The 144,179-nt window shown below is 42.0% G+C and overlaps 1 protein-coding gene and 1 long non-coding RNA gene across 2 annotated transcripts; one reads left to right on the top strand and one right to left on the bottom strand.

Annotated features, from left to right (window-relative positions):
- Positions 1-31,438: 31,438 nt before the first annotated feature.
- vps9d1 (VPS9 domain containing 1) lies at positions 31,439-107,012 on the top strand. The gene is made up of 15 exons (XM_055648955.1): positions 31,439-31,585; positions 35,343-35,415; positions 38,351-38,443; positions 41,398-41,557; positions 42,426-42,537; positions 49,544-49,606; positions 50,402-50,454; positions 53,545-53,632; positions 54,777-54,862; positions 58,701-59,290; positions 66,742-66,871; positions 71,757-71,962; positions 74,775-74,859; positions 93,840-93,944; positions 101,945-107,012. Exons 1-15 carry the CDS (start codon positions 31,493-31,495, stop codon positions 102,024-102,026), a joined length of 2,019 nt encoding a protein of 672 aa, XP_055504930.1. The 5' UTR covers positions 31,439-31,492; the 3' UTR covers positions 102,027-107,012.
- On the bottom strand, positions 41,382-44,661 carry LOC129705400 (uncharacterized). Its single transcript, XR_008724902.1, has 3 exons — positions 44,607-44,661; positions 44,324-44,391; positions 41,382-41,515 (listed from the first exon to the last, which is right to left on the bottom strand). It is a non-coding gene; the product is annotated as an uncharacterized LOC129705400 (long non-coding RNA).
- Positions 107,013-144,179: the final 37,167 nt, after the last annotated feature.

Below are 144,179 nucleotides of genomic sequence, written 5' to 3'. Positions count from 1 at the left end.
GAAACAAAGATTGTGAAAAAAGTCTGAGAGAATGTCGAGCTTCTGCTGTTGGAATAACTCAGGTCACACACAGCGATTAAGATCCACAGACTTTATTAGCGTTACAGCATAGGTAACGTTATCTTAATATGTAACACAAGACTGAGAGAGATAGGGCTAAGAAGCTTTCTGTTAAACTAGTGGCCATAGCTACAAAGTATGACTCGCAACATGAGCGACACTCATCTACAGAGAATAACTTCAAATTTTAAAAAGGGTTGTATCTCACCCAATGGATAATTGTATTTCAACTTTGATGCAGCCAAAACCAGAGCAATCCCAGGACTTTTGTTATGCAGGAATTCTGCAGGTTTGGTTTTTTTCTGACGTGTTTGAAAAATCTCATGGACATCTGAAACACCAGTCCACTGTTATTCCATTTTAAGTGGCGTACAATTTGCAAAGACCATGCAGAGAGCTGTCTAAAACTGCAGTCCAGAAATGTATTTCAGAATTTGAAAGGATTACCATGATGCCTCAAAGAAAAATAAATCTTAAATTCAGGCTGCAGAACTACATGAATTCATGTCTCTTGTGTTCAGAAATTGTCGGCTTGCCTAGGCGTATAATTTTACCTTTAGCCCTTCTGTGTGTGATGAAGATCCATACAAATTAACACTGCGGGGCTTATGTCAATTTAAGTAAATCAAGTAAAGAAATAGGATTAAAACTGCATTACCTCTTTTGGGTTGGCCGCATGGGATGAATTTTAAATTAAGATATAGAAGATTTATACATCTGCTTCACATATTTTAGCCCTCATGCATTGAGGTTGTAAGGGATTTATTTTTTAATACCACCTTTCACATTCCCCAGGCTTAAAAAAAAAAATCAATTTCTAATATTGTTGTAGCAGGTCACCAAGGTATAGTTAGTTCAAAGTGCTTTCAATGGCATGGCAAGTAGCCTATGTAGAATAGCCAAAAAGAATACGAGATTTCAAGATGAAAACATTGGTCATTCTCATTTTGTGTATCACATCACACAAAAAGAAAGTCAAAGGAGGTAAAATATGCAATTATTTTCCACTGTGGCGGAATGCCCTCTAACCATATTAATAAAAAGCGAAACCTGCATTTATTTTACTGTGCATAGCTTGAGAGCTTCTAAAGTGAAAGCAGCAATATAAGTGACAAATGATTCAAAATTTAAACAAATACCCACAGTGAAAATTGGTTTATTTCCAACATGAAACTTAAACTGTTCTAAACTAAATAAACACTGTGAAAATCCCTTGTTGATGCACTGATTTCTTCATCCTCTCATTTATGATTAGCCTCTTAACGTATCTTCATCTTATAATTGTCTTACTAAGTCAATTTGGCACTTTTATATCCACTCTGCTCCCATCCGTTGTCTTCTCAAGTATTTTAATGCTTTTTTTCTTATCTGTTAATCACCAACTTTAGGGTTACCTATAAAATGTTCTCCACCAAATCCATGAGTACATATACTCTCACTGTACAAGAGGCCAACAGTAGATCCAAGATACATGTAACACCCGCCCCTGCCCCCAACAAAATCCATATGTCCCATGGGTTAAAATACTTTCTATTCTTTCAGGTATATTTCTTTTGATACCACAGCGGAGATAATGGATGGCAACGTGCAGACTTTTAGGCAGGCCTCTCATAAAGAAACACCAAATAACTGGGCTACATAGGTCAAAGATTCACATTTATTTGTCACATGCACCATAAGGTGCAGTGAAATGAATTTACCATGCAAGGGGTCGCCCTGCTCCGCGATGTTAAAGTCTCCGCTGTGCCGCCGCTGAGGCTCTGGGCCCGACTCCAGGAAAGGCCGCACAAAACCAGCTGTAAGGCCGCGAGGAGGGGGGCGAAGGAGCGACAAGGAACAAAGTTGCATCTCTGTCGAGGTAGCTGCCTTAAACACGGGTTTCCCCCTATCCCCCCCCCCCCCCCCCCCCCCACCAACCCCCACACAAGACATACAGAGAAACACTAAAACATACTTTCAGACATACTAAAAAAAAAACAGTTCAAACAACGAACCCGCTGCAGGTGAGGCAGCTGACTCGCAGCTCCACCGGAACTGGAACTCATCAGCTCATCTCAGAGTTGTGTGTCTGCAAATTCAAACATTCCACTACGCTACTGGACTCACCCCTAATGCCCATTAAAAAATACAAATGGCCTGAGCCAAGGAACAAGATGCACACTTCCTCTGGGACCGAAGGAGCTGGCTACACTTTGCCTCTTACCTCTGAAATTTACATCTAGGCCAACTATAAGAAATTAATTTCACATGGTGGCACAGCTGTAGCGTTGCTGTCTGACGGCGCCAGAGACCCGGGTTCCATCCTGACTACAGGTGCAGTGTGTACGGAGTTTGTACGTTCTCCCTGTGACTGCGTGGATTGTCCCGGGTGCTCCGGTTTCCTCCCACATTCCTAAGACGTGCAGGTTTATAGGTTAATTGGATTCTGTAAATTGTTTCTAATGTGTAGGATAGAACTAGTGTACAGATGATCATTGGTCAGCGTGGACTCGGTGGGCTGAAGGGCCTATTTTCACGCCATATCTCTAAACTAGAGGTAGTTGAGGCCAGTTCATTGGCTATATTTAAGAGGGAGTTCGCTGTGGCCCTTGTGGCTAAAGGGATCAGGGGGTATGGAGAGAAGGCAGGTACAGGATACTGAGTTGGATGATCAGCCATGACCATATTGAATGGCGGTGCAGGCTCGAAGTGCCAAATTGCCTACTCCTGCACCTATTTTCGATGTTTCTAAGTTTCTATGTAACTAAGCACCAAAGAGGCTTGTAATTTACTTTCTAATATTTGTTTCTTATTAATTTCTAGTAGTTTATGGTATTTGTGCCTTTTTTTAAAACTTTGAAACATATTAATAACCTTTTTTGTATTATCAACATACATTTGAGTTGTTTTAAATTATCAGAGATATTTATAAACTAGGAAAAAGGCTTTTGCCAAGCTGTCAGAAGGTGTGCCCTGGAGCTCATTTGTCACTGCTTGTGCCCAACTCCACTTCTTGGGACAGTTGTAGAATCACGATTTCAGAGACAATCTTTGCCATAGAGTTGTGAAAGGTTAGTGCAGCTGCAGTTAAAGAACGGGTGAGTTGAGGATAGTTGTTGGCAGTGAGTGGCTTTTTTCAGCATGACTTGGCCAACCAGATTTCCTTTTGTTGAAATAAAAACAGAAAATGGCGGAATTTTCCAAGAATGTAAATATCAAATACTAGAGGGCACAGCTTGAAGGTGAGAGGAGAAAAGTTAGAGGAGAACTGTGCGGGGCAAGTTTTTTTCATACAGGGTTGTGAGTGGTTAGAATGCACTGCCAGAGGTGATGGTTGAGGTAGATATGATGGTGGTATTTAAGACATTTTGGATATGCAGGGACTGGAGGGATATAGATTATTTGCGGGCTGAAAAAGATTGGTCTTGGTATCCTTTTTGGCACAGACATTGTGGGCCAAAGGGCCTGTTCCTGTGCTGGACTGTTCTATGTTCTAACGATCAGACATATGTACGATCAGGCAGCATCTTCAGAAAGAGAAACCGTACTCTGCTGTGTTTCTACCTCTTTGTGTTTTTATTTCAGGCAGGTAGCATCTGCAGGTTTTATACCTATCAAGGTTGAGATCGCTGCTAATTCTACATGCCAAGAACTTTCACTCTACATTAAAATCAACAGAGAGAAAATCAGACAAGCTGCAATTCCTGTGTCCTTCCTGTCACCAGTGTGGATTAGATCGATGCTGATGGGGTTGGTACCAGATCATTGTGGCACTGCACCTCGTGAGATCTGCAGTGACAGGAAAGCAATTTGATCAATATGAACCGAGAGCTCCAAGCTCACAACCCACAATGATCTCAACTGAAATCAAGTCTCTGTAGGTCGCACTCCACCATTAACCAATCCCATTACAATCACGATATGCAATCAAAGGAAAATGGAGACAATAATAATGTCTTTAAGAAGATTGCCACAAGGCCCAGACCACGATTTAGAATCTGGCAGCCAGATCAATGCCAGAGCACCCATGGGAGTGTTAATTATCTCTTCCAACAAGGAGCATGAAAGTTTGCATGAAGGTGCAAACACAAAAAGCAAACAGTCCTGGCCTCAGACTAAAGATTTGCTTGAAAGCTGTGAATCTAATCACCAGCCAAAAGAGACTGGACAAGGAAGTGGGCTGCTATTCTCATCATTGCAAATGCTTTGATGAACTCACCGCATCATCAACTGACAGCAGCAAACGTGTTTCACAAACTTCATGGGCGTTGACGTGCAAAGGGCTAAAATCCAACATGTGGCTCACCGCGCAAAACAATGATCCAGCAAATATTGTACTGCCATTGGCTCACTTTGCTTTGTCTAAGAACCCATCTGCATCCAGGTATCATGGCCAAGGAATTACAGAATATTGTCTCAAAAACAATACAGAGATATTAACTTGCACAAATGCTCACAGTATAAATTCTATTAAATATACAATATTTTTAAATGTTCCTTTTTTTGGAAACCCCATCAGGAGACCAATAATTTCCTTGGTCTTTCTGTCACTGAGAAAAGTTATAAATGCATCTATAAACTCTCATCTACAAACTTCCTAATGTCATTTCAATAAATGCAATTCAGATAATTCTGTTAATTATTAGCAAATACAATTATTAGCACATCCTCTCATGGCAAAATATATCTGATGCTACCAGGATGAGAGAGGGGACAAAGTGGACATTTCTTGTCCCGTAAATATCAAACTAAACATTGAACATCAAATGAAGGATTTTCTATGGCTCTCCGAAAAATGATATATGAAAGCAAGTTTTCATGCAAGCTGTTTTGTTTGATTTCTCATTTATCTTCTTTACTATCAGTGCAGAATCTGGTAATTTAAACCTTCTTAACAAGAGATATGGATATAATGGGATCCATAAGATTTGTTTATCCGAACATCGTCTTCAATTAAGGTAACTTTCTATGCAAACTGGGTGTGAGGAGTAAACAGAGTTTTAAATCAAATCAGGTAACAGTAGACAATAGACAATAGGTGCAGGAGGAGGCCATTCGGTCCTTCGAGCCAACACCGCCATTCATTTTGATCATGGCTGATCATCCCCAATCAGCCATTCCTACCTTCTCCCCATTTCCCCTGGCTCCGCCATCTTTAAGAGCCCTATCTAGCTCTCTCTTGAAAGTATCCAGAGAACTGGCCTCCACCACCCTCTGTTTGGTAGCACTAAAATAGTAATTATTTTCTGTTTGGTAGCACTAAAATAGTAATTATTTTCTGTTTGGTAGCAAGCAGTCTTCAAAACTGAATAGTGACTGAAAATCAGCGTAGGAAAAATAATAATACTTTAAATTGTATACCCCCAACAAATTTTGATTGAGATAGTAACTGTGGATACTGTTACATTCCCATTTGTACCAACCATACAATTAAAGGAGCAATAAAAGGAGGAATACTGTTTCTCCACATTTGTGTAATTCTGCATCTACTAAATGCTCATGAGCAGGTAGAGTTGTGGCTTCCAGACTGCAGGTCCAAATGCATTGAAATGTGATTTCTGCAACAAGAGCTATTCTCATCTACGCAAGAGTTGAAGCACCACATAATGTTATGTGATGGCACGACAGTAATGCCACACAGTAATGATTGCCCAGAGGCAGTGAAAACTATCCCTGCCCGACCTCAAAAATGTGAAATAAATCTGACAGCATGCATTCCCCCGGTCTTTGCTGGAACTGTTGTACACTTTAATTTACATAAAGGATTTAAACACTCAGAAACATGAAGTAGCATTTAAAAGCTTTCAAAACTCAAAAAACTGAAACATTTGGTAATACAAATGTCCAGAATTAAGATACAAATATTAGATTTGAAAAAAAAGTGAAAATTTTTATAATGAGCAGAGGGGAAGTCTCCTTCCTTTAACAAAATATCACCATGTTCCCTAACAGGCATTTCTTCCTTATGTCTCATCAGACAAAGAATACGGTGTTTGAGTGAATTCTTTGTGTAAACAATAGCATTTAGCTGAGGATCTCACTCCTTTGTTGAACTCCATGTTCAGCCCATCTTCAGGCAAACATTAGATAGATACAAAAAGCTGGAGTAACTCAGCGGGTCAGACAGCATCTCTGGAGAAAAGGAATAGGTGACGTTTCGAGTCAAGGCCCTTCTTCAGAAATGTGACCTTTTCCTTTTCTCCAGAGATGCTGTCTCACCCGCTGAGTAATTCCAGCTTGTTGTGTCTATCTTCGGGTTAAACCAGCATCTGCAGTTCCTTCCTACACATGAAAGTAAACATTGGTCACTTTTCTGGCCATGATATCCAGGTCATATGAGCGAATGTAATTTCTGGTCTTTAACAGCCTCACACAAAAACATCCCGCATGGTTTGTAGGTTCTACATTGTTATCTGCATTAAGATAGTAGGTCCAAATTTAAAGTTGATACAAATATAATTAAATTAATAAATGTGTTCAATATGGGTTGTAAGATAAGTCAAAAGCATGTTTACAGCATTGAAAGAGGTGATCATATCCGTGTCTGCTCTTCGATGGAGCAAATCAAAACTAATCTCTCTACTGCCCTGTTTCTTCAGCCATTTCAAGATTTTTCCTGACAGAACATTCTTTCTTCTGCTCAATCGGGCTCTCTGGCAAAATATCCCAAAGCTCCAATAACTCCATGCAGAGAAATGTCTCCTAATCACTCTCCTTGTTGCTGGTGTGCAACTTAAACTGATAACTCTTCATAAATGGTCTCCCTAGCCAGAGAAAATAGACAGTCCTAGATTTCATCTTCTAACTCTGCTTGCAACTGAGGGATTTGTTGATGAATGCACTCTCAATTCATTGGCAACTATGAAGAAGACATCGGCTCTGAAAGCAGATTTCTGCTTTCAGAGCCGATGTCTTTTTCACAGTTGCAACGATAACACCTCCTCTCAAACAATTTTAGCCCAGAAATTATTTCACACAGCTCCCAAACAAATTCCAGTGCCATGTACTTGAAAATTGGCTCAGCCCAGCCAGAAACAATGGTGTGCACATTTCTGAGTGCCTTATTATTTGTCAGGAAATTCAACACCTTCCGTTTTACTGCAGCTGTTTCTGTTTGGCCTTGCCATTTTTTTCTGGTGTAAATCTTCCTTGAATTGCACCAACAATCGTGCAACATGCACATTGCCAACAGTAGGATTTTCAACCTCACTGCTAGGAAAAAGTCCATCTCTTAATTACTCGCATAATAAACAGGTTTTCCTCACTACATTTTCCCTTAAAAATGTACAACAAAAATTGAATCAGCCGTTAAAAATAAACGACGACTTGAAGCGAGAAGCTATGGAGTAGAAGGTTTTACTCTCGGAGAAAGAGTAGGAAATAAAATAACTCAAAGCAAAATTTTAAGACCCAACAGGATTATGGCACGGTAGCACACCAGTAGAGTTGCTGCCTTTCAGCAACAGCGACCCGGGTTTGATCCCGACTACTGGTGCTGTATGTGCAGAGTTTGCACGTTCTTCCCGTGGTTTTTCAGGTGCTCCAGTTTCCTCTCACATTCCAAAGACAAGCAGGTTTGTAGGTTAATTGGCTTCTGTAAAATTTTCCCTTGTGTGTAGGATAGAACTGGTGTATGGGTGATCGCTGATCAGTATGGACGCAGGGCGGGCGAAGGACCAGTTTCCACACTGTATCTCTAAACTAAACATTCAAACTACATTCATTGGCTTCACTGAGATCTCTTTCCTCTCAATTTCAATATACGTGCTCCCTCAATTTGGGATGTAAGGCCATGGTGATTCTAAGATTCCTAACCACAGGGCCATTCCAGACTGCTGCTGCTGATCTATGCTACTTAGAACATACAACATGGCACAGGAACAGGCCCTTCGACCCACAATGCCTGTAAGGAATATGATGCCAAGATCATCCCCAATTTTTGTGCACATAATCAATATCCCTCCAAAGATAGACACAAAATGCTGGAGTGGGGCAGACAGCATCTATGGAGAGAAGGAATGTGTGACGTTTTGGGTCAAGACTCTTTTTCAGACTTGGTTTCGACCCGAAACGTCACTCATTCCTTCTCGTCTGGGACTGAGAGTCATAGAGAGTGGAAACAGGTCCTTCAGCCCAACTTGCCCACATGGACCAACATGTCCCAGCAACACTAGACCCACCTGTATTCCTCCATTCTCTGCATATCCATGTGCCTATTCAAATGTCTCTTAAATGCCACTATCGTATCTGCTTCCAGCATCACCCTGACAGCACGTTCCAGACACTCACCACACTCTGCATAATACCTTGCCCTGCACATCTCCTTTAAGCTTTGCCCCTCTCACCTTAAAGCTATGCTTTCTTGTATTTGATATTCCCATCCTGGGGGAAAGGTGATGCCTGTCTACCCTATCTATGCTTCTCATATTTTATATATGTCTATCAAGTCTCCTGTCAACTCCAGCATTCCAGAATTACATCTCGTACTTTGCTTCTCACTTTTACATTAGGGAGGTCACTGAACTCCATACTCAAGGATAGAAGACGTTGTATACTTTCCATCACCTCATGGGAGCAGACAGAATGGGACTGAGAGTCATAGAGAGTGGAAACAGGTCCTTCAGCCCAACTTGCCCACATGGACCAACATGTCCCAGCAACACTAGACCCACCTGTGTTTAGCTCATATCCCTCCAAACCTGTCCTATCCATGTACCTGTCTAACTGCTTCTTAAAGGTTGCGATAGTCTCAGCCTCAACTACCTCCTCTGGCAGCTTGCTCCATGCACCCACCACCCTTTGTGTAAAAACGTTACCCCTCAGATTCCTATTAAATCTTTTCTCCTTCAACATACTTATGTCCTCAGGTCCCCGATTCCCCTACTGTGGGAAAGAGACTCTGTGCATCTACCTGATCTATTCCTCTCATGATTTTATACATCTCAGTAAGATCACCCCTCATCCTCCTGTGCTCCAAGGAATAGAGTCCCAGACTATTTGCTGGTGGAAAATTCCTTAAAGATCCAGCTTCCATAGATGGCGCTCATAAGTGCTCAAAGACATCCCTGATAACCCTGTGCGAGGAACCTGACTATGGTCCTGGAGGATGGGCATAGACCCTTTGTACAAATGTCACACCATATTATCCAAGATAATCTGAAAACACTCTTCATTCACCCCAATTCCAATCACTGTAGCAATGATTTACCCAGTAGCAACAGTTTCTTGTTGCTGGAAGAGTGTTGCGTCTATTGTTGGATTTCATTTCAAGGGCTTGCTATAGAGTTCACCCCTGCAAGGTTAAATCCTGACAGCAGAAATAGCTCACTATATATCAATAGAAAGCACCATGACATCAAATCTGAAATTTCACAGTTGAAATTCTGGTGTTTCACCACAAGGTCACAATTCAACAATACTGAGATACTCGTGCAAATAAATAACAATACTCATCAATCCAACAACACTCATTCCCCCTGAGAGGAACAGATCGGGTAGACGCACAAAGTCTCTTGCCCAGAGTAGGGGAATCAAGGATCTGAGAACATAGGTTTAAGGTGAAGGATAAAAGATTTAATAGGAATCTGAGGGGTAACATTTCCACACAAAGGGTGGTGGGTGTGTGGAGCAAGCTGCCAGAGGAGGTAGTTGAGGCAGGGACAATCGCAACGTTGAAGAAACAATTAGACAAGTATATGGATAGGCCTGGAGAGATATGAGCCAAATGCAGGCAGGTGGGACTAGTGTAGCTGGGACAGGTTGGCCGGTGTGGACTAGTTGGGCCAAAGGGCCTGTAAGACTCCACTGTTTCTGGAACCTTGTAATCTTTATGCTACCTTCACAAACAGTTGTCAGTAGTTTTAGTGACTGTAATCAGGAAATTACCGTATTGTTATAAAAACATCTCCGGTTCACTGATGTCCTTCTGGAAAGGAAAACTGTCATCCTGAATGGTATTGACTTGATACAAGGTCCACCAATGTCATTGACTCATTGACACTTAACAGCTCCCTGACTTCAATTAGAAATGTATAATAAACCTGTGAATAAATACATAAAAAACTTTCCTGACCAGCAATTGTCATTAACCATATGAATTCTATACTAGTGTTGCAATGAAAGGATATCAAATGATAGACTTGCAGTAAACACCTAAATTACTAAAGGATTTTTGGTAAAGTACCACACAAGAAGCTTCTTTGCAAAATCAATGCATCCTAGATTTGTAACAATCAACTGGCTGAAAGCTATTATGAAGAAAGTAGTTGTAAATGAATTTGTATTGGCATGGAGATTAATTGCTGGTGACATCCTGTTGACGTTGACATTGCTACCATTGCTGTTTATTGGTTTTATTAATGGCAATGATGTAAGTGTTAGGGAAATGATCTACAAGTTCAGACATGACGTGAAGGTGTGTGACAAAGGGCTGTTCAAGTACCTGAGAACAGCAGGCAAGTGCTTGGAAATTCAGTTAATTATTGGGAAATAAGGCTTCATTTAGAAAACGGTGGATGCAGATGGAAATTGAATATTCAGGAAAGTACATTAGGTTTACAACACTGAAAGAAGGCATAGCTTTCTGATAGAGAATACCTAAGATTTCATTGCCCACGCATCAAGTTTGATTGGAACACGTTTTTCTGTTCTGTTTTGCTCGTGTGCATCTGATCAATAAAAAAACATACAAGAATGGAGAAAAGATTAAATAAACAAGCTTCAACACATGCAGAACAATCTTTAACCCTCAAGTCTAGAACAACGTTCATGCCACCAATATGGAAAACCATTAGGAACCTGAACCTTCGTTGTGCTTTTCAAGCTTCATCAACACTTCATGACAACCCTGCTCGACTAACCTTGAGAAGTTAGAAAAAATATTTATGTTCCCATTGGATCATGAAAATCAGGTTTAAAATAATGATGAACTGCTGAGAGTTAAAAATATTAATTTATTCTTGTTGTGTGGGTAAAACAGACAAGCCTTCAATTATTGACATTATCCTATGCCCAAATTGAGTTATCTTAGGACTCCTTGCACCACACTGCACAAAGAATTGTAGACTATTAACACAACAGTGATGAAGGATCAGCAATTTATATTCAAGCCAAAAATGGTGGGAAATGTGTTCTCATGGCTCATTGCTCTGTCATGGAGTTTGAGACAGAAAGCTTTGTTTCTGTGCTAAGCCATGGACGGTTGCAGTTAAGCATCCTCCTGTTCATATAAACCGTTGATCATTCAACTGCAGGACTGTTCAGATATCAATATAACGTACATGGAAGATAAAATGGACAAACTAAATAGTGACTTGAGATGCAAGTCTTGCATCTCAAACATCCCTGGAGTAGTGGCATAGAAAGACAATTACCATAGAGACACAATAAGCTGCAGATGTTGGAAACTTGAACAAAACACAAAGTGCTGGAAGAACTCTGCAGGCTATGCACTATCCTGACTGGGAATGGACAAGTGGCAGGTTCCTCATGGTCTTCCATATTGTGCTGGCATGAGAGTTTACAAACCTGTTCCAGATTTGAAGGCTAAAGATCATTCCGTATTTTTTTAAGCTTGTTCATTTAATCTTTTCTCCATTCTTACATGATTGTTTTGGATCCTTCATCAGGCTAATGAAGGGTCGTAACTTAAAATGTTGTCCACCTGACCCACTGAGTGTGTGAAGGATAGTGTTAATGTGGGGGAATAGCTGGTCGGCGCTGACTCCGTGAAACGCAGGGTCTGTTTCCACGCTGTATCTCTAAACTTTAAACTAAACACTTTGTGCTTTGCTTAAGCTCTTTATCATGATGCCTTTGCCACTGGATGGCACTGCAAATTATTTTGTCCCTGGGTAGCTACAACACCTGCCATGTCTTTGTTCAAAACAACAACCTTCACCCAACACATCATCAGTGATTTCCCTTGGCTGTTATTGTCCAAGGGTTGAAGGAGAAAGTAAGATGGGAAACAAAAACGTTTACTTCCATTTAAATCAATGACAACTGCAGTGGAACAGACAGAAAATGTAAGTGGAGTTCATCCAGGCACAAAGCTAGCTGTTCTTTTTCTGTGATTTAATCTTGCCATTAAAACTGTTCACATCAGGGCAAGTCCTTCCATAATCAAATATTCCCTGCAAACGGCTGAGAATCCAGTTACAGAAAGGCACAATTGTTGTTTGGACAGCAGCTATGAATAATGAGCAGTTCTAAACCTAGCCCATCATAGTTATGAAAGGAGATATTCCCTTTGAGCTTTTCACAAATTGTTGTGTTCCTGGAATTCTTCCCTCTGCACACTCCCTTCCTGAAGTAATAATAAATGAAAGTGGAACGCAAGGGGAACGTTCTGCTCCAGTGCACTAATCATTACTGAGGTTGCAACTTGGATATCATTAAGTGTTTCAGGGGATTCCAGGACCAGGGCAAGGAACTTGTTATTCCTTTTTGTGTCATGTTTATACTTGAGTCCATTTTAGTGGGATGCCTAAGCAAATCCATATATTCAACTAATCTTTCACATTTAACCTAATAGAAACCAGTTGACTGACTTTGACTGACCAAATGAATAACAAGTTGTTAGTCCAAGCAAACCTTCCCCTCTAGAAATGCTTTGGGTAGCTGTTAAGTTCACATACACTCCTATCAAATGCAAAACATTTGTTTTTAATTTGCAAGACAATCATGAGACAAACCGTAATGCCAGATAGCATGTTGGCTCTGTGGCAGCACAACATTTCAGTCATGCTGACCAAATTTAGGTCTTTATGGAAAGTGCCCAGATTGAGAACACTCTGACTCACCATTCTCATAGATAAGATTAGCATTTTTGTTGAAACCACTGAAATAGAGTGCAGAAGCGTGGGAATGTGGTCAACAATAGAACATAACTCAAGCAGCAAACGGCAAAACATCATGGCCGCATATATTCCTTGAAGGAAGTTTTGTTTGGGGTTTATCATTGAACAATAATGGCAGATACTGCTTACCGGGAAATAAATTGAGCTTAGTCCAATGTTTCCACAGCATTGACCAATCTGAGACCCCTCTGATTCTTCCTTCAAACGAGGCCTAACCAATCCATCTCTACACCCCCTTCTCCCTCATTCACGTCATAAATTGTTCTCACAATAAACCAGTTCTGCTCTCACTCCATGCACTTCCCCTGAATCATATGCGACCCCAGTGTTTGTTTCTGTAGGATGTCTGCACACTGTTTTTGAGTCCCGTGCAGGCCTTCTCCATCACCAGTTTTCCTGGTTCCTGGTGTTGCTTCATGCTCTCCTACAGAATATCAAACCTCCATCAGCTTGGCTACTAATCTCCACCCAGTTCTCATTTACTCACGGGTCCATCTTTGACTTTTCCCTTCCATCTCCATTTTAAAAGATATCCAAAACAGATCCAAGGACTCCCACAGCTGTCTTGACCACATCTTCTCCTACCCACTTCCCATCAGAACAGCACAGTGGTGTAGCGGTAGAGTTGCTGCCTTACAGCCAGAGACCCAGGTACGATCCTGACTACGGGTACTGTCTGTACGGAGTTTTTACGTTCTCCCTGTTACGTTTTCCTCCAGGAGCTCCAGTTTCCCCCCACCATACAAAGACGTGTAGATTTATAAGTTAATTGGCTTCTGTAAAATCGTCCCTGGTGTGTAGGATAAAACTAGTGTATGGGTGATTGCTGGTTGACAAGGACTCTGTGGGCCAAAGGCCAGTTTCCACATTGTGTCTAAAACTAAAAACTAAAACTCTATTTCATTCAGCCAGTTTAGTTTAAAGATGTAACATGGACATAGACCCTTCAGCCCATCAAGGCAGTCAGTGTGGACAATCAATCACCCATTCACACTAGTTCTCTGTTATCCCACTTTCCATTCCACTCCCGACACATTATGGGCAATTAACCGACAGATCCGAACATCTTTAAGATATGGAAGCAAAAGGGAGTACCCAGAGGAAGCCCAACCAGTCACAGGAGAATGTGCTATTATACACAGACAGCATCTTAAGCCAGGGTCGAACACCAGTCTCTGGTGCTGTGGGGCAGCAGTTCTACCAGCTGCGCCACTGTGCCGCCCTTATCCAGCTTCATCATGTGAGTTTTGATAACAATACTTCCAACACCAGTGCTCCTAAAATGTATACCTTTCTCTTCAATCTTGCTTTTCTTCCACCACAGACACTACCACAACTTTCCCCAGTAAACACAGGTGATATTTACAGGAACAACCTGATAGTGGAGAAACATTAAAAACAAACTTAGTCATTTAGTGTGGAGAAGTCACCAAGTTTGATTTGCAAAGAATTCTCCAATCACATCAATTCCAGGGTGGCACAGTGGCACAGCAGTAGAGTTGCTGCCTTTCAGCGCCAGAAACCCAGGTTCAATCCTGACTGCGGGTGCTGTCTGTACGGAGTTTGTACGTTCTCCCCGTGATCCACGTGGGTTTTCTCCGGGATCTCCGGTTTCCTCCTGCACTCCAAAGACATATAGGTTTGTAGGCTAATCGGTTTGATATAATTGTAAATTGTCCCTAGTGTATGTGCGGGGGTTGCTGGTCGGCGCAGACTCGGTGGGCAGAAGGGCCTGCTTCCGCGCTGTATCTCGAAACTAAAAAAAATCTAAATCTACTTTTCCTATAAGGACACTATCAATATAAATTTAAAATTGAGATGCTCACTCACAAATAATGAGCACAGCTGAGAAATAAATAACAATCTCCAACTATTTATCTCTGCGTTTATTGATTGCCGGAGCATGTATTAAGTCAAGACCAAGCCTAAACAGTAATGAATAGCATTGTAGTTCTCATATCGTACAACTTGATGGAGCTATTATAACCATTTTTCTAACAGAACCTCAGGTGACGTAAACAAACCCAGTAGTTACTTCCTCAGTTCATAATTTAGGTTCATTTTAGGGATGGTTTTATCATTTTATTATCATCAACATAATCATCCATTTGTGGTTCTTAAAGAAGTTTGGTAAAAAGATGCAACAACATTCAGTCTCCAACAAGAAGATACCTTGATTGTAGAACTTTATTTTGAAGGAGATTGAAAAGGCTTCATTTTCTCTGCAGCATTGAGACTGAGGCTATATATAGAGATGTATTGTATCGACACTTCTTGTGGGAAGTGTAGATAAAGTAGATTTTGTTTCCCCCATGGTGGGAGTGTCAAAAACAAGAGAGCAATAGGTTTAAGGTGAGAGGCAGAAGATTAAAAGGGGATCTGTGGGGATAGATTTTCACACAGAAAGTGGTTGATGTCTGAAAGTTGCTGTTAGAGGATGGTACAATCACAATATTTAAAAAAAGTCTTGCAAGGTATGGAGGGATATGGACCTCCTGGGAATGGATGGGATTAGTAAAGATGGGCACAATGGTTCGTAAGTATGTGGTGCCCGAAGGGCCCATTCTTATGCTGTATAACTCTCTGACTTTATGGCATTGCTGAATTTAACAATGTTTAGTTTAGAGATACAGCATTGAAACAGGCCCTACGGCTCACCGTACCCATACTGACCTTGGATCACACTAGTTCTATGTTATCCCACTTTCTCATCCACTCCCTATATATCAGTGGCAATCTTACAGAGGCCAATTAATCTACAAACCTGCACGTCTGTGGGATGTGAGAGGAAGCGAGAGCACCCGGATAAAATCCCAGGAAGTCACAGGGAGAATGTGCAAACTACACACAGACAACACCAGAGGTCAGGATCAAACCCGGTCTCTGGCACCATGAGGCTGCACCTCTACTAGCTGTGCCACTGCCCCCCACTCGGAACAAGGGCAGAGTCCTCCTAGTCCTCACCTTCCAACCCACTAGCCGTCACATACAACATATAATCCTCCATCATTTCCGCCACCTCCAACGTGACCCCACCACTCGTCTGCTTTCCGGAAAGACCGCTCCCTCTGTCACTCCTTGGTCAATCCTTCCCTTCCTACCTGCACCACCCCCTCCCCAGGGACTTTCCCTTGCAACCGCAGGAGATGATCCACGTGTCGCTTCACCTCTCCCCTCGACTCCATTCTAGGACCCAAGCAGTCGTTCCAGGTGCGGCAGAGGTTCACCTGTAACTCCTCCAACCTCATCTATTGCATCCGCTGCTCTAGATGTCAGCTAATCTACATCGGTGAGACCAAGCACAGGCTTGGTGATCGTTTCGCTGAACACCTCCGCTCGGTCCGCATCAACTGATGTGATCTCCCTGTGGCTCAGCACTTCAACTCCCCCTCCCATTCCGAATCCGACCTTTCTGTCCTGGGCGTCCTCCATGGCCAGAGTGAGGACCACCGGAAATTGGAGGAGCAGCACCTCATATTCCGCTTGGGCAGTCTGCACCCCAGCGGTTTGAACATTGACTTCTTCAATTTTCGGTAGCCCTTGCTGTCTCCTCCCCTTCTCAGCTCTCCCTCAGCCCTCGGGCTCCTCTTCCTTTCTCCTTCCCGCACCCCGCACCCTGCATCAGTCTGAAGAAGGGTTTCCTATTGTTGCCTATTTCCTTCGCTCCATAGATGCTGCCGCACCCGCTAATTATCTCCAGCATTTTTGTCTACCTCCCATCTAAAAATATGGGTATGAACATATAGTGTGTTTTCATAAAGATTTACCCATTTCTAGCAAACAATCAGATTGATCCAGAGTCCATGAGAGCATTTGAAAGCCATGCGTGCCATTCCCAAATCAAGATTAATGAAAATGAAAATTCTGTGCGGATGACAGTAATTGCCAGCATGGAATTTTATTGGGGAAAAAAAATTCTAAAACAGTTTTTTCCAACTATGCCTTTGAGGGTGTTAATTCAGTTATTATCAGTTTAACTGAGACATTCGGGGTCTCAATAACCACATTATTTGATGTAAATCTTCAACCACCTGTCAAGTGAATGAAATTTTAAATTACAATACAGTATTTGAAACAATGGCTCACAAATTGCTTCAAATAAATAGTAAAGTGCATTTCTGATGTAGTGTCACTTTCAAGTTCATAATTTGAACCGAAAATCGAAAAATAGCCTCCCAATTCACATTTTGTTGTATAATTCTTTATACCTTTGACTTAAACCATCCATATTTGTTTTGCTTATAATACATCATATGATCAATATTTATGAAAATGCTTGGTTTATATACTGCAAACCACGATTTAATCTTCTTGGGCAGTCCCTCCGGTTCAGGCATAACTTCCTTTGCCTCATTCTGGGGTTTCTCAGGAGCTGAGGGATCAAGTCAATTCTGCCTCATGTGATTGTAGGAATGAGTGGGTTAACATATGATGAGCATTTGGCAGCACTGGGCCTCCACTCACGAGAGTTTATAAGGTTGAGGGGGGACCTCATTGAAACTCACCGAATACTGAGACATAGAGTGGATGTGGAAACGATGTTTCCACTAGTGGGAGAGTCTAGGACCAGAGGTCATAGCCTCAGAATTAAAGGGCGCTCTTTTAGAAAGGAGGTGAGGAGGAACTTCTTTAATCCGAGGGTAGTTAATCTGTGGAACTCATTGCCACAGAGGGCCGTGGAGGCCAAGTCAGTAGGTATTTTTATGGCAGTGATAGACAAATTCTTGATTAGAACGGGTGCCAAGGGTTTTGAGGGGAAGGCAGGAAATGGGATTAGGAGGGAGAGATCAGCCATGATTGAATGGCGGAGTAGACACAATGGGCCAAATGGCCTAATTATAACATGAACTTGTGAGGCAGGTGGAGTGTGATAGGATGGGTGGATAAGGGTATTGATTGCTTCATTTATTGTGTTGCACATTGCCCGGATGTGCTCCCATTGTAGAGACTCGAGGAACTCTATGGCTTCCTGGATGCTCTTTCCTCATTTTGAACTGCCAATGGTCAGTGATTCTCATAAGGCACTGAGGGTAATTTTTTTTTTAATTCAGGAGACTTTGAGAACGTTGTTTTGGAAATTACTTCCCATAATGGAGTTCTGTGTTGGTTAAATACTTCAGTTATAGAGTAGTCATCGGGTAGTCATGGAAACAGGTCCTTGGCCCAACTTATCCATGCCAAGGAAGTTGGTATTCCAGGCTAGTCCTATTTGTCTGCATTTGGCCCATATCCCTCTTAACCCTTCCTATTCATGTATCTGTCCAGTCTCAAAGTAGCGTCAAATATATATGGGAGAATCTATTGATTTCAAACCACTACAAAATTAGTAAATTCCTGTTGGCACTGCAGAAATGCAATGAGAGGTGACTATTCTCCTCATCATCACTGACTGGAACTATCTGCTTTAACAAGATTTGAGCCACCTCACTTACTTTCTTACCAGAATGAAGTCTAGGGGAGTCTAGGATCAGAGGTCATTGCCTCAGAATTAAAGGTTGTTCCTTGAGGAAAGAGATGAGGAGGAATTTATTTTGTCAGAGGGTGGTAAATCTGTGGAATTCATTGCCACAGAAGGCTCAGGAGGCCATCAATGGATATTTTTATGGCCAAGATAGATTCTTGATTAGAACGGGTGTCGGGGATTGTGGAGAGAAGGCAGGATAATGGGGTTAGAAAGGAGAGACAGATCAGCCACGATTGAATGGCAGAGTAGACTTGATGGGCCGAATGACCTAATTCTGCTCCTATCACTTATGAACATGAAATGTTTTTTTGTTTCATACATACCATTCTGTGGATTGTAGAAATAAAAATGACATTTCTCCTTTATGATAAGAGCTTCGTACATTTTTTAAAAAGCAACGTTACAGAGAAAGTTAAGGTTAATGATTATCTTTAAGGTTAGTGTTTATCTCATTTACTCTCATTTCAAGTCAAGACGAGTTTATTGTCATATAAGCAGCACATCATCGGTGCCCCGCTCCCTGCCATGGATGCCCTCCACCGAAAACGGTGTCTGAGACGGGCCGGGAAGATCATCAAAGACCCCACACACCCCAACCATGGACTGTTTGCCCTCCTCCCATCAGGGAGGCGGTACAGGAGCCTCAGGTCACGTACTAGTAGGATGAGGAACAGCTTCTACAACAACACAATCACATTGCTGAACTCGGAGTCCCGCCGATAGATTTCTCTGGTCCCTCCATCCCCATTGTTTAATTATTCTATATTTCTTGATTATTCTGTATCTTCTCTCTTTCTATTTTTTTTAATTTCTTTATGTACAACTACTACGGACTGACGCAAAACTGCATTTCGTTGTACTCATACTTGTATTTGTGCGATGACATTAAAGTTGAATTGAATTGAATTGAATTGAATTGAATATGCACATGTACAATGAGCTATAGGTACAATGAAAACCTTGCTTCTAGCAGCATCACAGGTACGTACTCAGATAACACACACGGAGGAGGCGCTGTCCTGAACGGCTGCCTGTCCTGCAGCTGTCCGTTTTTTTTCCCTTCTTTTTTATTATTTTTAGTACGTTGAGTGTGCAGTCAGGGGGCCGAACCTTTTTATGTGTGGGGGTGGTGGGGGGGAAGGGGGAAACTGTTTTTCAAGTCCCTACCTGGTCGGAGGGGTTGCCTTCCTCTGAGCAGCGTCTTCGACCTGTCCTTGCGACCTACCAGCGGGTCCTGGAGCGACGTTTCCCAGAGGGGACCTGGCCAGAACATCGGCTTTGGCGGCGGCGCAGCGCTGGAGCGCTGTCGTGGAGCGGGCGATGCCTTTCCTGGGTCGCCGCGCTGGAACTCCAGTATGCTGGGACCGCCGATAATAACATCGTGGAGCCGCGGTTCTGTGGAGCGGCCAGCTGCGACGTTGAACTTTACATCCCGGAGCCTGGGATCTCTCGCCGAGATCGCCAGTGTGTGGAGCTCCGTCACGGTCTGTTGGCTTGGAAGCCGCGGTCTCCGGTGGGAAGGCGGCCGTTCCTGGCACCCCAAGCCGCTGGAGCACCATCACCCGGCGAGAACATCGGGCGCCGTGGCGGCGACTGTGGAGGCCTCGATAGGCCCGACTCTGGGTGGACAAGAGGATGGGGACTGGACTTTGTGCCTTCCCCCACAGTGGTTTCCACTGTGGGGGGATGTTTTGGTGTTGAATTTCTTCTTGAATGCTATGTTGTATTTTTATTAGTGTGCTGCAAGGACATCTGAATTTCCCCAGAATAAGGGGATTAATAAAGTCTAATCTAATCTAATCTAATCTGATCTAATAAAATGTACATGAATTACGCATACAATTTCTAAGTCAGTAAAAAGGAAAAAAGATGTAGCAAAAGTGCATTAGCACAAAACACAATTTAAAAAAAAACAAGTCTATCCTAGTGCAAGTAAGTGGTGGTCCATAGTGTTCCATTGCTGAGATTACGTAGGTTGCGTAGGTCGGTTCAATAGCCTAATGGTTGCAGGAAAGTAACTGTTCCTGAACTTGGTATCTGTACCTCCTGCCCAATGGTAGCAATGAGAACAGGGCATAACGGTAGCAGCGAGATGGTGGGGATTGTTAAAATTTATGCTATCTTCTTGAGGCAACACCTTATGAAGATGCATTCGATAGATGGAACATGTTGTCTTCACTAATCTTGGTAGCCTCTTGTGTTGCTATGTATTGGAATTGCTATACAAAGCTATAATGCAAACAGTCAGAATACATTCTCCAGTGCATCTGTGGAAGTTTGAGAGATTATCCAGTGACATGCCAAATCCTTTTAAATTCCTGCAAAAGCTGAGGAGCTGGTGCACCTTCTTCATGATCACATCCAGGTGCTGGGCCCAGGAGAGGTCATCTGAGACGTTAATGTCCAGAAATTTGAGGCTGCCAACCCTCTCCACCGCCGACCTACCAATGAAAACTGGTGACATAGACACAAAAGGCTGGAGTAACTCAGTGGGACTGGCAGCATCTCTGGAGAGAAGGAATGGGTGATGTTTCGGGTCAAGACCCTTCTTCAGACTGGTTAGGCATAAGAGAAACAAGAGATATAGACAGTGAGGTGGAGAGATAAAGAATAATGAATTATATGCAAAAAAGTAACGATGATAAAGGAAACAAGTCATTGTTAGCTGTTTGTAGGGTGAAAATGAGATGCTTGTGTGACATGGGTGGGGGAGGGAGAGAGAGAGGGAATGCCGGGGCTACCTGAAGTGAGAGAAATCAATATTCATACCACTAGGCTGTAAGCTGCCCAAGCGAAATATAGATGCTGTTCCTCCAATTTGCGTTTAACCTCACTTTGACAATGGAGGAGACCTAGGACCGAAAGGTCTGTGGAGGAATGGGAAGGAGAGTAGGGAGGGGATCGCGTCTTTGCAGGAAGCAGGGTGGGAAGAAGTGTAGTTGAGGTAGTTGTGGGAGTCACTCGGTTTGTAATAGACATCAGTCAATAGTTGTCAATCTTCTGCAGTTGGAATAACTCAGGTCACACACAGTGATTAAGATCCAAAGACTTTATTAGCGTTACGGCATAGGTAACTTCATCTTAATACGTAACTCAAGACTGAGGGAGAAAGGGCTGAGAAGCTTTCTGGTAAACTAGTGGGCAGGGCTACAAAGTATGACTCATAACATGAGTGACACTGATCTACATCCTCCCTCTTAAAGAATTAAATGTCAGTACAAAACCATTGACTAAATAAGGCATGCATCACAATTGATAATAAGCTGGAGGAAAGTCAACCATAGCCCGGGTACTTCACGGTGGGCTTGCAAACATGGCCAGCACGTGTGCGATAAAAGCCATCTCCGGTGGCTTCATGGGTGACGGAGATTGAACCAGGATTCCCGGTGTTGAAACAGGGGACTGCAGCGCAGGTGGAGGGGGCGTCGCCACTGGCAAAACAGCTGCTCCTGAAGTGGGTTGTTGTGCTGATGTAGGCGGGTCAATGCCGCTGGGCACGGACGGCAGTATACTTGTACGGTCTGGATAATACGGAGGTGGAACTGGCTCGTTCACAGGAAGGATATGTTGTCTGTTACACCTGTAGGTGCCGCCATCGACACTGACCAGATATGAGCGTGGCTCAGTAGCAGTTCCAGAAATTACACCGATACAGTCATGGCCTTTGTCAGTTTGCAAACGAGCCACCTGCCCCTTGGTTAATGGTGGCAGCGGCCTACTTGTCTTGTCATACCACTGTTCTTGAATGTCACGCTTTTGTTGTAACCGGGACTGGACTTCCGATGGTGGAACCAACTGTGGCATCAATGCCTGATCCGCCACAGGCACGATGGCCTTTGATAATTGTTCATTTCTAAGCTTCCCCCCATCTAGTTTCAGGAAAAAACACTGAATCAAGCACTCGAAACAAGTAAATGTTATTTTACAAAAGCGCGTCACAGATCACACACTGTACCTATCCCACCGCGGGTTCGATCCTCGCGTCTGCCTGTTCAAGCCCTCTAGACCTCGCTCACACAGAGCGCCTCCAGATGTATACGCTGTCCCGAGCGCTCTTCCAAAAGATCGACGCTGAGCCTCGTGGTCGCAGACCATTATATGTCCCGGGACCTCGAGGGGCCGAACCACATGGGGGCGGTCTCTCAATAACCCATTACAGATATCGATTAACCCCATACATAACAGGCATTTCTCAGTTCAATACATTGTATAAGAAAGAAAGCTCTCGAAGGAAGCTAACAAGAACAAACATTGAAACATGTGCCCTGGAAATCAAACAAATTTCTCTAAGGCTCAACAGTTCGATGGATCATCAATTAACAGGATGACCATCTAGCAACATTATGTATACTGTTTCACAATGCTTTTGCAGCGGCCCAATAGAAATGATGCAAAGGTCAGTTTGCAAAACCACTATATATGTTATCAATTTAAGAGAAACATGGAGAACACCTGGACCCCTCACCATCCTGCATATCAGTCTGAGCCTAGACTGGCTAGTGCCAATCAAACCCTGTAAGGTTCAGCTGACTTCAGTTGAGCAATTCTGACAAGTGCAGGGATCCTCCATGTTATGGTGTCTTTAATTTAGCCAATATTAACACCTTGACAATAAAAGTAGATGGGGTTGCGGGAGATGTTGCGTAAGTTGAGCAGATCCAGGTACACGTCGGAATTAGCTCTGTACGATCGTTCCATGAGCTGTTTGGCACTCTTGACAGCCCGCTCAGCTAGTACATTCGACTGTGGATATTCAGGGCTGTTGGTGATGTGGCGAAAACCCCAGCGTGCAGCAAACCTCTTGAAGTGTTGGCTGGTAAATTGACTGTCGTTATCAGATAACAGTGTGCACGGAGCTCCATGGTCTGCAAAATGGCGAGCAAGCTTTGAAACTACCCCGCGAGAAGTGGGGCTGCTAAGAAAATCAATGTCAAACAATCCAGAATACGAATCGACAAGTACCAGGTACTGCTTGCCATGCCATTAATTTATGTCAGTTGCTACTGTAGACCATTGGAGGGCAGGAGCCGGATGTGAAAGAAGTGGTTGCTTTTGTTGACGAGGTGCCAAGCTGTTACACACTGCACAGGACGCCACATTCTCGGTGGTGTATTCGGCCATGCCAGGCCAGTAAAACATTTTGCTTGCCTGTGGGCTGGTGGCTTCAGCGCCTGGGTGCCCATGGACAGCGTCAAAATACTTGTTGCGCAGTGAAGCAGGGACCACAGCTTTGTGTCCTTTTACAATAATGCCATCCTGCAGCACTAGCTCATCGCGGACGGCAAAGAAAGGCCGAAACTGGCAGCGGAACGTTGTAGTGTTTGACTGGCCAGCCGCACTTAATGACGGAGGCAAGCGACCGTTGAGTACTGTCAGCAGCAGTATGGACAACCTAATCCTCCACACAGGACGAGGGAATAAAAGACATAGTCATTACGATAAAGTCATCATCCGGCGAGGACGGACCCTCACAGGTCTTCCGGAGTACACACGAGAGAGTGTCAGCCAGGTGCATATCCTTACCATGTTTGTAGGTCAGAACAATGTCATATTTTTGAAGTTGCAGCAGCATCTGCTGTAGGCGCCCTGAAGAGGCATGAATCGGTTTGTTAAAGATGCTGATCAGATGCTGGTGGGCGGTTTCAATCGTGACCGTACGTGCAAAGTTAAAGTCGTCAAATTTCTTGCAGGCAAAAACAACAGGCAGTAGCTCTTTCTCAATTTGGGCATAGCTTTGTTCTGTATCAGTCATAATGCGCGAGGCATAGGCAACAGGCTTATTGCCGCTACCGTCATTTTGAAGACCTGCTGCGCAAAGTCCGTGTTGTGAAGTGTCACAAGTCAGTGCGACCGGTCGTTTGGGATCAAAATAAGTGAGAATAGGAGCACAAGACATCTGCTGATGATGAGTGTCGAACGCCCTCAGCTGTTGCTCATGCCAGGTCCAAGCAGTGTCTTTGCGTCTAAGCTGGCGCAACGGGGCTGATATTTCCGAAATAACTTTGCTCATGTAGTTCACCATGCCAAGGAATCTTTGTAGACCAAGCACGTCTGTGGGTGCTGGGAGCTTGTTGATGGCACTGGTTTTCGCCATATCAGTTTTTAGGCCGTCCTTAGTGAACACATGGCCTATGTATTTCACCTCACTTACCCTGAATTTGCATTTTTGAGGGTTTCGCTTGAGGTTAATGGCCTTGGTGCGATCCAGGACCTTTGTCAGATTAGCATCGTGTTCTTCGACAGTTCGTCCAGCAATGAGGATGTCATCCACTACAATGGAGCATGGGTAACCTGCAAACAACTGCGCCATAGCTTGTTGAAATACTTCACTGGCAGAGCTTATGCCAAAAGGCATACGAAGAAATCTGTATCGCCCGAACGGTGTGCTGAAGTGGGTTAATATGGTGGAGTTGAGTTCCAGTGAAATCTGCCAGAATGAACTCTTGGCATCTAGTACAGTGAATACAGTTGCCTCAGTCATCTGCGCTGCAATCTCATCCACAGTGTGCATGGGATAGTGAGGTTGTTTAATGACTGGGTTTGTCCTTAGGGTTGATACAAATCCATATTTCATCTTTATTCTTCTTCGTTGTCACAACCATGGTGGAGACCCAATCCAAGGGGTCAGCAACGGGAGCAATCACACCTAGAGACACCATTCTGTTGAGTTCACTTTGAACATGGTCCCCCAGAGCATGGGGAATCTTGTGTGCTGGACGGCCAACTAGGATTATCTCAGGGTTAATGGTAATTGTGTACTTATCAGGCAGCCTGCCCAGCTTGTCGTCAAACAAAGTTTTGTATTGTGTCAGGATTTGTTGGCTAAAGTCACAGGTTGTAGTCAGATGACAAACATAAGGGCTGAAAGAGACAAGTCCCAGGTCGTGACAAGCGTTGGCACCCAGCAGAGTTGGCACATCCTCACGAACAACATAGAAACTCAGGTTGTGGACACGTGAGTTAAGACAGCAACATAACTCGACTTGACCGATAGGGTACACTGGACCTCCTGCAAATGGGAGAAGGATGGCAGCCGTAGGAGTGACAGTCTCTGGTTTTCGTAACTTTTTCAACACAGCTAGACAGATCACATTACATCTGGCCCCTGTGTCAACTTTCAGATAAACGTTCTTGCCATTAAAGCGACCTTGGGGTCTAGTTGTTTGTGTATTGAGTCAGACAGGGAATGCACATCCAAGTCAAAACCTTTGCTAGCAGCCTGCAAATCCGTGGGAGCTGGTTGGGAGCATTCCGAGAGCCAGTTCTCATGGCCAAGTGAATTAACAGATTGCCTTGTTTGAAGTCTGTTGCTACGCGAGCGGCAGCATTTTAAGAAAAGATTCCTTTTGTTACAAAATCGACATAATTTTCCATACGCAGGGCAACAGTCATGAGCAGCAGTATACGAACTCCCACAGTTAAAAACAATTGTCTATTAGTCTCACGATAGAGTTGTCGGGCACTTGAGGAGAACGGCGAGAGATTTGATAAGCCATGCCGGCAGCATTACTTTCACGACCAGCAGAGTGCCCTAAAACCTTTGTATGAGCGTCAGCCATTTCAGCAATGTGTCAGCGGGTTTTCATAAGTCTCTAGAGTAATCTCAGCAGTCTCTAGAGTAATCCCGCAGTAACTCACCGTGTAATTTATCATTGCGGACACCATAGACCAAACGTTCACGGACTAGGCTATCATATATATCCCTGAAATCGCATCGACTGGCAATGTGCTTCAAGGCACTGACATACATCTCCACAGGTTCACCCTGTCTCTGGCTTCGGGAAAAGAACAAATGCCTCTCCATGACCAAGTTATTGCGTAACTCACATAACTGTCGGAATTTGTGTAGTAGGCAGTCAGGGTCTCGGATAGAGTCAGCGGGGGCGATCTGGACACCAGCCGGGTCAAATCTAGCCAGTTCACAATGAAATCTTCTGGCACGTCAGGCAGCTTCTGTGCCTGCTAGATTAAGAAGCATTGACGCTCGAGCACCGGGAGCAGCAGTAGGGTGAGCTGCTTCAATGTAAATTGAGAAATCTTCTTCAAATATGCGCCGCCATTCTGCGAGGTCTTCGTCAAGCACCAGAATCTCCACCCTGTATGGAGACTGTGAGATCAAGAAAGGGGAGGGAGGTGTCGGAGATGGTCAAAGTAAGTTTGAGTGCAGGATGAAAATTGGTGGTGAAGTTGATGAAGTCAATGAGTTCTGGATGGGTGCTGGAGGTAGCACTGATGCAGTCATCAATGTAACTGAGATAGAGTTCGGGGCTAGGGCCAGTGTACGCCTGGAACAGGGATTGTTCAACGTATCCTACAGAGGCAGGCATAGCTGGGGCCCATGCGGGTGCCCATAGCTACGCCTTGAACTTGGAGGAAGTGGGAGGAGTCAAAGGAGAAGTTGTTGAGGGTGAGGACCAGCTCCGCTAGGTGGAGTTGAGTGTTAGTTGAGGAAAATTGGATGGTTCTGCGGCCGAGGAAGAAATGGAGGGCTTTAAGGCCTTCCTGGTGGGGGATGGAGATGCAGCGACTGAATCTCCATAGTAAAGATGAGAGAGTGGTGGCTCGGAAAGTGTTAGTTGTTAAAGAAGTGAAGGGTATGTGAGGTATCATGGACATAGGTCGGGAGAGATTGGACCGGGGGATAGGATGGAGTCGAGGTACGTGGAAATCATTTCAGTGGGACTGGAGCAGGCAGAAACAATGGGTCTGCCAGGGCAGTTGTGTTTGTTGATTTTGGGGAGAAGGTAAAGCCGGGCTGTACAGGGCTGAGAAATGATAAGGTTGGAGGCTGTGGAAGGCAGACAGCCAGAAGTGATGAAATCAATAATGGTGTGTGATATAAGGCCTGGTGCTTGTCTGTGGGTTCATAGTCCAAGGATAAGTAGGAGGAGGTATCTGAGAGTTGTCGCCTGGCCTCAGCCCGGTAGAAGTCAGCTGAAAAAACTGGTCTCTTGTGAATACTCATGAATCTCACAAGTCCTTAACAGTATATGTTGCAGGAAGACACGATTGACATAGGTGAAGACCGATGCACCATATCTTTTTCATTGCCATAGCATTACAGGGCAAGAGACCTGGGCCATCATCGTGATATGCAGCAGATTCCGATTCCACCATGCCAAATCATGCAGTGGACCCTTGAAATGTGTAACCATTTGCTACTGTAGAAAAACATTTGATTATAATAACAACACAGCCACTATGATTGTAATTATAATCCAAGAGTCCGTTGCCATGGGCAAGCTAGAGTATACTTACCAAGGACATTCGCAATTACAAAATTGTTATCATACCTGCCTCAACCAAGTGGAGGCAAATACAGTAACAACATTGACAGGTCCATGTATAGGAATGATTTAGAGGGATATGGGCCAAACACAGGCAAATGGGTCTAGCTTAGGTGGGGTATCTTGGTCGATATCGACGAGGTGAGCTGAAGGTCCTGTTTCCGTGCTGTATGACCCTGGTAAAATAGCAAAAGATTGCAGGCTACGTGAGTAGGTATTTCACTTCATGCAGCGGTAACACCATTTTCTGCAGAAGGAGGTGAAATTCCCGCAACTCTTGGCCTTAGATGGTTTGACCCGTAATGATGGGCTGCAGGAAACGTGCGGTTAAGTTGCAAGAGGTTCCTATTCAACAAATCCTGAGGGTAGACCAAAACAAAGCACGCATCTGGTGTGTTTAACCAACTGAGCATGGGATTTATGATCGGGGGCATCACATTAAAAATGCCAGCATCCCACAGTTTAATACTTGTACAATACTTGTACAATTCACCCTTTACAGGAAAGATATGATTGAACTGGAGAACGTGGGCACATGATCACACATGGCCAGCACCTTTGTCTGAGTTACTCCTGCTTTTGTGTCTAATTTCCGTTTAAACCAGTATCTGCAGTTCCTTCCCATCTACCAGCACCTTTATGGTCTCCACCATCCTGCTACATATAAAATATATCCCAGTTCTCACCTCAACACTGAGTGATAATCCTGCAACCTCATCCAAGTGGCTTCTCCACAATTACAGAAATGAGGCTGGAGGCCTGTGCTCGGATATTGAGGGATAATGAACAATGAACGGCTGAGACACCCAGATATTGTGAGTGAATTAAAATAAAAAAGCTCCCAATAAGCACCAGAGTTTCAGCTAAGTTTACAGGCACAACCTGAAACTACAGCTTGTCTATTCTGCAACCCATTCTTACAACTGATTAAAGGGATGCGACAGGTTCACCAGACAGGTTGCGGGACCTTTGTATGAGGAGAGGTTGGATCAACTCAACCTGTATCCATGACAGCACAGAAGTGTGAGGAGAGATCTGGTTGAAATGTAGAAGATTTGGGCAATAATAACTAACAACTAAACCCCATTCAAAGTTTTTTGTCCCACCCAAAAGTATCTACAAAACAAGCTCATCCTAGTGGGCCCTGTGGTCATGTTTTGTTTACTTTGGTTTAGAGCTACAGCATGGAACCAGGCCCTTTAGCCCACCGAGTCCACACCGACCATTGATCAACCATTTCAACTAGTTCTATGTTATCGCATTTTCTCACTCACTTGCTGCACACACTGGGGACAATTTATAGAGGCCATTTAAACGGCAAACCCGCACTTCTTTGGGATGTGGGAAGAAACCAGAGCACCCAGAGAAAACCCACGCGAGTCACAGAGAACGTGCAAACTCCACACTGAAGTCAGGATTGAAATCAGGACTCTGGTGCCGCGGGGCGTCTGCTCTACCAACTGTGCTACTGTGCTTGGTGTTTGAACTCCATATGTGGGGCAGATATTCCCCAAAGCTGAGCCGGGTCAAGAACTCACAGAATAATGGAAAACTGTTTTTTGGAAACAATTAAAGATGCACCTGAGGGCCAAACCATTCGAAGATAACAACAGGTCATAGGTTTGTTTGGTTTTCATCTCAAGACTAATCATCTGTTTTTTAACAGCTGCAGTAACACTGGTGGAATGTTTGTATAGCTGGATTTTACATTTTCGTTGACAACAGAATTTTCTATCCATTTTGCTGTCATTTGAGATAATGGCAGGCAATGAACTGAAATCTGATCCCAACAGCCTTGGAAGATTTAATTGCCCTCTTTATAACAATTTTCTGGCACATTTATTTTCTCTCTTTATTTTAGTGCATTCAACCTGTGGTTGTTTTTACTGTTCATAAGCCAAGCTGATTAGTTGGTTTCATTACATTCACATCGAAATATACTCCGAACTACTTAAAGAGGAAGTCTTACACATCATCTTTCATTGACGCATGGTGCTACGATGACAGAGCTTTGTTTTTTGAAGCATAAAAGTGTGGTCATGTGACTGTGCTGCTGAAAGATTATCAACTCTTTGCTCAGCCCAAAACTTGTTGGCCTCCCAGTACAGTGAGATGTCTGTCAGGGAATATTGCTGACTGGCTATTTCGAGACTGCAATAGTACGTGGTTAGGGACGCGTTGAAGCTTGGTGCAGCCAACGTCAAGGCTCTGAGGGGGAGGACCACAGTCTAGGGTTTGACGGTACTGGGCCTGTACTCGCTGGAGTTTAGAAGAATGACGGGAGACCTCAATAAAACATATAGAATAGTGAAAGACTTGGATAGAATGTATGTGGAGAGGATATTTCCACTAGTGGGAGAGTCTAGGACCAGAGGTAATAGCCTCAAAATTAAAGGACATTCTTTTAGGAAGGAGATGAGGAGGAATTTCTTTAGTCAGAAGGTGGTGAATCTGTGGAATTCATTGCCACATAAGGCTGTGGAGGTTGTCAGTTAAGGCAGAGATAGATAGATTCTTGATTAGTACAGGTGTCAGAGGTTATGGGGAGAAGACGGGAGAATGGGGTTAGGAGGGAGAGGTAGATCAGCCATTGTTCAATGGCAAAGTAGACTTGATGGGCCAAATGGCCTACTTTTGCTCCTATCACATGATCTAATGATCTACTGTTGGATATTGAGGGGCAGAGTCTGGTGGGGCCCACCCTTAAACGAGAAAGGGATATTACCCCAGGGGCCACATGTGCTGCAATAAGTAAGAATGTCATTGTTCTACCTGGGACACATGACAATAAAACACTCTTGACATGAGTGGCCAGAGTATTTTGTTTAAAGACAGGTGCAAAAACTACTGAGTATGATACTATTGAACATATAAACAATATATGAAGAGTTTGTGGAGATTCTGTTCTATATATATTTTTTATTCTGAACAGTTAAAAAAAAATATGGGAAATAAGTTATTTCTGTGAAGAATTTTTCTTCCTATAATCATTTTATCACTTTCTGAAAAGTTCTCTAATTTTCCACAGTTGGCATTTCTTTAGATCAGAACCATTGCACTTCAATTGTTTTAGAAAATGTAAACATTTCCTCTGCATCATTTCCTTTAGCATTGTATAACTCAAGTTTTGAACTGCAGTCAAAAACCACAAGATTAGGAGGAAATGGACTACATCACATTATCTTGGTTCATTAACAGCCTCAGAATGTTCTTTGAAATCAACTGCAGGGGGTTGGCATAAAAGTGGATTTTGAAGAATAATACGACTAAATGTAAAGTTTGATTAGAAAAGTCCTGCATCAGCTTCACTATATACAGTTAGATACAATAACATTCTCCTCTCAATTCAGTTTAAGTTTTGAATGCAGCAAAATAACACGTCTTTAACAGTTGGGACTGTAAAACGAGTTAAATGACACATGGGTTAGATGTAAAGGTGCAAAGTGGTGAGAACTGCTTATGGGGAACAAGGGGCTGTTAGTGATTTGGTTCCATCACACACCTCAAGCTCTCCAAAATTGGTGGAGGAATTTTTTAAAAAGATCTACGAAGTGTTTCCAGCATTTTCTAAATGCATTCCATATTTCCAGCTTTTTCAGGTTTTATTTTACTCGCTTTTCGTTGCAAAATCATGAGCAAATGTACATGTTGATTGAATGCAGAACTGGGACTTGGTTCTCCCACCTGCCTGCAGGTTGGGGCCCGCTCCACCAGGTGGCGCGCCGGGTGCAGCCGCAGCGGGGTGTCCGCGGGTTAAAGTGTCCGGCGGTCCCTGGTCCCCGCGCGTCAGGTCGTCCGGGTGACGCCCAGGTCCCGGATCTAACGTTCCGCGAGGCGGCGCCATGGCGTTACCGGAGCCGGCGGGGACTGCGCTGCAGAACGCCATGAAGATGGCGAGGGTGGCGATCCAGCTGGACACCGACTGCCGGCTGAAGGTACAACTTGGCCCGAGGCGTCTGTGGGGGCACCGGCGGGTGGCAGCGAGTGCAGGACCGGCCGGGAGCTGCAATGGAACCGGGATCCCAGTTAGGGGAGGGAGGGGGAGGGGGAGAGGAGGAGGGAGAGAGGGGGAGGGAGAGAGGGAGAGAGAGGAGGAGGGAGAGAGGGAAGGAGAAGGAGGAGAGAAGGGAGATGGAGAGAGGGAATGAGGGGGGGGAGAGAAGGAGAGGAGAAGGGGGGGGAGAGAAGGGGGGGGAGAGGGAGAGAGAGAGGAAGAGCTGGGAGGGAATGGAGAGGGAGAGGGATGAGGGGAGAGAGAGGGGATGGGTGGAATGAGGGGTGAGGGGGGAGATAGAGGGGTAAGTCAGGGAGGATGGGGTGGAATAGCAAGGAAGAGGAGAGAGACGGGATGGACGGTGAAAGGGGGAGAGGAGATGGAGGGAATTGAGGTTGGGGACAAGAGAGGGAGGGTGAGGATGGTGAGGGTTGAGGGAGAGGATGATGTGGGGAGGGTGAAACGAGAGAGAAGGGAGAAAATAGGGGGAGAGGAGGACAATGGTGGGGAAAGGGAGGGAGAAAGGGATGGAAATCTGAATCTGAATCTGAGAAGGGGGTGGGGGAGAGGGATGGAAAGAGACGGAAGGAATGAGGATAGTGGGAAAGAGTCGGGGGAGGGCATGTTGGGGAAACGTAGGAGGGACAGTGGAGGTGGAGGGAGGGAGTGGGAGTAAGAGGGAGAGAGCGGGATAGGGGATAGTATGGGTTTGCGAGTAGGGGAAGGGGAAGAGGAGGAAGGGGCAAGGATGGAGAAGGAAGGGATCAGAGGGAGGAGGTGAGAGAGGAGGGGGAAGGGTGGAAGTGGCAAGAGAGGGAGGGGAAGAAGGAGAGAGGTGGAATATAGGGATGAGGCGATGGACAGTGATAGTGTGAGAGGGAGAGATACAAGGGGTCCAGGGGATGAGATGAAATAGAGAGCGGAGATTGAAGGAGACAGTGGGGAGGGTGTGAAGATGCTGGTCTGAAGTAACAAAGTATTCTACTTGAATGTTCATGAACACCTGGAACAATAAGAACCAGGAAAAGTTCCCTAGTGTTTGCAAAGACGGCAAGGAGACTACACTTGAACCGGTTCCGCGTGTGTCCGATATTTAAAATTGTGACATATTGCAGTGCAGAATGAGGCTATCGGCAACAGAGAAGGGAATAGGCTTTACTAAACACTGAGTGTGTCTCATCTGAAATTCGTCACCTTTGTCCTCCGGAGTATGGGCAGACAAGTTGTTACAGTCTCTCCTGCAGGATGTGGGAAGTCAGGGTCACTGCTGGTGCTTCTGACAAGTACACCTGTGGAAATTGTGTCCAGGTGCAGCTCCTGAATGAAGGTGTATGGGAACTGGAGCAGCATCTGGATGGCCTCAGGGCCATCTGGGATAACGTGAGTTTCCTGGACTGGACCCACAGTGAGGTTGTCACACTGAGGATACCGGAAGAGCGAAGGTGGTTGACAACAAGGAGGAGAAGTAAACATGGAGTGCAGGAGCCCCCGGTGGCTGTATCTATGAAACCAGGTACACTCCCTTGGGAGCTGTCGGAGCGGATGACACGACAAGATTGAGTGGTAGCCAGGTCTGTGATCCCAACCCTGGTGCCGAGGCTCAACGGGCAAGAGTGACGTCAGGCAGAGCCGTAGTGGGGGGAGACTCCATCGTTAGACGTGCAGACAGGAGATTCTGCGGCAGCAGGCGAGACTCCAGGATGGTGTGTTGCCTCCCTGGTGCCTGGGTCCAGGACGTCTTGGAGCGGCTGCACGGCATCCTCAAGAGTGAGGGGGAGCAGCCGGGGGTTGTTGTGCATGTTGGCACAAATGATATAGGTCAGAAGAGGGAGGAGGTTCTGCAACAAGAATTTACGGAATTGGGCAGTAGACTGAAAAGCAGGACCTGCAGGGTGGTGATCTCAGGATTGCTTCCAGTACCTTGTGCTGGTGATCGTAAGAATAGGAAGACAGGGGAAATGAATGTGGCTGAGGAGTTGGTGCAGGGAGCAGGGATTCAGATTTCTAGATCATTGGGATCTCTTCCGGGGCAGGGGTGACCTGTATAAAAGGGACGGGTTGCACCTAAACTGGAGGGTGCTAATGCTACATGGCAGGGTTTAAACTAGATTGGCAGGGGGGTGGGATCTCGTGCAGGACAGAGGCACGTGAGAGGCTAGAAGTTGGTATGGAGGGTGGTATGGGAAAGGTTAGTGGACAGAATAGGCAGGTGAAAGGTGGAGAGCGAGGAAGGAGGGTTGTTTAAACTGCATGTATTTTAATGCAGAGGGCCTGACGGGTAGGGCAGATGAGCTTAGGGCATGGATAGGTACGAGCGACTGGGATGTTGTAGTCATGACTGAAGCCTGGTTAAAGGAGGGGCAGAACTGGCAGCTCAATGTTTCGGGGTACAGGAGCTTCAGAAGAGACAGGGGTGAGGGAAAAAGTGGAAGGGGGGGTTGCATTGTTGGTGAAGGAGGATGTCACAGCTGTGTTCAGAGGTGACATTATGGACGATTTGTCTGGTGAGGCTATATGGGTGGAGTTGAAGAACAAGTAAGGGATGATCACCTTGTTGGGGGTGTACTACAGACCCCCAAATAGTCAACGGGAATTAGAAGGTCGAACCTTCTGCGGCGTTGAAGCCCCCGACTAGCCTCTCCCGAGACTGCGAGATGGTAAGTCCGCAGGCCACGGTGGGAGCGATCCCAGGCAAGGAATCCGCTCCGTTGGTCATTCCGCGCTCCGGGGTGGGGCTCACGACAGTCCGTGGAGGCCTCCAGCTCCAGCGATGGTAGGCCGCAGAGCCTGGAGAATGTTATCCGAAAATTAATCACATCTCCGGGAAGGCAAGTACCTGAAAAAAAAGTTTCCCCCGATTCCCCCCACATAAAACAAACCAAAGTACATTAAATCAAACTTTTAACAAATGCTAAAAATAACAAAAGGATGAAAAAAACAAACAGACTGCCGGCAGGGCTGCCATCCCCCCTGGCGCCCCTGGTGGCTAGTCATGGGGTACCAATGCATCTACACTGTGGTCAACTGCTCTTGCGCTCTGCTACTCTGCTGCAGAGGATGCTTGTCTTGTTTGGGAGAGATCATCTCATGCGAAGAAAGTTGATGCCGCCCTTAATGACAGCTGCAGATGCATCACTGGCTGCATAAAACCAACGGATGTGGATAGCTTGCATGTCTTGGCCGGTATTGCTCCACCAGGAATCCGCAGATCAGTTGCTGATAGAACTAAATGTAGTAGGCAAGTTGGGGACACTCGCCATTCGCCATGTTCACTCCCATCACCCAGCCCCAAAATGGCTGAAGTCGAGGAAGAGCTTCCTTCACACAGTCCAGCCACTGTCACAGTCTCCTCAAGCAAGAAATGCAGTGAAAACCACCACCACGTAAAGATGCCATTCCCAACCAAGGAACAGCTACCACCTGGTCACAGAAACAGACATACTAGCCTGGTAGACACGAGCTTGAACAGCACCTTGCGAACAATCACTGGGTGCCTTCAACCTACTCCAGTCGAACAGCTCCCTATCCTTGCAGGCCCTCCGTCTGCAGGGATCCAAAGGCGAGCAGCAACTCTGGCACTTTATCGTCCTGCTTGTATCTCCATTCTAACATGGAAATTGTTACCTTTATCTATTCTGGCTGCATTCAACACCCGTAACAGCGTGGATTATTGATCCATTCTCTTTTCTTATTGACAGGAAGCTTATTGCGAATACCTTAAGAGTATACACTTTATCTCCCAAGCTTTGATAGAAGATGCCCAAATAAAAGGTAAAATTGTCTTATTTGTTCTCATTTTCTATGTATAGTATCTTTCATGGACATTTTTGGGTCTCGACCCGGAACGTCGCCCATTCCTTCTCTCCAGAGATGCTGTCTGTCATGCTGAGTTACTCCAGCTTTAAGTGTCTATCTTTGGTTTAAACCAGCATCTGTAATTCCTTCCTACAAACTCATGGGCATTTAAAAAAATGTAAAGCTTTGCCTCACAGTTAAGTTCAGTGCCACATTCCTGTGCTGTATAAGAGTAAAGACCAAGATTGACAAGGATTTTCAAGTGAATTTTGTGAAAATCACATCACGTTCACTTCCCCCAATCTAGTGAATTTGGTGTTTGCATTATGGTCTCCACTTGTTGGAGAATCCAAACACAGATTGCATGGCCACTTTGTTGAGCACATGCATTCAGTCCTTGGGGGCAATCCTGAGGTGTCACATTAATTGTCCCATAGTTCGCACTTTGACCTATCAACCTGTGGCCTGCTGTACTATCACAGTGAGGCCTAACACAAGCTAGAAGAGCAGCACTTCATTTTCTCTCTGTGGCCTCTGGATCTAATACTGAATTCTACAATTTAAAACGTCTCTACTATTTATTTCATTCCGCTTACATGTTTTTCCTCTACTTGCTAAATTTTTGCAAGGTGTCCTTGAGACTCTTGAAAGGCGCCCATAAATAAAATTTATTATCATTATTACAAGTGCAGGTAACTTGCTTTCTGCCTACATCAATAGTCTATCTGTGATATTAGCTTGTTTACTAGTAGAAATTATTGCCTTTGGTCCCAAAAAAACAAGGCTAGAGGTGAGTGCTCAACTCGACTCAATTGCACTGAAAACCACAGACAAAGCCAGAAACCTTGGTGTAGTTATGGACTCGGATTTGAATTTTAACAGCCATATAAAGACCATTACCAGATCTGCCTATTACCATCTAAAAAATATTGCAAGGATCAAGGGATTTCTGTCCAAAGAAGACACTGAAAAACTTGTTCATGCATATATTTTTAGTAGGTTAGATTATTGTAATGGCATCTTTACAGGTCTCAATAAAAAATCAATTAAACAACTGCAGCTTATCCAAAATGCCGCTGCCAGAGTCTTGACCAACACCAAGAAAATGGACCACATTACACATGTCCTTAAATCTTTGCACTGGCTCCCTGTGTGTAAGAGGATAGATTTAAAAATTCTGTTACTGACCTACAAGGCACTGAATGGTCTAGGTCCAAAATACATCTCTGACCTACTTGTTGTATATGAGGCGCCTAGACTCCTCAGGTTTTCAGGGACAGGTTTACTCTGTTCCCAGGATCAGAACTAAGAAGGCTGAAGCAGCATTCAGTTTTTATGCTCCACACCTGTGGAACAAGCTCCCTGAACGCCTGAGGTGTGCACAGACTGTAAGCGCATTTAAATCAGGCCTAAAAACACTGTTGTTTACTATAGCTTGTCTATAACCCGACATGCAGGTAATCTTAACCGTCTATGTGCTTTTTAAAATCGTTTTATTGTTTCATTGACGTTGTTTTATTATTCATACATTTGTCGTATTGCTTATTTTGCAATTATTAATTATTGACTAATTTTATTTTTTTCTTTCCTGTAAAGCACCTTGAATTGCTGTTTGCACGAATGGTGCTATACAAATAAACTTTCCTTGCCTTGCCTTGCCTAGTTATCTCCCATTTTGTTTCCTTCTGGGAGTGGAGAAGAGCCCAGACTGACCTTCCAGGCATGTCATTCTGTTCTGCATTTTGCAACTCCTGCATTCTTTTACTATGTCCATCCTCTCTAACTGCTTCCCTTCTCTCATTGACCAAGTTTATAGCTCATCGCCACGTCACCCCGTTTTACCCTACCTGAGACATCCCCATCCCTGCAGCTCAACAATCTTCTTTTGACTCCTTCCCAGGTCTGTCAAGGGGTCTTTGACCTGACTGTTTCTTTTCCCATGGATGCCGCCTGACCTGCTGAATGTTTCCAGTGTTTTAAGACTTTAGGATAGGGGTCGGCAACCTTGTTCTGCATAGGAGCTGGGACGCATGTCTGTGATCTATCACGTGTACACATGGGTCCCGCCCCGGATGGCAGGCATCAAATCATGAGTTCACAGACAAAAATGCTGAGGAAACTCAGCGGATGAGGCAGCCTCATGCAATTCTTACATGTCTCACCCACTGAGTTTCTCCAGCATTTTTGTCTACCTTCGATTTTTCCAGTATCTGCAGTTCTTTCTTAAACGTGTCCACAGAAGGTGCGTGGCCGTGCCGGCAGGATGCGGTACAGCCAGACCTCGGCCGCGTTTGGGGCGGGCTCAAGGCGGGCCGGATGATTACGGGGGAAAGAATCCGCCTGCGGGACGGATTATTTTGGTTTACGGGCCGCATTCGGCCCGGGGGCCGTAGGTTGCCGATCCCTGCTTTAGGACATAGAGGCAGAAGGTGGTCAATCACCCCATCAAGACTGCTCCACCTTTCAATCATGGCTGATCCAATTTTCCATCTCAACCCCATTCCCCCGCCTTCTCCCCTTAACCTTTGACGCCCTTTCTAATCAAGAGCCTATCAATCTGCACTTTAAAAATATCCAATAACTTGACCTTCATTGTGTCTGTGGCAATGAATTCCACAGAATCACCACCCTTTGAGTAGGAAATTGCTCTGGATTTGCTTTCTAAAGGTACACATTTTTATTCTGAGGCAATGTCCTCTAGTTCTAGACTCTCCCATTACTGAAAACATCCTCTATACATCCACTCTATCTAGTCCTTTCATTATTCGGTAGATTTCAATGAGATTTTTCCCTCACCTTTCTAAATCCCAGTGAGTACAGGCCCAGAGTGATCAAACGTTTCTTGCACGTTAACCCAATCATCCCCATGATCGTTCTGTTTTCATTTGTGTACATTTTGTGTTGACTGCAGATGAGAGAGAGCTGGTAACACCTGAAGTGCAGAAAATGCTAAAATTGGCAGACCAGTGCTTAGAGAGGATTAAAACCACAGCTGCAAAACTTGGTGAGTAATGGAATACTTTGTAGTGGAACAATTATCTTTTTCAGAACATCACAGTTTTACATGGAGTTATGCACATGATCTGGAAAAGTAAAATGATTAATGAAGCGGATTTTATTAGCAGTTTTTGATAAAAAGGTACTAATCTTACAATGACCGTCAGTGACTGAATTTAAATGCTCTTTTTGAGGAATTGCAAGCTGGATTTGGAGGCCAATGATATTTGCATTTTGCAAAGCTATGTTGGAAGGGCAGGCTGGTATTGGTTATTATTGTCACATATACTGAGGTACATTGAAAAAAACTCTGTTTTGCATGCCAATCATACCACACATCAGGTTATGCACAAGAGAAAATAACCAGAGGGCAGAATACAGTGTTACAGCTAAAGAGAAATGCAGACAAAAACAAGTGTAAGAGCCAATGAAGGTATAAGAAGAAACTAAATGCTGGTTTACAATGAAGATAGACTGGAGTAACTCAGCGGATCAGGCAGCACCTCTGGACAGGAGGAATCGGTAGTGTTTTAGGTCAAGATGTAGGGGGAGTCCAGGACCAGGGGCACAGTTTAAGAATAAGGGGTAAGCCATTTAGAACAGAGACGAGGAAACACTTTTTCTCACAGAGAGCTGTGAGTCTGGAATTCTCTGCCTCAGGTGGAGGCCGGTTCTCTGGATACTTTCAAGAGAGAGCTAGATAGGGCTCTTAAATGTGGCCCTTGTGGCTAAAGGGATCAGGGGGTATGGTGAAAGAAGGCAGGAACAGGATACTGAGTTGGATGCTCAGCCATGATCATATTGAATGGCGGTGCAGGCTCGAAGGGCCGAATGGCCTACTCCTGCACCTATTTTCTATGTTTCTATGTTAAAGATAGTAGAGTCAGGGGATATGAGGAGAAGGCAGGAACGGGGTACTGATTGGCAATGATCAGCCATGATCACATTGAATGGTGGTGCTGGCCCAACGGGGCGAATGGACTACTCATGCACCTATTGTCTATTGTCTATTGTCTAAGACCCTTCTTCAGACTAAGAGTCGGGAGAGGGAAACTAGAGATGTGGGCACGGTGTGAAAACGACAGATCAAAGCAGACGATAATCAAAGAAATGTAGAATGGTTCATTGATGGCTCATGGGAAGATGATATTGAGGCATACAAACAGGAAAATTAATCAGGACAGTGAAATTAGTCAGAGAACTAGGATGGGGGAGGGATAGAGAGAGAGGGAAAGCAAGGGTTACTTGAAGTTAGAGAAATCAATTTTCATATAGCTGGGCTGTAACCTGCCCAAGCGAAATATCAGGTGCTGTTCCTCCAATTGAGGATACAATACAATATACAATACAATTTTTATTACATGTCATTTGAACCTCAGTGAGGCTCAAACGAAACTCAGTTTCCACAGCCATACAAACAAAGACAATTCCTACAAGACATACAAAACAATTCAATTTACAGAAACATCCATCACAGTGAATCTCCTCCTCACTCTGATGGAAGGCAAAGTCTTTTCTCTCCCCTGCACCATTTCTCTCCCGATGTCGAAGCCCCAGGCGGGCGATGGTAAGTCCCACGACCATTTTAGGCCGCGCCGGGCGATGTACGGCCCCGCTCCAGGTCTAAATGTCACGCAGTTGGAGCCCCCGGCGGGCGCTGGAATGTCCCGTGGCCATTAAAGCCGCGCCGGGCGATGTACTGCCCCGCTCCAGGTCGTTCCAACCCCGCGACATGGGCTGGAGAAGTTGCGTTGCGGGAGCTCCGGAAAGCGGTCTCTCACCCGGACCCGCGAGCTCCTGATATCACAGTCCACCGGACCTGCGGCTGCAGCTGGAGCCTCCGAGCTCCGGAGTCGGGCCGCAGCAGCGATCCACCACAGCTCCCCACGCTCCGAGGGCGGCCTGCCCCATGATGGTAAGTCCGCAGGCTCCATGACTGGAGCCCCCAGGTTGTTCCGGCTGGAGGCCGCTCCACGGTGCTAGGCCCCAACAACAACGGAGACCCGACAGGGAAAAGGTCGGGTCTCCCGTGCAGGGAAGAGATTTTTTTAAGTTTCCCCCTCCCCCCACATATACACAGTTAAAAACAGTATTAAAAAAACATGAACAACTACATTTAACTAGACAAAAAAAAATTTTTAAAAGACAGACAGGCTGCAGGGGCCGCTGCGACAGGTGAGTCGCGCCGCCATCTTACAAATATATTACAAATGCAGTGCCGCCATAATTCAAAGACCAACGTCTGCTCAGCCTGCGCGCTCAGAGTACTAGAGCAGTTCCAACCTGCTGAGTGATTGCAGCGTTTTCTATTCATGTTATGGTTAACTAATTCTTTATTATACACAGGGGGAAATAAATCCTGCAGGGAACTGCAGACATGTTTCATTGCTGTTGAGTTTCTTACCGAATACTCTAACCAACCTTTGCAGATGCACTGTAGAGAGTATATCCTAACTGATTACATCATGGCCTGGTCTGGCAATTCACAGCAACGCTACACAAGCGGTTTCAAATGTGGTTGTCTCAGCCTGGTTGATCCACACCACCTGCCTCAAGAAGGCGACATATCATCAATGATCCCCCTATCATTCAGTCCATGCCTTTTTGCCACAACCATTGGGCAGGAGGCAGAGAAGCCTGGACCCACACCACCAGGTTCAGGAACAGCTACTTTCATGCAACCATCTGGATCTTGGAACAAACCTGCACAACCCTAATCCTACTTCCACAGTGGAACACTATGGTCCACTTCCTACACTACCATCAACTCGTTTTCTAATTGTGTTTTTTCACTAATGTCATGTTTTTGCTCTGATTTTTTCTTTCTATTATCATGTACAGTATATTCTATGTGCCTGTGATGCTGCTGCAAACAAGATAATTTTATGGTACCTGCACTTTACAGTACTTGTGCATATGACAATAAAGTAGACTTGACTTGACCTGGTGTGTGTCTCACAGGTGCAGTGGAAAGGCAGCCTGCAGCAAGCCAAGTCACCAAGCCCTCATATACTCCAAGTCATCGTAGAGTCGTCTCGGATGGGGGTGGCACCACTACATCACTTTTGCCTCCTGAAGTCTTTGAAAAAAAGCAAATTCCAGAAACATTCATTACAAAAAGGTTAGAATCAAGAACGCCTGGAATAATTCCACCCTCTTATCATTGTTGTCATCCAAATGATGGAAGTAGACCAGGGAGGGGGATGGTGTTTGCTTTGTGCCACTGACTAAGCTCCGGTGATGCAGTGCTCCATTTGGCAACAAAGGAGAATTCCACCCGTGCACTAGCAGCATTTTACAGAGGACTTGCAACCGATAAATTCGCACGTCTTCGGGATGTGGGAGGGAAGCAGTCCCCGAGCAGCCGGAGGAAACTCACGTGCTCAGAGGGAGAACGTGCAAACTCCACACAGACAGCACCCGAGAGCCGGATCAAACCTGGGTCACCGGCGCTGTGAGACAGCAGCTCTACCTGCTGCGGCACTCCACCACCCAACAGTTATATGTTATTGATGTTTTCATGTTATTTTAGAAGTCTGGATTTAACTCAATCCACACAATGCTAATACACAATATTTAAAAGAATACATTTCTTAATGAACACATTAAGCACCTTGTATATTGTACTAAATTCACCACTTCAAATTTACTGGAAAGAATATCAGAATTGGATTTGAAGGCAGCTTTTCTGTTAACGATTTAAAGGCTGTTAAGTTCCTGAGTATTTAAATCATTCATGACAAATAAAACAGCTTTAATAACTAGCAGGAAACAGAAAGCTAGAGTAACTGAGTGGGTCAGGCAGCATCTGGAGGGAATGGATAGATGACGTTTTGTGTCAGGGGAAGGGTCCCAACCTGAAACGTCAGTTGTCCCTTCCCTCCACAGATGGTGTTTGACCAGCTGAGTTCCACCAGCCTTTTGTTTTTTGCTCGAGATTCAAGCATCTGCAGTTTCTTATGTCACCATTTATAACTACATCCATTTAGAGAACTTACGCCATTGGAAGAAGCTTCAAGACAGAACCAGAAGTTAAAAGCTGCTTATGAGGCACGGATGGCACGGTTAAACCCTAATCAGGGTATACAGAAAACATCACTGGTGAGTCGCACTCTATATGCTCTTCCAACAGTGTAGCAGAAATATGGAAGCAATGAATCAACATAAAAATAGGATGCATTTCATCATTGATGTGTATGCAATGAAATGTTAGTGTACAAGGCTGATTTGATCAGGGCATAACCAGTAAATTGTGGTTTGCATAAAAGGTTCAGTTAGAACAGAAGCAAAGGTTCTTTGGCTTGTATGGAGTGAGATTACCTGTTCCACTGCTGAACGTGCCAAAAATGATTCGCGTTCAAGCTCAGCTTAAAAAAGGTAAAGATTTTTCTAAAGTCGGTGGTATCGTAGATGGTGAAAATGGTTAATAAAAATTGCTGCAGGCTGTTCATCGGCTGGGCAAGTGGGCTGAGGAATGACTAATGCCGTTTAATCCAGATAAGTGTGAGATTTTGCATTTTTGGAAGTCAAACCAGGGCAGGACCTTCACAGTGAATGGTAGGTCCCTGGGGAGTGTGGTAGAGCTTTGGGATCTAGGTGTAAACGTACATAGTTCCCTGAACTGGTGTCATAGCTCAAGAAGGGCATTTACTTCATCAGACGGGGTATTAAGTATAGAAGTTGGGACATTATGTTACAGTTGTACAAGATGCAGCTCCGGCCATGCTTGGAGTACTTTGTTCAGTTTTGGCCACCCTGCTATGGGAACAATGTAATTAAGCTGGAAAGAACGTAGAAAAGGTTTACAAATATGTTGCCAGGGCTTGAGAGGCTGAGCTCCAGGGAGAGGTTGGGCAGGCTTTCTTCCTTGGAATGCAGGAGGCTGAGGGGTGATCTTATAGAGATAAATTAAAATCATTAGTGTGAATGCACAGTCTTTTGCCCAGTTTAGGGGAATCAAAAACAAGAGGATATATGTTTAATGTAAGAGGGGTAAGATTTAATATGAATATGAGGGGCAATTGTATTAGCAAGAGGGTGGTGGGAGCATGGAGCAGGTTGTTGAGGAATATATTATTCTAAAATGTAAATACACTTGCACAGGTACATAGATAGTAACGGTTCAGAGCAGGGTTGGGGAACCTGCAGTCTTAAGGCCGCATGTGGCCTTGTAGGCCATTAAGTGCGGCCTTTTGTATGAATCCAAATTTTGTAGAACAAATCCTTTTATTTTTATTTAAGAAGGAACTGCAGATGCTGGACCATCGAAGGTAGACATAAATGTTGGGGAAACTCAGCGGGTGAGACAGCATCTATGGAGCGAAGGAAATAGATGCTGCCTCACTCGCTGAGTTTCTCCAGCATTTCTGTCTACATTTTATTTTTATTAATATGTTTTTGTTCATCTTTTATTATTTTAATTTTAATCTTAAAAAGAACATAGTTAAAATACCAAAGAGTTAAAGAAGATTCAACAAAATAATACTCCCCGACTGACAGCCACAATTAAAACATCAGTAAGTCATGAGGGCTATTTTAACAAAATAATGTACATTTTGAAGTATATCTAATTGAAGTTTCTTGGATACGGCCTTATTAGATTACAGCTAACTTAATGCGACATTCCAACACGGAAAGGTTCCCCACCCCTGGTTTAGAGGGATATGGGCCAAATGTGGGTAAATGGGACTAGCTTAGATTGTGGACCTTTGTTGCCATGAACGAGTTGAGCTGATGAGTCAGTCTCCATCCATTGTATGACTACGACTTTACCTTTCTTGTTTGGTTCATGCACAACTTTGTTTTATTCAACTCTCGGTTTGACAGAGCAACAATACAAGTTGTGTCCATGCAACATTTTGTAAACAAATGCACTTCACTAGTGTACCTGAATCATTGCATTTTCTCTTTGGCATGAATGTTGAAGTTAGCGCCAGTCTCTTGTAAAGCAGTCGTCTGCAAAACATTTGCAAAACATTCTTGGCACATTTATACAGATGTTATCAATTCTTGTTGTGCAAGACAGAAGGCTGGAAATGGCATTTCTCAACCAAGTTGAGATTGATATAGAAGGAAGGGGGAGGGTTGAAATAGGTGGGAGTTCAGGGGACCCAGGGAAGAAAGACAGAGGAAAGGAGGGGAGGGGAGATGAGGTTTATAGGTTTAGTTACCTATAATTGGAGAATTCAATGGAAACTGGAGGAACAGTATTTCATGTTCCACTTGGATAGCTGACAGCCTAACAGTGTGAACATGGAATTCTCCAATTCTAGGTAACTAACTACATTCCCCCCTCCCCTTTTCCCCCTCTTTCCACACTCCCTCGCTAGCCTGTACCCCACCTGAACTCCTACCCATTTCTCACCTCCCCTTCCACCTATACTCCTTCCTCTGGCTTCACAATTTGTACCTCTTCCATCCTTATCGCTCACCTTTTGACTTTGCATCTCGAACCATCTGCCTATCAAAAACCTCCCTCACCTGTATCCACCTATCACTTGTCATTTGTCCTGCTCCTCCTCTCCTCCAGCTTTCTTCCCCACCCCCATCACAGTCTCAGGAAGGGTCTTGACACGAAACGTCACCCGTCTCCAGAGATGCTGCCTGTCCTGCTGAGTTACTCCAGCACTTTGTGTCTGGTTTATAAACCAGCACCTGCAGTTTTTTGTTTCTCCAAGTACGCCATGTTCATTAATTTATCTTATTTAATCTGCCAGTTACAACTATAGATACATCCAACCGATTTGATCAACAGGATATCTCTTTCTCTCTATAATAAATCTTCATTGACTCTCTTTAAATTTGTGGCATATAAAATTGGTCAAAATACATTTCTGAATATTTTACTTCACAGAATTATTAAATTTGCCGACTTTCATCTACTATTCGCTATCTCTACTCAAACACAGTGTAGATTTTGTAAAGCTTAACTTAATGATTTTAGATGGATCCTACAATTTGCAAATTTGACAGTTAGATTTAAATATATTGGTTTGAGTCATAGTGGTACAGAAAGAGAATATTTAGTCCAGAGAAGGTAGACAAAGTGGTGGAGAAACTCAGCAGGTGAGGCAGCATCTATGGAGCAAAGGAAATAGGCGACGTTCCGGGTCTGTCTGAAGAAGGGTCCGTCTGAAGAAGTATTTCCTTCACTCCATAGATGCTGCCTCACCCGCTGAGTTTCTCCAGCATTTTTGTCTACCTTCGATTTTCCAGCATCTGCAGTTCCTTCTTAAACGTTTAGCCCTTTGTAGAACAATTCAGTCAGTCCCAATTCCACTGCTCTACATCCATAGCCCTGCAAGTTCATTTCCAACAACTGCTTATCCCACTTCATTTGGACATTGGTGATCAGGTCTACTTCCACCCATTATTGTTGACAGCAACTTCCAGTCAATAACATTTGCTGCATAAAATCACACATTTTTCCTCACATCACCTTAGGATTCTCTTATCCAAAACTTTACATATGTCATACCGTGTCCTTATAGTTCACTAATGGGAACTTGTCTGAATCTGTTGTGACCTTGTATAACTTTGTTATTTGCCATTTTTCCCACCAGTAGATTGCTGTCAATATCTTAAGTAAAAGGCAAGTCCTGACAAGATGGTTTGTAATTTGCCTATGGTCAGCTGTTGTCATGCTGTGCTTGCTTTATAAAAGCTTATCTGATGAAAATCAAAACAATGCTTAAATATGAGCTTCTCATCTCGTGTTGAGGCATGCAGTTTGTTTACCATTTCAATTTGCCAGCATTCCAGATCGGTAAATAAAATGCAGTTGGAGCATTTACAAGTCGCCATTTTATATCTGGGATATTTATATTCCACAGAATTCAGTACATTTGTAAGATTAAATTGATTGACTAACTGTTGCAGCATACCATTTACAGTATATTGCCAAAGGCAATGTTTGGCTACTATATGGATGGATGCTGTATATAGCCTGTGTCGACTGTAACATTCAACCACTTTACTAGACAGAAGAGGGCCAAGCTCGAGTGAGTTTATGAACTCTGTATTGTAATTATCTGTCATTAGCATTCAATTGTGGCTTTTGAAATGTTTCCTTTCAATTAAAGAAACAATTATCATTAATATTTATCCATCCATTTGATATTTATGCAGTCATTCAATATTCTATCGCCTTTTTAATTTGTGGGATGTTTATAACATCTGATCTATTATGAAGATACCAACATTTAAAATTACACCATTATTTTACAATGTTAAGGGCCTGTCCCACTAAGGCACCCGGAAAGTAGGCTGTCGCCACATGGTCGCAGGGTGACGCCTGTATTGTCATGAGTTGTCTCCTCAAGTGTCGTAACCTTTTTCTTGTCGCCGCTAGATTTTGAAATGTTCAAAACCTTTTGGTGACAGTGGGCTTGATGTTGCCTGTCTTCTCCTGTCGTAGGTGCTATTGTAGGTTGTCGCCAGGATGACGCCTGGCGACGTTGGTTGTTGCCGGGTGATGACCTCGGTGAAGTCCACTGGCGACAACCTACGTCATCCTACGTCAACCGGCGACAATACCGGTGACTGAATTGTCTTCAGTTGTCGCCAACAAGGTCGTTGCTTGTCGTAGCTTGTCGCGGGTGGACGTAGGTTGACTTCGGTTGTCGTAGTTTGTCACCTGTATGGTCGTAGGTTGTTGTAGGTGTGGTCATAGGTGGATGTCCTAAGTCGCAACGATTGGGTTGCCGGTTGTCGGTAGTTTGCCGTAGCTTGACGTTGACTAGGCAAGGCAAGGCAAGGCAAGGCAAGGCAAGGCAAGTTTATTTGTATAGCACCATTCGTGCAAACAGCAATTCAAGGTGCTTTACTAGGTGGTAGGTTCTGGTAGACATTGTCGTAGGGGCTTTTTCGGCGACATGCTACGACTGTGACAGTCGCCATAACAGCTTCTCAATTAGCATTTGGTCTCACTCTGTCATTGCTGTTCCCTTTAATCCATATCCCAGTTCTGATGAGGAGACCCAAATGTGAAATGTTAATTGATTCTCTTTCCACTGATGCTGACTGACCTGCTGAGTGCTTCCTGTATTTTCCAATCAGGCTTTGAACGCTACGAACACCAACTAAACTATGAACTACATACTGTCCTGTTTGCACTAGAGATTTTGTTTTGTTTTCCACTACATTCGAGATTTTTATTTATTGCATTTTTTTGGTTAATTTCCACCTAGAGCAGTGTTTACAAAACGGTTATGATGCAGCAAGTTAGAAAATAATTATTCCTTTTCAGTACATATGACAATTAAACCATTTGGACTTTTGATTAAGAATCTTTAACATAAATATTAGCAACAAATTTAAGAGACCCCCCTAAAGATATTATTCACTCTTAATGCATTCATAAAAAGGATTTGCAAAACCACATTGTTGACTGAGTGGATCTCATTACAGTGCAGCAGCTTCCATTTGGTGCATTTGTCATGAATCTTAGTTTGACCTGACTAAGAAGAGTATTTGGTTCACTGAACAAATGCTATAGAAATAGAATGTCTCCTTCTCTGCTCCATCTTTATGTTTTTTTCTGATCTTTGAGAGCAGTTGAAAATGTTCTTTCAGGTACAGTAACATTGGTGATAATGTGGTTATTTGCTAATCTGTCCTTTTTGGTAATTGTCTATAATTAGAACTGTTTGCTTTTTTCAGATTGCATTAAATGAATCTTAACATTTTGATATTTTCTAAAATTTGAACATGATATGTGGATCGTTGGATGTCTGGTATTAAAACAACATTTAAACTAGTAAAATATGAACTAATCAGGCAAAGCATTTTAGACTGGTTACTGCAAGATGTCAATACTGATTAATTTTGTTGTAATTAGGTTATAAATGGTCTGGATGCTTTTTATGAAATAATTTTATGAATGGAAAATTTTAAATTGACTCAATGGTTCTTGAGAGCTTTCTTGTTTTTAACTGAAGGATGTGGATGAATTTTAGTTGTCTTCTGAGGATAAAGCAAAAGCAAAAGACTATAGAAAAAAGTTGAGACTATGAAGAAGATTCAAATATTGCACTGAGCTACGGATCTCTTAAAGCATGCGTTAGCAATTTATTATAAAAATAATGATCTATTAGAAGATGGCCACCTTGATTCCCAAAACACCTGTAAGACCCAGCATTTTAATCTTCGCTAATCTGTGCCATCTTTTTTTACTTTGAGCAAGACCAGACCCTAGTTTCTGTTGAGCATAAATTCTGTCCGACGGCTATTGATTGTTCATTCAATTAACATAGACAGATGCTCGCCCTTAGTTGAAGTCTTTGATGGTGAACCATCTTTTTAATCGCCAATGATGCTTGGTTAGATCGCTGTACTAAAATGCTGTCATTTACCGAGTTACATTAGTTAATAGATTTCATCACTTTACTGTATCTTGCTATTGCCTCTGTAATTGCAATTCCTTTCTTTGTTTCTGCAATTTCATTCGACTTTGTTGATTCAACTTAAAGCATCATATCTCATTTGCTGTAAGATTACAAAAGGTCGCATACTCGATAGAAATATATTCAATACATTTTTGCTCAACCTCAGTCCACTCAATGCACGGTTTTGAATTGGCAGCAATATTCTTCCTCACTAAATATTAAAATAATTGTAATAGGCATTCTGAATTTGGGTCAATCTTTTGGACTGTAACTTCACAAGGTTTTTATGCAAGATTTCAAAATAATGAATGATCAAGGCAATGTCCAATGAAAAGTATATTGGGATAATTTTGTATCTTTCTGTCATGCTATTTTTAAAAGTGGATTTTAATCTTTTGGAACTCCAAGGCAAAAAGACAAAATAATGGAAAAAAAATGTAATTGTTGTGTTTATGAATTTGGGCAGGGCAGTGGATCTAAGGTTGCACGACCTTTGAGAAAAACTTTTACTTCAAATCAGAATATGAAATAGAAGTGTAAAGAATCTGGAACTTAAAACAAGGTAGAAGTGTAACTGAAACCTGCAAACATAGTGAGATAGAAAGCTGATACCTCCTGACACCCTCACAGATACAATTACAGTTTGCTTTAAACTTTGTATAACCAACAAAGCAGAGATGTTTTTTAAGAGTTTTCTTGCCAAAACTTGTTCTTGTTTACAGACCTTATCTCTCCAGCGGCAGATGATGGAAAACCTGATCATTGGACAGGCAAGGCAGGCAGCGGTATCCTTTCATTGCAGAGACTCTCTTCAGAACAGACAATTACCAGAGATATTTTGGATAGGTCTGTTTCGTTTGTATCATCGTGCACTTTTTGATGTTATCACTGACAAATCTGCATGGAGAAATACCCTCTGAACATTGGTGCCCAAAACATGCTGCAAGGGGTTTAAGAGGCTTTTGGAGAGGCACATGGATATGCAGCGAATGGAAGGATTTAGATTGTCTACAGTCAAAGGATATTAGTTTCATTTGGCATTATGTTTGGCACAGACATTGTAGGCCATAGTGCCTGTTCCTGTTGCTGTACCGTTCTGTGTTCTACGTAGAACTATATTTGAATCATCTCCAATATTAAAATACACATTCTCCTGCTCAAATCAATTCATGGTCTTACCCCTTCCTTTATCTGTACTTTACAGCCCCGAAGGAAAGAGGGAAAGATTCCTTAATGTAGAAATCCCTCTGAAGTGTAATTGAAAAGTCAGCATTGTATAAGAATCTATTTTTAATTTAGCATGTCAAATGTGCAAACATAGAGTTTTACTTTGGATCTGCCTTTGGAAGGGCAAAATCATTGAAGAAAACAAACTTTATCAGATATGAAAATGTTCCGTTAATTTCTCAACTACTTTTAAAATTATTTTCCAGACTGAGTGATAGTGCTGTGATGTTTTGGGTTGTTTATTAAAGAATAGAAGGTGTTTTTCATTATTATGTTCTGCATTTAAAAGTTCTGGAAATGCAGTTGTAAAATCAAGGAAAGGAAGCAAATATCCATAACAAAACCATATACAGCTGCAAAGAAAGATGGAAGAACGACGGCTGAGACTTCAAGAAGAAGCCAACAGGTGACAAACAAAACAGATTGCTTATCTCATCTTCTCCACCTCCACGTGTGCTTGCTCAACTAAGTCTGTGTCCCTTCATTTTAGTCTGAAAAATCAGTTAACATATCCTCTGAAATCCACAAATGCAGTTAAATCCTCGGCTCCAACACTAGGGAGGGAACAAACCCTCCATGAACCATGTCTGTGTCCACGTTCCCTAGGGGAACCCAAGCCAGGACAGTGGTAATAATCTTCTCTTCATCAATTCATGTCATAGGAGCCAAAGTAGGCCATTCAGCCCGTCGAGTCTACTCCGCCATTCAATCATGGCGGATCTATCTTTCCCCCTCTCGACCCCAATCTTCTGCCTTCTCCCCATACGCTTGACACGCATACTGATTAAGAATCTGCCACTCTCTGCCTTGAAAATGCCCAATCACTTGGCCTCCACTGACGACCATGGCAATGAATTCCACAGATTCACAAACGCACCAGAAAACCTTTGAGGCGAGTCCATTCCATCAAAATGAAACTTTTAACAGCAGACTTAATTATGTAGCACTGAATATACATTGGCTAGATTGCATAAGCTGATTTTACCCTTACACTATTTTCAAAGTCACACTAATCTTTTCCAGCCCTGTGACTCAAATCAAGCTCCAAATCTCACTGTTGGAGGTTTCAAATCAGACCAGTTCTCTTTTGGTATCTACTGCTGTATCAGTGGATCTGAGGCCCTTCAATGAGAAACATAATAATATTTGAATTTGATTTGAATTTTTTTTTTAATTACTTTAAATAGTGAAAGTAGCATTTTAAAATAAATATATTTACTTCAAGAGTGCTTAATCGTCATACGGATTGAAACACAACAGTGCAATTCTTACTTGCTGCAGCACAGCAGGTTTGTAAACACAGTAAACACATAGATGACATCATAAACAAACAAAAAAGAATCTCAATAAATAATAAAAACCCAAGATAGTACGGAACAAAATAAAGCTTAAAGTCCCCGGTGTAGCCAAGACAACTCATAGCTCGGAGTTCAGTTGGACTTTGTAGTGTTCAATATCCTGGTGGTTGTTGGGAAGAAGCAGTTCCTGATTCCTGACGTCACATTATTCAGACTCTGATACTTTCTTCCCGATGGTAGGAGTGAAATGAGAGTGTGGCCAGCGTGGTGTTGGTCTTTAATGCTGGCTGCCATTTTGACTAGTAGCAGTGTTCACCACTCTTTGTAATCTCCTGCGATACTGGGCATTCAATTTGCCGAACCAGGCAGTGATGCAACCAGCCTCTCTCCTGTACCGTATTTGGAAACTGGCTTGTTAAAGAAATTAAGGTTGATTAAAACAAAACAAAAACTAGCTTCAGAGACAAAATGACTTTAGTCCTGTCGCTTAAACCTGTATAAATGCTGAGAACAGTGACAGTGCAGGAGGTCAGATGCGTTTGCATGTGATATTCCTGTTTGCTGTGTTGCAATGTACAGGCATGGAAACAGAAAAAAATGCTGACGTTGCTCTACATTTGGTTGGCAGTTCTCCATAAAAATGTCGGCTTACTTTTAGCACAACCCAGCCCAACTTTGCAAGGGCCGACTCTCTCCTTCACATTTTCAGCTTGGTGAATTTACATGTTTATACTCTCTGAACACTCTGGCTGACATCTGGGATGCCCTCTTTCCTTAGTCTTTCCATTCTAGGTCCTCCGAGATATCCCCTTTTCATATGTCACGTACACTGCCTCGAACCTTATCTACTGCATCCAGTGTACCAGATGTGGCCTCCTGTACATCAGCAAGACCAAGCGTAGATTAGGCGATCGTTTCGCTGAACATTTGCGTTTGGTTTGACAAGGCCGACTGAATCTCCCAGATGCTAACCACTTTAACTGCCATTTCCCATTCCCACACTGACTTTTTTTATCCTGGGCCTCTTCCTTTGCCTTTTTGTGGCCACATGCAAGCTGGAGGAACAGCACCTCATATGCTGTTTGGGGAGCTTACAACCCAACAGTATGGACAATGAACACTCCAATTTTGGGTAACTCCTCCCCCACCTTTTGCTGCAACAACCCCCCCTTCTTTCCCCGACCTCTGTGTCCCCCTCCTGGACTCCTGCCAATTTCTCGCCTGCAACCCAACACCACTTTCCTAGCTCTGGATTTACAATCTGCATTTCTTCAAACCTGCTTCACACCATTCTTTCTTATCTCTGGCCTTTGTTCTGATCATCTGCCTTTCAAACCCTCCCCACTTGACTGTGTTGACCCACTTTATCCTGCTTCTCCTGTTTTCTAGCTTTCCCCTTTTCCAGCTTTCTTCCCCCCCTGCCTCCTGCAGTTAGCCTGAAGAAAGGTCTCAACCCAAAACAGCATCAATCCACGTTCTCCAGGGATGCTGCCTAACACGATGTGTTATTCCAGCACTTTGTGTCCTTTTGTGAACCCTTGCTTTCCTTTGTTAATTTTGCTTTGAACACAATTTGGCAGAATATTTTAATGTGCTTTCTTCTTCAGACTCATTAATGATCCTTCTGTTTATTTGGTAAAGGAGATGCACTGTTACTTGTCCATTTTATTCAAGCTCTAGTTTCCCAATTTCTTGTTGAAGTGCTGTGCACCTCACAATAAATTCTTGAGCAAATTCCTAAAATAAATTGCCCAAAGCTGTGTAAATATAATATATTATTCGTTTGCTACTGATGGTGAAATCCAACCGAATAACACGTTGGTTTAGTGATCCTTAAAGCTTAAGTGTCAAGATTGCAAAGTTGGCATTTGTTTTATCAAATCGTTTGATGATTTTTATTTTCAATGATAGGCCTTCAGATGGCATCTAAAACATGGCAGATCATGTGTATGGACTCAGTGTGGTCTACCACCTTACACTCTTACACTTAATATGACTGTGCCGAATGTGCAGCAGGATTGTCACTGAACTGTAGGCAAAACAGAATGCCACTGTAGGTGGTATACATTACAGTACAGTACCGATGAACCATTGAATCAGTTTAGTTAAGTGGGATTTTTTGAACAAAAAATGATGGTTCTGTGTGCCATGTTGCGAATAGAGAGAGATCACAGCTCACGCTTTTGTTTGCTTTTAAGGAGGTTTTCAAACAGCACCATATTGACCCCTGAGAAGGAGGAGCAGAGAAATGTGTACGCGAGCATTTTAGAGTTTGAGCAGGACCATGTAAGTGTCAATAGAAAATAAATTGCCAATGTTTTAATGCACTGATACAAAATAAGTGTTGATGGTTCATGTTCCCCTAAACCAAGCAAAAATTACCATTTGAAAAGTGAGAGTCTCATGTCGTGCTTCTCCTTCTGGATCCCTTTTTAACATGACTATGCGTGTATCATTTCAGCAATAGGCAATAGGTGCAGGAGTAGGCCAAACGGCCCTTCAAGCCAGCACTGCCATTCAATGTGATCATGGCTGATCATCCCCAATCAGAACCCCGTTCCTGCCTTCTCCCCATATCCCCTGACTCCGCTATCTTAAAGAGCCCTATCTAGCTCTCTCTTGAAAGTATCCAGAGAACCGGCCTCCACCGCCCTCTGAGGCAGAGAGTTCCACAGACTCACGACTTTTTGTGTGAAAAAGTGTTTCCTGATCTCCTTTCTAAATGGCTTACCCCTTATTCTTAATCTGTGGCCCCTGGTTGTGGACTTCCCCAACATCGGGTACATGTTTATTGCCTCTAGAGTGTCCAAACCATTAATAATCGTATATGTTTCAATAAGATCTCCTCTCATCCTTCTAAATTCCAGAGTATACAAGCCCAGCCGTTCCATTCACTCAGCATATGACAGTCCCGCCATCTCAGGAATTAGCCTTGTGAACCTACGCTGCACTCCTTCAATAGCAAGAATGTCCTTCCTCAAATTTGGAGACCAAAACTGCACACAATACTCCTGGTGTGGTCTCACTAGGGCCCTGTACAACTCCAGAAGGATCTCTTTGCTCCTATACTCATCTCCTTGTTATGAAGGCCAAAATGCCATTCGCTTTCTTCACTGCCTGCTGTACCCGCATGTTTACTTGCATTGACTGATGAACAAGGAACTGTTTCATTGACTGATGAACATGAACAATCAGTGAACAAATATGGAATTGTTATCTGTTTAAACGTGCACATTGTAGGGCACCATGGTCTCCTTAAATAGGTAACCTAAACACTTGATTTTAACCAAGACCTTGGGAAAGTAACTTTTCATACATTACATTATTTTTTTTCTCTGCACAATTATATGTTAATTGCAATGTTTGTATTTTAAATAAACTATCCACAGCCATTGGCAATTGTATTAAATATGTTTTATTTGTATTATAGGAGTGGCCCAAACAATGGAAAATGAGATTGAGATCACAACCTAATGATCTCGTGCTGGTGGCAGGTCTTGTATCGCAAATACTGAGGTTTGGAGAGATTTTTATTTTTTGTTTAACAAGTAATGGAAATATTGCAGACAGATAACTGTGATGTTATTCTCACTCCCATGGAAGATTAGGACTGTAATTTATTTCTATAAACAGTAAACATTTCCAAAGTTGCGAGTGGAAGGGAGCATTGCAGACTTGGTAAGATGAGTTCCGTGACTGTTCTTCTTTCCTGCAGTTTTCCGAAGGGGAATGCTGTAAATGCTCAGCAATTTAAATCACAGAGAACACACAGAGTGCTGGAGTAACTCAGTAGTTCAGGCAGCATCTCAGGAGAACATGGATGGGTCACTTTTCGGGTCACCTATCCATGTTCTCCATGACCCAGCCTAACCCATTGAGTTACTCCAGCACTTTGTGTCTTCATTTGCAAAGCAGCATCTGCAGTTCCTTGTTTCTTCATGTTGGTTTAAAATCTGATCTGTGATGTGAAAATTGCTACTTTCTTTTTCTTTTTTGAATTGGTTTATTCTCATGCTTTTGAATGTTGATTGAAACACTTCATAAATTGCTGTAATCTTGAAAAAATACACTTATTTACTAATTCATTACTTTCAATTTGTAACATGGGGAGTTTGTGATGCATAATTGTTTGCAAACTCATTACAAATTTTGACCTAGCATGTCGCAAATGTCATTCCTTGTAAAATTCCAATCAGTTGATTTAAAGATAACAATTCCGTCTTCCTACACCCACTCCCTGTATCCAATCATGCCCCCGCCACACACAAGCACATACACATGCCAAAACACAACTACAAGCATAAACATTCACACACATCAGATATTTGTTTGTTGAAGATTTCAAAGAACAGAAAAGTTTAGCATCATGACTACATAATCCACTGACAGAACTGTCAAATTTAATGCAATTAAAAAATCAGAGGAAGAATGCTTGGGGGAGTTCTTTTAAACTTTATCCTAGCACGCTCCCACCACGCATTCTACTGTTTTGCATGAGGTTCGAGCAAGTTTTATCTTGCCCCATGAAACTTGATTTCAGTTGAAAATTCTAGTGATCGGCTTTGCAGTTTTCCTGTGGAATACCAAGAAATTATGTCAATGGAAATTATCTAACATGTTGGTACTATTTATACATATCCTTCAATTTAAGAAATTGTTACCACACCCTCTTAAAAATAAATATTTGCCTCCACTTCAACAATGGACTTATTTTTAGGGGATTATCCTTGCCACAGGTTATTAATAATCCTCTGCCATTTCCGCCACCTCCAACGTGACCCCACCACTCGCCACATCTTCCCATCTCCCCCCCATGTCTGCCTTCCGCAAAGACCGCTCCCTCCGCAACTCCCTTGTCAATTCTTCCCTTCCCTCCCGCACCACCCCCTCCCCGGGTACTTTCCGCTGCAACCGCAAGAAATGCAACACCTGTCCCTTCACCTCCCCCCTCGACTCCATTCAAGGACCCAAGCAATCGTTCCAGGTGCGACAAAGGTTCACTTATTTGCATCTCCTCCAACCTTGTAACTATACATCCTCTGCCCTAGGTGTCAACTGATTTACAATTTTGACCTAGCGTAGGTCGGGCGTCGTTTCGCCGAACACCTCCGCTCAGTCCGCAATAAACAACCGTCTGACTACCCGGTGGCTCAGCACTTCAACTCCCCCTCCCACACCAAATCCGACCTCTCTGTCCAAAACACTCCTCCATTGCCAGAGTGAGCAACAGATATTTGATTGTTGAAGATTCAAAGAACAGAAAACAGCACATCACATAATCCACTGGGGACCAAATTTAATGCAATAAAAAAAAATCAGAGGAAGAATGCTTGGGGGAGTTCTCCCTTTAAACTATCTTTGCACGCTCCCTCCACCATTCTACCCTCTAGCTGGTTCTCCCACCCTCCTATCTGCCCGATTTCCTCGGGCTCCTCCTCCTCCCTTTGCAGTTTTCCTTGGAATACCAAGAAATTATGTCAATGGAAATTATCTAATATGTTGGTACTGTTTTCGGTCCGAAACGTCGCCTATTTCCTTCGCTCCATAGATGATGCTGCACCCGCTGAGTTTCTCCAGCAATTTTGTGTACCTTTTATTAATAATGGATCCTTCTTGCCTCACGGAAATTATTTATCATTTGTACGAAAGCTGGAAATTTATACTATTAGTTAGACTTGTTAGACATTTCAAACTGTTTAGTTCTAACTTTTAAGACTGGTTATTTTTTGCCCTTTTATTCACCTGTAACTGTTCAAGTTTTCTCGTTTCAGTTGTCTTCAGTTTATTTATTGATAACAAAATTGCAGTAAGATGATCCCAAATAATTCACAGCCACACTTAAGGGAGGATTTGAATGTCTGACAGAGGATGCAGAAGGGATTTACAAGCATGATTACAGGAAAGATGGACTTTCGTGCAAAAGGGAGATGCATAACATTAGACTGGAGAATTAGGGGTTGCCCTCATTTGAGTAGATTAAAGGTATAATAAGGTATAATAAATAGAAGTGGTGTACGGCCATCCAACATGTTAACCTTGCTTTGCCATTTAATAGGATCTTGTTGTTTCTGCTACTTGGCCCTATTTTCCTGCCCTATCCCATCTCTTAATTCCTCTAATATCCCAAAATCTTGATCTTTGTTTTGAACGTAATCAATAACTGACCTCCTCAGCCAACTTGAACAGTGAATATTCAAGTTGCGAATAATGAAAGGTTTGGATAAAGTGGATGTGGAAAGGATGTTTCCACCAATGGGAGAGTCTAGAACCAGAGGTCATAGCCTCAGAATTAAAGGCCGTTCCTTTAGGAAGGAAATTAGGAATTTCTTTAGTTAGAAGGTGGTGAATCTGTGGTATTCTTTGCCACAGAAGGCTGTAGTGGCCAAGACAATGGATCTTTTTAGATAAATAGATTGTTGATTAATATGGGTGTTGGGTTTTGGGGAGAAGACAGGAGAATGGGGTTAGCAGGGAGACATAGATCAGCCATGAGTGAATGGCAGAGATTCAGATTCAGATTCAATTTTAATTGTCATTGAGTGTACAGTACAGAGACAACGAAATGCATTTAGAGTAATGCAGAGTAATGCAGAGTAGACTTGATGGGCCGAATGGCCTAATTCTGCTCCAATCACATGACCGTATGAGTAAATAATTCAAAAGGTTAAACATCCTGCGAGTGAAGAAATTTCTCCTTGTTTCATTTCTAAATGGCTTGCTTTATTTTGAGACACTGACCCTGACTTCTCGAATTCCCACCAAACTGAAACATCCTCTCTGTTTCCACTTTGTCGAGCTCTATAATAATTTTGTATGTTTCAGTATGTTACACCTCACTCTTCTGAATTCTAGTGAATAGACACCTATTCCATTCAATCTCTCCTCATATGGCAATCACTTTTGTTTAAATTACTTCCATACACTATTATTAATTTGATTATTTTTGTCTTTTGATATAGTTGCTTTTGAATAAAGATCTGCAGGGTTTTGAGATGTGGGATTTATATGGCAAAACATGGAACATAAATTAGTCATTTGTTCTGGGGTTTTTTTTTTAAAGACACAAAGTGCTGGAGTAACTCAGTGGGTCAGGCAACATCCCTGGAGCACATGGATAGATGATGTTTCAGGCCAGGACTTTTCTTCAAACTGATTGTGGGGGAGGCATACATCTAGAATAGAGGAGGGGCAGGACAAAGCATGGTAGATAATAGGGGAACATAGGCAAGGGGAGGGGGGCTTGCAGGGAGTTGGAGTTGATAGGCAGATGGTTGGACAAAGGCCAGAGTTTTATTCTCCTTACGACGAGCTAGAAATTAATTAATTAATTTGGTCAATAAATTCCATTCTGCAGCTGTTCAGAGCATCCAATCGCACAACTACTGAAGAAGCTACAGTGCAGGATTTACAGCAAGCTCTACCCGATTGTGAAGTCACAGTTTTCAGATCTGGCGGGCATTACTGAACTGTGTCCAGGTACTGCATTGTACTCCTTCCATGCCCAGTGTCCACTGAAGACGGATGTAGCATCCTCATTTAACAGAGGCAGCAGATTAAAGTCTTCGAAAAGTGCGTGTTGTTTGGGCTCTATTCAAGATCAGAATAAATTAAATTCTGGTGAATTAAGACACAGTTCCTCTGTCAGCACAGTGGCATTAATTGAACATGGTAACGCAACCTCAGATACTAGCAGTCAGAGTGGACAAGGAGAAGATGCTGCAGGTCGACAGATCAACCCAGCAGCGACTGATGGGACAGATCCAATGGTTGACAAGAATAGCCCTTTTGAAGATTTGGAACACTACGTAACAAAGTTTGAGCCACAACCGGGAAACGATAGAGACAACTCAACACTACTGACCAATACTGAACATCATCAAATGGAAGATATTGAACTGCAAAATCACCTGAAGGATATTGTTACTGATGTGCATAATTCAATAGGTAATATACTCAATCATTTCTTGACTTTCACAATGCATGCTTTAGAGAAGGGATTTGTGGGTCAGTTTGAGAAAAGTCGCTTTGGGTTATGCTTCTGAATTATACAGGTATGTATCATCGCTTTGTTACCACACTGGGTTTACATCAGCACAGTATCAAAATATTGTTGGATTGTAGCAAACCTTGGCAATGATTTTAAGCCCCACCCCCCCCTCCCCCAATCTCACAGAATTGGAATGTGCCTTATCATAAGGTCATAACTTAGTTGTGTTTTTAACCTACCTTGAGCAAATAATTCCAGGAAATGTCGCGAGTGATTTAATCAAACCCCTATGTGAGGGAGCTGTATTGGTGCCACTATTGAGAAATAATGTCATTAATTGTTTTCTTGAGCAGAAACAACCCGAGACTTGTTTTATATTTCTTTAAACCTGCTCGAGGTGGAGTGTTCCTCCAGGCCTGTAAAGGGGATCTTCTCATCCTTCTCCCAGGCTCCCATCCTGAACGCTTTTGACGTCGTCACATCTCAATGCACCACCCGTCTCCAGACCCATCGTTGCCTGCTGGAGACTATTCATACAGGTCAAACCCCACTCCAGGGCTCAGAACAGATCATCTAAAGTGATGCTGGAAGTGGCATCGTGACATGAAATAAAACTGAAGCTAATGAAAAAGATTAATTGGTGTTATTCCAGATGAGCAGCAATCGTTTCTAGGGGCTAGTGGAGTCAAGGGATATGGGGAGAAGGCAGGCACGGGTTATTGATAGGGGACGATCAGCCATGATCACAATGAATGGCGGTGCTGGCTCGAAGGGCCGAATGGCATCCTCCTGCACCTATGTTTCTATGTTTCCTGTCATTCGCTCAAATCTGTCAGTTAACATTTCAATAGTTTCTTTTATTTTCACTTCTGAGGCATACCTTTATGACAAATATGTTGACTATAAGGGATTTTGTGGCATCCCAAAGTTTGGAAAATTATAATGGATTTTATACTTTTGGTTTCTCCTTCTCCTTCCTGTCCATTGTCTCATTTATATTCTCCACCTTTTCCCAGTCATTACTGAAATTTGTGCAGACTTCTGGTGCCATTGCAGCCATCTCATGCTGTAACTGCACAGCCAGTATATGCCACAAAAGCAATTATTCAGAAATTACCTGGAGCTATAACATTCTTCTGGCCACGTTTCCCCAAAAGAATGTGCGGTATAACGGGAGATAGACACAAAAAGCTGTAATTACTCAGCGGGTCAGACAGCATCTCTGGAGAAAAGGAATAGGTGACGTTTCGGGTCAAGACCCTTCTTCAGACTGGACAGTCAATTTTATTCCCCTGACTCTCCCGTCTGAAGAAGGGTCTCGACCCAAAACGTCACCTGGGGGGGGGGGTCAACATGGGGGGATCTTATAGAAACATATCAAATTATAAAAGGACTGGACAAGTTAGATGCAGGAAAAATGTTCCCAATGTTGGGCGAGTCCAGAACCAGGGATCACACTTAGAATAAAGGGGAAGCCATTTAAGACTGAGGTGATAAGAAACTTTTTCATCCAGAGAGTTGTGAATTTGTGGAATTCCCTGCCACAGAGGGCAGTGGAGGCCAAGTCACTGGATGGATTTAAGAGAGAGTTAGATAGAGCTCCAGGGGCTAGTGGAATCAAGGGATATGAGGAGAAGGCAGGCACGGGTTATTGATTGGGGCCGATCAGCCGTGATCACAATGAATGGCGGTGCTGGCTCAAAAGGCCGAATGGCCTCTTCCTGCACCTATTTTCTATGTTTCTATGTCACATATTCCTTTTCTCCAGAGATGCAGTCTGATCCACTGATGTTAAGGGCCTGTCCCACTTGGGCAACCTAATCCGCGAGTTCTGGCGAGTTTGCTCTCGACTCATACTCGCAGCGTGGTCGACACGAGGATGTAGGAGGTCTTCGTAACTCTCCTTCATGCGCGAGTGTGGTCTCCGTATACACAAGGCCTCTGCTAGGACGCTGCGTGTTTTTCAATATGCTGAAAAATGCCCGCTAGTAAAAAAAGGTCGCCAGGTAAAATATCAATACTTTTTTTAGTCGTAGGCTTAGTAATAGTAGGTCGTAGTAGGTCGGCATGTTAGTCATAGGTAGTCGAGGGTAATCAAAGGTAGTCATAGATGGTCTTCATCATAGTCGAAGGGAGGTCGAAGGAAATCGAAGGAGGTCGGCTCCACTCTCCACTATTCGGGGTCCAATTTTCCCGAAGTTAGTCGTAGCTGGTCTTCAACATAGTCGAAGGAGGTCATTTTTTCCAAACTCTTCCAAACTCATCAATTAGGTTGCCCAAGTGGGACAGCCCCTTTACTCCACCTTTTTGTGTCTATCTTCGCTTTAAACCAACATCTGCAGTTCCTAGCTATGCATTTTAATGGGGTTCTAATTGTTTCATGTTTTATGTACTTAAAATACTAATTTTATAATTTAGCCGATTATATGTTTGTTTCAGCTTACTGTGTAAACATTGTTAAGTTAGTGGGTCTGATATTGCCATTCGTTAGAAACATGTAACTAACTAATATTACTTTTGGTTGAGATCCTGTTGGCAAGAAATGTTAATGATTTACATAAACTCAGTACATAGACATTGCATCTCTTTTGGTTTTATGCTGACGTTTGAATAATGGGTGGTAATCTTGCATTAAAGGATAGATTAGAATGTAAACTAAATTATTTTATCTTCAAAGTAAACTTGGATTTCTCAGGGTGAGTTTGTTATGAGCAGTTTTATTAAAAGCCCCATTCAATAGTGTAGAGCGTATACGAGGTAGCCTGAGGAACACGTAAATATGGGGAATAAGACAACCACTAGGTGTCAGTGCACTTTCGGGTTTGTAAATCAAAAAAATTATATCTTCACCTGGTAAACTGAATGAAGAAGACTGTTAGCACCATTAGTCTACTGTATATGGAGTGTTTAGTTATTCGTCCCTCACCTTGTCATCAATTATTTCTTAAATGATTCCAGTACTGTGCCGATTATACTCATATTCATCTCTCTATGATGTGGAGAACAACCTGCCCATACATGGGACCTGTATTCTGTTGCTGTACTCACCTTGTTTAAAATAATTTTGTTTTTCTCTACTATTCACCATCATAATATCCTTCTAAAATCATAACTCAGTTGTCTTTATATCACGTTTATTAATACCAACTTTATCCTGTCTTCACAAACTAGTCCTTCAATTTGGGGGTCTATCCCATCTCCATAGATTATGTAATTAGTCACCAACACTAGATAAATTATATAAATGATGTCTCTATTGGGATAGTTTGAGAGTGATTCAGCATGGCTTGAACCCTGCCCTTTTGGTTAAACAGTTTAGAGTTCTTACCTATGTCACTGGGCACATGGAATCAATTGAAACTTATACTATTTTTTAGTATGATCCCTGACCACTTATCCAACATGCATTGAACATGCTACAGGCTGTGCATTTTATTTTTCTAGTTAGCATTACGCCACAATCCCCCTTGCCTTTTTTAATATTTAGTACCCGTTGGGTCCCAGTCACACAGGAGGCCTGGTCCCCCAATGCAACCCATTCCCCAACGCAATATTCTACCATTAATCCATAGCCCCTAACTGCGCAGCGCGGCTCATTGGGGAAGGGGGGGTGAGGTCGGAGGGGAGGATGGGTGTGTGTGGACGGGGAGGTGTAGGAGGGGGAGGGTGGTGTAGGGGAGGGGGGGTCGTGTGGGGAGGGGGGGGGGTGTGGTGGTGGGAGGTGTGTATGTGGGTGGGGGGGGGGAGAGGTGCGTGTGTGGGGCGGGAGGGTTGTGGGGGGTATGTGGGCAGGAGCAGGGTGTGTGGGGGGGGAGGGGAGGGTGTGTGGGGGGGTGGGGGGGTGTGTGGGTGTGGGGGGGGGGGGGGGTGGGGGGGGGGGGGGGTGGTTGTGGGGGAAGTGTGCGGGGTGTGTGGGTGGGTGGGGGGGGGTGGGTGTGTGGGCAAGGGGCTTGTGCGGGGGAGAGAAGTGTGGATGGTGGGGAGAGAGGGTTGTGCTGCCAAGGTGGGAGAGGGGGGTGAGCTCGGAGAAAAGACGGGGGAAGAGCCATGGGGAAAAGGGGGGCATCAAGGGGGAGGGGGGAGGAGCCAGCGAAGAGAACCAGAGGGGTAGTGGCTGGAATTGGCGTTGCGATGGGGACTCGCAGCGAGCACTGGTCGCTGGTCGTTCTTCTCCGCCAGGATCAGAATCTCTGCTTTCCGTTTGGTGACATTGGCGACATCTCCGACTCCAGGCTGGGCTGGGTCTCCGACGCTGGGCTGGGCTGGGTCTCCGACGCTGGGCTGGGCTGGGTCGGGTCTCTGACGCCGGGCTGCTTGGGGCTAGGCTGCTTGGGGCTGGACTTCTTGGGGTCCCTCCAAAAATTGTGTCCGGTTGGATACCTTCGCTGGCCATCCACCATTCAGTAAAGATGCGATGGCGTAGGAAGGGGCGGACCGTCCCGGGGAGCGACAGGGGAAGAGAGTAATCCCCAGGAGAAGAGAAGGATCTGTGCACGCGCGGTTTTTAAGATTTTTAAACCTAACTAACTTTTACGAAATACAACCGATCGGAACAAAACTTGGTGCACTTGTAGCACAAGAGAATGGTGAGTGAACTGGCGAAAAATCGTAGCGCTATCGCGAACCATTTTTGCGCAAATAGAAAGGCCATGAAACCAGAAGATAACAAGATCAGAGTTTTAGTTATTTATAGATGAGTCAGTACATATAAGAGCTGAAAAGAACTTGGTGTCAGTTGTAACTTCAAAATACATTAAAAAAATTGCCACAGATACTTATGCCCAACAATATAACTGCGCAGTCTCTTTTGGTGATGTTGATGAAGAATAAAAATGAGCTATTACAACGGTTAACCCAGCGCTGAGCCAAAGGCCATTGAGAGAAAGAGCTGTGGAATGGTCCACCTGTAATATGTGGGAAATCCAATGTCACTGGTGATTATGTGCACAAGAAGTGTTTTCCACTGCAGCTCCTGACTGGCTGCATGCACAGTTGGAACTGCAGGTAGAATCACTGCAGAGCTATTGTTATGCTGAGGACATAGTGGATGTTACATTTAGCAAGTTGATCGCGCTGGAAGCAACGACTGCACATGTGGAAGAGCGGTGGATGAGTGGTAGGTGCAGACAAGTGGTGCAAAAGACTCCTGTGACCATCTGCCTCTCAAACAGATATACCCGATGGATTCTGTAAGGTGAAAAACATCAGCGACCAAGTTTGCAACAACGCAGTCCTGGTACAACTTTATATAAGATTGGTGTGGCCACAGATGGAATATTGTGTGCATTTCTGATCTCCCCACTATGGCAAACACATGACTGTGCTGGAGAAGGTGCAGAGTAGATTCACCAGCGTATTATTTGGAATGGAAGGTTTTATTTCTGATGAAAGACTGGACAGTCTGGGTTTGTTTTCCCGAGGGTGGAGGAGGCGGAGAGGGAGCCGATAAAGCGATAGCAAACTGCAAGAGGAATAGGTTGGTAGACATTGGAACACTTTATCCATGCCAGGGCTGTCCAAGACCTCAGTACATGGGTTTAAGGTGAGATCTGGGGATGGTTGCGTCTGGAACGTGTTGCCTGGGAACGTGATGGTGGCAGGTACTCTCACAACAGTTAAGCATTTGGAAAGCTCATAATTTCTGAGGTACAAAGGACCACAGACAAGTGCTGATAAATTAAATTGGTTTAGATAGGAGTCAGCTTAGAGATGGTGGGCCAAAGGGTCTGTTTCTGTGCCGAATGATACTATGACTTGATGAAGAACTTACCCATGCCCCAGACAATCCAAGGTGTCAACGTACATGAACCCAAAAATACAGGTTTTGGATTAATTGCTCACTAATAATAGCTCTCCTTCATTGTTATATTGGAATTCCAAAGATTGACTACTCTCTGAGGTCAGAAATGTCTCCTTATTTTAGTCCTAAATAGGTTATCTTTCTTTTTGAGACTGCGACTCCACAGTTGTAAACTTCTCCACGGAAACGTGCTTCCCATATCCTCCTGTACACCCTGTCTAAGGTAATTTTCAATCAGGTCATCTCCCGATTCTACTGAATTGGAGAATAGAGGCCCAATTGTTTTCATTTGACCAACCTGCCATTCCAGAAGCCAGCCAAGTCAATCTGCATTGTACTCCTCTCAAGCAAATATATCTTTCTCGAGGAAAAGAAGTCAAAATTGTTTACATTTCTCCAGGTGAGTTATATAACTGTAGAAAACCATTTTTATTCTTGTACTAAAATCCCTATCAAGAAATGCCAAATTCCTCATTCCCAGCTGCATCTGCACTTTAGATTTCAGTGACTTGCGCTCACTGAGTTCCAAGCTATCAGTAAATTTGGTATTGTTATACTTGATCCTCTTGCCCAATTTGTTAATTAAGATTGTGATTAGTTGGGGCCCAAGCACTGATCCCTATGATGCACCATCAGACACAGCTTGGCAAACTAACTCATTTATTCTTCCTCTCTGTTACTCTCCACCAAAAGCTAATATTTTTATGCCTGAATACCTGTGTTCTCATCCTCTTTGCCAACTTTCTGTGTGAAACATCAAAAAACCTTGAAAATCCAAACACCCCACATCCACAGATGTTCCTCTTCTTCAATTCTAAACTAAATAAGTCCTCAGAAATCTCCTTTAGATTCATCTACCATGATTTCCCTTTCATAAATCCATCTTAACTCTGCTCCATCATATTCTTTCAAAACATCTTGACATTGCACCCTTCGTTAGAGATTCCAGTATTTTCCCAATTACCAGCCAATCAGATTGATGATTCATGTTTTTTGGTTTCTCCCCTTAACTATTTGCTTACCTTCAATCTGCAGGAGCTATTTCAGAATCTGGAATTTTGAAAGATGATAACCAGAGCCAACATTATCTACTATGTCAAAAGTTTCCAGAAAGATTGGAGTCAATTATACATTCTCACTGAATAAAATAGCAAACAGAAACGGGATGGCCAAGAAAACAGGAGTGCAAGAAGTCAAGAGTCAAGTCAAGTGTGTTTTATTGTCATATGTCCCAGATGGGACAATGACATTCTTGCTTGCTGTAGCACAACAGAATATGTAAACATAGTACATAACAGGAGGGGAAAAAAAGCTCAGTGTGTATATATACACACATTCACACATACTCAATAAATAAACAGATATAGTGCAATAATAATATAGTCTGTTATAGTTCAGAGCATATTTGCTGTTGTGTTTAATAGCCTGATGGCTGTAGGGAAGAAGCTGTTCCTGAACCTGGACGTTACAGTTTTCCGACTCCTGTACCTTTTTGCCAGCAGAGCAAAAGAACAGAATCAGAACAAATCATATGCAAGTCAGATAATGTATTTTCAGGTAGTTGTGCACTATTTTAGTTTAACACTTTTGTCCATGTTTTTCTAACAGACAAGTTACTGTCCTTGTGTATTCTGGCTTTTGAACCTCTCAACACTGCGACAGGCAAAGACCAGTGTCTGGCCAGCATCGAGGAGACTTTGTTCCAGCCTATCTGGGTGTTCCTTTTGGCTCTCTTTAGGTATTGCAATGAGAAGAATGAGAATCTGTTTGTTTTTTTTGTTTTTTTAATTTCGAACAGTTTAATGCTTTAGAGATTAAATTAATTTGGTTATGAACATTGTTGTTTAAAAAAGTGTTTGAATATTTGCTGTATAAGTTATATACAGAGTCATACAGCGTGGAAACAGGCCCTTCGGCCCAACTTGCCCACACGGGCCAACATGTCCCAGCTACACTAGTCCCACCTGCCTGCGTTTGGCTTATATTCCTCCAAACCTGTCCTATCCATGTATATATCTATCTAACTGTTTCTTAAACGTTTGTATAGTCCCTGCCTCAACTACCTCCTCTGGCAGATCATTCCATACACACGACACCCTTTGTGTGAAAAAGTTATCCCTCAGATTCCTATCCTATTTAGATCTTTTCTAAATCTAAACACATGTCCTCTGGACCTTGATTCCCCTAATTTGGGCAATATCTACACTTTTTTCTATTTCCAACAAAGAACATGATGCACAGGCAGCTACCAAATTGGAAGCATTTGATCGTGTAATTCCATTTAACAAGAGTCAAAGCAATGTGTTTCCCCACCAGTGATCATGTTCCCAATAGCTTCATCCCTAGGTTTCAAAGGTTCTTTCCCACACCACTTCATCTCACAGGTAGACTTCAGACTAGTCTGACGAAGGGTCTCGACCCGAAACGTCACCCATTCCTTCTCTCCAGAGATGCTGCCTGTCCCGCTGAGTTACTCAAGCTTTGTGTCACCAGCATCTGCAGTTCCTTCCTACGCAATTTGTCTGCCCCCACGTCTCCTCAAGGTATGTCTATTTTGAAGAAGTTTCCCTTCTCACTCAGACGAGAGTTCTGCAACATCTTCTAGTTCGAAGAAGGATCTCGATCCGAAACGTCACCCATTCCTTCTCTCCCGAGATGCTGTCTGTCCCGCTGAGTTAACCAGCTTTGTGTCGATCTTCGGTTTAAACCACCATCTGCAGTTCCTTCCTACCCACTTAATCTCACTGTTCTTCAGCACATGTTTCAAAATCTGCATTAATTAAGACTCATTGGTCATCATCCCTGGTGTTCAGTTGTGATCAGTCAGAGCTCCTGCCTCGCAGCGCCAGGGACCTGGGTTCAATCTTGGCTTTGGGTTTAACCGAGTGGATTCAGCAGGTCATGCGGCAATCGTGGCAAGATTAGAAGAATCAGTGTTTTAGATCATAACACGACTATTATGATCTCAGATCCAGACGTTCAGTAAAGAGTATTGATAAAAATGCACCTTCATAATTGTCTTTCGTATCTCCAGGGGTGTGTGATATTTGGATCAGATGTCTAAATTTCTCAAATCCGTCTTCATCTTGTTCATGTTTTAGTTAAACCGAGGAGCAAGCAGGCAATCCATTTTCAGTTTCAAATATTTTAAAGAGGCTGAAGGTATTTTTTATTTAATGATGGCAGGCTAGGTTTTCCTCAATTCTGGGGTCCTCTGCCTAAACAGAGATAAAGAAGATTCATTCCTTTACAGCACTGACTGTGTGCTAGGACGTCAAGGAAGAGTTCAATTTCTCTTCTTGTCATCATCCCCCAACCCCATGGGATAGGCAGCATCTCTGGAGAGAAGGAATGGGTGACGTTTCTCTCCTTCTTTCCAGAAACGCTGAGTTACTCCAACTTTTTTGTGTCCCTATCTTCGGTTTCTAAGGTCTGTTTATTGTCACGTGTAACAATTGAGGTACAGTGAAACTCGAATTACGATACAGCCATACTAAGCAACAAGACATACAACAGCATACAGTGCATTCAGAAAGTATTCAGACCCCTTCACCTTTTCCACATTTTGTTACGTTACAGCATTCTATTTTTTTTAAATCATCAATCTATACACAATACCCCAGAATAAAACAAAGCGAAAACAGGTGTTTAGAAATTTTTGCAAAGTAATTAAAAATAAATAACTGAAATATCACATTTACATAAGTATTCAGACCATTCACTCAGTATTTTGTTGACACTGGAGGCACCTTTGGCAGCAAATACAGCCTCAAGTCTTCTTGGGTATGACACCACAAGCTTAACACACCTGTATTTGGGTAATTTCTCCCATTCTTCTCTGGAGATCCTCTCAAGCTCTGTCAGGTTGGATGGGGAGTGTCGATGCACAGCTATTTTCAGGTCCCTCCAGAGATATTCACTCGGGTTCAAGTCCGGAATCTGGCTGGGCCACTCAAGGACATCCACAGACTTGTCATGAAGCCACTACTGCGTTGTCTTGGCTGTGTGCTTCAGATCGTTGCCCTGATGGAAGGTGAACCTCCGCCCCAGTCTGAGGTCCTGAACGCTCTGGAGCAGGTTTTCTACAAGGATCTATCTGTAATTTGCTCCGTTCATCTTTCCCTCGATCCTGACTGGCCTCCCAGTTCCTCCCGCTGAAAAACATTCCCCACAGCATGATGCTACCACCATCATGCTTCACCGTAGATATGGTATTGGGCAGGTGATGAGCGGTGCCTGGTTTCCTCCAGACGTGACACTTGTCATTCAGGCAAAGAGTTCAATCTTGGTTTCATCAGACCAGAGAATCTTGTTTAGGTGCCTTTTGGCAAACTCCAAGCGGGCTGTCTTGTGTCTTTTACTGAGGAGTGGCTTCTGTCTGGCCACTCTACCATAAAGGCCTGATTGGTGGAGTGCTGCAGATAGAGTTGTCCTTCTGGAAGTTTCTCCCATCTCCACAAAGGAGCTCTGTCAGAGTGACCATCGGGTTCTTGGTCACCTCCCTGACCAAGGCCCTTCTGCCCCGATTGCTCAGTTTGGCCGGGTCTCCAGCTCAATGAAGATTCCTGGTGGTTTCAAAGTTCTTCCATTTAAGAATGACGAAAGCCACTGTGCTCTTTGGGACTTGCAATGCTGCAGAAATTGTATTATAACCTTCCCCAGATCTGTGCCTCATCACAATCCTGTCTCAGAGGTCTACGAACAATTTATTCGTCCTCATGGCTTGGTTTTTGCTCTGACATGCACTGTCAACTGCAGGACCTTATATAGGTCCTGGTGTGTGCCTTTCCAAATCATGTACAATCAATTTAATTTACCACAGGTGGATTCCAATCAGGTTGTTGAAACATCTCAAGGATAATCAATGGAAACAGGGTGCACCTAAGCTCAATTTTTAGTGTCATAGCAAAGGGTCTGAATACTTATGTAATATTTCAGTTATTTATTTTTAATTACTTTGCAAATATTTCTAAACACCTACTGTCACTTTTATATTATGAGGTATTGTGTGTTGATTGATGATAAAAAAAATAATTTAATCCATTTTAGAAAGGACCTGTTCCACTTTCACGACCTAATTCACGACCTTTTTTACTCGTGGGCATTTTTCATCGGGCTAGAAAAAAAATGCCCCAACCTACTTGATGCCACGAGTACCTACGACTAGCATCACGACCTACCTACGACCTTGTGACAACCATACTGCAAGTATGAGTCAAGGGCAAACTCGGCAGAGGTCATGAACTAGGTCGTGAAAATGGGACAGGCCCTTAAAGCTGTAACGTAATAAAATTAGAAAAAAAAGTGAATGGGTCTGAATACTTTCTGAATGCACTGTAAAAGTTAACATAAACATCCACCACAGTGGATTCCCAACATTCCTCACTGATGGAAGGCAATAAACTCTAAGCTTCTTCCTCTTCCTCCTTCTGAAATTCCTTCCGACACATCTCCCAACTCCAATCAGTTTGTATATTAGATCTGTCAAATCTGATGGCTGAAGGAAAGAAACAAAATATCAGCATGGGTTCTTTTCAGAGATCCCAGAATTTTTTTTAAAAAAGCAAGCCTGAACATGAGGAAAATAAAGAATTTTGGGACCCTATCCAAAACATTACCTCCTGGACTGACCCATTAATGTCAATAAACAATAGGCCATAGGTGCAGGAGTAGGCTGTTTGGCCCTTTGAGCCAGCACCACCATTCACTGTGATCATGGCTGATCATCCACATTCAGTACCCCATTCCTGCCTTCTCACCATATCCCCTAACTCCGCTTTCTTTAAGAGCTCTATCTACATCTCTTGAAAGCATCCAGAGAATTGGCCTCCACTGCCTTCTGATGCAGCAAATTCCACAGATTCACAACTCTCTGGGTGAAAATGTTTTTCCTCATCTCTGTTCTAAATGGCCTACCACTTATTTTTAAACTGTGGCCCCTGGTTCTGGACTCCCCCACATCGGGAACATGTTTCCTGCCTCTAGCGTATCCAATCCTTTAATCCCGGGAATTATCCTTGTGAACCTACGCTGCACTCCCTCAATATCAAGAATGTCCTTCCTCAAATTTGGAGACCAAAACTGCACACAACATTCCAGGTGTGGTCTCACTAGGGCCCTCTTTGCTCCTATACTCAACTCCTCTTGTTATGAAGGCCAACATGCTATTAGATTTCTTCATTGCCTGTTGTACCTGCATGCTTACTTTCAGTGAGTGATGAACAGGTACCCCCAGATTTCTTTGCACTTCCCTTTTTCCCAACTTGACACCATTCAGATAATAATCTGCCTTCCTTTTTTTGCCACAAAAGTGGATAACCTCACATTTATCCACATTAAACTGCATCTGCCATGCACCCGCCCACTCACCCAACCCGTCCAAGTCAACCTGCATCCTCATAGCATCCTCCTCACAGTTCACACTGCCACCCAGCTTTGTGTAATCTGCAAATTTGCCTATGTTACTTTGAATCCCTTCATCTAAATCCTTGATGTATACTGTAACCTGTTTTGTCAGAATTGCTCCGCTCTAAATGAATTGTCAGCCTGCCTGAAATAATGCAGGGACCTAAAGTGGTGAAGAATGTTAAATATGTTGAAACTTTCATTCTTTATTCTTTTAGAAGAGTGAATACACAGAGAGAAATGGCACTCGACAAAAGCATGCAGTTGTACATGTCAGCTGGGCCAGCAGATATTGGGGTTACGGCTAAACTCTTCCCCAAGGAATCCGCCTCCTCAAATGATTCCTATCCATATGAAGTAGCGGTAAAAGAATTGAGGTCAATAACCAAAGAATATTGTCCACAAAAAAAACTCGAATGTATTGGTAAGCATTAAAAAGAAATTGCTGCAATTTTTAAAATCTATTTCTTTAACAGATGGTGAGAATTGTTTTTGAAATAATTCAGCGTCCTAACTGTCTCTGCTATTTATTTTCACTCTTAAGTTACAATTTAACTGCTTATAAAAATCTATGTAAATGCATGAAATATTTAGCAGTTAGGTCAACATCTTTGACAAGACCAACTTAAAATTTCAGCTATATGCCTAATGTAAACTAGAAGAGCTTATGGATGATGAAAGTATCATGAAATCTGCAAATTTATAGAACTAATAGAAATCCTACACCTAGCATTGCTGAAGTGGGAAACAAGAATGGCAGAGGTCAGATATGCATATTGACATTGAAGAACCATGTTGAGAGAAATGAAATAAAAGTATAATTTACAGTGAAGCATTTATAGGTATGGGTGCAAAACAGCTGAAAGAGGGTAGACACAAAATGCTGGATTAACTCAGTGGGGGCGTAGCGATCAACCGAGAAGCCGTCCCACGTGGAGCCGAGGCCAAGGCCGGGCCCGCTGCCCCTGGCGGAGAAGCAACAGGGTTAGTGGCACATGGATTACAAAACCTACACCAATTAGGAGCAGACGATGGCATTCGATCCAATTTGAGATTCCAGCTACCAAGACAGATGTGTACAGTAATTCATTCTTCCCCCACACAATTAAAGCATGGAATAATCTTCACCCTACCATAGTTACCCAACCAGATGCAACTACATTTAAGGTAGCTCTCTCTTTCTTCCCAAAAACCCTTTCTGGCTTAAGTCCTCCCTCCACCACCTCCAGTTTAAATTCCATTTGGAATATTTTGGAGGACCAAGAAACCAAGAACAAGGAAGACAGGTAGCATCTCTGGATAGAAGGAACGGGTGACATTTCGGGTCGAGACCCTTCTTCAGAGGGTAACAGCAAAAATAATGTTCAATGGCTTTGGAGCCAGGTACAAGTAAAGATCAAAATAGCTCCACTGCATATAAAAGTCAAAAGCATGGTTTTCTTGGTGCTGTGTCGAGGGCAGTTCCTGTTTGAAATGCAAATCTACCCTTGGTCCTCTCCCTGACTAATTTGTTTGCACAGATGTTGTGTAATGCAGAATGTTTCCAATATTTTCTATTTCAGTTATGAAATTCCAATTATCCAAATGTGCTGCTTGTTCTTTTTATAATTGATGTTGTATCCATATTATTCTCAGCAGCTTATTTTTCCATCCCTGCTCTAGTGGCAGTTAAAGAAGATAGACACAAAATGCTGAAGTAACTTGGGACAGGCAGCATCTCTGGAGAGAAGGAACGAGTGACGGTTCGGGTCGAGTCCCTTCTTCAGACTAGATAAACATGATATAGTGCAATATGAATTAGCGTCCATTCTTCCGTCTTGAGCAGCTCTGTTGAATAATTTAACCATTTAAAAAAATTAAATTACTAGTGAATTATATACCATATCTACTTATTTAAAACCAAGCCTGGTCACCATTAGAATTTTTCAGCCCTGATGTCTGAAAATAGCATTGTTCAAAAACATTAATTGGGATGAATTGTAACACCCAAAAATGGATGTGTATGGGGATTAAACAAATTAATATCTTTACATTTTTTAAAACTACCTGTACTGCAATCTATCCAGTTTTAACTTCAAGGAATCAAGAAATGCACAGCCTATCTATCCTTAAGTGGCAGATTGTAGCTTGTATATTTGGATGAGGCTGTCTGCCTCTGACCAATGGTGATTTTGAGGTCTAAAGGGCATGTCCCACTTGGGCGACCTAATCCGCGAGTTCTGGCGAGTTTGCCCTCGACATACATACAGCATGGTCGACACGAGGTCATAGGAGGTCTTCGTAACTTCTTCATGATCAAGAGTAGTCTCCGCGTACTCGAGGCCTCAGCTAGGTCGCAGGGTTTTTTTCAATATTTTAAAAAATGCCCACGAGTAAAAAAAGGTCGCCATGGAAAAAATCGTTACTTTTTCTACTCATAGGTTTAGTCGTAGTAGGTTGGCATGTTAGTCGTAGGTAATCAAGGGTAGTCAAAGGTAGTCGTAGATAGTCATCATAGTCGAAGGGAGGTCGAAGGAGATCGAAGGAGGTCGTCTTCACTCTCCACTATTCGGTGTCCAATTTTCCCGAAGTTCGTCGTAGCCAGTCGAAGCTGGTCTTCAACATTGTCGAAGGAGGTGGAAGGAGGTCTTCTCCATAGTCGAAGGAGGTCTTCAACATGACATTTTTTCCAAACTCTTCCAAATTCGCCAATTAGGTCGCCCAAGTGGGACAGCCCCTTAATAATCACTAGCTAGGTTTCTTAGGACACTGGAATCCCAAAAGCAGAGAGGGAACGAGGAAACCTTGAGATAAAGGTTAAATGCCATTACAGGAAAGATGCAATCTCCAACCATGTGCCCACCCCTCCTCTCAGACCTCCTTTTCATCGGGGCAGTATCAGTTAATGGTCATAACAATCCAGTGACTGCTTCAATTTTTTTTATTCTGATATGATTCAATATATGATTCTGCAACAATTTTTGCAATACTGTTCGTGTCATTGCTGTTCTGCAAAGTAAACCTTTTCCAGATATTGTTGTTCATCAACATAATACTTCTTAAAGGACAGCTTCTTAAAGACGGAAAAATAATTCTTGCTGCATGACATAAGATTGATAAGTGAAAAATAAATTAGCTGGTTTCGCACATTTCCTTAGTTATTTAAAGATTTGGGCTGTACAATTTATTTTAATGTTAATGCTTAGTGCAAAATGTATGAATAATTTAACTTTAACAATATTATCTTTTTGCTACAGTGCGAACACTTCGTCTTATCTGTGAATGTGCTGAATATTATTGCAACTCTAATGAAGCTGGTGCAATCCATGTTACTTCTGCAATGTAAGTGTAGTATATTTGCAGATTACAAAACTTAAATGCTTGTCATTCTATCAACAAACCTTTGGACAATCTTCCAAGGGTAATATAATTTCTTGCACGTTGTCAATCAGATCTGGATTTATTCTGATGATGGTCAGCTTGGCCATCTCAAGTTATAATCTTTATGTCCTTTTTGTGTCCTCAGTCCCAGAAACTTCTCTCGACTCTAGAAATACTTTATGTTACTAACTTTGTTCACCATATATTTTTCTCAGTCGTCCCATGCTTACAACAGATTTAGCTGTCAATCTGCTGTCTGAACGTGACATGTAAACATTTTGGCGCTCATCACCACTGAAGTCCCGGAAAACCTACATGTTTTTTTCAATAAACTTTCCAGCGCTCCCTGTCATTTAAATTAGTGGGCCAAACCTCAATGCAAATTGCAAGTATGTGTGTTGAATAATCCCCATGAAAAATAAGAAATAGTGAATTTGTAAAACAAAACAGAAAATGTTGGAAAAACTCAGTAAATCAGGCAGCTGTTGGAGGAATTCAGTGGGCAAGGCAGCAAAATGGACAGACAGCACTTCAGTCTGAAGATGAATTTCGACCCAAAATGTTGACTATCCATTTCCCTCGGATGCTGCCTGAGCTACTGAGTTCCTCCAATAGTCTGTTTTTTTGCTCTAGTCATCGATAAATAGCATACATGATTTTCTCATTAGAATTTTTAACACAATCTGTATTGGCCATACAGCTACAGGAAGTATTTTTTTTCTGAAATGCAATTGAATTTCTTTTCTGGGCACCTCGACTAGTATGTTAATCATCAGTTAACTCACACGTTTGATTATACTTTGTTAGTATACTTAATGCAGGTGCATTGTTAACCATTTGGGGTAATTGTTTCAAATTGTTTGGAGTTCTAAACCTTTACTAATAATGCATGATATATTTGGAATTCATTTATTTATTTTTCTATATACTGTATATATCTCTATATTTGTTGCCTGATTTCTTCTCCGAAGACGTATCTTGCGAAGGTCCTATTCATGCTCCATCCATCCACATTTTTGCAGCCATCTCTTGCCCTACAATGTCAGAACTGAGCTGTGTGCATCCTTGATTTTAATCAGTCCATCGGTTGGTAGCTGGACCTTGAAGTACTTGGTCCTAATCTACTGAAATATCTCCAAAGGGGTGGAGATGGGAAGATGTAGCTAGTGGTGGGATCCCGTTGGAGGTGGCGAAAATGTTGGAGGATAATGTGCTGCATGCGATGGCTGATGGGCTGAAAGGTGAGGACTTTGGTGCAGATGCGGCTTAGACGGAGGAATTGGGAGTAGGAAATAGAGTTGCAGGAGACAGGGTGGAAAGAAGTGTAGTCTAAATAGCTGTGGGAGTCAGTTGATTAAGATGGTCAACGTCTTTTTTTGGCTAAATTATATGTGATAACTAATGTGAAGCATAATTGTTGACTGTGTTAGACATATATAATGGACGGTCGTTGTGTGAGATGTGGTGATGGGTTTTGGGTGATTCTTTGGCGAAAGAAGAATATTAATCCATGGCATATTTCCACCAGGGGTCACTGGATACCAATACAGATTGAGGCCTGAAGCAGTGTTGAGTCAGGTCTTTGTGGCCAATTGTAACATTACAGTTTCCTAAATTGATGCAATAATAGAAGCTCAGGTTTTATTGAAGCTAACTTATTTTATAGCTATAAATACCACAGCTTGCTTAACTGTTAAAATTAAAGCCTGGAAATAAAATCTTGGCTTTTATTATTTTTGGGGTAAACATCTTTATGACTGAAAAGATTCATTTTTTTAATTTATACATTGATGCTTTTCCAGCAATGTCACCTGATTTTTCTCAAATTTTCAACTTAGCTTTTTGCATATTTTGGTTTCAGGTAACCCTCCAAGTTTTCCTTAAACTCTGTTTATATCATAAAAGTCCACCCTGCAACTACTGGAGTTTACAATTTCTTAAACTCAGTGCCTTTTTTAATCTAATTACAATAATTGCTGGAAGAATAGTAAGACCGTATACAGACTAGGAATGTATCTACAAAATGAGTCGCATTGTAGCACAGCAGTAGATTTGCTGCCTTACAGCGCCTGCAGCGCTAGAGACCTAGGTTTGATCCTGACTACGGGTGTTGTCTGTACAGAGTTTGTACGTTCTCTATGTGACCGCATAGGTTGTCTCCGAGGTCTTTGGTTTCCTCCTGCATCCAAAAATGTATAGGTTTATAGATTAATTGGCTTGGTATAATGTAAATTGTACCTAGTGTATGTTAGTGTGCGGGGATCGCTGTTCGGCGCGGACTCGGTGGGTCGAAGAACCTGTTTCTGTGCTAAAGTAAATTAAACAAGCCCGGTAAAATAGCCTCATTATTTAGTTCAGATTCAGATTCAATTTTAATTGTCATTGTCAGTGTACAGTACAGAGACAACGAAATGCATTTAGCATCTCCCTTGAAGAGCGACATAGCAAACGATTTGAATAAAAAAAAATAATAAGTGTCCGGGGGGGGGGGGGGGGGGGGGGGGGGGGGGGGGGGTGGGATTGGCAGTCACCGAGGTACGTTGTTTAGTAGAGTGGACAGCCGCCAGAAAGAAGCTGTTCCTCGACCTGCTGGTTCGGCAACGGAGAGACCTGTAGCGCCTCCCGGATGGTAGGAGGGTAAACAGTCCATGGTTGGGGTGAGAGCAGTCCTTGGCGATGCTGAGCGCCCTCCGCAGACAGCGCTTGCTTTGGACAGACTCAATGGAGGGGAGCGTGGAACCGGTTCCATGTTGACCTTCATTTAAAAAATATTTATTTACAATATTAAGATTGCTTTGTCTGTATTTTTAGTGGGGGGGTTTTCACAGGTGGAGGTCTGTTGTACGTAGAGTTATCAGCTACGTGCAGGTGGTAAATGGTGAAATGGAAGGCAGAATAAAGTCTTGAAGCGTTCCTTCTCTGAGGAAAAACAACACCCATAAATTAAAATTGGTTGTTATGGGAGAAGTGAAATAATAATGAAGAAAATTATAGTAATTTGTTCATGTTAGCGCACCACCTTTTTTTTTGTTTTACCAAAGCTAATAACCATTAGTACTATAAGAAACAATATGGTAAATTAATTGTGTTCAGGTTAATTCGGGTGAGGGTGAGGTGTTGCATTTTGGGAAGTTGAACCAAACTGGGTAGCACGCGACAAAAGCTTTTCACTGTACCTCGGTACATGTGACAATAAACTAAACTAAACCAGAGCAGGATCTTCACAGTGAATGGTAGGGCCCTGTGGAGTGTTGTAGAGCAGAGGGGTCAAGTGTGTTTTATTATCATATGTCCCAGATAGAACAATTACATTATTTTTCATTGTAAAAGTTCAGAGTATTAGTACATAGTTCCCTAAAAGAGGCATTACAGATAGACATGGTGGTGAAGAAGGCTTTTTTTTTAAATCATGCTGGCCTTTATCAGTTAGGAAATTGAATACAGAAGTTGGAATGGAATGTTACAGTTATACAAGATGTTGGTGAGGCTGCACTTGGAGTATTGTGTTTAGTTTTGGCCATCCATTTGCTGTAGAAAAATGCAATTAAGCTGGAAAGGATGCAGAGAAGATTTGTGAGGATTTTGCCAGGACTCAAAGGCTTGAGCAATAGGTAGTGTTGGATGAAACAAGACTTTATTCCTTGGAATGCAGGAGGCTGAGGAGTGATATTCTAGAGGTCTTTAAAATCATGGGGGGAATACACAGGGTGAATGCATAGAGTCTTTTTCTCAGCAAAGGGGAATCAAGAACCAGAGGGCATTGGTTTAAGATGAGAGAGGAAAGATTTAATAGAAACCTGATGGCAACTTTTTCACACAGTTGGTTGTGAATTAGTGGATGAGTTGTCAGGAAGTAGTTGAGGCAGATACTATATAACATTTAAAAGACATTTGGATGGGTACATAAATAAGAAAGGTTTAGAGGGATTTCACCATATGTTGAAGTATGGGATTAGCAAGGATGAGACATCCTGGTCAGCTTGTACAAGTTGGGCCAAAGGGCCTATTTCCGTGCTACATGATTCTACTCTGGGACTCCAATTTAATCTAAGAAAGACACAAAATGCTGGAGTAACTCAGCGGAACAGGCAGCATCTCTGGTTAGAAGGAATGGGTGACATTTCGGATCGAGACCCTTCTTCAGAAGTAGCCCTTCTCCAGAAATCTGTTTTTTCATGCCACTGGTATTAACTTCATTCATAGCCTGAAATGCCTTTTTCATTACTGCAATAGCCAGTTATTGCATCAATCCAATTTTGTTATATAAATGAACATTTGGATCATACAGTGTACATCCTTGGCAATGCCATGTGGCCATGGTCCCTAGTCAGGAAGTTAATTGCAGTATAAGAGTAGCTTTCGTTTGATGGACGACCGAAATAATGATTTAGTTTTGCACTATCATGCCAAGTAGAACTATTAGCTATCAACAATGTGAAGGAAGATTGATAAGTAAATTTAAAATGATTTGTTACTCAGATGAGATAGACCGCTCTATCTGCCTGTCAAACATATAATGGCACTGCTGGGATTTTACAAATTTTTAATTGATTTTTAATGGGATTATAAATTGAAGATAATCCCATTGTTGTCTTTGTCTTTCACTTGAATGACATTTGTCGTTGCCACTTTCCATGACTGCTGTTTGTGAATAGACTGATGAGATGATAATTGGCCTCACTGGGTGTGTTCTGATGTTTGCACCAAGATAATTCTCCACTGATCGGTCAGGTCTTGATGCTTCAGCTGCACTTGAACTATTTACCGAGTAGCACAGCTGATTCTGAGGCGCACTTTTTTGCACCGCATTAGCGATATTGTTTATCCACTGCTTTGCTGCATCCAGTGCACTCTGACGTTTTATTTTAATTTAGAGAAGTTTGACAGCATAAAACATAGGAGGGTGGCACAGTGGCACAGCGCTAGAGTTGTTTCCCTACGGTGCCAGAGACGCGGGTTCAATCCTGACTACGGGTGCTGTTTGTATGAAGTTTATACGTTCTCCCTATGACCGCGTGGGTTTTCTCCGGGTACTCCAGTTTCCTCCCACACTCCAAAGACGTACAGGTTTATAGGTTAATCGGCTTCTGTAAAATGTAAATTGTCCCCGGAGTGTAGGATAGTGCTAGCGTGCGGGGTGATAGTAGTCGGTGCACTCAGTGGGATGAAGGACCTGTTTCCACACCGTATCTCTGAAGTCTAAGCATGATGGAGTATGACCACATTGCGACCCCATTATATCGTGGAAACTCCTAACAATTCTGTCACCAAATGTAATTTATTCCTCATTTTGCCATCAGCTGCCACAAACCCTTCAGTATATGGCCATCCTGATCGCTCAGACATGATTGTTGATGAACACTGAGCATTCCTTCATCCCCCAAAGGGCAATCTGTGTCTTTTCTTGGAGGCTTCTCGCACCACATTCTATTCTTCATTAGAAAATGGCGTTTGTTCTATTCCTTTCCAGTTACATTTTCTGTGAAGTCTATTCTTGTTTTTTTGAAGAGGAAAGATGTCCAGTGAGATAAATATAACCACATGCATCTTATGAAGAAATAAATCTGATTTATTACCATATTAAATGGTTCAACAATATTAACAAACTGTAATAAGGTATAGGTGGGATGCATTAGAGTCATAGAGTGATACAGTGTGGAAACAGGCCCTTCAGAGCAATTTGCCCACACCAGCCAACATATCCCAACTACACTAGTCCCACCTGTCTGCTCTTGGTCCATATCCCTCCAAACCCGTCCTATCCATGTACCTGTATATATGTTTCTTAAACGTTGGGATGGTCCCAGCCTCAACTACCTCCTCCGGCAGCTTGTTCCATACACCCACCACCCTTTATGTGAACATTTTAGCCCTCAGATTCCTATTAAATCTTTTCCCCTTCACCTGAAACCTCTGTCCTCTGGTCCTCGATTCCCCTACTCTGGGCAAGAGATTCTGTTCATCTACCCGATCTATTCCTCTCATGATTTTGTACACCTTCTTGTACACCATTCTCTGAGGATATATTCACATACTGGGAATCCTGAATATAATATACACCCATTATTGGAGCCATTGTAAGGTGGCCTTTAGTTTACATTAGTACAATAAAACTGTTGTCAGTCCATCATTTTCTTAGTGTGTTTTCACTCTGGTGGCCAGGCAGGAAAAGCACTAATGAATTGCAGGAAAATACGCCTGGTCCTTAGGGAAAGTCCTCTTGTGAATCGAGTAGCATGGGGTTCCACTTTAGACATGCAATCTTTTGTGTCAAGGAGAAACACAGTGAAGATATCCACACCCACCTTTGCACCACACATGTGCTTCGACTGTGAGCCTTGGAAAGGCAAATAGTTCATCCCACCAATATTTTCCAATGCTGCAAATGTGGAAAGATTTTTTATCAGGCAGTCACTGACATCTGAAACAAAACAGGAAAAAGCATAACAAGTCGCTAATTTGTTTCTGTTAAAGTGCTTCTATTTATTTTCAGTCAAGTTTGTCAAAATGTGTGACTTTTAAATCCTCATAATCCAAATTATTGTTTCTATGCTGCTACTAATTTAATTGTGACAACATTTAGTTGTAAGTTTCTGGCGAGTATTAGTATGGAGTGAGCTCAGATCATGGAGGAATAAGGCAACCTCAGTTGTATGTACTGCTGAATGAAAATATCTGTTTGCTCTATTTATAAATGTAAAGGTATTTACAATGTCCACCGCCGCAAGGGCGGCCACGGTGGCGCAGCGGTAGAGCTACTGCCTTACAGCGCTTACAGCGCCAGAGACCCGGGTTCGATCCCGACTGTGCTGTCTGTGCGGAGTTTGTACATTCTCCTTGTGATAGTGTGGGTTTTCTCCAAGATCTGCGGTTTCCTCCCACACTCCAAAGATGTACAGGTATGTAGGTTAATTGGCTTGGTGTATTTGTAAATTGTCCCTAGTGTGTGTAGGATAGTGTTAATGTACGTGGATTGCTGGTCAGTGCGGACTCGGTGGGCCGAAAGGCCTCTTTCTGCGCTGTATCTCTAAACTAAACTAAAAATATAGCACGCATAAAGCTTAACAGTTTGGGTTTTCCAGCTCTGATTGCATTGTTGAATATCTGCATTTGCAGAAAGTTATTCAATTTGTACGGAAAATTGTCATAATTATAGCATCATTGGTTCCTCTCAACTTGTCATCCATACATTACTTTTGAATATTGTCAACCTTTGTACATGCTTTCCACTATGTACCACTGCGCAGTTATAAGTCATGTGCCTCCTTAAACGTGTGGATTTAATCTCTATATCTATTTCCAATGAATAAGGTTAAGGTTCGGGATCATTCTTCCAGTAGCTCCTGAATAAAATGATTAACATGGTCTCTGCTGCAAACGGAGGTCCAGGGATAATCATTGTCAAATATCATTTCACCTGAAAAGGAGGGGGCATATTCTTATCAGCAGTAGGAACTTGTCTGAGAAGTGCTGCCACAAGAAGTGGTGCTTACACGCCAGCTAAGAGCAGTGTTAATGGATCTCATACTGGTGCAGATATAAATTGGGTGTGAATTAAAGGTAGAATTATGAATGCTGTTAATTAATACTTGTGTTCCATTTTCAAACCTAAAGATCGCTCCATTAGAGTGGATCAAAAAAGTGGCATTAAAGTGCCATGATGGGTCAGCCTGATTCGGTCGGTTCCATAAAAAGCAAGGACTACATTTGTGAGAGCTGTTGGTTGTCCCAATGCAACGACACACTGAAAAAGATGTCAGCATGTCGCCCAGCAGTTGCAATCTTTGTTGAAGTACAGTGTCTGGCAAGGGAGTGCCCATGTCTGCTTTGGTGGGCTGCAGAAAAAGCGAATGAAGAGCATGGAGACATGGAGTAAGGTAGCAGGAAAGATCAGGGTGGATTTCCAAATGCATTTCAGTAAAAGTTCACAGGAATTTCCTTTAATGTAATTCCATATTCAACAAAAGTAATCATTATGAAATGGCTGCCATTATGAATGTTTTCTCCCCATCTGGACCAGGATTCAAATCAAGTACAGCTGATGGGAGTCAACTTCAGATTCATTTTTGTATGCTGCATTTACCTTTTTATAGTTTCTTTTCATGTTATGAAGTTTCCCAAGTTCCAGCATCTCATCACTTTTGGCAATATTATTATTTGTCAGAGATCCAGACAGTCAGGATAAGCGGACAATTTGAACATGCTAAACAATATAATTGCTCTTTCACAATATGCATAATTTTCAACAGTGATTACTTATTTTAGTGAAGAACAATAATGCAATCACATTTCTCCACATATACCCTAAGACTAGTTGTAGCGTAATGTTGTGTACATACCTCACTTGGGAAAAGCTCAGGCTGGAAGTAACCAGCAAAATAATTTGCTGAAACTGGGTATTTTCAGTAAATTAAGGCACTGGGAACAGTCCTGTTCATTTTATGGAGAGCCTCAGTATTCCTGCACTATGTATCCTTGGATGTTTTGAGTTTCTATTAAGTACGATATATAAGTTGATTTCTCAATGTATAAAACGTGATTTGGTCTTGCTCCAGGCTACAAACAAACCTCTGCTTGCAAGGAACGGTGAGAATGGGAGTGTGCGTGAGTAACTAGCTAACCACAACTTTAAATAGAAATGTAAAACCTTCACCCACAGTCACGCAAAGCTATTGTTTTCATCAATTTCAATGTTTGCTTATCGAGCATCTGTGCTTGTAAATCTAAATACTTTGGCTGCAGTGAACGTAGTGAGAAGCTATTGGATTACTTGGCACGGTTTATTATGCACTAGGGAATCCTATCTATCTTAAATAGATCTCAATTACGCAACGATACATTTTCAACTATACCTTTGAAAGTCTAAAGATTGCATCTGTCTGGCTCATTAAACACCTTTTTTTTTTGGATTAATCTTCTGGAATTTTTTGAGTTTGTGACAAGTAAAATGGATTTTGTGTTTCCAGTGACAAGTAAAATGGAAGTTCCCGCAAGGGGGAGCCAGTGTAGTGGTGTAGGTTGAGAAAAAGATAGGGAGAGAGTGCAGTGGAGTATATTAGTGGATACAGTGTTTATTTCCAGACTTCAGAAAAGCCTCGATTAAGTTCCCGCAAGGGAGACTGGTAATTGGGGTTAGGTGTTTGGCAATACAAAAATTCCAATATGCATATTTTCAATTAGGTACAGCAGACAGGAAGCAAAGAGTAGGAGTGAACGGGTCTTTTTCAGAATGGCAGGCAATGGCGAGTGGAATACCGCAAGGCTCGGTGTTGGGGCCGCAACTGTTTACCATATATTTATTAATGATTTGGAAGAGAGAGTTAGGAGCAACACTAGCAAGTCTGTGGACGACACAAAGCTGGGTGGCAGTGTGAACTGTGAAGAGGATGTTAGGAGGTTGCAGGGTGATCGGGACAGGTTGAGTGATTGGACAGATGAGTGCCAGGTGCAGTATAATCGCGATAAATGTGAGGTTATCCACATGGTGGCAAAAACAAGGAGGCAGATTATTATCTCAATGGGGTTAGGTTAGGTAAGGGGGAGGTACAGCGAGACCTGGGTGTCCTTGTACACCGGTCACTGAAAGTAAGCGTGCAGGTACAGCAGGCAGTGAAGAAAGCTAATGGAATGTTGGTCTTCATAACAAGAGGATTTAAGTATAGGAGTAAAGAGGTTCTTCTGCAATCGTATAGGGCTCTGGTGAAACACCATCTGGAGTATTGTGTACAGTTTTAGTCTCCTAATTTGAGGAAGGACATCCTTGTGATTGAGGAGGTGCAGCGTAGGTTCACGAGATTGATCCCTGGGATGGCGGGACTGTCATATGAGGAAATATTGAAAAGACTAGGCTTGTATTCACTGGAGTTTAGAAGGATGATGGGGAATTAGAAAAACATATTAAATTATAAATGGACTGGACAAGCTAGATGCAGGAAAAATGTTCCCAATGTTGGGCGAGTCCAGAACCAGGGGCCACAGTCTTAGATTTAAGACTGAGGTGAGAAAAACTTTTTCACCCAGAGAGTTGTGAATTTGTGGAATTCCCTTCCACAAATGGCAGTGGAGGCCAAATCACTGGATGGGTTTAAAAGAGAGATAGATAGAGCTCTAGGGGCTGGTGGAATCAAGGGATATGGGGAGAAGGCAGGCACGGGTTATTGATTTGGGAAGAACAGCCATGATCACAATGAATGCTGGTGCTGGCTCGAAGGGCCGAATGGCCTCCTCCTGCACCTATTTTCTATGTATCTATGTTTCTATGTTTTGCAACAACTCTTCTATAATGAAATGGCAAGTGTCATTATGAAGAAACTCATAACAATCAACTTATATTCTGCATTGTGGCCTCCATGTTATTTTCTTAATTTGCTAAGAGGCAGTATTTATATGGCATTTCTTTCTGTTACCTTTGCGTGGGAGAGTTCTGCAAAAGAGTAGGATCAGGGATAGCACTCACATGGCAATAAACTAAACATGTAGGGAGGAACTGCAGGTTTAAACTGAAGATAGACAAAAAAATCTGGAGTAACTCAGCGGGAATTACAGCATCTCTGGAGAAAAAGAATAGGTGATGTGTCTGACCTACTGAGTTACTCCACCTTTTTGTGTCTGTCTTTGGCAATAAACTAATGTTGGTTCAGGAAAGCTTTATCTTCTATCTATCTTTCTCACACAATTCTTCAAAGTTCACACCTATATCGATGCTGGTGTCAGTTTAAACAAAACAAGTATCAAAGCGACATCATAACTTTGAATTTGCTGGCAACTATAGCAATGACTATCAGTGGTAGATTGATTATTCTGGCCCATCGCCAGCTCACATGAGGTGCCTGAATACTGACTACCTCATCCAGATTGAGTAGAAATTTTGGCTCTTGTAATACAAGGTTAATTCCCGGCATGGCGGGACTGTCATATGCTGAGAGAATGGAGCAGCTCGGCTTGTACACTCTGGAGTTTAGAAGAATGAGAGGAGATCTCATTGAAACATAAGATTGTTAAGGGCTTGGACATGCTAGAGGCAGGAAACATGTTCCCGATGTTAGGGAGTCCAGAACCAGGCGCCACAGTTTAAGAATAAGGAGTAAGCCATTTAGAACGGAGACGAGGAAACACCTTTTCTCACAGAGAGTGGTAATTTTGTGGAATTCTCTGCCTCAGAGGGCAGTGGAGGCAGGTTCTCTGGATGCTTTCAAGAGAGAGCAAGATAGGGCTCTTAAAAATAGATATGGGGATATGGGGAGAAGGCATGAACGGGGTACTGATTGGGGATGATCAGCCATGATCACATTGAATGGCGGTGCTGGCTCGAAGGGCCAAATGGACTACTCCTGCACCTATTGTCTATTGTCTCTCCATGTTGAACCTCTCGTAATGTTAGGTGCAACGTCATAGCCTTTGGTTATAATTATGTGCTTTTGAAATGGATCCATTGTCCACTTTTATGAACATCAACGGGCAATGGATAATATTCATGTAGATTCCAGTGAAGCGTTTGACAACATTGCTTATGGTAGCTAATCCAGAAGATTAAGGTATATGGGACCTGTGGAGATATAGCAGATTGGATTCAAAATTGGCTTGGCCATAGAAGACATAGGGTATTATTCTGACTGATTATCTGTGACCAGTAGCAATCCACGAGGACCATTGTTGGGATCTCTGTTGTTTGTGATATAATAATGACTTGAATGAAAATGTTCGTCTTGAATGAACTGCTTAGTAAATTCGCAGATAACACAGAAATTAGCAGTTAGACACAAAATGGTAGAGTAACTCAAGTCAAGTCAAGAGAGTTTATTGTCATGTGTCCCAGAGGAACATTAAATTCTTGCTTGCTGCAGCACAACAGAATATTGTAGGCTATTATATATATATATTGTAGAATATTATATATATATATTCTATGGTATATGGACACACTGATCTGATCTTTATTTATGCCTACAATATTCTGTTGTGCTGCAGCAAGCAAGAATTTCATGGTCCTATCTGGGACACATGACAATAAACTCTCTTGACTTGACTCTTGACTTGACGAGTTACTCTACCATTTTGTGTCTAACTGCTAATTTCTGTGTTATCTGCGAACGTACTAAGCAGTTCATTCAAGACGAACATTTTCATTCAAGTCATTATTATATCCTGACTCTGTTTGAGCTGTGAATCAACCGAACACACTGAATGTCTACTGAACTGTGAGTGTAGTGTTTATGTGGCGTTTTGTGGTGCTTTGTGTGGTTTTATGGTGGTTTCACCCTGCTTGAAATGGTATGAAACTGCATTTGAATGTGGTGGCCTTGCACACTGCTTGAAGTGGCATGAAACTGCACTTAAATTTGGTGGCCTTGCACCCTGCTTGAAATGGCATGAAACTGCACTTGAATTTGGTGGCCTTGCACCCTGCCTGAAGTGGCATGAAACTGCATTTGAATTTGGTGGCCTTGCACCCTGCTTGAAATGGAATTTCAAGGAATAGCCATGAGGCAACTGTCAGCCCACCAGCCGTGAGTGAGCTGCCAGCACATCAGGCTTGAGTGGCTGGGCTGCCACCCCTAGAATCCATTTGGCCCACAATCTCCACATTAGCCCTCTGGAAGCCAGTCCCTTCAGCCCACAACACCCATACCAGCACTCCAGAAAGCCCCCCCCCCCCCCACTGGCCACCAATATTGGAATTGGTGGAGAGGTGGAATATTAAGTTGGGGGACCAGCCCTCCCGTGTGAACATGGGACCCAACGGGTCCCACTTAGTCGAGTAGGTTGTTATAGTTCAGAGTTTGTTTGAAGTTGTGTTTACTAGTCTGATGGCTGTGGGGAAGAACCTGTTCCTGAACCTGGATGTTGCAGATTTCAGGCTCCTGTACCTTCTACCTGATGGCAGTGGAGAGATGAGTGTGTGGCCAGGATGGTGTGGGTCCTTGATGATGCTGGCAGCCTTTTTGAGGCAGCGACTGCGATAGATCCCTCGATAGTAGGGAGGTCAGAGCCGATGATGGACTGGGCAGTGTTTACAACTTTTTGCAACCTTCTGCTCCTGGACGCTCAGGTTGCCGTACCAAGCCACGATGCAACCGGCCAGCATGCTCTCTACTGTGCACCTGTAGAAGTTCGAGAGAGTCCTCCTTGACATACCGACTCTCCGTAATCTTCTCAGGAGGTAGAGGCGCTGATGTGCTTTCTTTATGATTGCATCAGTGTTCTGGGAACAGGAGAGATCTTTGGAAATATGCACTCCCAGGAATTTGAAATTCTTGACCCTTTCCACCATCGACCCATTGATATAAACGGGACTGTGGGTCCCTAGCCTACCCCTTCCAAAGTCCAAAATTCCTTGGTTTTGCTGGTTTTGAGAGCAAGGTTATTGTGCTGGCACCATTTGGTCAGTCGGTCGATCTCACTTCTATACTCTGACTCATCCCCATCAGTGTTACGTCCCACAACAGTGGTGTCGTCGGCGAACTTGATGATGGAGTTCGCACTATGTCCGGCTACGCAGTCATGAATATAGAGTGAGTACAGCAGGAGGCTGAGCACGCAGCCTTGAGGTGCTCCCGTGCTGATTGTTATCGAGGATGACACATTTCCACCAATACGGACAGGCTGTGGACTGTGAATGATGAAGTCGAGGATCCAATTGCAGAAGGATGCACAGAGACCCAGATCTGAGAGCTTGGTAACCAGCTTGGAGGGGATGATGGTATTGAATGCCGAGCTGTAGTCAATGAATAACAGCCTGATATATGAGTTTTTGTTGTCCAAATGGTCCAAAGTGGAGTGGAGAGGCAGTGAGATCTCATTCACCGTTGATCTGTTATGGCGGTAAGCGAACTCTGGTGGGTCCAGGTTTTTATCGAGGTATGAGTTGATGTGCGCCATGATTAGCCTCTTTTATCACCACAGACATTAGTGCCACTGGTCGATAGTTATTGAGGCACATCATCTTGCTCTTCTTGGACACCGGTATTATTGATGCCTTTTTAAAGCAGGTGGGAACCTCAGAAGTGAGAGGTTGAAAATGTCCATAAAAACTCCAGCCAATTGGTCCGCACAGGTTTTTAAAACATGCCCGGGTATACCATCAGGTCCGAGGGTTCACCCCTCTGAAGGATCTTCTGACGTCGGCCTCTGTGACTGTGACCGAAATACCATCACGGCGAATGGGGGCTCGGGAAGGCACATCATTGTTCTCCCTATCAAAGCTTGCATGAAACGCATTGAGCTCGTCAGGGAGTGATGCTTCACTGACATTTGAGCTGCTTCCTGATTTCACCTTGTAGGAGGTGATGGCATTCAAGCCCCACCACAGCTGCCGAACATCCGTCTCATTCTTCAGCTTGGAGCAGGTCCCTTTTGGCCATTTTGATGGCCTTACCAAGGTCGTATCTGGACTTCTTGTAGACCTCTATCTCCAGACCTGAACGCCTGGGATCTGGACTTCAGAAGAATGCGGATCTCATGGTTCATCCATGGCTTCTGGTTAGGAAACACTCAGAAGGTTTGTGTTGGGATGCAATCCCCTACACATTTCTTTATGAAGTCTGTAACGACTGAGGGGTATTCATTCCGGTCCGTTGCTGAGTCCTTGAACATTGTCCAGTCTACAGACTCCAAACAGTCCTGGAGATTATTGATTAGTACGGGTGTCAGGGGTTATGGGGAGAAGGCAGGAGAATGGGGTTGAGAGGGAAAGATGGATCCGCCATGATTGAATGGCAGAGTAGACTTGCTGGGCTGTATGGCCTAATTCTACTCCTGTCACTTATGAACCTATGATTGATGGTACTCCCACAATGTTATTGAGGAGGCAGTTTGAGGATGAAGTTCCATCGTTTAAGCCTGGCTATATGTACAGATGATGTGTCTAGTCTTGATCTTGATTTGGAGGAAAGCTTGCAGGTGACGTTTCCATGCATGTTTTGTTCTTGTCTTCACGGATGGTAGAGGAGATGCAATCGGAGAAGCCATGATAAGTAACTTGCACCGATGACCCATGCTTGAGTAAATTAATGTTCACAATGGTAGATGAGGAACCAAGCAAAATGCTGCGTTGTCCTGGATGGTGTCTCACATATGAAGTATTCTCTTTCCATGACTTTGCAGTCACTCAGACATGTAAAGAGAGTTTCAGTACATTGCCTTGTAGAATTTGGAGGACCTCGAGTTGAGACACTCGTCATAAGATGCCGAGCGCCTGATCTGCTCTTGTACAGAGTGGCTCGACAGGTTGAGTATGTGGTGAATGGTCACCTTTCCACCTCTTGTGTATTGATATTGGGGGAATCTTAATGATATTTGCTTTGAATCCCGATAGCTGGTGGTTAAATTCTCGGTCAGTGTTGATCCTTACTCAGCAGTTGCCTAACTAAGTTGTTATCTACCACTATGAATCACATATTGGCTTGATCTTGTCCAGATTGTTTCAAAATCAGCTTGTCTTTGATCAGATTTAAAGTTATCCCTTGCTCTCTCCAGAGCCATGTAACTATTTCACAACATGCAGCTGGAAAGCTGTCCATGTGTGGCTTGGGTTCTTAACATTCACCATGCATTTCAACAATGTTTAATAATTTCCACAAAAGCATCTGCAGTCTCTTGTGACTCCACAAAGTTGTTTTCCCATTTGAAAGCAATTATTTTCCACATTTTTATACTGTCCCTCGTGTCACGCCACACACATCATTTAATGCAAACCAGCCGTCGCTTATCATGTGAACGCCTAAGCCGTCTGGAGGTCTTGGCTTCACTCTTGATGTCTCGGGTTACGTTATCAAATGTAGTTCCTTTAAATTGTAAATAGACAATGACACAAGAGTATTCAAAAACAACCTGCTAGAAAGACACAGCGGGTCGAACAGCATCTGTGAGGTGAAAGGGATGCATCATCTTCAGGTCAGATCCTGTACTGGGACTGAGAGTGTAGGTCAAAAGGTCATGAGAGGCGCAGAGTTAGGCCATTCAGCCCAAAGATCTTGGAGCAGAGCAAGATGGGTTACTCCCACGCAAACGCGTAGTACGCTCATGGGCAGATTCATGGGTGATTATAGGACCCATTTTAGCAACCAGCCTCCGCCATCTTGTTCCGCCATCTTGCTCCGCCATCTTGCTTCCGGCCAAAGATCGGATCTTTATTTCCGCAGCGGGGAGAGGGAGTGTGCGGCCCGGGGGGAGGGAGTGTGGGGCCCGGGGCAGCGGGGAGAGGGAGTGTGGGGCCCGGGGCAGCAGGGAGAGGGTGTGTGCGGCCCGGGGAGAGGTGGTGCGCGGATCGGGACAGCGGGGAGAGGGAGTGTGCGGCCCGGTGAGAGGGAGTGAGTGGGGGTTGGGGGGGAGAGGGAGTGTGGGGCCCAGGAGAGGGGAGGGGGGGGGGATCGGGGCAGCGGGGAGAGGGGCATAGGAGGGGGGGAAGACATTGTAATGTAATGGGGGGGCAGGCGAGGGAGTGTCGGTGGGGGGGGGGGGGGGGGGAGATATGAGGGGTGGGATAAGGCCTAGTGTGTGTGAAGTTGCGGGGAGGTTTACAATGTTTCTTATTTAATGTCCCTTGTCTAGTCTGAAATAAAGTTCATCATTGGATCAGAAGAAATATAATTGTGTGTGTTATATGATTATATACATTTATATCACATTCATGTATGTGTGTTTATAAACATTTTATTCTTTAACAAGAATTAACAGAATTATGAACTAACAGAATTATGAATCTAACCCTATATCACACACAAAAACTTCCCCCGCAATGTCAATTACCCTGCGAGTCGGGTCGGTTCCGGTTACTACAAAATCAACTCAAACACTGCTTGTGAGCCATTTAAAAAGAAATGATTTAAAATACATTAAAAAAGACAATTACCAGAGTCAAATTTTATTCTTGACAAGAAGTATGAACTGACAGAATTATGAATCTAACCCTATATCACACACACAAACTGTTGCCCCGCAACATTGATTACACTGCGAGTCGGGTCGGGTCAGGTAGGCTCCGGTTACTAAAATGGGCGGGAAAAATGCCCAGGATCCCCTCCGTAGCTACTACACGTCAGCCCATTGTATTTCGCAGGAGTGGCCTATCTTGCTCTGCTCTAAGATCTTTGATTTAGCCCATCAAGTCTACTACGCCATTCAATCATGCATGATCTAGCTCTCGCTCCTAACCCCATTCTCCTTCCTTCTCCCCTCTGACACCTGCATTAATCATATGGAGAGGGAAGGTAGCCTGTGTGAAACCTTAACAATAAGGCTTAACTATAGCCTTCTTGGTATTTAACTTTAAAATCAAAACAATATCAGTTTGTGAATGTTATCTAAGCGCTTTAATTCCATTAAATAATAATGCTGGAAAATGTCCCAATGAATGATTTATCAATTTATGATCGTGCATATATACAAATGAAATTACTGTTTTATCTTGTATGGCAGCTTAAAATGACCCGTCATTTTACGTGTACAGTTCTTGATATGGATTAGCATGCTAATCTTTGAAATGTTTAATTTGAGAAATGTGTATGAAATGGATGGCTTTTAGTATCAAAAGCTAATCAGCCAAACTATGAAATGTTGCACTTGAAGAGAGCAAAATGAAAAAGACATATTTTAAAATTGTATAAATTCAGAGCTTGTGTTCGAGAGCAGCATATTAGAAACAAATCTCCAGAAGCTAGAGCAACTTTTAGTGTCCATCTTCGATGTTACTCTTTTTGTTACAGCATTTTGTGTCTATCTTCAGTTTAAACCAGCACCTGCAGTTCCATCCGACACAAACACTAATGTTTGTGTATTAACCAGTACATACCACTATATTGATATCTACATGTAAGGAACTATCAAACAATTATGAAACTAATATAGCCTTAGGTTATTCTAGTGCTACTGGATGTTTACGTTTCTGTTATCCACATATCTTTTGTCTACTAAAAAGCCAATGTTGGTTCATTCTCTGGCTGCATCCATCAATAAACTTCAGGGGTTTGTGCCGGGCTCACTGTACACCAGCAGGCATCGTGTGGGGATGTGTTCCTTAAAGTACAGACAGAGAGATACTTACTTTAGTTTAGTTTAGTTTAGTTTAGAGATACAGCGCGGAAATAGGCCCACCGAGTCCTCGCCAACCAGCGATCCCCACACATTAACACCATCCTATACGCAACAGGGACAATTTACAATTTTTAATCAAAGCCAATTAGCATGCAAAGCTGTAAATCTTTGGAGTGTGGGAGGAAACCGGAGCACCCAGAGAAAACCCACGCAGGTCACGGGGAGAACGTACAAACTATACAGCCAAGCACCCATAGTCAGGATCGAACACGGGTCTCTGGCGCTGTAAGGCAGCAACTCTACTGCTGCACCACTTGTGGATGGTTGAACTGAAGATCATTAGACAGAATCTGTGCTCTCCTCACTCTGCAAGTGAGAGCCAAGTGTATATGGACCCTCAATCCCCAAACTTCAAACGGTAAAACACATGATAATGATGCAGGGTGAAAAGTAAAAGTTGATGGATAAATATGTTTGCAGCTGGAGATCGACTGCTGTGTTTCAAATTTCAACAGTTTTCATTTATTTGTCTTTGCTCTTCTTCCCACTGTAGCCTGGTAATAAATTGAATTGCTCACCCCTTTAAATAAATTATCCCTGTGGGTGGCGTCAGATTGTGGGCAGAAGGCAGGAGAATGGGTTTGCGAGGGAAAATATAGATCAGCCATGATTGAATGGCGGAGCAGACGCGATGGGCCAAATGGCCTCATTCTGCTCCTATGTCTTATGGTGTGTGGAAGGTTAGTTTTAATCACGACTGAATTGCTTGTTTATGGTACTTGTAGGGAAGGGCTCACTCACGGCCATGTTGTGAGAATAATTTAAATTAATTTGAATTGATGTACGGGAAAATAATTCTGATTAACCTGCTTCATGTTCTGTACAACTGACCAACGTGTCTCCTCTTACAGTGGGGCCGATGATCTGCTGCCCATTTTATCGTACGTGGTGCTGAAGTGCGACATAACGCAGCTTGTGTCTGAGTGTGCGGCATTGGAAGAGTTTATTCATGAGGGGTAAGGCTCAAGTTTAGAAACCACAATACATATTAAAACACTGTTGATTCTAAGAAATCAAATGTCTATGAGCAAATCATCGCAGCTTTTCTTTCTCATGTTCAAATGAGAATTTCACGCCCCTGCATTTGTCCAAGCTGAGACTAGGTCATTTGGTACTTTGTGGGTATCATCTCTAGGTCATCATTAGTCTATGTGGCTGAAATCCACAGCTAACATTCAAGTAAGGAGACTTTTGATCAACTTGTGTTTTATGAGAAAGTAAGATGGTAATTGTCCCAGAAAACATTAAATTTTTTAAGCTTGGATAGGCCAAACGTATGAATAGAGCATTCTCCAGCCAATGGTTAAAGCAAGAGCAAGGATGGATGGACAATGTCTTATCACGTTATGGGTGGTGCTGATGGTCTGGAATGTTTGATGTCCAGTTATCCAAACATATTAAATGGCAATGCTTTTCAAGTCAAAATATAGTACTGTTACTGTTTTAAAATGTTTCCATGGTCTGAGTAGCCAACAAATACTTCCCTGTGACCACACTGAAATAGATAAGAAAGGAGTCAGTCTGAAGAAAGGTCTCGACCCAAAACATCGCCTATTCCTGCGTTCCATAGATGCTGTGGCTGCCCCACCCGCTGAGTTTCTCCAGCTTTTTTGTCTACCTTCACTGAAATAGATTGTGTGTTCACTGCTCAAGCACAAGTTGAGCCACTTCAGAAAGACATTAACAAGACTGTTAAGCACTTCAAAAAATTCTGAAATCACAAAAGGAACATTGTTTTCCATTCTTCCTTGAATACAATGGGTCTGATCTGCCTTGTTTTATATTTTAAATTTATATTTATATTTTAAACAAATGGTTTCTCCACCTGGCCAAAATGCTAGCAACGTTAGGTTATCACCACAACCTGTGGTGACAACCTGAGGTCGGAACAGGGCCACCAGGAATACAGGTATCACCTGTTTTGTCACAAGCACCCCCACAATTACAGCCACAAACCTTAGAACGTTTTGTAAAGCTGCAGAAAGCAGGGCGGCACAGTGGCACAGCGGTAGAGTTGCTGCCCTACAGCGCCAGAGGGCTGGGTTCGATCCTTGGGTGCTGCCTGAATGGAGTTTTTACGTTTGTCCTGTGACCACGTGGGTTTTCTCTGTATTCCGGTTTCCTCTCACACTAAAGACGTAGATTTGTAGGTCAATTGGCTTCTATAAATTATAAATCATCCCTAGTGTGTAGGGTAGTGCTAGTGTACGGGGTGATCGCTGGTCAGCATGAACTTGGTGGGACAACGGGCCTGTTTCCGCATTGTATCTCTAAAGTCTAAAGTCTGACCAAGAATATACATAATAGGACAAGGCTGCGATATGAATAACAAATACAAATCTGATCATATTCACTTTATTCAATCTGTACCACTAATCTGCATATAATAAAACAAATATAATGAGCTTGTTACACCTCTTTGCCAGATGTTAAGTGTGTTTGCCTTTTTGAACAAAATTATTTTTTGCTATCCACCTTGGTTTTCTTTCAGAGCCCATCTTTCATTTAAAAACCAGTTCCCACCCCATATTGTCTCATTTTCTGAAACTAGATAAATAGTATTTATATATAGTAAATTTATATGAGAATGATTGCAAGAATACTTCTGAAGAGTATCACATTTTTTTTTTGCTGTATTTATAAGCATTTTAAAGAAAACAACATACCACTGGCACCAAGACTGAATGTTTGGCCTACTATCACTTAATGCTTTTCAAAAACTGTAGATATATATTTAATGAACTGATTTAGAAATCGCCTATCCTAAAAAAGGGTAATGTGTAGAAGGAACTGAAGTCTGAAGAAAGGCCTCGACCCGAAACGTCACCCATTTCTTCTCTCCAGAGATGCTGCCTGGCCCACTCAGTTATTCCAGCATTTTGTGTCCAAACAAGGGTAAATTAGCTGAGTTGTCATTAAGGGCTAATCTACATTTTCATCTCATTTCATTCATCTTTTTTTTTAATCTTTGAGAATTTTTGTTCCCTATCTCAGATTGAGTTGATACATGCTTTAAGATAACAGAGAGAGGCATTTTTTAGTGTGTTTTAAGGTAAATAATATCTTCAAAGTGTAAGATAAATGCACACCTAACCTGGCAGTGAGAGATTAGGAAAGAACTAGGGTCATGGACTGAGATAAGAATCAGTCAAGTAATACTGATAAGGAGAAATTGCCTTATTGTGATAGTACAAAACCTTTGGGATTTTCTCTTCCCAGTTTGCTGTGGATATTTGGTGCTGATACTGATACTAAAGGAATCTGAGGAAGAGGCAAGATACAGGATTAATCATAACCTTATCGCACAATGGTACAATTTCAGGAGGCCAAATTACCTCCTTCTCTAGATCAAAGAGAAGATAGGCATGAAAAGCTGGAGTAACAGCAGTCGGACAGCATTTCTGGAGAAAGGGAATAGGTGACGTTTTGGGTCGAGATCCTTCTTCAGGCTATGAGTCAAGAGATGTCTTTTTAAAAGTGTTTTTATATATGTGAGGGACAGCAGTGAAGAGGATGAAGCATAATTCTTCAAAGTACAGGAAGTATGAAATAATAAAACTGGAATCATGTAGTAAATACTTAAATGCAGTAAATGCTTTGTCTCCAGTAAAGGGTTACACGCAAAATACCAAAGAATAAAACGTGTTGGCTTTGAGCTGATGATGTGGATGGAGGAAGATACAAATCTGACCTCTGCAAATCCACAGGAGAATTTAAACCTGAAGGCAAATATTTATAATGGAATGTATTAGAGGATACTGATTCAATATAGCAAGGAGAGGAATGAACTTAACTTGGTATACTTGTGCTCAGTCCGCCAAGGCCAACTGGATCTCTCGGTTGCTAACCATTTTAACTCACCTTCCCATTCCCATACTGACCTTTCTATCCAGGGGTCTCCTCCATTGCCAGAATGAGACCACATGTAAAATGGAGGAACAGCACCTCGTATTCCGCTTGGGTAGCTTACATCCCAACTGTGTGAACATTAAATACTCCGATTTTAGGTAACCTCTAACAATCTCCCTTCCCCTCCCGTTTTTCTCCCACGCCCCCCTCCCCTTTCTTCCATCCACCCCTCACAACTGTGCCCCATCCAGACTTGCACCTATTCTTCCCCTCCCCATCCACCGACATTCCTTCCTCTGGCTTCACAACTCACAACTTTTCAATCCTTTTGTCTCTTTTCTTTCCATCTCTAGCCTTTGTTCAACCAAAAGCCCCCTTGCCTGTGTTCACCTATTCCCTGGCATGCTTTATCTTTCCCCTCCTCGCTTCGCGCTTTCATACTCTCCCCTTACAACCGGTCTAAAGTAGGGTCCTGACCTGAAAAGTCACTTATTAATGTCCTCCAGGGACGCTGCCTGAACCACTGAGTTACTCCAGTACTTATTGTCTCTTTTTTGGTACAAGACAAGTTGTGTGCAGTAAGGTTTCAGCATTTTGATTCCTCCAAGGAAACTAGGTTGTGATTGCAGTGGAGATTCACTGGAATATTGCCTGGATTGGAGGACTTTAGTTATAGGAAGAGATTGGATAGACTTGGCTTGTCTTCCCTGGAGCAGAGAAGTAGAGAGGAGTATGAGAGTAGTGTAGATTGGTCAAAATTGTTTTCTCCTGGTTTGGGTATCTGAACGAGGCAAGTATTAAAGCAGTAAATTTAAAGGGATTGTAGGTACAAAATTAGTTGAGATCTGCAACAGACTGTTACAAGAGATAGTGGAATAAGGTATCCTTACTACATTTAAGATGCATTTAGCCACTTAAATAACAGGACATGAAAACAAAAGGTTCTAGTGCAGGCAAATGGGATTAGTGTGAAGATCCAATGAGCCTGTGCTGTACAACACTATAACTCTATGAGACTGTTGAAGTGGATGTTGTGGAAATAAGGCAACTGGAGGAAACTCGCAAACTGGAAGAACTCCTCACATTCCACGGTTAGTTTGCAACCCACTCCAATGGGGATGAACATTGAATTCTCCAATTTTAGGTAATGTACCAAGCCTCCCCCAAATACCTTCCCCCCCCCCCCACCCCCCCCCCCCCCCCCCCCCCCCCCCCCCCCCCCCCCCCACACCCATCTGCCTTTCCAAAAAAAAAAAACTCACCTGTGTCCACCTATCACTTCCCAGGCTTTGGCCTGCCCCACTTTTTCTTTCCACCACAATCAGTCTGAAGAAGGGTCTCAACACGAAACTTCACCTGTTCACATTCTGGTGAGATGTCATTCGAAAAATTACAGAATGACTAATATTCAGCACAATAATTCTTTATTGGACATGTTAACAAAAAAGCATAGTGGGTTCATTCTTTAAACCAAGTGTGAAGGATATTGAAGGAATTGAGGGATATGAGGATCGTGCTGAAAAATGACACTGAGAAATAAGATCAACCACAATCCTAATGAATGCCAGAGGCTGGAAATGCAATGCAATCTGCAACTTCTGGCTTTACAATCTAAATAATCGTTAGCCTGTACTGAGGGGAACCAAAGTGCATTTAGAAGGTGTTTCATAAAATAAGGGAAACATTATTCCAACCACCACCACAGGAAATAGATGAATAAATGTTACCACACTGGCATTTGTGGACTTTCTTGTTCTAACTAGGGTCCACAATGTACAGTTGTCATGGTGTTGAAATTGTTAGCATTCACTGCCATTACTCTGAAACTTGGCATCAGGGTTAAACTTACAGAATTCAGAGTCTGTTCCCACAAACGCCCTGCTTCAGAGGGTGTGTTGGGGATCCCTTCTCCATGAGCATCAATGTAGGATCAGTACATTGATGAGAGCTTTTTGCACACTTTCTTCCCTGCGAAAACAACCAAACGTCTTATCCCTTGTTGAACCAAAGTTTTAACTGTGAATTGCAAATTAGAAACATTGAAAATAGGTACAGGAGTAGCCATTCGGCCCTTCAAGCCAGAACTATCATTCAACATGATCGTGACTGATCATCCAAAATTAGTAGCCCGTTCCTGCTTTCTCCTCATAGCCCTTGATTCTGTTAGCCCCAAGAGCTACATCTAACTCTCTCTTGAATACATCGACTTCTAAATTGATCAACTTCTCTGGCCATGAAGAATTAATTATAATGTTCTTATGATATTACAACTTAATCCATGCATAATTCTAAATATATATTTCACCACTTTTGAAAATACAAAGTTGTAAATAAAAATTGCAAGTTTTACTTCCTGATATGTTCACCGTTGGAATTGTTTATCAAAGTTGCTGTACAGCCACTCGGGAGACCCTAGTGTTGCTGATTCTCACAGGTGCCCTGCAGAAGGTACTTGACACAACAAGGGTCAAAAGAAGGGATCATGTCACCTTGCCACTGACTGCAAACTGCGGATGATATAAAGGACAAATGATATAATCTTCTAGAATTCCATGTCTTCAATCCAATAAATTTTAGATGGGTAAAACACTGTATGTCTAACCACAGAATAATTCCTCTACATAGATATATTCCCGTAGCAACTTGTGCTTGTTCCAAAGATATATGAAGGAAATGAACAAAACAAAATCATGCTTGTGAAAATGAATTAAATAACAACACTTTCATAAGATCACGCAAAGACAGAATTTCATTACTGTTTGAATATTGGCATATCTATAATTCATCCAGTTCCAATGTAGACAAATGTATTTTAGGGATCCTTACTCGAGACACTTCCACGATCTATTTGGGTATGGTTGCTTTAGTGTGGATTTAATTTTTCTTTTTTTTTATTCACCCACTTCATTGAGTCACACTGCACGGAAACAGGCCCTTCAGCCCAATTTGTTCATGCCAACCAAAATATCTCATCTAACACTAGTCCCACTTGCCTGCATTTGGCCCACATCCCTTTCCTATTGACATATCTGTCCAAATATATTTTAATTGTTGCTATAGTGTCAGTCTCAACTACCTCCTCTGGCACCTCATTCCATACACCCATCATCCTCCATATGAAAAGGTGTCCCTAAGGTTCCCATTAAATCTTTCCCCTCTATCTTAAAACTGTGACCCCTGGTTCTTGTTTCCCCCACTCTGCGGAAGAGGGTCTGTGCATTTATAAATTCCCCTCTTGATGTTAGTCACCTCAATAAGATCACTTTTCATCTTCCTGCGCTCCAAAGAATAAAGTCCTAGACTGCCCAACTTCAACCTTTAGTTCAGGCCTACAAGTCCTGGCAATATCCTCGTAAAGCTTCTCTGTATATATTTGTCACTGCTCTCCAAATGTCACAAATGTTTGATGATTGTCATATATGTACAGCCAATGTTTAAACATTTTGGTTTGGAAATTCATCAGTGGCCTCAGAGGTGTGCATATTGGTTGTTACAAGCATGCCAACAACCCTTTGTTTGTGGGTCCTGGTCAGCAGTAAAAAACATTGTATATAATCCTGCAGCATTTGTCTATATCAAGTAATTTTGTTTTAAGACGAATTTTGCACATCTCATTATCTTCCTCTCAAATGGACTAATCCGAGCCTCAAGTGGTGATTTCCTAAAATGTAACCATCACCACAATAAAGTAGGACAGAATTTGCCCTCAGGAGCAGTCTGGCACTAACTCCATACCTCACAGCTTCTTGCAACGCAACTAGCATTTTAATCGCTGTCAGTTTTGGGAGGAAAATATATCATCAAAAGATTGATGAAAAAGGATTTTGTTTGTGAGCATTATCTAATTTTTATTGAGCTTTCTAATTACTTACTATTGATCTTCTTCTTCTTGCGTTTGGTTGTAGGACAACGTGTTCTAATTGATCGTATTTGATTGTGCACGCCGGGTTGATTGAATTGGTTGAAACAGGGCGGACCACGTGAAGGTTGCAATCCCCCACCCTACTTACTTGATCAAAACCTTTGTACTTAAAACATTTATTTCTAAGATTTCCATCTTTGCAAAACTTTTAATGGCATACAACACCACCCCATGTACAAAATTCAAGTCAAGATATATTTTCACATATCTTAATGGATTCTTACTTTCCACTAGTTAATAAACTTTATTGGAAAAAAAGATATCCACGCTGGTTGAAGTCATCATAATCATTTATTTGGAAACTGCATTATATGTAGTATTTTCCAGTAGAGAGGAAGAGTTTGTTTCAAGCCACAGTCCTCATTTTATCTTTCAATTGTTGCAGAATGCAAATAATAAAATACACTTGAGTATTATTGGGAGTAATTGGACTGTGTGGACTTATTTCTTCTTATGAAGCATTGAAATAATGAAGTTAATAATAATGAAGTCTTACCTTCTCCATCATGGTCTGGTTTGGCTCAACCACCAAGCACGACACCTGGAGGCTGCAGCAAATTGGCTGATCAGCAGAGATGGTTATTGGCTGCAACCTTCCCTCCATTGATGAACTGTACACTGCATGGGGCCAGGAAGCGAGCGGGCAGGAACATCTCTGACCCCTCTCACCCTGGCCACAAACTCTTTGAATCACTTCCCTCTGGAAGGCGACTCCGGATTGTCAAAGCTGCCACAGCCAGACATAAAAACAGTTTTTATCCACGAGTAGTTGCTCTACTCAACAGCCAAAAATCTGTAGCCTTCCTTTGATCTGGTATTTTGATGGTTCACATGCTTGATCAATGATGTTTTATCATTAATGTTTTATTATTATTAATGTTTAGTGTTTTCTAAGTCATTCGTAACTGTCACTGTATGTCATGTTGTTACTTGTGGGCGGAGGACCAAGGCAAATTCCTTGTATGTGAATACTTGGCCAATAAACTTACTTACTTACTTATAATGACAAAATATTTACCTAAGCATCAAAGATGAGTGTAATAGATATTATATTACAGGGGGCTCCATTATAAGACTGTGACTGATCCATTAATATAACAATATGGCATTTACATGTACATTTCCTAATGCACTGATATATCTAATGTAGTTTGGAAAGCTAATGCAAAGTATTTTTTTCTTTAGGTATTTAATTGGTGAAGAAGGATACTGCTTGACATCGATGCAGAGTGCTCTATCATATGTGGAATCTTTATCCAAAGCCTGAATCCTGTCGATTACGTCCATATATTTGCAGAGAATCTTCAAGATGGCTTCTTGTTCCGCTCCCTAAAGACTATTTTTATATTTAATTCTCAGGTGGAATGTAGTTTTCAATTGAAATATAAAATGGTATGATATTTGGGACAAACATTTTGATGTTGTCCAGACATTGTAAAATTATCTATTTGTGTGAGCATGTATTGAAATAGTATGATTGGTTGAAGGTAATAATAAGGGATCACACAGATATAAAAGTTGTATATTCTATGCTAATGTTGGACAAGACTACTACCCACTGCACTAGAACTGGTCAACTACACACCCAATCCTTCACTAGTATGAGTATTGCAATTTCTGTTCATTATTTTGGATGTTGGACCTTTGCCTCGACATATAATATATTGAAATCAAATCTTTAGAATATTGTTGATTTTATATTGGTTGAAGTTTTAAGTCAATAGATTTTCTTCTATTGTATATAATGTTTCTTTTAATTTAAAAATAAAAGGAGTTGTAAATCCATATTTCAATGCTAATTTACAATTTTTTTGGTGAAGACCTAAGAAAATAAGATTTGCCAGTCTTACTAACTTGGAAATGTTGTTCCTATACATAATGAATGTTCTAAGTTTCTGATCATTTTAAATATTACTCTTTTGTTTTTTCCACTATTTTCTTCTGTAAATGTGTATATGCATACATGCAAAAATCCAATGCAAAGCATAGATTGTTGCCATTGTAAAAATTATTTATTGTAATTTGGCTAGAAATGTAAAGGTAAGCCAAGGATAGAGGAGAAAAGTAATTGCTAAATATCTTTGGACTGTATTTTGTGTAATTTTATGTCTTGGATCGTACAATTTTTTGAAAAGTTGGCAAAGCATAGTGCCGCTTACGTGGAACAGTTATATTGAGGTGACACAGTGCTGAGGTTTCTGTTTTCTCTTACTTTGCTGTTCGTTACATGATGGGATATTGTTGCATGAAGTAACTACTTGATTGTTGACCATTTTTCTATTGACATTTTACAAAATGTTAGATTTCAAAATGAAATACACAGCAGGAATTTCAGCATGTAAAAAAAAATATATAGAATGACGATAATGTTCAGCACAATCATTATTTATTGGATCTGATAAAAAATCATAACAGGTCCATTTATTTAAACTGTGAGTGTTAAGGATATTGAAAGAAGTGAGGGACATGCTGCAAAATGACACTGAGGAATAAGAGCAACCACGACCCAAATGAGTGGCAGTTGCTGGGAAAGCGTCAAACGTTACGGGACATATATCAGAAAAAATAATGCTAACCTCTTCACCATCCTTTGTACATCATTGACTACACACTACAGCATTCATATTCAGATTCAGCAATGCCAGATTTACACTTTAACCAGTCATGGTGATCTGATTGTGTAATGAGGTTGGATATACCAAAGCAAAACACAATTGTGATGGAGTCAACTCAGTGGATCAAGCAGCATTTGAGTAGGAAATGGATAGGTGACACTTTTTCAAATGTACAAAGTTTTTGATGGCATAATTTGATGGCAGCGCAGTGGCGCAGCAGTAGACCTGCTGCCTCACAGTGTCGGAGACCCGGGTTTCATACTGACTATGGGTGCTGTCAGTGTGAAATTTGTGCGTTCTCCCTGTGACCACGTATGTTTTCACAGAGTGCTTCGGTTACCTCCCACATTCCAAAGACATGCAGGTTAATTGCCCGTTGTGTATAGCATGTGAAAGTGGAATAATATAGAGTTTGTGTCCAGGTGATTGTTAGTCGGAGTGGACTCAGTGGGCTGATATAAACTAATTTTTAGAGCTTTTAGATATTGTGCGTGCTTTATTTTAATGCTTAATTATTTCAGGTAACGACCAGAGGAAAATTACGATTGCGTTAAAGGCTCCTCTGCCTTGATTCACTCAATGCATAAGTAAGATAAAATGAAGGGAGGTTGTTTAGGAATCTATTAATGAGCGACCCCATAAGATGGGATTCTTAATGTATCTCAAAGAACCAGCTTCCTGGAAAATAGAAATGCAGACTGAACTGCCAGGGCAAGCCTTAGACTACCAGTGCCTCCTTATTGAGGCCAAGACTGAGCTCCTGGCACGTCTGAGATCCTCTTTGTGGCTAATACAGCCACCGAGATAAGTCCAAAACAGCCAGCTCCTCCTTCTTTGCCAAGACTGAGCTGCCAGGACAAGCCCAAGACTGCCAGTTCGTCCTCACCTGATGGCGCGTCCCCACATGGAACCGGACCTTCTTGTCACTATCATCCTTCATAATGAATAAACCTTTTCACGTAAGTTCACCCGACCACCAGAGTATCGGTGTAGTCATTGTCGACCCGGCATCATCTGCGAGCCCACACCAATGAATAATGTAAAATCATAGATATTATAAATGCTGTAATGAATAGGTTTGAGTCAGAAGAAATGTCCTGATGTAGGATTTGTCCCAATACGTCAACATTTCCTTTCCCCTGACAGATGCTGCTCAACCTACTGGGTTTCTTCAGCAGATTGTTTGTTGCTTGAGGAACATATTTCCTATTCTGCCAATAATTTGGCAAAAAATGATGACAGCTCTGCTGGGTAAGTGACAACCAAATATTGATAACCTTTAAACAGTAATTAAAATCAGTTGCGCTCTGGTCAAGAGTCAAAAAGTCTTTTGTGTGCAGACCACAGAACAATGAAGTTGTTACTTAGTTGCTGAAGTTAGTGTTGTCTAGTGTTCATGAAGCTGATAGTTGCAGTGAAGCAACTGTTCTTCAACCCGGTTCAGGCTCCTGTACCACATTTCCAGTGGTAATGGTGAATTGAGAGCGTGGCCAGGGTGGTGTGTGATATTAGGGCTATTGGCTGCCTTTATGAGGCAGCACCAATTCAATGGTGCGAAGGTCACCACCCTCGACACTTGGAACAGAAAATGATACTATTTTCTTAATCCAAAGAATTTAATTTTAATCGTAAACATTTACAGTCAGAATATGTATCATTGATCCAAAATCAACGTGGCCTCGGAGACTTGTAAGATGAGGAAGAGTTATCGTTGATTTCCCATTATTCCCCAACTAATAATTATGTTTGAACTATCTTCAGAGTGGGCTGCATTCAAGGTCATAGAACCCTGCCTGCTCTTTGCACGGGGGACCAGGCGTCTTTCCTGCTGTACATCAATTGTATCTGAGCTGGTAATCCACTATTTGCTGACTGAGGTTGTCCGGTGTTGAGCCCAATCCCAATCCCTCAGACTGTGATAGAATTATTATCGCTGTTAGGATGCTACAATTGAGCAAGTTTATCTGCTGCCAGGTCATGTGTACCCTGATGGTCATCAACCACGTATTGGACGCTGAGCCTTTGTTCAGAGAGCCTTTCTGCAATAACTCGTGAATCTTATATCTTTCTACCCCGAGACGAGATACCTAAAGCAGCATGCCTTCCTGCGCTAAAATAATTAGTGCTCATCTTCATTTTTTGTAACATGAGTTAGCTATGTCAAGAAAATTATTTTAACAAAACCAAGTGTAACTCCAGTAAAATGTTACTGGATATCACTCAGCTGAACCTGGGAAGGTTGTGCTTCAATTAAATTGTTTGTTTTTTTTATTCTGAAGAACAAACAGAATTTAAATGACCTCCCACTTGAAAAATAAATTGATAAATTAAATTCTAAATGAGGCAATTATCATTTCTAAATGTAAGCTAAAAGTGAGTGGATGATATGATATGATGTTTTTGAATGTGTGAAATATTTTTGATAATTAACATGAATGGTAATTTAATAACACATACTCGTTATATTATTGAAAGGGCCAGGGGGATAATAAAAGGCAAGTGCAGCCGTTGTGGAATTATGCTGCATGTAATAGCATTGACATTAGTTGGTTAGTCACTTGAGGTGGCCGTGGGTTTGTAGATGTGCAATGTTGTTGTTTAAGTAGTTACATTCCAGATCGATCAGTTTTAACTTTTATCTGACCAAGTAAAACCAGCAAGGACTATATTTACCATTTTATTGTACTTCATTGATAAAAGGGGTTGGATTTTAAGTGTGATTTATTAATTACATGGAACATGCTTGCAGATCATTTTTAAAAACCGCACCATAAAGGAGCGATCCTTATCTTTTGTTGGTTACTTACAGAATCATGTGTTTGGATGATTTATATTAAAATGGGATCTGTTTTTGCATTTTTCTCCTGTCTTTGGTCACTGAAAATGATTGTTTAGTTCAGTTTAGTTTAGAGATACAGAGTGGAAATAGGCCCTTCGGCCCACCGAGTCCGCACCGACTAGTGATCCCTGCACATTAGCGCTATCCTACACACACTAGGGACAATTTTACATTTATACCAAGCCAATTAACCTGCAAACCTGTACGTCTTTGGAGGGTGGGAGGAAACTGAAGATCTCGTAGAAAACCCACGCGGTCACGGGGAGAACATACAAACCCCGTACAGATGGCACCCGTAGTCGGGATCGAACCCAGGTATCTGGCGCTGTGAGTGCTGTAATGCAGCAACTCTACCGCTGCGCCATCATGCCGCCCAGTTTCTTTTCAGTTCTCTATTCAATTTCCAGTGATGAAGAAGAACCTGCTTCTGTTCAGATCAATTTACTTTACATAGTCCTGGAATTTCATGATTATGCTCCAGGAACCTTCATACATTTAGAAATGTAACTTCAGTGATTACTGTTTGAGTTTGTTGAAATTGTGCTCACTATTGAATTAAAGTTGCTATTGTATGGTTTTCTGTATAAATAAAATGGTTTAAATTATAATTGCTTTGTTTTAATGAAATCATGTGAACATTTTAGCATAAATAGGCCCATTACTATGAACTATATTTTAGAAGTAAAAATAAAATAAATATTTTTGGAAAGCTTGTACCATTGAATAATGAGTTACAATATTTTAAACAATCTTCAAAATTGAGGTTTTGTATTAAAATCCAAACTGCTTGAAAAGAAAATCTCTTGTTGAACCATTGATGACATTGTTAGTTTAGTCTCATTAAAATCTCTCTCTAAGTTGTTTGTTATCATGGTTTGAGAATCCATATTTGCTTTCAACATGGGAGGAATCTGTTTGGCCCAACAAGTTAATGCCAGTTCAGGGCAATCCTGTTCGCCCGCTATTTTTCTCTGGAATCTACAATTTCTCATCAATGCCGCACACTACGGCAACCAATTTACCTCCTTATAGAGAAGGGGGTGATAGGGGACGAGAAAGAATGCTGGAAGAGAGGAGGGGAAGGACAAAAACTGGCAGGTAGTAGGTTAGTACAGGTGAGGAAGGGTTTTTGATGAGCAGGTGGTTGGACAAAGGCCAGACTTGAAAAAGACTGAAGATGTGAGACAAAGGGATTGAAGGGTTGAAAATTGTGAAGGTAGAAGCGGGAATTTAAGTGGAAGGGGGGTTGGCAAAGGTGCGAGTCCAGGTTGAGCAGGGAAAAGACTTGTGAGGGGGGTGTGGTGGAAGAAGAGGGGGTCGTTACCTAAAATTGGAAAACTCAATGTTCATACATCTGGATTGTAAGCTACCCAAGCAGAATTCAAGGTCCTGTCCCTCCAATTAGTGTGTGGCCTCACTCTGGCAATGGCTGAGGCCCAGGACACAAAGATCAGCATGGGAAGGGGAGTTAAGGTGGTTTGCAACTGGAAGTTCCAGAGGCTTTGTCAGACCGAGCGTAATTGTTCGACAACATAGTTGCTGAGTCTATGTTTTGCCTCACCAATTTACAGGAGGCCACAATGGGAACACTGGATGCAGTAGATGAGGTTAGATGAGTTGCATGTGAACCTCTGACTCTCCTGGAAGGACTGTTGGGGTCCATGGATGAAAGTGAGGAAAGAGGTAAAGGGACAGGTGCTACATTTCCTGCATTTGCAGGGGAAAGTATCTAGGGAGGGGGTGGTTTTGGTGGGAAGGGATGAGTGAACCAAGGAGTTGTGGAGGGAGCGGTCCCTGTCTCCGCCACATCTCCCAGATGAGGCTTTCCATTCGAGGACATCCGAGATTATCTCATTCTTTAGTAAACGTGGTCTTCCCCCCAGACGTGTCTCCTGTGTGTCCCATATTCAGCTCTCACTTCCTCTCCCCCCAGACGGAACAAAGATAAAGTTCTCCTAGTCCTCATCCTTCGCCCTACCAGCCGTCGCAGCAAACACAATATTCAACATTTCCACCACCGCAAACAAGATCCCACCACCAGTTACATCTTCCCATCCCCACCCCTTTCAGTCTTCTGCAGAGACCTCTCTCCCCGCAACTTCTTGGTTCACTCATTCCTTTTCACCCAAACCACCCCCTCCGCAGGTACTTTCCCCTGCAACTGCAGGAGATGCAACATCCGTCCCTATACCTCCATATCTCTAGGTATCTCTCTCCCCTGACTCTCAGTCTGAAGAAGGGTCTTGACCTGAAATGTCACCCAATCCTTCTCTCCAAAGATGCTGTCTGTCCCGCTGAGTTACTCCAGCATTTTGTGTCTCTTTGTGTAAACCAACTTCTTGAGTTCCTTCCTAAACATAAAACTAGTGTATAGGTGGTTGTTGGTCAGCATGGACTCAGTGGGCTGAAGGGCCTGGTTTCACGCTGTATCTCTCAAGTAAACTACTTGTTTACTCCTCTCGTACATGACCAAGGCAGATAACAAACCAAGTTTGAAACAAAGCTATCCTTCCAAATACCAAATCTGCCACCTTATCCAAGTGACATTCTGTTTCACATTATTCATAGAGATTAATGAAAATGCATTAAAATGTATGTATGAAGTATGGATTTTATCTTTGAGAAGTCTTTTTACCAAACACATCTTAGTGCAGCAAAAAAAAAACTGCTAGAGAAACTTGGAGGATCAGGCAACATCTGAGGCGGAAAATGGACAGACGACGTTTCAGGTCGGGACTCTTCTTGAGAACAGTCCATTCCCACATATGTCATCTATCCACTCCCTCCACAGGTCCTACCTGGCCTACTAAGTTCCTCCAGCAGCTTGTTCTTTGCTCAAGATTCCAGCCTCAACAGTCTCGTGTTTATATGTCCATGTGGCCGACTAGGAAAAGGGGAGATGCAGCGAGACCTGGGTGTCATGGTACACCAGTCATTGAAAGTAGGCATGCAGGTGCAGCAGGCAGTGAAGAAAGCGAATGGTATGTTAGCTTTCATAGCAAAAGGATTTGAGTATAGGAGCAGGGAGGTTCTACTGCAGTTGTACAGGGTCTTGGTGAGACCACACCTGGAGTATTGCGTACAGTTTTGGTCTCCAAATCTGAGGAAGGACATTCTTGCCATAGAGGGAGTGCAGAGAAGGTTCACCAGACTGATTCCTGGGATGTCAGGACTGTCTTATGAAGAAAGATTGGATAGACTTGGTTTATACTCTCTAGAATTTAGGAGACTGAGAGGGGATCTTATAGAAACTTACAAAATTCTTAAGGGGTTCGACAGGCTAGATGCAGGAAGTTTGCTCCCGATGTTGGGGAAGTCCAGGACAAGGGGTCACAGCTTAAGGATAAGGGGGAAATCCTTTAAAACTGAGATGAGAAGAACTTTTTTCACACAGAGAGTGATGAATCTCTGGAACTCTCTGCCCACAGAGGATAGTTGAGGCCAGTTCATTGGCTATATTTAAGAGGGAGTTAGATGTGGCCCTTGTGGCTAAGGGGATCAGAGGGTATGGAGAGAAGGCAGGTACGGGATACTGAGTTGGATGATCAGCCATGATCATATTGAATGGCGGTGCAGGCTCGAAGGGCCGAATGGCCTACTCCTGCACCTAATTTCTATGTTTCTATGTGCAGCTTGGAACATCTTAATTTTCTATTGTTAAAACTGAATACAGTTTAAAAATAATATTGAAAGCAATGCAATTTAAGTGCATTTTTATTCATTACAAGCACTGACTGTCCACTTGTGATCATTTATTGTTAATTTAAATCGAAATATATTTTCCTTTACCACATTTTACTTTGAATTGGAATGTGTTTGTCTGCTCAACTGGTTTGGACTGACACAATTTTTTTCTCCCAAATACAGAGCAAATGTAAACATTATGCACATACGACTGAAAGTATAACCAAGATTCATGTTTAAAAAAATTGTGTCTGGCAATAGAACTACATTCTTATGGGGTTAGGGTAGTTAGACTTACCACAGCTGAACAATTTGATTTACTGGAGGGTCTTAGCTTGAAGCCTAAATTAAGGACTTTCTTACGCCAAGATGTTGACCAGATCTGATGGCTATGGAAATGTGTAGAACCCCTGATAATTGTAACCATGGCAAGTGACAGGCAGACAAGCAATGCGCCCAGCTGGATCCCCAATATGTCTTCAAAAATGGAGTAAACATGCCACAGTGCATCATGTCCAGAAGACTGAATTAAAAACAAAATTCCCATTGCAATTTTGTACAGACATTTCAGTCTCTTCTCAACTATTTATACAACAGACTCGTTTAATTAAATCACTTGTTATTTGGATGTTGCAGCCAACTTAGAAATTCTCTTAATCTTCAAAATATTTCCTCAATACAGGAATAAAATGATCTAATTATCATGCCCAAAAGTCTGTATCTGTATATCCCTCATCGTAACATCTTAGATTGTGATTATTACTATTTTTGAATTGCATCTTTTATGATTAGAAACATTTAACACTTCCACAACCAGATTGCACAGATAATTTATATTAAATTTGTGATATTGAATTTGCATCTTTGTTGAAGAGTTTTATTAAAAAAAACATTGATTATAAAGAAGAATTGCTATTATTCGAATATATGTCCTTTTAGGAAAGTACAGTATGCAAATTACCTAGTTTGAAATTATTATGAAATAAAACTATAAATTACATGACACATCCTATCATTGAATTTCTGAATCTTTGTCACCTGTTTATATTTTAACTATAATTTTGTGGTAAAAGTACAAACTAAACATGATCTTAAGATATGATATCCAAGCCAAGAAGGCTGTGCATCGATGACTATCATCTGTGGTTTATAAAAAAAAATTCTTCTCTGGAAGATTTATAGGAAACATTGTACTGCCTTGGCCAGACCTGCCTCATGCATAACACACTCTTGTGCTAAATTATTGCACGTCTCCAAGCATTCACCTGATGCTTATATAGTTTCATATGTGATCATCACAATTAACGATAACTGATGTGTCAATTTAGGTAAATAATTGTAAATTGATGAATTACTATTTTATGTGAAAGGAATAGCGAATGACCCTGTTAAAGGAACAGACAAATGTATCATTTATCTCATGAGAAGTGAACTAACAACTAACGATAATTCCTGGAGACACAAGAAACTGCAGTTGCTAGAATCTTGAGCAAAAGACAAAGTGTTGGAGGAACTCAACAGGCCAGGCAGCATATGTGGAGACAATGGAAAGATGATGTTTCAGGTCGGAACCCTTCTTCAGATTAGCATAAATCTTGATGTTTTAAAAATGTCAGATTGAATCAAAATAGTTCATTCAGCCCTTCAGTTTGTTCCAAGATTTTTTAAGATCATAGTTGGCCAGTGTCTTAACTCTATCTCTCTGCTTTAGATAAACCCTGAGTTTTAAAAACATCAGCTGACATAGGACAAGGGTATTCCCATTTTCCAGTATACTTTGTGCGAAATATGATTTCCTAATCTAATGAATGACCCTGCTCTACCTTAAGAAGAATTGTAATTTATTCTCGGGTGCCTCAAGTATCTTCCACATCTACATAGAACTACACTGTTGTATAGTACATGAACAGGCCCTTCAGCCCACATCATGCCAAATTAAACTAATTCCTTCTGCCTGCATGATCCATATCCTCCATTCCCTGTATGTTCACATTCTTAATTAAAAGCCTATTAAACTACATGAGTGGAAGCAAATTGTTGAGTCTTCCGTTCACTATCTGCTCAGTTAGAACTTGTGCTTCTGCAACAGTGGATTCATCCAAGTCCATAAACTGATGCAGCGCTTGGATTAACCCTGCACCAGTGCAGGTGATGTTTGTGGTTGGCCCATATAAATGAGAAAATGTGGGGAGAATAAAAAGAAAATGAATGTAGGATTATGTAAATGGTTGGGTGATGGTTAAGATGGACTCAATTGGCCAAAGGGCTTGTTTCTTTGCCATATCTCTATAGTTCAGTTTAGTTTATTGTCACGTGTACCGAGGTACAGTAAAAAGCTATTGCTGTGCGCTAACCAGTCAGCAGAAAAACAATACATGATTACAATCGAGTCATTCGCAGTGTACAGATGCATGAGAAGGGAATAGTGTTTTGTGCAATACAAAGCCAGTAAAATCCGATTAAAGTGCAGATAGGCACAATGGTTGGCATAGATGTGGTTGATCGAAGAGCCTATTTAAATGCTGCACAACTCTATAACTGAGCAAAAAGCAAAGTGATAGAGTGTGGCGGCCCAGGTGGCTACAAGAGGAACTTTGTGGGTCAGACAGCACGTGTGATGCTTCAGTCTTGGAATGGACGGTTCGGGTTGGGACCTTTCTTCTGATTGATCGGAGAAGAGGGGAGAAAGCTGGAAATGAGAGGTGGGGGTGGGACAATTACTAGATCTAAACATCTATCTATTTCTTAAGTAAAGATTAACATTTTTAAATAGCCTAAGTGTCCAAAGAACATTCACACAAGAATTCGCAATAAAACATGATTTTTAAATCTCATTGACATTAATCTACAGAGCAGCTTGGTGAGTAAAGTCTTCCATCCCCTGCTACCCACCCCTCCCTAAACACGACTGTGAACAAACAAGTCATACTTTCTGTTGCCAACTGTCCCGTATTAGCCGGGACATCCCGTATATTGGGCTCAATTGGTTTCAACCATACGGGATGGCCCTTGTCCTGTATTTGACTGCTACTACTCGGATCGAGGGAACTGTCAATTCGGAGCGCCACGTCGGGCCCCGCCTCACCCGTCCCGACGTAGTGCAGCCCATAGAGTGCAGCAGCAGCGCCTCGCCCGTGGCCCCGTCGGACAGTGGCCCCATCAGTCTGCAGCTGTCCGACCTTCAGACCTTCGCTTACAGGCGACACCACCCCCCCTTACTGTCCCTTATTTTGACCTTTTGTCCCTTATTTGGGAGTGAGAAAGTTGGCAATCCCTAGTTGTAGGGGTTGTAACCAATAGTGAGGCCTATAATTAGTGAATAGGGATTTGGATTGTACTAATGTGGTAGCAGGAAACTACAGACAAAGCCCAACAGGAATGTTATTGGTGATGTGTGTACCTACCATTGTATCCAAAGTTTGAATCCACCGTTCACAAATTTAAACTTGTGGACAATCATCTCATTCTGTTTGTGACCTAAGTAAGTCTTTCTGAGTTCCATTCTGTAATTAAGACTTTGTTGTGTTGTTAATCAAGTCTCTGAAAAATCTCTTTACAGTTAATCAAGTTTCTGAGTAACCTCGTCATCTGAGAATATAAAAATGTACCAGAGTCACACTTGACAGGTTAGTTTTGGCTGGCCTCCTGGTGTACATCAGTTTAATAAATCGCCCGCTACTTCGAACATCAACGCTGCGTAGACTTTCCATTTTGCTCCTACACTTTACATACGCAAAGGTGGCGGGGTGGCACGGTGGCGCAGCGGTAGAGTTGCTTCCTTCCAGCACCAGAGACCCCGATTCAAACCGGACCACGTGTGGTGTCTGGATGGAGCTTGTACGTTCTCTCTGAGACCGCGTGGGTTTTCTCAGAGATATTTGGTTTCCTCCCACACTCCAAAGACGTACAGGCTTGTAGATTAATTGACTTGGTATAAATGAAAATTGGCCTGAGTGTGTGTAGGGTAGTGTTAATGTGCAGAAATCGCTGGTCGGTGCGGACTCAGTGGGCCGAAGGGCCTGTTTCTGTACTGTATTGCTAAATTAAACTAAACTTTCTTTCCATGCCAGAGAAGGTCTGTTTCCACAGAGAACAGATCATAAGCCAGAACTTCAGATTAATTCAAAAACAATTGGGTGGAATATTTCCCACAGTCAAATTGTGCGGAATGCATTGTGTGGGCATGCAAATGAAGAAATGCAAGTTCAAACGAAAACCAAAGGTAGTTTTAGCACCGTGAAAATAGACTTCACCCTGTTTTCAACAAGGATCTAAAATAGGCAAAGGTCAAAAATGTATCAATAGCTTAAAATTCATATCTCAGAAATAGCCATTTCTAAAAATTCCAGAGAGAAGCCATTTCAGAAATAGCACTGGAAAATTGTGCTTACAAGCCAGTCAGGATCAAGTTGTCAAACATGAGTTAAGAGGCATCTTACAAACTTCTAAAAACCATTAAAATGTAAATAGGTGCAGGATTTAAACTTGTGACCTCTGGAGCCTTTCAATACATTCATGGTCAATGTTCTCCCTCAGCTCCAATTTCCCATCCCATTATTTTATCCCTTCATTCCAGCGTCCCAGGCGCCTGGGGGATATCCGGGACCGCTGGGCAGTGCAGGGGGTGACATGATATGGCACCCAGAGAAAACTCATGTGGTCACAGGGAGAATGTGCAAACTTCGTACAGGCAGCACCGTAGCCAGGATCGAACAACTCTACCTCTCCATCACCCTATATATTTCTCTCCATGTCATTGCATTAAAGACCATCAAAGTGCATACAATTCCTGTTTATTAGTCATCTGTAAGTTCATGATTGTGTACAAAGACAACCAAATCTCATCAAAACCCAGCAATAACTCATTCTTTTTTAAGATTTAAAAACACATTTTGGTGATTCTGCCCGAAAGTCATGAAAGTATCCACTTCCGAATAACTATTGGGCAGTGGGTCACTGGAGTGCATCGCAAGTGCCCGCATGCTTTATTGTGAGAAGCAAGGTTCTTTAATGTCCATTCATCAAGCTGCCCTTTCCAAATGGACCGGTCAGTGTCCCACTGCATCTGACTCTGCCGGATGGGACAATCTGGAGGACAACTGGTCCCAGCATCTCCCAAAGCCACCGCCTCGACTACAGAGAAGAACCAGGGCAGCGAGCACATGGGATCACCATCACATGCATGTTTCTCTCTGGCCCCACACTGTGTACTCATGTTGACAATATTATACCAGTATACTCAGTGTTTTTATTATACATAAAAAGGCGCTGGTGCGCACAACACGTGGCCAAAAAACAAAATAAGGACATTTAACTTTTTAAAGGTGCCTACAAAAACCATACCAATGAGTACGGTCACAAAAAAGCCCCACCAGTACTAATCAAGGTCACCCTAGTATGCACAGGGATGACCTCCAGTATGGCTTTCTCCAATTTCTTTTCTCTGCAGCTGCCAATATCATATTTACGTAATGGATAGCTTGATTATTGTTGCTCCACTGCACTGCGATTTATAGCTTTTAATAAATGGATCATAAAAAGAGATACTGGGATGTCAATATTTTATTGACTACGCATGGTTTGATAATCTTCTATCAGATTGGTCTTTTGTATGCTTGTATATTCAAGATCGATTTTGCTGCAATTTTAAACGATTTGTCGGATGTCTAGCTGAGCCTGTCTCTGGACGACTTGGTTCCTCAGCTCTGCGTAACATAATTCTCGCACTGTGCACTGTCTATTTATGCATCAGCCAGACCTAAACAGCCTTCCGTGACTAGCCACAACTGTGTGCAACACTTAAATTGGCACAATGCCAACTTCCTCATTCTTCTGGAGCCATTTCTGCAGTTCAGCCAAGTTCAAATAGTAACCAATGCAGCCTCAAGTAGCGTTTCTGAATCCGATCCAAAATATTTTGCCTTTTGTTCTATTGTCCCATAGCAACTGCACAGCACAGCTAATGCCATCAAAACAGATCTTCTTCTCTTCTTCTTCTTGCGTATGGCGTGCACAGCCTAAAGTTGTAGAACACCTTGTTCTATTTGATCTTATTTGATTGTGCACACCAGGTTGATTGCATTTGTCAAAACAGGGCGGACCACGTGAAGATTACAATCTATCAAAACAGATAACATTCGTTCAATAGAAAAAAAAATCAAATGATTCCCTAGATAGACACAAAATGCTGGAGTAACTCAGCAGGACAGGCAGCATCTCTGGAGAGAAGTTTTGGGTCGAGACCCTTCTTCAGACTGATGTCAGGGGAAAAGTAGATACATAAATAAGGAAGTGTAACTTGTGAAAACATGACAAAGATGAAGGAAAAAGTAGAATAGGTCATTGTTAGCTGGGAGAAGTTGATAACAAATAAATAAAATGTAGTCGGGGAACAGTTAGACTGGTGGGAAAACTAGGAAGGGAAAGGGATGGAGAGAGAGGGAAAGCAAGGGCTATTGAATTTAGAGAAGTCAATGATCATACGTTGCCTAGTTGGCAAGGATGAACGTGAACTTGCTGTTGCTCGTCATTAACATTCTACCAACTTCACTCTGACATTTCTGCCTTTGGCCATCCATGCCTTCCAATGAAGCCCAATGCAAGTCCAAGCAACACACCTTATCTTCCAGCAAGGCACAGTACAGCCTTGGGACTCAATATTAAATTCAACATTTTCAGATACCCAGCCTTTCCTGTTAGTCAGTATTAAGGGGATTTCTGTCACCAGGACAATCTTAGTTTCCACCCAATTATTGACATTCCCCTTGCCACTACCCTCACACACTGCAATTTAAAACACTCTTTTCTCCTCGCTATTTAAGTTATGATAAGTGGGTCATTGACCTGAAACACTATCTCTTGTTTCCTCTCTCCACAGCTGCTGACTGACTTCCCAGGTATTGTAGCACATTTTTGTTTGTATGTTATTTCATTCCATTTGCACCTTTTTTCAGATGATTGATTATTGACTGGATGGCACAAAGTAAGCTTAGTAGTTACAATCATTATCTTGTTGTAAGTTCCTCTAGCGCACACAATCTGTGCTCCAGTCATGTCAGATTGCAACTTATTGCATGGTACAATTGAATTATATATTCTGCACTATTTAGTATTCTACAAGCTATTGTAATAAAAGGCAAGAGTTACCTGAATGATTTAAATTAAGTACAACTATTGTAATTTATTTTTAGGAGCATGATAATAAATATAATTGCTGGGCCCAAAAAAAATTTGTCTTGAACAGCAATTAGTTACCTTTGTATTCTTAAAGCAAATTCTCTGAGAATTTATAGCATGCTATTTTTGGACCAAGCTTTAAATATATTTTTTTTAACGTTCTAAATCTTCTTGTGATCAAAGGTGGAAAATGAATGATTTTAAATATTACAGAGTTCTTCAGCAGCAAAATTGTAAAAGGGTTTTGTTAAAGGCTTTCATGAATGTAAATTCTGTTTGTTTGCCAGTGAATCACTAGACTGGTTACCATTCTTTATGCTTCATGGTATTCCTTCAACATATGTTTCCGGAACAAAGTGGGCTGGTGAGTTCTGTTATACAGCGTTACCCATACATGAATTCACCTCTTCCTGCTCAGGGATATATTATTTGACATTGCCTTCCTAAATTTGTGATTCCAATGCTGGAGTACAAGTTCATAGAATGTGTATATCAAAATGTATTTTATTATATATATATATATATATATATATATATATATATATATATCATAGAAACATAGAAATTAGGTGCAGGAGTAGGCCATTCGGCCCTTCGAGCCTGCACCGCCATTCAATATGATCATGGCTGATCATCCAACTCAGTATCCCGTACCTGCCTTCTCTCCATACCCTCTGATCCCCTTAGCCACAAGGGCCACATCTAACTCCCTCTTAAATATAGCCAATGAACTGGCCTCGACTATCCTCTGCGGCAGAGAGTTCCAGAGATTCACCACTCTCTGTGTGAAAAAAGTTCTTCTCATCTCGGTTTTAAAGGATTTCCCCCTTATCCTTAAGCTGTTACCCCTCGTCCTGGACTTCCCCAACATCGGGAGCAATCTTCCTGCATCTAGCCTGTCCAACCCCTTAATCCAGTCATATCAAACTGAAGGAACAACACCTCATATTCAACTTGAGTTTACATTCCAATTTTAGGTAACTGCAACCCACAACCCTTCCTCCAACATCTTTTCTTTCCCCTGCCCTTCCCTGTGCCCCACCTGGACATGCCTATTTTGGCCCCTCCCCATCCCCTTCTACCTACATTCCTTCCTCTAGCTGCACAATTTGCAACACTTCAACCCTTCACCTTCTTTCTTTTCATCTATGCCCTTTGTCCAACCATCCGCCTATCCAAAACCTCCCTCGCCTGTATCCAGTCTGAGGAAGGGTGTCGACCCGAAATGTCAGCCGTATCTTCTCTCCAGAGATGCTGCCTGCCCGCTGAGTTGCTCCAGCATTTTGTGTTTATCTAGCATTTTGGCCCACCAAGTCCGCACCAACCAGCAATCCTCACACATTAACACTATCCTACACACACTGGGGGACAATTTACACATACACCAAGCCAATTAACCTACATACCTGTACGTCTTTGGAGTGTAGGAGGAAACCAAAGATCTTGGAGAAAACCCACGCGGTCACGGGGAGAACGTACAAACTCCGTACAGACAGCACCCGTAGTCGGGATCGAACCCGAATCTCTGGTGCTGGAAGCGCTGTAATGCAGCAACTCTACCGCTGTGGCAGTTGTTGAATCAATGGCAGTGCTTTACTGCCGACCAAATTTCTTTAGATTCTTCAGTCACTGTAAAATATTTTGTCTCTATTGGGAAATAAAAATGTGACCATTACGTCCAAAACGATTTATAAACTCCTGAAACAGAGTGCTCCCTGTTGCTAACGACTCGTAAATGTAAAGCCTTAATCAATAGCCTCTGAATAATCAAAGTTGGGTCCTCTGTCTACAATCCCTGTGGGGATGGTAACAACTATTGCAGCCTCCCTGAATAAGCAGGTCAGGGCCAGTCTGACAGCCATAGCCTATCCCTCCTAATGTGGGTAATCATTGCCTTCCATCTTCTCAGGCTGCCTGTCCCGCTGAGTTACTCCAGCATTTTGTGTCTACCTTCTCATTCCATTTAACAGTTTGACATTTAAGTTTCACCTGCTGGCTGCATGACAAAGTAGACTGAGGTTGGATCTAAAGCTTCACAATTGCTGACAATAACTGTCAAGGCTTTGTAAAGCATCTGACCAGGTCTGCCTTTTCTCCCCGACTGTGACTACATTGACTATTATTATTGCTCCATATCGGTACAGCTGATTTGGCTGTTCAAACTCTCTTAGGTCTTTCTGTTTTATATTTTTGACTGGAATCCGACTTTTGTATGAAATGGTAATTCTCTGAATTATATTTGGTATTCTTCCTGTTGTTTTCATCATGACACCAAGGACCGTCGAGAGGGGGGGGGGGGGGCAAGAGCAAGGGGACCAGTGAGAGTGCAGGGGAACCCGTGCGGCTGAGAGCGAGGAGGTACCTGTCGGGGAGCCACAGAGAATGACAGGGGACCCAGTGTAGAGCCGCCGAGACAAAGGGGGGGGCCATTGAGATTGAAGGGGGACCCAGCAAGAAGCCGCCAAGAATGAAGGGAGGACCCGACGGAGGCCCGTCTGCTGCCACGTAGAAGATAGAACTGTTGTCTGATTTTACCGGGTTGTATGCAAAACAAAGCATTTCACTGTACCTAGATACATGTGACAATAAAGTGTAATTGAATTCATAAATTATTATGTAGGTTGGGTTTCGGTGAAAATGTTTTGAATTCAAGCCCTCTCCTAAATCTGAGTCCAATTTGTGCTGACTCTTCTAGACAATGTTATATGAATGCTGCACTGTCTGAAGTGCTGTTTTTAAGATGAGACGTTGGCATTGGTATATTATTGTCACGTATACTGAGATACAGTAAATAAACATTTGCATGCTATCCAGGCAAGTTATATCATGCATGTGTACAAGCAAATCATTGTTGTGCAAAGAGAAAAATAACCAGAGTGCAAAATATGGCGTTACAGCATTACAGTATTCCAGCTTCCAGAAAGTGTAGACAAAGAATGTGCAAGAGCTGCAATAAGGTAGGTTGGAAGATGGTAGGATAGTCGTCCATTCAATAGTCTGGTAACAGCGGGGTAGAAGCCGTTGCTGAATCTGGTGGTATGTGATTTCAAGCTTTCGTATCTTTGTATCATCTGCTCAGCTGGAGAGGGGTGCAGAGGGAATGGGTGGGGACCTTGTTTCTGCTGGCTGCTTTCCTGAGGTGACATGAACTGTAGATAATGTCCAATTAGTTGGGGAGAGGAGGGGAGGCTGGTTGGCTGAGGGACCCGGGTACATCCATAACTCTCTGCGATTTCCTGCTGTCTTGGACAGATCAGTAGCCAAACCAAGCTGCGATGCATGCCCAGATGATGCTTCTGTGGATAATGGCGAGAGTCATGAGGATCAGGCCAAACTTTCTTGGTCTTCAAAGGAAATAGAGGCATTGGTATGCTTTCTTGGCTGTGGCATCACTGTGGTTGGACCAGTTGGTAATATTCATGTCAAAGTTAAAGTGTTTTTCTGCCTAATTATAAAATAGTTAAAATATAAAATATTTGAGAAAAGAAAGAATCTATTTCCGTAGTGTTTTGGTCAACATTTATCTTACAACCTACATTTAAAACAATTCATTATTTCAATGCTGTTTGTGGGAGATGCACAATTTAGTGGCAAGTTGTTTTGCACTATAACAGTGACTGGCTGTAAAGCAGGCTCCAACGTTGTAAGAATTGCTCTGAAACTGCCCGTCTTTTACCCCGTGGCTTGAATTACTTGTTAACGTTGCAACCTTTAAATGAAATGTTTTTGTTCCAGGTTGCACAAAAATGGCTGAAAGTTATGAAGGTGTTATTAAAGTGATATATTGGCATATTTGTAATATTCCTCAAGTCCTGCAATATGATTGCAGGGTTATTTTGTGCCATTTGTGGTACGTTATATGATACGATGTGATCAACTTTATCCATCCCAGATGGGAAATTGATCTGCTAACAGTCATAAAACACAAGATTCATGGACCATGAAATTAAAGTGACGAGTGGGAAGGATTGGGGATGTGCAAAGATTGGGGAGGGGGGAAGGGGAGTCAGTCTACCCCATGGCAGAAGGGGGAGGGGTTGTACAGTTTGATAGCCACAGGGAAAAAGGATCTCCTGTGGCGTTCTGTACTGCATCTTGGTGGAACCAGTCTGTTGCTGAAGGTGCTCCTCAGGTTGACCAGTGTGTCATGAAGGGGGTGAGCTGTGTTGTCCAAGATGCTCCGCAGTTTGAGGAGCATCCTCCCCTCCAAGACCACCTCCCATGAATCCCACTCCTCCCCCAGGACAGAGCCAGCCTTCCTGATGAGCTTGCTAATCCTGTTGGCATCCGTGGCCTGCAGTATAATTTTGCAATAGTAATGAATTTCCCATCTTGACATATCGTTACTGGACTTCAATGCCGTGTGAGAACTTGGATACGGTTCTGGGATGTATGGTTGACAGTGCACGTGGCAAAGGTTAGTAGCAGTCTCGGTAGCGTATCCAAGAATTTTAATATACTGCAGATGTCCCGTCTTCCACGCACGCACAGGGCATGTTACAACTATTTTCGCAACCACAGAAGTGTTTTTTACAGAATAATTAGTATCAGCTTTGATGTAAAATCAGGGTAATTCAATCCAACATATATAAATTATTATTTTGTTAATTGCAATTATTCTCATAATGCAAAACTGGTGGCTCATTTCTATGAGTAAAAGTTAAAGATACCATTTAGACATAAAATGGTACGACTTTATGCTGCCATTATTTTTTTTGAATATAAATGTCCTGTCTGGAAACCATACTAAAATAAGATTAGAAAAAAAATGAGATTATGTGGCGTTAATCTTATTCATAGAGCATCATACCTCATCTTGAATGTTTTTTTTTACTAAAGTTAACCTGCACTAACTTGATCTGGTAGTTTTTCTTTATTGACATCCTTATGCTCAATGATTCACAATAAATCTTATACCCTATGTTCATATCACCACAACCAGTAAATACTATATGTAACCATTTGGTGTTACTATGTGTTGTTGTGATAACAGAGACTTTTCATGCCCACTCCAGTTGTGGGAAATAACAGTCCGTTGGACAGAAGTAAAAATATTCATCGTCTAATCCCACCTGAGAAAGAGATTCTTATAAACCATGAGGCAATTGGAGATTGTGAAATGAGGAAGTGTGTTTCTATCCTGTTTAAGAAGGAACTGCAGATGCTGGAAAATCAAAGGTACACAAAAATGCTGGAGAAACTCAGCGGGTGTAACAGCATCTATGGAGCGAAGGAAATAGGCAAAGGTTCGGTACAAAACCCTTCTTCAGACACCTTTGAGTGCCAAACCGGCAGTGCTGTGTGTATCACCTTTACACCCCTTCGTGGGCCAGATGCGAAAATTTCCCTGAAAATTTCCCAAACTTATTCCATTTCCCTAAAATTACCCGAAGATAACCAGAATTTTACGAATTTCGAGTAATTTCCTTCAAAGTGGAAACACTGAGTCCCACTGTTCCATAATCTCATTCACCCAGCTTGATATGTTATTATACCAAATAACTTCTCTTCTTCATCAATACTTCTTAAATCACTCGCCTTCATAAATTCATAGAGATAAGATAGCATGGAAATAAGCTCTTTGTAGCAAATCATCCGTTGCCACCGTTCGGTCCATATCTCTCTCAACCTTTCTATCCATGTATCTATCCAAATATCTCTTAAATGTTATAGTTGCATCTGTCTCTGCCACCTCCTCTGCCAGCTTGTTCTATATACCCATCACCCTCTGTGTGGGAAAACCTGTCCTTCAGATCCCCTTTAAATCTTGCCCCTCAGATCTTTCTCAAATCTTTCCCATCTCATCTTAAACCTATGTCCTCTTGTTTTTAAATCCATTATCCTCGGAAAAAGACTGTGACTACCTCCCCTATCAATGACCCTCATAATGTTATGTCACCATATGGACCTCTGAGGTAGTGTCTCAACCCGAAACATCACCCATGCCTTCCCTCCAGAGATGCTGCCTGTCCCGCTGAGTTACTCCAGCATTTTGTATCTATCTTCACCATAAAGACTTTCTCGTAATCAGCTCTGGGAAGTCACAGCCATCAGTGATAAAACATAGTCTGAGTGAATATTCAGTGCTTTTTTTCGCTGAAGCAGAACGGACACTGTAAATATAAAACTGAAATCTAATGCAGTAAGTTGCTTGCGCCAGTTTCCAATTTGGTTTTATGGAGTCCTTAACGTTTGCTTTTGTAGGTCAGATTCAAACAGCATGATGCTAAATTATTCAGATAATCCCCATAATGTCAGCATGGCCAGGCTCCTGTCACACGCAACGTTGCTTCTTGTAAAATACCATAATTTGTCAGAACCTACATTTGGTTTTAATGTAGATTTCATTGTCCCGTGATAGGGTTGAGAGTCAGAGTACAAATATTACAAACAGCTTATCCTTAACCAGAAGTTAAAGGGAAATGCAGCTCAAGCATACAGTAGCATCATTTGCATGAGAGATTTGTTAAAAGAATCACATCTGAATGAATCAATCAATATCATTGTCGTTTTGTGCCAAGATTTGAGATGGCACAGTTTGACCATTACATTTGTGTTTCCCCATATATAAATCCATTTTAACTGCAAGGAATCTTCAAGCAACTTTTAATGTTTGATTTTAATGCTGAAAAGTTAAGAGATTTAATTATTTTTTTCTGCTGTCTCATTTCAAGGGCTCGCAGCCTCGGGTGAGACCGAGTCGGGAGCTCCAATACCGCACGACGTGCGACAAGCCTCGACCCGGGGTCCGACCGCCCTGCGCGGGGAACTGACATCCCCCCGATGCAGGAGCTCGATCGCCCCGACGCAGAGGGCCCGCTGCCGGCTACGGGAGTCAAGATCGTCCCGTCAACGAAAGGCTCAAGGCCCACGCCCATGGGAGAGCAAAGAAGGGAAAAGATTGAACTTTATTTCGCCTTCCATCACAGTAAGGAATGTGGAGGAGTCACTGTGGTGGATGTTTATGTTAAAATGTATTTTGTGTGTTCTGTTGCTTTTTATTAGTATGACTGTATGGCAAATCACATTCCTCGTATGTTGCAAAACATACTTGACCAATAAAGTAAGTATGAGTGTTTCCAACATTTTCTGTTTTTTATTCCGTATTAGACAATCTGGCCGGTGGTTCAAAAATAAGTATGAGAGAAAAAGGTTCAAACACATGGGGCATTGACACAGGCATAGGGAGCAGAGAGAACTGAACTGTGGGATGGGTTTCATTTGAACTATGCAGGGATCAGTGTTCTGATGAATGGTGTAACTAGGGTTATACACCAAGACTTAAGCTAATAAGAGGTGGACAGGTTTCAAGTGACAAAAAGTTTAAAGGAAATGAGGGAGCAGTGATACAGGATGGTTAAGGGGTGAATGAAAATCAAATAGTTGACAGGAAAAAACAGCAAAAGTATGCAGCAGAAATTAGAACTGGAGTAATAATTGTAAAATGTCAAAGTTCGTCTCAGTGCATGCAGTGTTTATAACAGGATGGAGGAATGAATTGTTACAAATACAAATATATGAGTGATTTAATAACCATTACAGAGAAATGGTTGGAGTAACTCAGCCGGTCAGACAACATCTCTGGAGAACAGGGAAAAACGTCACCCTTTTCTCCGGAGATGCTGACTGACCCACTGGGTTACTCCAGCATTTTGTGTCTATCTACTCTCCAAACCAGGCAGCTGAAAATTGTCTTCTATAAATGTAATTAAATGGAATGCAATTTGAGTGGCTGATAAAAGGGGGAATAAGAGGAAATAAGGTACTGATGGCAGAAGTTTAATGGTGCACAAAGTATAAATGGAGAAAGGTTGACAGTTGTGTAAAAAGGGAGATGCAATTACCACAGCAATAGGCTTTTTCAGATATAGTCACATGTAATGGGGAGGGGTTAATAAGACTTCTGGTCGTAAAGGATCATCTGGGGAATAGTGATCAAACATGGCAGAGTTCCACGGAGAGTTATTCTAATGTATTAGACAATGGTATATTTAATGTATTGTCTATGGTACAGGTATATTTAATTTATTAGTGTGACATTGCAGTATGACAAAGCTGGTTGTTAATAGAGCAATATGATGGATTCAGTTTATTCAGTTCAGTTTAGTTTATTGTCATGTGTACCGAGGTACAGTGAAAAGCTTTTGTTGTGTGCTAACCAGTTAGCGGAAAGACAATACATGATTACAATCGAGCCATTTACATGATATGTCATGAATAGGGAATAACGTTTAGTGGCAAGGTAAAGTCAGTAAGGGGTGAATATGGACACAAAATGCTGGAGTAACTCAGTGGGACAGGCAGCATCTGTGGAGAGAAGGAATGAGCGATGTTTCGGGTCAAGACCATTCCCACACAAGGAGTAAACACCGTGAGTCTAAAACCAGTACCTACAACTTAGACAAGAACATTGGCAAAGTTATGAATGTGGAGTTGTCTTAACTGAGCTGGGAAAATACAGCAGTACTCAGAAGACTGGGAATTGGTTCAGGAACCAACAGCAGCAGAGGATTACAAAAAACACAATGAGGGGGAGAAAAATGGTGATGAGAGAGAACTGGCAAGTCGTGTCAAAATAAACAGCAAGATTTTCTCTGGATACACAAAGAACAAAACTAAATGTGAAACTTCTGGAGGGGAGACATTAATAATGGGAAATGAGGAAAGGCCAGATAATTTAAACCAATACCAAGGTTGTGGAAGTAGGCTTTTAAAGAGGTGGCATCTAAAGTAGACATTTTGCGTGATATTATTTTTAACTTCTTTACTCGTGACTTGGCAAAAGATTATTAAAAGTCCTTTCCCTGGACTTGCCCCATATATCTACATTAAGCGTTTCCCCTTTCATTTTAAATCTATGCTCTCTGGTCTTTGACATTTGCACCCTGAGGAGCAGTTTTTGACTGTCTACCCAATTTATGCCTCATCATTTTATATACTGCTATCAGATCTCACCTCAATCTCACCTCAGATCTCACTTCTACAACAATACAATCACATTGCTGAACTCGGAGTCCCACCGATAGATTTCTCTGGTCCCTCCGTCCCCATTGTTTAATTATTCTGTATTTCTTGATTATTCTGTATCTTCTCTCTTTCTTTTTTTTTTTTTTTTTTTCTTTATGTACAACTACTACGGACTGACGCAAAACTGCATTTCGTTGTACTCATACTTGTATTTGTGCGATGACATTAAAGTTGAATTGAATTGAATTGAATTTAATCTTGACGTTGCAGTGAAAACAATCCAAGTCTGCTCATCCTCTCCTTATAGCTAATACTCTCCAAAACTGAAGAAGGGTTTCTGCATAAAACATCACCCAGTCTTCTCTCCAGAGATGTTGTCTGACCCACTGCGTTACTCTAGCATTTTGTGTCTATCTACTCTCCAAACCAGGCAGCTGAAAATTGTCTTCTATAAATAGATAGATAGCATTGTATTTTATCAAAGTAGACGTTTTCATTTTGTAGAGAGACAAAAAAAGCTGGAGCAGCTCAGTGGGACAGGCATCATCTCTGGAGAGAAGGAATGGGTGATGGTTCAGATTGAGACCCTTCTTCATTTTGTAGTTTTGCTCAACTGAAATAAGTCTCAGGCTTCCATGTAGGTGTTTTCAAATGTCGACCCTGACACCGGCCGTGTGAGAAAATGTTGGTGTAGCTGTCATTTGGTTCTGTCTCTGGAGTTCTTGTGGAATTCAATGGCCGGGCCAATTCTTACGGGATCACCACATTAATAAGCCGCTCAGATACCAAGTCATAAATAAATTCAAGCTGAAATACGATAAATTGCATTGTCGTCCGATACGAACGCTTTGTGAGATCTTTTTTCACGATATGCAGTATGTATTTAGCGTCTAAATATTTCAAACCAAAATAATAAATATAAAAGTGAAATAAAAGTGGAAAAGCTTTTCCCACTGAGAGTAGGGAAGATTCAAACAAGGGGACATGACTTGAGAATTAAGGGACTGAAGTTTAGGGGTAACATGAGGGGGAACTTCTTTACTCAGAGAGTGGTAGCTGTGTGGAATGAGCTTCCAGTGAAGGTGGTGGAGGCAGGTTCGTTTTTATCATTTAAAAATAAATTGGGTAGTTATATGGATGGGAAGGGAATGGAGGGTTATGGTCTGATCGCAGGTATATGGGACTAGGGGAGATTATGTGTTCGGCACAGATTAGAAGGGTCGAGATGGCCTGTTTCCGTGCTGTAATTGTTATATGGTTATATGATTATATGGTTATAATGTGATGGAAAGTATGAATATAACTCATGGCAAAGGTCTCCACTCATTAAGGTTCGTAAGGACTGCTTTCCAGTGTGACCCTCTGTTTTTTTAATTGGAGACCATCTTTTGACTAAACCATATTTAAACAGCAGGGTGTGGAAATGTTACTGGTGAGGTGAAATGTTATTGGCTTGAGTGCACACAGTCAGACACCGTCTGACATCACCATCCCACCCAAAACATCATGACAAGCCTATTAGTGTTGGTTCCCACCCCAATCACTAGATCAATTTAGAAGCTGCAAATATCAAAGATGGCCATCCCCTGCTGTTGTTTTGTTATTTTGCATTGAACAATTTTTCTAACAATTCTACAAAACAAGCTTGCTCACTGTGTTCATGTTGGATTCAGCCTTTAAATTAATCTGGAAGGTAAAGCTGACATTGATGAAAATGAAAGCATTGTTGGTCTCGGCCATTAAACAAATTTGCTCACAGAATGTCAGAACATGATTAGGATAGGAAATGATTCCCAAATGAACAATATTGAACCAAATACGTCCCAGAATATTTCAGCATTTTACTCAACTTTAAAATTCTAGAGGCAATGCAAGTCTAAAAGCTGAAGTGATCAAGCTGAGAAAAGGGACTGCAGATGCTGGTTTACAAAAAAAAAGACATCAAGTGCTGGAGTAACTCAGTGGAGCAGGCAGCATCTCTGGAAGACATGGATGGGTGACATTTCAGGTTAGGACTCTTCTTCAGACTGAAGAGGGGTCCCAACCTAAAATGTTGCCTATTCATGTCTTCCAGAGATGCTGCCTATCCCGATAAGATCTTGCTGATCAGGTGAGTTCTGAAGAAGCTAATGGCTTTATTTTCTTCCAGACTTTTTAATCAGTATTTCAATTAATATAATTTGCTTCGGAGAGTGATTGTGATTTTCTTATTTCAACATCAATTTGTAACAAATTATTTTGCATTTGTCCACATGAACTACATTCTACATGTGCAGTTAAGATGCTTACAGATTGCTAGAATTATGTTTAGTTAGTTTAGATTAGTTTATTGTCTTGTGTACCGAGATACAGTGAAAAGCTTTTGTTGCATGTTAACCAGTCAGTGGAAAGACTGCACATGATTACAAATGAGCCATCCCCAGTGTACAAATAAATGATGGACGAAATGACATTTAGTGCAAGATAAAGTCCAGTAATAGACAGAATCTGGAGAACATATCAACTATAACCAGAATGTACATAAAACCCTTTGCTGTGGGCATATGTACAAAATCAATTTGCAAATTCTCAGAAGGAGTTTCATGGTGTGGTAGGTGATCAAATTTTGCACGCATCTTCCCTCTATCATTTTGTTGACACACAAGACATGTTCTTGCAACTTTATCAATTATGACTATGCATACCATTGTTGGGACAACGCATGTGCCATCCCCCCTTTTCCCATGTGAGCCTGTCTATGGGACAGAAATAGACTCCTGGGATAAACTACCCAACCATCAGGGTGGACCCAGGGTCTTGATAACACCTGCTTTGCTCCCAGAATTATTTTCCTGGAGTGATGCTAGGCTCTGGGCAATCTGTAACTGGGTTACATCAATGCTAACCTGGGGCTTTCTTTGTGCTGCAGATATAATTTTAACCGCTTTGTAATTGCGGTGTTTGCTGAGGGCAATCTATTTAGCTACATAATCAGCTGTTCTGTTTTCATTGTGAGCCTCGCATTTAATAACTGCAATTTGCCGTGGCAATTGGATAGAATCCTGTAACTTTAAGACCAGTTTATCATGTTTAATAGTCTTTCCTGGTGCTGTAATGAATCATCTATTTTTCCTATAACTGCACAAAGTCATGTACAACCCCAAATGCATGGCGAGAATCGGTGTAGATATTAGCACTTTTATCTTTGCCAATATGCAGGCACGAGTCAGGGCATACAACTCAGCTGCCTGAGCAGACGTTGTGGATAGTAAAGCATATGCCTCCAACACTTGGTGTGGCGTGACCAACGCATATCCTGCTAATAGCCTGTCATTGCTAGGTTGGTGTGAAGAGCCATCAATAAATAGGACAAGGTGAGGATTATCAACTGGATGACTCTGTAAGTCCAGCCGGTGAGTGGCAGCGGCTTCTACAAGCATTAATAATCATGGTCACATTCTTCTTCTGGCAGTGGTGCAAAGGTAACTGGGTTTATAGCAGGTGATCATTGGTAAGTATAGTTCAGATGTGATAAAAGGGTAACTTCATATCCTATTCTTCTAGCGGCTGTGGCTGCAGAGTACAATAATAACATCACAGCATGAGGAACAGTCACTACACATGGGTGATCAAGAATGATGGGGATTCATTTTTCTATCATTGTTACAACTCGCAAGCAGGCTGGGATGCAGGCTTTTTCGTCCTCCATGTTCTTGAGCCAGGACCCCAGAAGCAAACCCCTTTGATTCATTTACATAGAGTTGAAAGGGCATTTTATAATTTGGCAATCCCAGTGCGGTAGCATTCTTTAGATGTCTCAATGCTTGGTCCCTTTCTGCAGTCCATTCTACTCTGGAGGGCTCAGTCGATACTGTTTTAAACATGGCAAGACTGTGCCCTTTTTTTTTTTTTTTTTTTTTTTTTTATTTTATTTTATTAGAAGTAAGCACAGTCATATGGCACCAAAGTGCCTAATATATATTTTCATAATACATTTTATGTACAACTTCTTTTTTTTTTGTTACATTGAAAAAAGATGAGAATAAGAAAAAGAGGTTAGATAGTAAAGGATAGAAAAATGTGAAATATATAGTGTGTGAAGAAAGAAAACGAGTAAATGAAGAAAGTTGAGAGAGAAAATAGTGAAAAGAAAAGGAGATCATTATTTATAGTCTTGACCAACCCTCGTCCAGTCCTGAAACAGTTATTTTTACAATTGTGTTGCACCATATGATTCCAAAAAAACGACGAATGGAGACCAACTCGTTATGAATTGGTCTGATTTATCCATTAGGAGGAATCGCATTTCCTCAAGATGAGCGGTGTCCAACATACTTGCAATCCACATTTTAAGCGTTGGTATTGATGTACCTTTCCAAAATTTAAGTATTAATTTTTTTGCTATTATTAAACCATAATTAAGGAATAGATTTTGAGATGTGTTCAATTTATTCCCATCTTTCCATTACACCAAATATAATCATTTCATTATTAGGTTCCATGCTTGTCTTGAATAATTTTGTAAGTATTTCAAAAATATCATTCCAAAATCTATAAAGTTTTATGCAGGAAACTAAGGAGTGTGTTATAGTTGCCTTTTGGGCTAGACATTTATCACAAGTGGCGGATATATTTGGATAAAATTTGTTCAATCTTGTTTTTGAATAATATAATCTATGTACAATTTTAAATTGTATTAGATTATGTCTTACATTAATTGAACATTTGTGAATATATATCAGGTATTTTTCCCATTTAACCTTCGTAATTTTTATCATTAATTCCCGTTCCCACTCTTCTCTAAGTACCTCTGTCGATGGTAGGTCTATATTTAGAATACTATTATATAAATAGGATATTAATTTTTGTGAGTCAGCTTCAATATTCATTGCTTCTTCCAATAAGTCAGGAGTTACTTTTTGATATCCTTGTATATATTTTTTCACAAAGTCGCAAATCTGAAGATATTTAAAATATTGGTTTTTTTTCAATTTAAATTTTAATTGTAGTTGTTGGAATGATAGTAGGTTTCCTGTTTCGTACATATCCCTGATCCTTCTAATTCCGAGACTTTCCCATTGGTTATATGTCTTATCAATAAGAGATGGTTTAACTGTGCCCTTTTTTAAAGTCACTTTATACTGTATGTTATGGGGCTGAATGCACTCGCCCCACATGATTCTTATGTTTTGCCTATAGTTCAGAGGGTACTTGGACCAGAGCCATTGGTAACCTTGGCGGATCTTCAGTAGGCTGCTGTTGCTTTTCAAAAATAGCTTCCGACTTCTCTCTGACCCATGTGATCTTTCCTTCGGTGTCATTCAAAAAGTCATTCAAAATCTCTCCTTTTGCCATTGACAACTTTAAAACATGAATTGAGGACATGTTTGTCTTCCAGCCTTTTTATAATTTCTCCTATTTCCTTCGCTGTCGCTGGAGGTCTAGTAGCTACGGTCAAGTGTGACTCAGAATTGTCTCCCATTTCAAATCAATCCCTTTGGTTTTGAGAGAGGTGGACCATTATTCCTAATCCCGGGACCCCAAAATACAAATAAGGGATCCCTGTTAATTGTTTGAGTTATTCAACCAGAGGGAGACTTTTTACTGGTATCCAGTATTAGAGAGGCGCGTATATAATGCCGTGCAAAGCGTTCGCTTATGTTCTTGGTTGGTTTCGACAAGATACTGTAAATACTGGCCTTTTGAATCCTGCACTCTTTGCAGAGCACAATGGATTTGATTAATTAATTAACTGTATGGATTGCTACTCAATTGCCAACAATATAGGATGGACATCTTTTGCCCTTGTTTTTCCTCCTTAATTACATTTCTCAATTGATGTGTCTGCATTTGAGGGAGTTCCATAAATATGCTGTCTGCAGTAAAGTGTAAGACTGCTCCCAGTTTGCACAGAGCCTGTCTTCCCAGTAACGGGAGTGGGGCCGTTCTAGAGATGATAAACGTATCAGTAAGGGGCTTGCCATTTACCTGAATCCCAGTGTGTTCAGATAGAGGCTCTATCACGTGGATACTGGCAACCCCAATAGTATTAATAGTCCACAGAGATGGGACACAGATTATAGCAGCCATTTCATAAGCATGAGCCTGTCGGGGCATCAATCAATTTACTAAAGTTTGGACAGCCAGAGGCCCATTTTCAGCTGGGGCATTCCGGCATATTCCTCCCACTTATTTTTAAATCGAGCTATAAAATCCAGGATCGTCTCATCTTTTTGTTGCAAACATCGCACCACCACCTCTATATCGCTATGTTTTCCTGCTCCCCTCATTATACCCTCCTTTCCACTGTGGGCCAACCAGTGAGTGAAGGACTCATTTCCCTGAGCCTGCTGATCATCATTTCCTCTCCAGTCTTCATTTTCTCCGGGAGGAACTGCAAACCCATCTTTTAGGGGAGCCCATGGTGTTCCATATGCACATTTCAGCAGCAGCTGCCCATCCCCCAGGAGGGGACTGTAAATGGTGCACATCTGATTTAACCAATCAAGAAATGCATTGGGCTTTCTTAAAGAATCTGGAGCTTCAGCAACCATGGCTCTAGCTTCAGCTGGGGTCCAGGGTTTCAACACGAGGACTTCTCCTATCATAATACGGGGGGACTGTATCAGTGACTCGTGCTTACACACTTCCTCAACATTCATCATCTGGAGCTTTGTTTGCTCATCCTTCTCTTGATATCTTTTTGATATATTTTTAATCGTGTATCAGGTCCTCTCTCAGCGGTACTATCTGCTTCTGCCAGACTTGACCGTAAACTGATCCACCCGTGATGCCAGAGGTAGAGAACAGGGCAGTGGCCTGTTCTCCTTCTATATACGCTGGGTTATATGGAGGTTGTTGCTGGCGTAATGCAGCCGCCATCATCATCGGATCATCAAATTCATCCTCTACCAGGGGTGCCTTTTCCACAGGGAGTCGGGGATATATTACTGCCACTTGCTTTGGTATTGTAGGCACAGGTCCTTCATTTCCCTCTTCCTGCTTAACCCCTTTCTCCTCCTCCAGGGGCTGGTGTCTTTTCTCCATCCCTGCCCATTTCCTTATTGTGTCTATCAATTTTAAAGTTATACACTGCACTCCAACTATAACTAATAACACCACCACTGCAAATATTAATTGTGGCTCCCATCTTGCCAAATCATTTCTTTTTTAGAGATAAGTAGGACAGAGATAGCTTATAACTTCCCCCAATCCAATCTCCGTTTGATCGATCAGGCAGATTACCACAAATATTGACCACACAATGGTAACTATCACACCGAGTTACTCCAGCTTTTTGAGTCTATATTCAGTTTAAACCAGCATCTACAGTTCCTTCTTACACATAAAGTCCAGTTGAGTCCAATTAAAGAATGCCCGAGGGTCTACTATCCATCTCATTGGAGGCCCCAGGACAACATTTAATCGGACTTAAATCTCTGTCAATTTTTCTTAATTTCTGATATTTCAGCTTCTTTTGTAATTATGTTCATTAACAGTAAAATATTGAAGGTTAAAGACATTAGGGCGGTCACGGTTGCGCAGCGGTAGAGTTGCTGCCTTACAGCGAGTGCAGCCCCGGAGACGCGGCTTCGATCCCGACTACGGGTGCTGTCTGTACGGAGTTTGCACGTTCTCCCCGTGACCTTCGTAGGTTTTCTCCGAGATCTTCAGTTTCCTCCCACACTCCAAAGACGTACAGTGTAGGTTAATTGGCTTGGTAAATGTAATAATTGTCCCTAGTGGGTGTAGGATGGTGTTAAAGTGCGGGGATCGCTGGTCGGGCGCGAACCTAGTGGGCCGAAGGACCTGTTCCCACGCTGTATCTCTAAACGAAACGTAAAAAATACATTAATGCTTTACATTTACTGGTAGTCTGGTTGTGAAAATACTTAATCAGAGTGGCTACCCATCTGGTTTGACCAGATTGTGTACAGTTGTGCACCATCCACACAACTGAGAATGGGATTCTAAGTGTTTAAAATGCAAGATTTACACCTGAGGGCTGATGTTTCTCATGCCATCAGTGCTATTATGCATCTACACTAGGCCTGACTCTGAACCATAACAATGTCGTCTGAATTATACTTTATGGCTAATTGAGAATAAATGATTAAATCAACAATGAATGAGTAAATGCTAAATGAGGCTAAGAATTATAACATTTAAAACTCAAACATAAGAAATACAAAATTAAATGTTAATACACACCCATTTTACATAATCTTACGTTACTGTGGCATAGCAAAAATGGGTGTTGGCAACCTAATTAATAATGCGCATACATAATGGAGTTTCAAGCAGGTGCCAAATTTTTTATTTCTATTTTTAAAAGTAGTTGGGACAGATATTATGAAACCCCAAAATGTCAATACCTAATTACTACCTTGTCTAATCTTGTCTTGCCCTGCATGTCTTTCATTGCACTGACCCACATTGAGAAGAGTGGATTATTGATTATAAATAATACACTGCTCAATCTGAATATGAATTATCAATCTGGATACTTTGTTGAAATCAAGATTTTGTGTTCTAAATGAAATGACACATCATTTTTAAGTAAACACTATGCCTATGCAAACTAAATAATGCATTTCAGATATAGAAAAAACCCATGTCAACTACACGCAAGTTAATTGATTTATTCAGATTATATTCAAGCCATCACCCAGCCGTTCAACAGGGAATTGTCCGACCAATGAAAATTAATTCAAATAAGACAAGAGTACAACATGGAACATGGTAAATTATTCAAATGCATGATTATTTGGTAACTAACTTTGTCTCGGCTCGCTTTGATTAAATAAGATAAATTCACGTCCACATTTCTCAATCAGTTTTTTTAATATTCCAGATGGTTCATCCATCTGAGATTTCAACTCCATCCCTTAGACATTAATAAATAATTTGTTTGTAACCAGTTCCAGCAGTGTTCAATTTTTCAGTACCTTCGATGAACTTCAGCGAGTGCAGATACAGTCTAGACTAACCAACTTTCTGGTATATTGAAGATAGCCTCAAAATGCAGGAATAACTTAGTGGGCAGGCAGCAACTCTAGAGAGAAGGAATGGGTGATGTTTCGGTTCGAGACCCATCTTCAGACTCCTCAGTCTCAACCCAAATTGGCACCCATTTCTTTTCTCCAGAAACGCTGCCTGTCACACTGAGTTATTCCAGACATTTGTGTCTATCTTCAGTGTAAACCAGCATCTGCAGTTCCTTCATAAACATTTCTGGCATATTGATTGATACTGGTGTCACAAGAAATCCACAGAGGGAAATCTAGATTCTCTCTATTATTCCGCTGAAGTTCCTGATGATATTAAACAAAGACTGTAGGAATTTTGTGAAGAAAGGCTTGGAACATTTTTCCCTTTTCCTCCATCAATTTGTCGAAGTATATGTTTGCCTTTCCGAATTGTGAGCCCAGAATTGGCATGACTGCTCTTGAAGCTTACACTTCACTTGCTTCAACTTCAGTGAGGCCAATCGGGTAAATCCCTAAGGGGAGCCTCAGTTCTGTTACCATCGCTGCAATAATGCAGTCAATGCCCAGAGGAAAAGATGGTACAACAAGATCTGCAGAAACAAACTGAGCTACAATGATGAGCCAGTAACGAGAGTCAATCTCCATACGTCACGATTTGCTAATTTCCTTTTCCTCAAGAGAACCAAGAGAGTCAAGAGTGGTTCATTGTTATATGCACTGGGAACAAAACACTTACATTCGCTCTAGCTGCAGCTTTTCAGGCCCGTTAGTGCAATGACACAATGAATAAGCATACAATCATATGATACAAATTAATAATCAGCAATCATTATGAGCAAAATACCTTTTGCAGATGGGTTTACAAGCTTTGGAACAAGCCTACCATTGTAGTTTTCCAATTTAAAAACATCTCTGTATGCATGAAATGTTTTAATTAACCATATACTATGGGGTAAATAAATTGCCCTGTACAATGTTACACTCACATCCAGCACATTAGATGAGTGTCAGAAATGCAAGCTTAGTACAATACGGTCTTCTGTGCAAAAAACAAAAAACAAAAAGCCACCCTTTCAGAAGTTTGCATTAGCTGGTGGATCTTCTGAAGTGATGGTGAACTTCAGATCCTTCCACACTGTGGAATATTGAGAGCATGTTCAGTAGGAGTAGATAGAAATTTGTGGCATTATCATAACCAATGTCAAAAAGTTGGGGAAACAGTCGGTCCCTTCTACACCTGTCCCCACATACAGAAACATGCAGAGTCAGCAAACCCATGAGTGTGTTTTGCCTACAAATCCATATTCTTACCCATGAAGTTGCATACAACCACAGAACTAAAGCAGTTCACATCAAAGTGACAAGTGACATCCCACGTGACAATTAATATCATCCTCCTCAACCTGCTTGCAGCCTTTGACATGTTGATTTTGTTATTGGTGTCATGGGATTTCAATGCACTGAATAAATGCAAGTTGAATAGCAAGGTCATTCTTTATTTACAATCCATAGATTTTATGTCCAAGACTTTTTGTGCATCAGAAATATTCAGAAGAACTTAGGTTGTAAATGTTTAAGAAGGAACTGCAGATGCTGAAAAATCGAAGGTAGACAAAAATGCTGGAGAAACTCAACGGGTGAGGCAGCATCTATGGAGCGAAGGAAATAGGCACCGTTTCAGGTCGAGTTTCAGGTTGTATGTGATGGCTGGTAGGGTGGAAGGTGAGGATAAGGGGCTTGTTACTAGTGGGGGAATGGGGAGTGAGAGCAGAGTCTTGTGTTTGGAAAACACCAAGCTAACAATGCAAAGCCAATTAAAACAGAATTCCGTACTCACTGCAGTAATCAAGTTACTCCACTGAGATATTGGATTTATTTTCTGAGAATCTATATTCCCCAATATATGAAAACCAGCATTTCAAAGTTCATGAGCCAAAGAGCTTGTGGTGTCACTGCTCTCTGACTAATTTGAGTAGAAAAGCAATCTGGACAACAACTCATAGACACATTGACACATGGAAAATAGGTGCTGGAGTAGGCCTTTCAGCCCTTCGAGCCAGCACTGCCTCAAGTGCTCTTGCATTGAAGGCCAACATGCCATTAGCTTTCTTCACTGCCTGCTGTACCTGCATGCTTCCTTTCAGTAACTGTTGTACAAGGACAACCTCACATTTATCCACATTATACTGCATCTGCCATGCACCTGCCCACTCACCCAACCTATCCAAATGTTATTGTAAGACCACAGTGAATTTCTCAATGACCAGATTTGAATAACATTTTCTTATTCTATTTTTATTCAGAAAAATTTCTCAGTTGTAGTTCCTGAAAAACAAGGTTTGTTTCAGCAAAAATGTCTAAACAGTGGAGTGTTTTCATTGGCAAGGGTTTTGTATGTTATTAGATTCATCTTGTTTTCCCTTTCCCCTGACTCTCATTCTGAAGAAGGGTCTCGATCCAAAACTTCACCATTTCCTTTTCTCCAGAGATGCCTTCTGACCCACTGAGTTACTCCAGCTTTTTGTGTCTATCTTATCTTAATCCTGTCATGGCCATTCCCTATTCCATCTTTACACGTTCAGATTGCTTGTTATTGCAGCATTGCTTTTTATCGGAGCTTAGAGGAGTTTAGTAATACAGCATGGAAACAGATCCTTCAGCACACAGAGTCCACGCTGACAAACCAGTTCCTGTCTTACCTGTTCACACCAGTCTATGTTATCCTAGTTTTGCACTAGGGGAAATTTACAGAAGCCAATTAACCAACAAACCTGTACATTTTTGGAATGCGGGAGCAAAGAGGAGCACCAGGAGAAAAACTATGCGGTCACAGGGAGAATGTACAAACTCAATACAGACAGCACCCATAGTCAGAATCGAATCTGGGTCCCTGGTGCTGTAGGGCAATAACTCTACCACTGAGCAACTTTGCTGAAGCTTGTAATAGGCTGAGGACAGGGTGTGGAGACAGTGCTGTGCTTTACCTCAAGGAGCTTTGAAAGTGAGAAAAAAAAATTCTGAGGAAGTATATTATGCTGTTCAACTAATTTGATTGTCTTACACTTGTAAGTTGCGCTCCCATTTGTGATAAATGTTTATTTCAAAATGCCACTATAACACACTCTTTTGTTTCCTGCATAAAACTTCATAAATTCTGGAGCGATATCTTTGAAATATTTACAAAATTATTCAAGATAAAAATGGAGCCCAACACTGAAATGATTATACTTGGCGTAACGGGAGACGGGAACAAATTGAACACATTTCAAAATTCATTTTTTTAATTATGGGTTAATAATGGCAAAAGAACTTATACTTAAATTTTGGAAAAATACACCCATACCAACGCTTAAAATGTGGATTTTAAACATGTTGGACACAGCACATCTTGAAGAAGGGTTTCGGCCTGAAACATTGCCTATTTCCTTCGCTCCATAGATGCTGCTGCACCCGCTGAGTTTCTCCAGCTTTTTTGTGTACCTTTGAAGAAATGCGATTCCTCCTAACAGATAAACCAGACCAATTCTTAACGAGTTGGTCTCCATTTATCGACTTCTTGGAAGCATGTGGTGCAGCAAAATCATAAAAAACAATTGCTTCAGGACTGGGTGAAAGATGGTCAAGAATATAAATACCTATCTCCTATAATCTCCTACTTTTTACTTTTTACTCTTTCTCTTTCTCTCTCCTTTTTTTTCTTTTTTCTTTTTTTTTCTTTTCTCTTTTTTTTCCTCTCACTTTCTCTCTTTCTCCCCTTTTCTTTTTCACACACCATACATCACACGTTTTTTCTATTTTCTATTATCTATTCTCTTTCTCTCTTTTATTTTTATTTTTTTAAATGAAGCTGCACATAAAATGTAACATGCCAATATATATTTGGCACCTTGGTGCCACAATATTGTACTTACTTCTAATAAATAAAAAAAAAAAAAAATTAAAAATAAGTTGCTCTAGTAAATATGGGTTTCAAAATTAAGCTAGGGTAGAAATTTAGGAGGCAATAATATTGCAGGCTGTTTACTTGGTATGTTTGTCAATTGTACCAAAATAGTTGGTGTGGTGGACAGTGAAGAAGCTTGTCTAAAGTTAGGCACGATTGGGATCAATTGTGCAAAGGAATGGCAGATGGAATTTAATAAGACAAGTGTGAAGTGGTGAGTTTTTAGAAGTTAGACCAGGACATACACAACGGAGAGGTTTGTAGAAGTGAGAGTACACAGCTCCCTGAAAGTGGCGACATGGATAAACAATGTTGTGAAGAAGGTATATGGCATGCTTGCCTTCATCAGATGGGGCACTGAATGCAAGGGATGAGACGTCATGTTATAGCTGTACGAGACATTTGTGAGACCGCACTTGGAATATTCTGTGCCATTCTGGAAGGACGTGTTTAAGTTTGTGAAATCGCCGAAGGACCTTAAAAGCCAAAATAAGACTCGACACTCAAAAGCTACAAGTTGGCACCAGAAATGTGATGACTCTTTATGTATTGCCTCAGAAATCATTGCACACTTTTATTTATGTATGATGTGCTTAGGTAGAGCATGATTTTGCAGGATTATATGTAAAACAAAGCATTTCATTGTATCTAAGTACATGCAACGATAAAATAATGACTATTACTAAAAACAAAGGGATTCACAAGGGTGTTGGAAAGGCTGGAACACGCTTCCTTGGAGTAAAGGTGACTGATGGGTGAGGATATACAGATTTATAAAACAACGAGGGGCTTAAGTAAGATTAATGCTCACAGTCTTTTCCCAATGTAGGAGATTCTAAAATTGGAGGGCACAGGTTTCAGATGAGAGGGGCGAAAATTTAAAGGGGACCTGAGGAGCGTGTTTTTCCACACAGATGGTGATGTAGCAATGTTACAAAATTTTGAGATTTAAAAAATCAAGTCTATAATTTATCCCATCAGATAAAGCATAAAAAGAAGTTTAATTTGACACCTAATTCACTTTCATATCTCAAGTATTTAAAAAGTTATGGCCATTTTCATACTCGGAAATTAGCATCTTGTTCCCTATTGATTTTCTATGGACATAACAAAAAAGCTGTGATCGTGTGCAGTCAAAAGCACATAACCTTCTTAAAAATTAAGAGAACTGAATGAAATTTTCAGTTATCGTAGATTGAACCATTCTGAAACAAACATAAAATAATCTAACTTGGATGACCTGAAAATAAAGCATATAATTAGTTAGTTACCCAAGTGTAGCAAATTTCAAACTTCAATTACTAGATCTAAACATCTATCCATTTCTTAATAAATGATTAACGTTTTTAAATAGCCCAAGTGTCCAAATAATATTCATAAATAATTCACAATAAAACATGATTTTAAAATCTCATTTACATCAATTTATAGGCCAAATGGAAGGAATTTAGTGTTCAATTGCTGTAAATTAAAGTCCATTTTAAATCAGCTTTCTAGTGGGATCCTGTGGAACGCGCTGGTTTAGAACGTTCACATTGCAGTGGATTTGTGCCCTCAAATGCCCAGAAAAATATTGCGGGATATAAAGAGCCCAAAATGAGCTACTCGCTATAGAAAACTTTATATACAGGGTTCTTAAGAAGCCCCTTTTAATGTAAAAATAAGGTACATACCTTTAATTGTTTGCTTTATAAAACCCTGGGGCTGCGAGAGGTCGCGGGTTGAGAGAGTGATTTTTAAACTACTATAACTATTATACAAGGCTAATAATACCTTTTGCGACGGGGTCTTTCAGCGATTTTTCGTTAATGATTTACTAGGCTGAACATTTTCGATTGCAACAGCCTAGTAAAAATCGCGTTTTAAACCCGCCCCCTCCAAACAGCGCCAAAATCGCGCACAAGGGCTGGGGCAGATTCTCAACGACGATTCAGGTAGGTTTTGTAACATACCTAGGTGATGGGCATATAAAACAAGCTGCCAGAGGAAGCAGTGGAACGGCTACATTTGTAAAACATTTGGACAGGTACAAGGATAGGAAAGACTTGGGGAGAAATGCAGACAAATGGGATGAGGTCAGAAAGGCACCGTGGTCAACATGGACAAGTTGGGCTGAAGGGTCAGTTTCCGTGCTACATAACTCCATACATGACAGCAGCTTGCTTTGTGCCAGGTTTCAGTCTCTATAGCCTGGCATAGACAAGATGCAGCAATAGTATTTACATGTCCTCAGTGGCAGCTTGCTTTGTGCCAGGTTTCAGTCTCAAGGATCAAGGATCCAGTGGGCTGCAGGTGTAATATGAACATCGAATGGGCCAACCTCCCAATCATGCAGCGTTTGTGAAATATAATACACAATAAGGCCAACAAATACCTAGAAAGATCAAAGGCGCGCATGAGTGTATGCACCTTCAATTAATTGAAGCTTAGATCGTAATTTACATTTGGCAGTTGTACGTAAGCAAAATACAGGTTTGAAAAATAACCCTGCATTATAACAGTCGGGTGTTTCTCACTCATCAAAAAAAAATCTCAGAGAACCTTTTCCAATCTGGGATCAAGGAATATCTTTCCAGAAATGTTTTTCCACCTGAAACTGAATTCTATATTCCCATGGCAGTGTCATTTATTAAGTAGTTATTTCTGTATTAATATTATTTGCAATATTAATAACTTATTTTTCTGTAAGTGGACATATACAGACAACTGTAAATACTACGGGAAAATATTGCCATGAATATCAGGTCTATGAGGGAAGAAGATGGTGCATTATTTCATTTTCTAATAGTTTAGCTGTTATATTGATTTTAGCTTTCTAATTTTCGGATAGAACTTTCAAGATTTTCTTGAAGTTAAACTAATAGAAATCCTTCATGCAACGTAACTGAGTTCTCAAATTCTTCAAGCAAATAAATATATGCACAAAATATTAATCTGTTTTTTAAAAACTAGTAAAAAAATATTTGCAACAGCCAAGTTACTGAAGAATCACGATTTTCTAATAAGAAACAGGATATGATTCACAAAAGAAAGTGTGTGTGTGTCACAGCTGAAGTATGATTAAGTATGACATACTGTCTCTTCTTCTTCGGTAGACACAAAAAGCCGGAGTACCTCAGCAGGTCAGGCAGCATCTCTGGAGAGAAGGAATGGGTGATGTTTCGGGTCAAGACCCTTCTTCAGACTGGTTAGGGAAAAGGGAAACGAGAGATATAGACGGAGATGTGGAGAGATAAAGAACAATGATGAATGAAATGCAGAGCAGGAGGAATCACAGAGGGGGAGCAGTGAGAGAGGATGTTGTAGAACTCTCGTCAGCATCTGCAGTTCCTTTTTACTCTTCTCTCGGACCCGAAACATCACCCATTCCTTCTCAGCTGTTATCAAGCAACCAAATCATCAAATCATCTATGAATCGCTACACTCCGAGTCCTAATGCCTAACTGAATTCACCTGTACTCACCTCCTCTCAATTGCTGGAGCTATGCACTTGTTATATCTGTTCATGCCACCAAGGATATCGACCATGAGAAAGACTAGTCCTACATCCTGACAAAATATGCCTCAATGTTGCCACCTCTGAACACAAGGGACATTCCGGGCCCTCCCCCCCCCCCCCCCCCCCCCCCCCCCCCCTCCCTACACATTGTTTGATGTTCTAAGGTGATGGCAGCACATCATAAATAGCCTTTATAAGGACATTTACACGCACCACAGGTCCGTCCAGCTAAACCTCCTCTCTTCTACACTTTCCCAGTTCATCCACTGGCCCTGCTTAACCTGAGCTACTGCCCTCACACATCTCACTGCTTCCTCCTGACGACATACCTGCTCGACAACCAATTTCCTCCTCTCTGTGGAACCTGCCTTACTCCACACTGGTTTCCCTGTGCTGAGCTCTAAGCCTCCTTTCCCTTACTACTCCCTCCCAACAATGTCTGTATGCCTCAGAGCCGCTTGTGCTTCTTCTACTGCCTGCTTTGAGTTCCAATTTCTCCCTCTAGTTACACTTGGCACCAGATTACTAAGCAAGCTATCCTTACTCCCTGATAATTGCAACTCTAACCTCACCATAGCATATTTAAACTCCTATGTTAGGCTAGATAATGGGAAATGCAGAATACCTTTTCCATATAAAGCCGCATTACTAAGACACCGTGGAAATCCTAACCATTTCCTAATATATGAACTAACCAATCGCTCTAATCTTTCCACCTTAGAAATTGGCACCTCATATGCTGTCAATGGCCACATCAACCTAGGGAATAGCCCAAACTGCAAACACCACAACTTCAACTGCCTGGAAGCCCTGACTTCCACCCTTTCTGACTTCCATCCTTTCTAACCCATCAGTAACATCCTTTCTAAGTTGTTGAACCTGTTCAGTATCATCCAACTTCCTGTTATACCACCTACCCAAGCCTTTAACTGGTTTCTCCATTATAGACAGGATTCCTTCTTCATCGACATAAAACCTTTTCTCTACTACTTTGAAGCCTCTTCCCGAGGCTTCCTTCCCTTCTTCCAGCTTGCTGTCTTGTTCCACTTGGTCTCCACTCATTCACAAGGGAGAAAGTACCAACTTAGACATGTTTTGCAGCAACTGGTTTGTGCAGAAGTCCGTTAGCACAATATCCTTTATTATGACCATACCTTTTCATGTAGACTTGCGTAACTTGAAATAATTATAGGCAACATCTAAGACATAGAAATCATACTTAAAGCCAGAATAAGTCAGCTTTAACCTGTAAGCAATTTAGAAAGTGCACCAGTGGGTGATTGCAAATGTTGATCAATAGGGGGTTAATATGATTGTTGCCATCAAAAATATTGCTCTGGTGTCAAATCAGCATTAGGTTGCATCTTCCTTCTTTGAATGCTCCTGGTGGATATTTGATGTGTGTGTACGTTCTATTTTTGTGTTGTATGTGGCAACACCACAAGCACTTCCATAATTGGAGCATGTGCCAGAGTGGACATTTTGGGGTTTTGAGGCACTCGTGGTGTGCTCACCTTTCACGATACAACTTCACAAATATTGAACAGTTCCAGATTTGAAGCCAGCTATATATATACACAATATGGCATGGTGGCTTAGTGGTAAAGCTACTGCCTTACAGCACCAGTGACCCGGGTTGGATCCTGACTACGGGTGCTGTCTGTACGGAGTTTGTACGTTCTCCCCGAGAACAGCGTGGGTTTTCTCCGAAATCTTCGGTTTCCTCCC

This window comes from Leucoraja erinacea, chromosome 17, assembly GCF_028641065.1.
Source record: "Leucoraja erinacea ecotype New England chromosome 17, Leri_hhj_1, whole genome shotgun sequence".
Classification (NCBI taxonomy): domain Eukaryota; kingdom Metazoa; phylum Chordata; class Chondrichthyes; order Rajiformes; family Rajidae; genus Leucoraja; species Leucoraja erinaceus.
The sequence above is the reverse complement of the archived record's forward strand: the minus strand, read 5'-3'. Positions and strand labels throughout refer to the sequence as shown.

Coding starts and splice junctions, on each gene's coding strand:
- vps9d1 (XM_055648955.1), top strand. CDS start 31,493: ATGGCGTTACCGGAGCCGGCGGGGACTGCGCTGCAGAACGCCATGAAG. Junction 50,455..53,544: donor CTTCAAGAAGAAGCCAACAG/GTGACAAACAAA, acceptor TTTGCTTTTAAG/GAGGTTTTCAAACAGCACCA. Junction 93,945..101,944: donor GAAGAGTTTATTCATGAGGG/GTAAGGCTCAAG, acceptor TTTTTTCTTTAG/GTATTTAATTGGTGAAGAAG.